This window comes from Stegostoma tigrinum, chromosome 1 (genome assembly GCF_030684315.1).
Source record: "Stegostoma tigrinum isolate sSteTig4 chromosome 1, sSteTig4.hap1, whole genome shotgun sequence".
Classification (NCBI taxonomy): Eukaryota; Metazoa; Chordata; class Chondrichthyes; order Orectolobiformes; family Stegostomatidae; genus Stegostoma; species Stegostoma tigrinum.
Window position 1 is genome coordinate 107997290 of NC_081354.1, and position 144179 is coordinate 108141468.

Sequence of the window (144179 nt, forward strand, 5' to 3'; positions counted from 1 at the left end):
CAGAAGCAAAATGAAGAAGGCAGATTACTACCTGAATGGCCATAAATTGGGAGAGGGGAGTGTGCAGCAGGACCTGGGTGTCCTTGTGTACCAGTCGCTGAAGGTAAGCATGCAGGTCCAGCAGATGGTAAAGAAGGCAAATGGGATGTTTTCGCTGGAGTTCAGATGAATGAGAGGGGATCTCACAGAGACTTATAAAATTCTAGCAGGACTTGATAGTGTAGTTGCAATGAGGATGTTCCCGATGGTGGGTATGTCCGGAACCAGGGGTCACAGTCTGAGGATTCAGGGTCGACAGTTTAGGATTGAGATGAGGAGACATTTCTTCAACCAAAGAGTGGTGAGCCTGTACACTTCATTACCACAGGATGTTTGTTGATGCCAAAACTTTGAATGCATTCAAGAGGCAACGAGATGTAGCACTTGGGGTGAATGGGATCAAAGGTTATAGGGAGAAAGCAGGGTTAGGCTATTGATTTGGACAATGAGCTATTGCCATGAAGAATAACAGAGCAGGCTCGAAGAGCCGAATGGCCTTATGCTGCTCCTATCTTCTATGTTTCTATGTTTCCAAAGATGTGCAGGTTGGGTGGATTGACCATGCTAAATTGCCCTTAGCATCCAGTGATGTGCAGGCTAGCTGGATTAGCCTTGAGAATGCAGGGTGACAGTAACAGTGTATGGGGGTTGGTCTGGATGGGATGCTCTTCGGAGGGTCAGTGTGGACTCGATGGGCCAATTGGCCTGTGACAATACTGTAGACATTCTATTCTAAGGTGCTTCCTTCTGAGGATTCCTCCTTTGAAGTATGTTGTGCTTGAATGGGCGAGAGAAGCCTCAGGGCTGGGGCTCTAACTCTTCTGGCCTTTGCTTTGATCTGGGGTCTGGATGCTACAGAAACGGCAATAAAGATTTCTTTGTGCAGTGACCCAATCCTAACCCTAGTACAGTCCTCGCACAAGGCTTTATTAAGATGCTGCTACTTGATCTGCAGGTAAATGTCACAAATTGGAGGATTTCTCACTAGATGGCTGGAAATATCCAATCTTTCCTTCAACACCCTGGCTTGCCTGCGAGCTCTGTGATCACCTCCTCAAAACTGGCAAAGACATTGATATGAGGCATGCTTCACCCTTGCCTGAGCACACTCCCACTGGTCAGTGTATGTTCTTCTCCCACAGAAGAACACAGCACAAAGAGAGAGATAGTGGCTGGGGCACATAGGCACATACAGATGGAGATGTGAATCTCCTGAGTTCTGATTGTCTGTGTTTATGACTTATAAGCTTAAATTGCGGGAATTAGCTGTAAAAGAGTGCTTTTTAAACATGGCCTATCTAAATATGATTCCTAAATTTTTTCACACATGATTATTGATTGCACTGGGAAGACTAATCATGTGAGTAAGAAATCCCTTACTGCCTATACAAACCACCTCTACATTTAGACTGAAAATAAATTCCAGCCTATGATTCTTATGGCATTGGGAGAAATAACCACGGTGGCTAATGTTACGGAATGCTTGGTGCCAGGCTACTTTAACACAGTATCAATGTTGGTCTTCAGTCCTCAGCTATCTTCCTCATGATACTAACGGTATGGCTGCTATAAATAGAGACCTTTGGCGGATTTCACAATTTGTGTCTCCTGGCATAAAACAGTTTACTTTCTGACAGTTGCTTCTATTGAATATTTAGTTTCCTAATGTTGTCAGTCATGGATGAAAGTTTGCTGTATCTGTCTTGTCATCTGCTTTTGCACTGACGTTGTTTACTGACTGTTAGATATATAGCATTGCCTTGAATAAAAGTTTATTTGTTTCTTACAATCCACTGTGCCATTCCTTGCGACCACGGCTCCATGAAGATCAATCCATGTCAATCCACCACAGTCATCCGTCAAAAAAGCAAGTAGACAAAACACACACAATTACTGAGAGAAAGTTATAGTGAAACAGACAGTGATTCAGTTTTGTACTCCCAGAGTGAAGAAAATCAAAACATTTCAGCACCTTAGAGTGGTGATCATTTGTTTGGCTAGAATTTGGTAAGGTTTTTGATGTCAGAGCAAGGATAGTAGTGTAGGCAGCATATTCATTTGGGAAGAGTGAAGTACAGAATAAATTGTTGATGTTTCATATTTATGTAGGAGCTCTACTTTTAACTAAATTTCCAGCCAATTAATCCTGAAAAGTCAGGCTGTCTGATTGAATAGGCCAGGATTTTTTTCCCCTGGAGAGTCGAAGGCTGAGGGCTGATATTATAGAAATTTATAACATCACAAGGGGCTGAGATAAGGTGAGTAGCCAAGGTGTTTTCCCCAGGGTAGGGGAGTCCAAGACTCAAAGGGCTTAGGTTTAAGGTGAGAGGGGAAAGATTTAAAAGGGATCTGAGAAGCAACTTTTCCATACAGAGGGTGGTGTCTGTACAGAATGAGTTGCCAGAGGAAGTGGTAGAGGCTGATAAAGTTACAACATATAAAAGACACGCACGTGAATAGGAAAAGTTTAGAGGGATTTGGACTAAACACAGGCAAATGGTATTAGCTAAGTTTGGGATACCTTGCTGGTGTGGACAAGTTGGGCCGAAAGATCTATTTCCATGCTGCATGACTCTATGACTGCATGACTTTTCTTATTGTCTGGAGGCAATCAGTCATAACATCAAAGATTCCAAACAATAACTGAGTTGAAAAAATGATCTGACTAATGTCACTCGCACAGGTTTGATGTGACTGAAAACACTGCAATATTTCATCTGAAAGATGATGCCGAACCCAGCATTGACCCTCCTTGTAAGTACAGCATTCCAGTTCAAGACAAAAGTAAACTGTAATTGACTTCATTGGACAAAACAACACAATTTACAAAGTGGAAGGTCATGCTGATTGGTGTAGCTCAATTATTTGTGCTTTGAAGAAAGTTGACACTCTATCAAAGTTTATGGTGATTTAATGTTGCACTAAAAAGATACACACAAGACTCCTACCCTGTAGAGCTTAATCTCAAAATCCCAGCCACAACCATCCATTTAAACTCTATGCCAAGAACAGAGATTGGGCCATTCCCATGAATTCACAGCCTTTAGCCCAGCATTTGTTAGATGTAGTTTCCACAGGTCATCATTTAGACATTATGTCACTGAGGGCATATGTCCTCTGTACTCTGAAGACATTGCTGTACTTGAAAGTGCCAGACATGAGCATGACAGAAATTTCCACCAGCTCATAGCAGAGGCAAGTAAAGGTTTGGGGAATCTTATAGGGGTCTGAGTGATGAGTGACAGCGAGGTTTGTAGCCAAAGCATGTGAGAAGTCTGGTGAGGTGAGAAGTCTGGTGAGGTTTCAGAAACAAATCATGGTATCTCTAATGCATCTGCTGAACAGTGGGTGCGTTCCTTACGAGGCAGCTATCATCGCCACAGCTTCCTGTTCTGCAAAACAGTTCGAATAAGCTAGACATTGAGAATTCGCACAATGGAAGTAAAAGCAACTATCTGGAAACTTCACCCCATCACTGGCTGTGAACAGCCTCTATGTTGTTCAGTGATTCTGATCATTTTGTTTGTGTTCACTTTTGCTAGCAGTAAATAAAAGCTCATATTTGAAGTTGCCAGTATTTGGTGATCCCCTACTGGGCAATGACAGGCTGTAGGTCTCTAGTGGGCATTAAGGATAGAGAAGTAGTAACTTAGGCACAATGTAGCTATGGACAGGCAAATTGTGTGCCCTCGTGGTTAACCAATGACTAGATTGAGAGAATGGTGTTGTATGTGTGAGCGAGTATCAGCCATACTGCTGCATGATTGTGAGTAGTGTGGCTTTGTGTCTACTGTGCCGTTATGTTTTGACGAGGTAACAGCAGATTGCCAACATTTGTCCAGGTACACAGCAACCTTTCAAGAAAAGCATGGCCATAAGAGATCCTGGTCTTTTGATGGATAACCACTGTGTGGTGAATTGTTCCAGGGAAGGCAATGATAAGATGAGGATGGAATCGAACATGAGGGATACCATAGGAGTAAGATAGGTAAAGAGGGAGGAAATAGAAATCTCACTTGGCCTCATGCGAAAAATCCTCCAAAAAAACTCAAAACAATTCAGATTTGGCCAAAAAATGGAAGATTCAACTTTTCGTCTACATTTCAATAGAAAATAACACGAAATCAACATGAGGTAATTCAATTTCTTTGGATCAGTCTATTCATCAAATAATATTACATCTAATCCAACTAAATTAGATGTACAGAGCATGCTTACACTACAAGACAGAGATAACTTGCAAAGGAGTCCCAGTTTCCTGAACTTATTATTCCCACTTATTCAAACTTTTGCAACCAAAATTTCTCCTCTTTGAGGTCTTAACTGCAAAGCCACACATTCAAATATCAGAAATGTCAGTGTCATATCTTTTAATCTCTCAAAAATGATTTAGAATAAGTATATGCTTCAATTTTATAGTCCCTTGCAGTTTACCTCATTAAATGTAGATGCTCATCAGAAAAGCCTTGAAGGATGCATATTACAGTTTGGCAATGCTATTGTGCTTGGTTCTGAGGTCCTTACATCAGCTCAAACAAATTACTTCATAGGGAAACTCTGGTTCAAGCTTTCTGTATGTAATGATTCAATTCTCATCTATTCAACAAGGATGTAATTATCAACACTGACCACAAAATGTTGAAAATGGTTGAAAGCCACATGCAAGTACATCTCCATGATTCCAATGTTGACTTGTGAAGATCCAAGTATGATTTAGAAGTTGATACAGTCCCACATGACAATTTATGATGTTCTTAGCCAATTTCTGGATTCCACTAAGAATAAAGATATTCCTTACAACTGACAAATGAATCTGAGGTGAAAACTTAACTGTCGATCTCATAAATTTCGGTTACAGCAAGCACAGCGGATTCAACAAACTATGCCATACAAATGACCTGTCACAACAGCTGAAAAAGATGATCATCATTGGGTGACTGAATGCATTCAATAGGATCCTGAGCAAGCACTTTGCTTCTGCTCATTCAGGGATGAAATTGGACCTTCCACAAATGTAGCTTTTGAAGACAAACAAATTAGAATTCCACAAGCTCTCTGCAAAAACATGCCAGTTTATATACTTATGGTTCACTAGAGAAACACCCTTTCCACATCGTTGATGTCAGACCCTTCAGAATCATACATACTTCAATCAACTTACCTCTCATCCTTCTAGTCTCCAGTGGGAAAAGCCTAATCTGCCCAACCTACCCTCATAAGACAATTTGCTCATTCCAGGTATCAATCTAGCAACAAAAATGGAAATTACTGGAGAAACTCTGCAGTCTGGTAGCTTCTGTGGGAAGAAAGCAGAGTGGTCTGATGAGAAGTAACTGGACTCAAAGCATTAACTTCTGTTTTCTGCCCATAAATGCTGCCAGGCCTGCTGAATATCTTTCAGGCCACCAGCTTCTGTAGTTCGTTTCTTACATCAATCTAGTTATCCTTCTCTGAATCACCTCCAATCATTTACTTCCAGATGAAAGTAAACTAAAACTTCATACAAGATTTGAGATATGGTCTCACCAATGTTCTCTGTAACTGAAGCATAATTTAATTTAAGTTCAATTCCTCTCACAATAAAGAATAGCATCCCATTAGCCTTCTGAACACCTAAATCCCTGTGCACCTTGGAATTCTGCAATCATTTTCCATTCATGTAACAGTCTGTTTTTTTTTATTCCTGCCAAAGTGAATAACTTCACATATTTTTCATCATTGTGTATCAACTGCTTGGATTTTGCCCACTCACTCAACCTACCTGTATCAGTTTGCAATTTCCGTATGTCTTTTTCACAACATACTTTCCTAGTTATCTTTGCGTCACCCGCAAATTTACCCACAATGCCATTTCTCCCCTCATCTAACTCAATGATGTAAATTGTAAAAAGTTAAGCCCCCGGCACAAACCCCTGCAGGATTCCATTTGTTACATTCTGCCAATCATATAAAGACCCATTTATGAATACTCTCTGTTTTCTACCCAACAGCAAATCTTCTATCCATGCTGATATGTTACTCTCGATATCATAAGCTTTTATTTTCTGCAACAACTATTAATATGGCACCTTATCAAAACGCCTCTGGAAATTCACTCGTAGTACAATGCTGCCCATTATCACAGTGGATATTACTCCTTCAAAGAATTCCAATAAATTAGTTATACATGATTCACTTTGATGAAACCATGCTATTTCTTCCTGATTATTTCAAGATTGTCTAGGAGCGTAGCTAAAATTACTTTGATCGCTAATTCTATCACTTCTCCCGTGACAGACCTTAAGCTTATTGGTCCATAAACCACTATTTTTGGCTGCCTTGCCTTCCTGATTAAAAGGGCTATATTTGTAGCCTTCTTGCCTAGCCAAGCTTTTCCAGTTCAGCTCCAACACTGGCACCTACCCAACAATTTGAGATTACCCAGGTATGTCCTGTACACAAAAAGCAGGACAATTCCAAACTGGCCAATACACAGCCCTTTCTACATTTGACGAAGTGTGGCATCAAAGGGTCCTCGCAGAAGTGCAGTCAACAGAAATTTGGAAATAATCTCTGTTGCTCAGAGTCACACTTACACAAAGGAAGATCGTGGTGGTGATTGGCGGTCACTCATCTCACTTCCAGAATATCACTGCAGGAGTATCTCAGGGTAGGGTCCAAGGGTCAACAATCTTCAGATCTCTCATCAATGACCTTCTCTCCACCATAATCTCAGAAGTGGGGATGTTCGCTGTTGATCGCAAAATGTTCAGCACAATTTGCACCTTCTCAAATGCTAAAGCAGGTCAGGTCCAAAGGTAGCAAGGTTTGGGCTTACAAGTAGCATGCAACATTCATGCCACACAAGTACCAGGCAATGATCACCTGTAACAAAAGAGAACTTAACCACCATCGCCTAACGTTCATGGCATTACTATCACAGATTCACCCTGCATAAACATCCAAGGGATTACTATTGATTTGAAACTGAACAGAACTAATCATATAAAGCTACGTTCACAACAGCAGGTTGGGATAAGGAATACTGTGGCGAGTCATTCACCTCCTGACTCCCCAAAGCTGTTCCACCGACTACAAGACACAAGTCAGCAATGTGATGGAATACTCCCCACTTGCCTGGAGAGTTAGTGTCCAACAACACTGACAGGAACATAAGAATTAGGAGCAGGAAGAGGCAATTCAGCCCTTAGGAGCCTGCTCCGCCATTTATTACTATCTTGGCAGATCTCACCTCAGCCTCAACTCCCATTTCCTGCCCATTTCCCATAATCCTTCAACCTGTCATTAATTAAATATCTGTCTAGCTCCTCCATAAGTTTACTCAACGACCCAATGCACACCACAGTCTGGGGTAGTTAATTTCTCAGACTCACTACCTTTTAGAGAAGTAAAGGTGTGGAGGTGATGACCTAGCAGTATTATCACGAGACTATTAATCCAGACACCCAAGTAATGTTCTGGGGACCCAGGTTCAAATCCTGCCAGGGCAGATGGTGGAATTTGAATTCAATAAAATATCTGGAACTATGAATCCATTGTTGATTGTCAAGAAAAACCCATCTAGGTCACTAATGTCTTTTGGTGAAGGAAACTGCCAACCTTACCTGGTCTGGCCTACATGTGACTCCAGGCACACGGCAATGTGGTTGACTCTTAACTGCCCTCTGTGCAATAAATGCTGCCTGGCCAGCAATGCTCTTATCCCATGAATAAATAAAAGGAAATCCCTTCATTTCTGTTTTAAATATGTTACTCCTTATCCTAAAACTATGATCTTTCATTCTAGACTGCCCCACAAAAGGAACATCCTTTTTACATCTACTTTGTCAATTCCCTTTAACATATCATATCCCTCAATTAGATTGCCTCTTGTTCTATTAAACACCATAAAGAATATAGGCCTAAACTGCTCAATCTCACTTCATAAGACAAACCACTCATCTGTGGAATCAATCTTGTGAACTTCTTCTGAGCTACCCCCAATGCAACTACATCCTTCCTTTGGTAAGGGGACAACAATTATATGTAATAAGTGAAGTTCGGTCTCACTAATACCTTCTACATTTGCAGCAATACTTTCTTACTTTTACAGTCAATATCTTTAGCAAAAGATGCCAAAATTTCAATTGCCTTCCTTATTGCCTGCTGTACCTACAGACTGGCTTTCTATAGCTCAAGCACAGAGACTTTCAGATCCCTCTGCATTGAAGCACTCTGTAGTTTCTCTCCATTTAGACAATTTGTGTTCTTTCCAATATCTGATAATCTTACACTGATTTGTATTAAGTTCCATCTGGAAAATTTTGACCCACTCATCTAACCATATCCCTTTGTAAAGGTCTAATTTCTTCATTGCAACTAACTTTCCCACCTATTTTAATGTCATCTGCAAATTTAGCTGATGTACTTTCTACCTGCATCCAAGTCATCAATATCAATAACCAATTGTTGGGGCTTGAGGACTGAACTGAGTGGTATCCCTCTAGTTGCAGCTTGACAACCCGACAAAGACCCACTGCTCTGATTGACTGCTTTCTATTGGTTATTCAGTACTCTATCCAAGCCAACATATCACCCTAACCTCATGTGATTGTACCTTGTGTATTAACCTTTTGTGTGGCACTCTATCTAATGGCTTCTGGTAATCCAGTTATATATTTACAGGATCCCTTAGTACATTAATCAAACATGATTTACCCTTCGTAAAACCATGCTTACTCTGATGGATTGACTTTGATTTTCCAAATATCCTGTTACTAATTCCTTAATAACTCCAACAGTTTCCCAATGATAGATGTTAAGTTAATTGGTCTATTGTTTCCTATTTTCTCCTACCTCACTTTTTGAAAAAGCATTTTTATTGGCATTTTTGGAATATTGTAACCAATGGATCCACTATTTCTGCAGCCACTTCTTTCAAAGACTGTAGAATGTAACATATTGGGCCCTGGGTACTTGTCTGCCTTTGCTTCCAATCGTTTGCTTTGTATATGTTGTCTAGTGGTGATGATTGTTCTTAGTTCCTCCCTGTATATAACCTCTGCTATAACCTAGTAACCATCTGTTACTATTAGGATGGCTTCAGTGCCATCACCCTGAAAACTGAGGTAAAATATTGATTTAGTGTCTCCACTATATTTCTGCTCCCCATTTTTAACTCTCCAGCTTTATTCTCCAAGGGACCAGAATTCACTCTAGCTGATTTATTCTCTTTCATTTTCTTTCAGAAGCTTTTGCTTTCCATTCTCCTACTTTGCGCTTTTTTTCGTTATTTTCCTCAGTGCTTTTTATGACATTTTTACTAACCCTTTGTTGATATTTTAAAGTTTCGCAATCTTCCAGCCTGCCACTTACCTTCACATTATATGTCTTAGTTTTTATCTTTATATTATCTTTAACTTCCCTGTTTAGCTATGGATGCTTGTTCACTAAACAATGTTTCTTTCTGGAATATATTTTAGTTGGGAGCAATTGATTATCTCCTTAAATATTTGCTACTGCTCATCAACTGGTCTACTTTTAATCTTCTGCTAGTCCGCATGGGCCTAATCTGTCATGTCTATGTAATTACTTTTGTTTGATTCCAGAACACTAGTGTGGGACTCCTGTTTCTCACCTCCAAATGAATTTGAAATTCTAACACAGCGTGATGGCCCATGACTGGAGAATTCATCACTGTGAGATCACTCATTAACCCCACCTCATTACTCAATTGCAAATCCAGAATAACCTGCTCCCTGATTGGTACCCCAACAATTGCTCCAAGAAACAATCTCCAATGCATTTAATGAACTGTCACCTGAGGCTACCCTTTCCAATTTGATTAATCCAGTCTATATGCATATTAAAGTCACCTATGATAACTGCTGTACCTTTCTTACAAACTCCAATGTTTTCTTGTTAATGCTGTGTCCCATTATGGAACTACAGTTTAGGGAGAAATAGATTACTCCCATCATGGACTTCTTTCCTTTTCTATTTCTTATTTCTACCCAGATTCTGTATCTTCATCTCTGGTTCTGATATAATTTCTCATGACAGCATTGATCTCTTCCCTTACTTGCAAAGCTACATCATCTCCCTTTGAGATAACAAGGTGTAGAACTGGATGAACACAGCAGGCCAAGCAACATCATAGGAGCAGGAAAGCTGACATTTTAGGCCGAGACCCAACATCAGCTTTCCTGCTCCTATGAAGCTGCTCGGCCTGCTTTGTTCATCCAGCTCTACACCTTGTTATCTCAGATTCTCCAGCATCTGCGGTTCCTACTATCTCTGAATCAATCACCCCGCTTTTTCCTTCCTAACTATATTCTGAAGCATTGAGTAGACTTGAATCTTCATAGAACAACATACAGCACGGTAAAGGCCCTTCAGCTCACAATATTGTACTGAATTTTTACCCTAATCCTAAGGTCTATCTAACCTCCACCTCCACCTTATACTATCATCCATATGCCTGTCTAATAGCTGCTTAAGTGTCCCTAATGAGGCCAACTCCACCACCCTCTTCGGGAATGCATTCCATGCCCCTAACGCTCTCTGAGTAAAGAATTTACCTCTGACATCTCCCCTGTATCTACCTCCAATCACTTTGAAACTATGTCCCCTCCTAAAAGCTACCTCGACCCTAGGAAAACGTCTCTGGCTGTCTACTCTATCTATACCTCTGATCAGTTTGAACACCCCTATCACGTCACCTCTCATGCTTCATCATTCTATAGAGAAAAGCCCTAGTTCTCTCACCCTTTCCTCATAAGACCTTCGCTGCATTCCAGGCAACATCCTGGTAAATCTCCTCTGCACCTTTTCCAAAGCCTCCACATATTTCCTGTAATGAGGCGACCAGAACTGGACACAATACTCCAGATGTGGCCGACCCAGGCTTTTGTATAGCTGGAGCTAAACTTCACGGCTCTTGAACTCGATCTCTCTATTACTGAAAGCTAATACACCATACGCCTTCTTAACAACTCTATCCACCTGACTGGTAGTTTTCAGGGAACTGCGAACATGAACCCCAAGATCCCTCTGCTCTTCCACAATGCCAAGAATCTTTTCGTTAACCCTGTATTCTGCTTTCAGCTTTGTCCTTCCAAAATGAAACACCTTACTCTTTTCAGGGTTAAATCTGCCATTTCCATCGGCCATTTCTCAGCCCAGCTCGGCATCCTATCAATGTCCCTTTGTAACCTAGAACATCCCTCTGCACTGTCCACAATGTGACCCACCTTTGCATCATCTACAAACTTACTAATCCATCCTTCCACTCCTTCATCCAAATCATTTACAAAAATCACAAATCGAAGAGGTCCCAGAACAGATCCTTGTGGTACACCACTTGTAACTGAGCACCATGTTGAACATTTTCCATCCACGACCACCCTTTGCCTTCTAAGGCTCAGCCAATTCTGAATCCAATCTGCCACATTTCCCCGATCCCATGTCTCTTTACCGTCTACATGGGAATTCCTCAATCTGATTGCCCTGCAACCGTGTCTCAGTAATTATCCCCAAATCATACCCATTTATCTCTGTTTGTGCTGTTAACTCATTAATTTTATTCTGAATGCTTCGTGCATTCAGACACAAAGTCTTTTAGTTATTTCAATTGTCAAAGTTCCCCACTCTTGTATGATTCATTGATGTGATACAATGTTCACATGTTCCTTCCTTTCATATTCAAATAACAGTTGGGCTCATCACTAACTTGCACTCCTGCCTTCTCCTTCAACTTTGATTTTTCTAGTTTCCATGGTGTTCCTTCATGGGTAAGAGACATTGTCAATGTGATGTCAGGTCCAATGATGTTTAAAGTTTGGGTAAGTGCGACATTCCTGAACAAGTGGGAGGACCATATGAAAGCTGCACACTCACAAATGGTGAGGGAGCAAAACATGCCTGGCACCTTGTCAGCCTTTCCGAATGTTCCGGAACCCTTGGGTTCTCCCTCTCTGTCAAATATTGAAAATACCTCAGAACCTGAGATGGACACTGCGAACGTCGCTGCCTCAATACCTTCGCTGTCTGAACAAGGGGGTGAATGTTTTCAGAAACATTCCGGGTGCAAGAGGCAAGCTACTGTGTGTTACATGTCCGAGGCAGAGTCGGGTGAACCTGACCCAGTCCTAAAGCGCCTAATGAGGAGCTGCAGAGTAAAGAGCTAGACTATGTCCTGGGACTGATGGGGGGAGGGGTGTTGGTGATTGTAATGAGGTCAGCCAGGTGGACCTCTTAGAATATGAGTTCCTTGATTGGATCTCTTAATCTGGTCCAATCAGGGAGCCCTGGCCAACAGATATGAATGGGAGAGTCAAGAACTTTTCACGTGTAAGTAGGGAGTAACTTGCTGATGTGATACTGGCTTCTGCGGAGTTATTTCAAATACCTTTTTCAGGTCTGCTTTCTAATTTAGAATCTCAAAGCAGTTAACAAGCTTAAGGGCTGGGGCTTCTTCAGCACAACCTCTGGATTCCTCTACCCGCCTTCACTCATAGTTACACCCTCTTGTCCCTGACCACTGGCCGAATTAAGGTAGTTAATCTAAGAGATGTGACTACCTTGTGAAACACAGCATCTAGATCAATCTCCCTGATTTGTCACAGAGTTCAATGCTCAGGCTCCAACATTTGCTACAGATGTGGTCACTGTGAGCCACAATAGGGTCCATCAGCTCCCACATCATGCAATTACAACACATTGCCTGGCCTGATATCTCTATTTTGTTTACTTAGCTCTTAATTTTTTTTAAGTTTCATACTTGGCTTTAGTTTTTAGCTTGTAAAATATTTTTCCTATTTGCCTTTAATCTTGAAGGAACTTATGCTCAGTAGTCAAATTAGCAACTGGTACCAGCCAATGAACATCCAGTTTTTCTATGACATCAGTCCTTGTTTCATATTGGGCCCATACCTACGCCTCAAATAATCCTGTGAAAAAGATCTTACAAACTATGAGCCAAAAAAAGGAAAAACCATCTCTTCCCCTCTGCACAGAATTCCCATGCTTCATCAAATCCCCAGAGACACCCACTTATTCAGGCTGCGCCTCTATCTAGATGTGCTTTCTCCTTGCTGCTTGTGCGAAGCTTACCTCAGTATCTTGGGGTTAAAATCCTGGAACTCCAAAAAAATTACAGTAGTTGAAGAACACAGCTCACTAATATCTTCTCAGGGGCAGCTAGGGATGGGAAATAAATGCTGGCCTAGCCAGTGACTACCAAATGCTGGGTCTGATTAAAAATAAATGAAATCAATCTTTACGTGGAGACATGTCAGCCCACAGCTCCATCAGTGTACTTTGTACCACATCACTGGTAATTATAATTTTGCAAAGTTATTGCACTCTTCCATCTCCTGAGTTATTGATATTACGAGAATATTTCTTTTTATCTTCAATCATGAAGAAAGAAGCAAAGTACTTGTTCATTTCACTCACCAGTTGTTTATTATCTACTATTAACCAGAGACATGTGAGCCCCATTCTCACTCTTTAGAGGATCAACACTTACTCTTCACACTCTTTTCCTCTTTAAATAGTTATAGATACACTTGCAATCTGTTTTTATATTCCAGGCTAGCTTCCTCCCATTCTTTAATTTCTTCCTTCTGATTCATCTTTGGTGACTCTCTCTGTTCCTTATATTCTGACCAATCATCTTTGAACAACTGGGGGATTTTTCCTTAACTTTGGTACTTTCCCTAACCCAATTAGTTAACCACAAGCGATGAGTCCAGCTTTTAGAAGTTTTCTTCATCATAGAAATATACTTGTGCTGAGTATTCTGAAATATCTTCTATTCTAAATGTTTGACTCTGTCTCTATCCTATAGCCTAGTATCCCAGTTCATTTCAGCTAGCTCAGCTTTCATGCCCATATAGTTGCCTTATTCCATAGACTCCCTATAGTACAGATGGAGGCCATTTGGCCTATTGAGTCTGCGCTGACTCTTCAAAGAGCATCTCACCCAGACCCACCCTCATGAACCTATCCCCACCAATCCACCCAGTCTGCACAGCCCTTGATACTACTGGGCAATTTTAGCATGAACAATCTGCCTAATCTGCATGGCTTCAGACTGTGAGAAGAAACCAGAGCACCCAAGAGAATGAGCAAACTCCATGCACATTTACTCAAGGTTGGATTAAAACCCAGGTGCCTGGCACTGTAAAGCAGTAGTGCTAGCCACTGTGCCACTGGGCTGCCTCATTAAGTTAAAGATGCTAGTCTTGGACCCAGTCTTCTCCCTTTTGCACTGGACGTAAAATTCAATCAAACTTTGATTGTATTCTGTCAGACTACGGTCATTTCATAGCTGCATCATTATTCAGTGAGTAAAAAATATCATGGGCAGTGTGTTCATTTATAAATGCTTCATTAAACATACAGAAAATGGAAGTATATTACTTGAAGAGGTTAAACCATTTCAGAATTGTCAATCTCATGTAGAACTTGAGCCTAAACCAGAATTCAAAGAGGTAGGCAGACAGGATGAGAGCCTTCTTTAAAAATTATTTGGGAGTCTGTCTACACTTAATGTCATACAGGAGGATTTTGTTACTAATTGTGGGTGAACCTCAATGGTTAACTGCATTAAGACAGGTTACAGGGATATGTAAGAAGTCTCAGGTTGTAGTGGGTAATGTTCCCAGCTCTGAGCCAGAAGTCCTGGTGTTTCAGTTGCCATACAGGACCTGATGACCAAAGATGGTGTGTTCACTACATGGCGAATGCAGCTCCAGCATCAACCTGCAAATCTTTCCAAAATGAATGAGTTTGTTCAGCCCTTTAATGGAAAGAAAGTTGGAAACTCCACCAGCACCATCCAATTCCATGGCTATAAAACTGCATGCTGGAAATATTTGGGTCATTATAACTATTATTATGAATCAGAACAGGCTGTTGATAAATTGTTCTTACTGGTTACATGGAGAATCTAGGAGTTAACGCTATTACTGCAAATTGATAGTGCAATTTCAGTGACGTGTTTAGATGCTGAAAGAATCTATTTTTCTCTTGCTTCTTCCTGTGACTCTCTTTCCTATGAATTTTGTTTTGTTCTTTCATTATCCGTCTTCTTAAATATAAGGAATAAAACTGTACATAATACTCAAGTGTGTCTTGTTACCAAGTTGGGTACAGTACTTGTGGATTGGGAGGCAGGAAGTTAGGATTTTGTATTTGTAAAATGCCAGCGGGGAAAGCATTACATGGTTCCTGAAGAAGATGAGATAATAAAGTGTGAAGCTGGATGAACACAGCAGGCCAAGCAGCATCTCAGGAGCACAAAAGCTGATGTTTCGGGCCTAGACCCTTCATTGGAGAGGGGGATGGGGTGAGGGTTCTGGAATAAATAGAGAGAGAGGGGGAGGCAGACCGAAGATGGAGAGAAAAGTAGATAGGTGGAGAGGAGAGTATAGGTGGGAAGGTAGGGAGGGGATAGGTCAGTCCAGGGAAGACGGACAGGTTAAGGAGGTGGGATGAGGTTAGTAGGTAGGAGATGGAGGTGCGGCTTGGGGTGGGAGGAAGGGATGGGTGAGAGGAAGAACAAGTTAGGGAGGCAGAGACAGGTTGGACTGGTTTTGGGATGCAGTGGGGGGAGTGGAAGAGCTGTCTGCGGGTTTGATGGTGAGGTTGGAGTGGAGGGAGCGGAGGGAGCGGAGGGCTGCCCATTCTGCTGGGGAAAGATTGGAGTGGGTGAGACGGGTGGAGAGGTTGAGGCAGTTAATGTCTCGACGGCAGTTGGAGATGAAGAGGTTGAGGGAGGGTATGAGTCCTGGGGGTGGTGTCCAGGAGGAGGACTTGTGTTGGAAGCAGGTGAAGGTGTCAGTGGAGGGATGGTTAGATTCCCGGTTAAAGAAGTAAGCGTGGAGGCGAAGGAGGCAGAAAAACTGCTCTATGTCCAAACGTGACTGGTATTCGTTGATGTGTGGTTGTAGGGGGACAAAGGTGAGCCCCTTGCTTAGGATTGACCGTTCGTCCTCAGTCAGTGGGAGGTCTGCGAGGGACAGTGAAGATTCGGCAGGGCTCAGTGTGGCTGTCTCCTCTGGGGTTGCTGGCTGTGGAAGTTGTGGGCGGAGCGATGAGGTTGTCGGCTGTGGGCGGGGTTCCGTCGGCGTCGGCTGTCGGCGGGGTTCCATCGGTGTCGGCCGTGGTCAGGGTTCCGTCGGCGTCGGCCGTGGGCGGGCTTCCGTCGGCGGTTGGAGGATCGGGGTGAGCGGCGGCAGCAGCGGTGAGGGTGGCGTGTGTGATGTTGTAACAGGAAGTGGAGGCGGGGACTGCAGCAGCGGACTCGGAAGTGGTGTGCCCGGCGGTGGCGGATGTGACGCCATCAGCGGGGTCACTGGCCGTGTCCTCGTGGTCAATGGTGGCGGGTGCATGGTGGGGGAGGGGCAGGGACAGGCTCAGGATTTGGGAGGCACAGGAATCCTCTTGTGGGTGGCAGGGGCCAGTGAGTTTGTTGTACTTACGATTTTTGGTGTCCAGTAAAGCTGACTAGAACTGGGTGTTCAGTCTGTGGATCCTGCAGAGGATAAAAAACAGCAGAGGTCCTCTGCAGGTCTGGGAGAGGGAGGCTCTGAGCTGGGGCAGGCTGTATTGCAGTGCCTGGAGGTGCCGGCGTATGGCTGCGAGTGTCTGTTTCAGGACTCGCAGGGAGAAACGCTTCTGAAGGGTTTGAATATTCTGGGTGTAGAGGTGGTCACGGTTGGGGCCAAATTGGGAAGGCTTGAATGTAGACTGTAGTCCAATGGGGATGATCCGGTTCCGTAGGCAGGTGCTGAGGAATGTGATGTGGCTGTGGTACCTGATTTGCTTCAGGACATGGTCGAGCAGTTTCAAGGCTGAAGAGATTACAAGAGAGTTGCAGTGGACGAGTGATTCCCTAAGGTTGGTCCAGAGGGAGGAGGGTAACTTCTTCAGGTTAGGCATCCCTGGAAGAGGCTTCGCAGTGAGGTTAAAATTGTATCAGTGATAATGGGAACTGCAGATGAGAATCCAAGGTAATAAAATGTGAGGCTGGATGAGTACAGCAGGCCCAGCAGCATCTTAGGAGCACAAAAGCTGACGTTTCAGGCCTAGACCCTTCATCAGAGAGGGGGATGGGGTGAGGGTTCTGGAATAAATAGGGAGAGAGGGAGAGGCAGACCGAAGATGGAGAGAAAAGAAGATAGGTGGAGAGGAGAGTATAGGTGGGGAGGTAGGGAGGGGATAGGTCAGTCCAGGGAAGACGGACAGGTCAAGGAGGTGGGATGAGGTCAGTAGTTAGGAGATGGAGGTGCGGCTTGGGGTGGGAGGAAGGGATGGGTGAGAGGAAGAACAGGTTAGGGAGGCAGAGACAGATTGGACTGGTTTTGGGATGCAGTGGGCGGTGGGGAAGAGCTGGGCTGGTTGTGTGGTGCAGTGGGGGGAGGGGACGAACTGGGCTGGTTTTGGGATGCGGTGGGGGAAGGGGAGATTTTGAAGCTGGTGAAGTCCACATTGATACCATTGGGCTGCAGGGTTCCCAAGCGGAATATGAGTTGCTGTTCCTGCAACCTTCGGGTGGCATCATTGTGGCACTGCAGGAGGCCCATGATGGACATGTCATCTAAAGAATGGGAGGGGGAGTGGAAATGGTTCGCGACTGGGAGGTGCAGTTGTTTATTGAGAACCGAGTGGAGGTGTTCTGCAAAGCGGTCCCCAAGCCTCCGCTTGCTTTCCCCAATGTAGAGGAAGCCACACCGGGTACAATGGATACAGTATACCACATTGGCAGATGTGCAGGTGAACCTCTGCTTATTATGGAAAGTCATCTTGGGGCCTGGGATAGGGATGAGGGAGGAGGTGTGGGGGCAAGTGTAGCATTTCCTGCCACCCGAAGGAACAGCAACTCATATTCCGCTTGGGAACCCTGCAGCCCAATGGTATCAATGTGGACTTCACCAGCTTCAAAATCTCCCCTTCCCCCACCGCATCCCAAAACCAGCCCAGTTCATCCCCTCCCCCCACTGCATCACACAACCAGTCCAGCTCTTCCCCTCCCCCCACTGCATCGCAAAACCAGCCCAGCCTGTCTCTGCCTCCCTAACCTGTTCTTCCTCTCACTCATCCCTTCCTCCCACCCCAAGCCGCACCTCCATTTCCTACCTACTGACCTCATCCCACCTCCTTGACCTGTCCGTCTTCCCTGGACTGACCTATCCCCTCCCTACCTCCCCACCTATACTCTCCTTTCCACCTATCTTCTTTTCTCCATCTTCGGTCTGCCTCCCCTCTCTCCCTATTTATTTCAGAACTCTCTCCCCATCCCCCTCTCTGATGAAGGGTCTAGGCCCGAAACGTCAGCTTTTTTGCTCCTGAGATGCTGCTCGGCCTGATGTGTTCATCCAGCTTCACACTTTATTATCTTGGATTCTCCAGCATCTGCAGTTCCCATTATCTCCTTTTGAAGATAAGGTGCTTTTTCTGTGCTTAGAGATTTAAAATGGATGCCTGTGGGCAGCATCTTGAAAGTTTGCAAGTACACAGAGAGCACCCAAATTGAAACATTTGTATTGAAAGGCAGTACAGTTAGCTGGCCAAGCAGCAGTTTTTACCAAGACAACAGGTTTTTGGTTTTAGCTAGTCAATTTGAATTAGGTACTCAGATACTAAAAACCTATTAAATTTAAATCTGAGATACCAAGGTGTAGAGCTGGATGAACACAGCAGGCCAAGCAGCATTAGAGGAGCAGGAAGACTGACGTTTCGGGTCTAGACCTTTCTTCAGAAAATGATGTTCCAAAATGTCAGCCTCCCTGCTCCTCTGATGCTGCTTGGCCTGCTGTGTTCATCTAGCTCTACACCCTGTTATCTCAGATTCTCCAGCTTCTGTAGTTCCTACTATCTGTGATAAATTTAAGTCTCATGGTTTTGACTACATAAGAGTAATCATATTTGTAAGAAATATTGACATGTCATCAAGGGTGTGAAAAGAAGGGGACATTTGAACAAAGAACCCGAAGCCAGTGGCCCTCAGCTCAAGAGAGAACCACTGCTTCACACAGCCTCCTCTATGTCTTACAGAAAGCATCATTTAAATTATGGTGGTACTAATGGCACTACCACTTAATATTCCTGACAGAATAATCGACAGAGAAGGCATTCTTGACAGAAGTATATTTGGAGAAGGCACAGAACATTTCAGAAGACACATAACCTGGCTGTAGTTTCGAGAGACTAGACTTTTTTTTATGTAAGTGAGAATTTTATTTATTATAACAGCATACCATTAGAACCCTGCTTTATTCAGTTAGTAGTTCGAAGAGATTTATTTGGTTTGTTAATAGTTTAGTTAATTGTTCACTGTTAGAGATGGATAAGTAGTGTTACTTGTTGACTTTAAAGTGAGTGTAGAGGATTTGTTTTATTTAACCACTAGAAGTTGCGAAAGGCAGATTACACCACTTTTCACACTCCTTTTACAGATTATGGGATGAGTCTGTTTTGGTTTTAGTTCTCAGAGGGGTGGGGGGTCAACATCCGCTTTATAGCAGTCCTCACCAACACCCTGAATAACTGTAACAAATTCTACCCCTTTTGTATATCCTGTTTTAGATTATGCACAATGGGTATAATTTAGTGTCACTGATACTTATCCCGCCTACTGATTGGAGAAGTGATAGGAAAGCCACATTACTTCTGTTGGGAGGCACAACTGAATGTCACTTAACTGGTGGGTGTCAGGATTTCCCTGGCATTCAGGATTCTGAGGATGGAAATCCCGCCTGCTGAGAGCTGCTGGTCAATAGAGAGCAGCAGTTTTCATTGTCAGCAGTATTGCTGATGCCTGCTGCACTACAAGAACTGTTGCAGTGGATCCCTGCACTCAAGCGCCTGAAAGTGGAATAGAGCTTGCAGAAAATAAACTGTGGGAAGGACAAGGTGGTTCGCTTTCATTCACTATCCCTGTTTTCAGTGCTGAGTCACTCAATCGGACTGATAAATGCTTTTGGAAGATGGATCACCTACAGAAAGCAACAAACAAACCCAAGAATCCCTGAATCATCATTTGAAGTTTTGGACAAAGTCAAAGTCTAATGTTTTGTTTATTTACTTGATATGCAACTGTACACAACCAAAATGCTTTTGTGACAATGTGTATATACAAAGAGATTTCTTACAAATAAAGTACATTTTTGAAATTTAAGAAAAAAAATTCTGGTTGGCTCAGGGATAAAATGTGCCTCTTGGCTTTAATAATAAGCCTAATGCAATGACATCCCAATGAAAGTGGTCAAGATTCCAGGCACGGCAATGTAACTGACTCTTAACTTGTCCTCTGGGTAATTGGGGATGAGAAATAACTGTTGGCCTAGCCAGCAACGTTCATATCTCATGAGCAACTTTTTGTTAAAAACTTGTCTATGGGCACCTTCCTGCCTCCAAAGTAATAATAGGAGTGTCTCCGACTCCAAGAAATGGACTTGAACATTCTTCCATGATTAAATGGGCCCTGTGGCCATGTTTCTTGTCATATTGGCCTGGGTTTAATCCAGTCCAATGTCTTTTCGCTGTACTTAATACACAGTCAAACTTATTGCTATTTACTGACCCCACCAAATTTTGTGTGTTCCTCTCTACATGTGCATTGGCTCAAAATAGCTTCAACAATATTGATGTGAACTATAGTAACTAGTTTAATCATCAGTGTCTTGTCTAATAATTATCTCTCAATCAACATCATTAAAAAGTGAGATTATCTGGTCATTATCATATATTTTCATGTGGGCCTTTGGTATGTGCAAAGAGGTTTCTGCAGTTCCTATGTGAGAACATAAGAGACAGGAGCAGGAGTAGGCCATCTGGCCCTTTCAGCCTGCTCCACCATTCAATAAGATCTTGGCTGATCTTTTCATGGCCTCAGTTCCACTTACCCACCCTCTCACCATAACCCTTAATTCCTTCAAAAAATATCTATCTTAGATTTAAAAACATTAAATGAGGAAGCCTCAACTGCTTCACTGAGCAGGGAATTCCACAGATTCACAACTGTTTGGGAGAAGGAGTTCCTTCTCAGTTCAGTCCTAAATTTGCTCCCCCTAATTCTGAGGTTATGACAGCTTGATCTGGTTTCATCCACAAGTGGAAATAACCTCCCTGATTCTATCTTTTCTATTCCCTTCATGATTTTACATGTTTCTTTAAGATACGCCCCCCATTCTTCTAAATTTCAATGAATATAACCCCAGTCTACTTGGCCTCTCCTCATAAGCCAACACTCTCAACTCCAGAATCAACCTAGTGAATCTCCTCTGCACCCCCTCCAGTGCCAGTGCATCATTTTACAAGTAAGCAGACCAAAACTGTACACAGTACCCCAGGTGTGGCCTCACTAGCACCCTATACAGTTACAACAAAACTTCCCTGCTTTTAAACCTCATCCCTCGAGCAATGAAGGACAAAATTCCATTTGTCTTCTTAATTACCTGTTGTACCTGCCAACCAACATTCCGCGATTCATGCACCAGGATATCCAAGTCCCTGTGCACAGCAGCATGCTGCAATTTTTTACCATTTAAATAATAGTCCTTTTTATTGTTATTCCCACCAAAATGAATGACTTCACATTTATCAGCATTGTACCCCTGCCAGACCTTTCCCCACTCACGTAAACTGTCTATATGCCTCTGCAAACTTTCAGAGTCTTCTGCACACTCCAGTGTCATAGAATCATAGAATCCCTACACAGTGGAAGCAGGCCATTTGGCCCATCGTGTCCATGCTAACCCCCGGAGACCTTTCCACCCAAACCCACCCCATCCTTGTGATCCTGCATTTCCTGTGATTAATCTGCTTAACCAACACATCCCTGAACACTGTGGGCAATTTAGCATAGCCAATCCATCTAACCTGCACATCCTTGGGCTGTGGGAGGAATCCGGAGCACCTGGAGGAACCCATGCTAATCCAGGGAGAATGTACAAACTCCACACAGACAGTTGCCGAAGGGTGTAATCAAACCTAGGTCCCTAGCTCCATGGGGCAGCAGTGCTAACCACTGAGCCACCGTACCAGCCCAAGCCGCCTGTAGTATGAGTGTGACTAAATTTCAAGTGTTTTGGCCTGTAAACCACACCTGGAGTATTGTGCGCAGTTTTGGCCTCCCTACCTGATTCAGAGTATCTGAATATGCGCTGTTCACCCTCCCAACCAACTTTGTGTCATCTGCAAACTTGGAGGGATTACATTTAGAAGAACATAAGAACTAGGAGCAGGAGTAGGCCATCCGGCCCTTCGAGCCTGCTCCACTATTCAATAAGATCATGGATGATCATTTTGCACACTCAGATCCACTTACCCGCATTCTCACTGTATCTCTTAATTCCTTTATTGTTCAAAAACAATCTACCTTAGCTTTAAAAATGTTTACTGAAGTAACGCCAACTACTACACTGGGCAAGGAATTTCATTGATTAACAACCCTCTGGGTGAAGAAGTTCCGTCTCAATTCAGTCCTAAATCTGCTCTCTCTAATCTTGAGGCTATGCCCTCTTGTCCAAGGTTCACCTGCCAGTGGAAACATCCTCCCTACGTCCATCTTATCTATTCCCTTCATAATTTTATATGTTTTTATAAGAACCCCCTCAATCTTCTGAATTCCAATGAATATAATCCCAATCTAATCAGTCTCTCCTCATAAACCAACCCCCTCAACTCTGGAATCAACCTAGTGAACCTCCTCTGCACCCCCTTCAGTGCCAGTACATCCTTTCTCAAGTAAGGAAATCAAATCTGCACGCAGTACTCCAGGTGTGGCCTCACCAGCACCTTGTACAGCTGCAACATAACCTCTCTGCTTTTAAACTCAATCCCTTTAGCAATGAAGGACAAAATTCCATTTGCCTTCCTAATCACTTGTTGTACCTGCAGACCAACCTTCTGTGATTCATGCACAAGGACACCCAGGTCCCTCTGCATAGCAGCATGCTGCAACTTTTTACCATTCAAGTAATAATCCCTTTCACTATTATGCTACCAAAATGTATGACTTCACATTTATTTACATTGTATTCCATCTGCCAGACCTTTGCCCACTCATTCAATGTATCTGTGTTCCTCTGCAAAGTTTCACAGTCCTCTGCACGCTTTGCTCTGCCACGCATCTTAATGTCATCTGCAAACTTTGACACCCTACATGTGGCCCCCAACTCCAAATCATAAAATGCTCTCAACTAAGTCATGAACATATATTGTGAATTAGAGGTCAAGCACTATTTCCCGCAGTGGGCTATTAGTCACCGCATGCTTCATCAAAAAGAACAGTTTATTTCTTCACTTTATTCCAGCTAGCTCTCTGTCCATGGCATTATACTACCCCAGTCTCATATGCTTTAGGTTTACATGCTTGTCTCTTACGTGGAACTGTCTTGGAAGCCTTTTGAAAATTTCCTGAGATAACCAGACAAACTATTCACAATATCCTCATGCCTTTAGTTTTACACTTAACTCTATGATTAAACTGTGGGTGAACTGCTGTAATGTTGCCTTACGTGGCTTGGTATCTAGTTACTTTTTAATGGTTAGATGCTGGAATCCAAGGTAGACAGACCTGATGCTGGAAGAACACGGCAAGCCAGGCAGCATTTGAAGGGAGAAGTCAATGTTTTCGATTATTACCCTTCTTCAGGACTGTGCTTCTGTGAAGATTCGGGACCTGTTAGAATGCTTAGGAGGTTAAACAAGTTGCGTCCGCAGTTCTCTCGGTTTTTATTAAGTTGCTTCTCCTGTTGGAGAAATGACGAACTCTGAATGTTGACTCGGGTTCAGGATGTAGAGTAAAATGGGCAGAAGCTTCACTCTGGGGGATTGTATTGGGAGGTTGAGAGATTCAGAAGGAATGATAATCACTTGAGGTGGTGCCAATTTCCGTGATGAAAGGGACAGGAACAAGAAGCCAATAATGCAGGTAAATGCCTTGGGAATATTCTTTACTCAAGAATTCATTATGTTAGTTTCGGGTAACTTTATGAGATTATTAACGCCTATCTGACGGTTATGCAAATAAATCCACAACAACAAAGCAACAGTGTCAAACGAACGAGCAACGAAACGCGTTGCTCCAGTCAGGCTGAGGAGCGAGGGGGAAGCGCGTCAGCGGGAGCTGTGTGTAAAACTGGTGCGAGGGGAGGCAGGCGGCATTGGGACTGATTAAACTCAGAGCGGAACAGGCAGCTCATCACTCAGTGTGTTCCCGCTGCCAATGGCTCAGCGCTGGCTTGCTGCTCTCCTGCTTATTCTGACTGCTCATCAAGGTAAAAGGCTGCTTCTCACTTACGGAATGATTGGTCTGTTTAATTCGCTCACCTTCACATTGTCTATGAGGGAAAGCCCGGTTTGAACTGTGGAGCGATGGAAGAGAAACGAAGGAGGGAATGTCTGGATGAATGAACCTTCACATACCGATTATATTCGCCCGGAGGTTCGATCTTTCAGACCGTCCCCAGTTAACAGGGTTACAAGTGCTTTTGACATTTGAACAAACGTGTTGCAGCTGCATTTAGATTTAGGGAGATGTTATAAAAAAGACTCGGAAGTTGGATTTTTCTTCCACTAGTTTGAGAATATCTGAACACATTCAAACCTAATGTCTCCGTTTTCCTCTCTTTCAATGATAATTAGATTCGATTCCCTACGGTGTGGAAACAGGCCCTTCGGCCCAACAAGTTCACACCGCCCCTTTAAGTATCCCACCCAGACCCATCCCCCTATAACCCACACACCCCTGAACAGTACGGGCAATTTAGCATGGCCAATCCACCTAATCTGAACATGTTTGAACTGTGGAGGAAACCCGCGCACCTGGAGCAAACCCACGCAGACACAGGGAGAATGTGCAAACGCCGCACAGACAGTCGCCCGAGTCTGGAATTGAACCCGGGTCCTTGGCGCTGTGAGGCTGCAGTGCTAACCAGTGATAATCCCGACCTCTGACTATTTGTATTCCTGCCTCTCTCTGCTCAGATCCTCAGGTTCACTTTCCCGCGAGTGCTGTGTATTCTAGGTGGAAGGACATTATTTTTGTGAGACAGATGCACAGAGAAGGGACTGGGAAAGTGTGTTTTTGTTACGTACCTCTGCTGAGACCGCGGTAGCAGGGAGAATTGCTTGTCTCGGAGTAAGGAAGTTACAGAAGTGCATAGGACACCCCAGGCAAACTGAGAAAGGAACAACTAACACCCAGGCCAAAGCAACTTCAATGAACGGATTAACAGCAAGGCAGAAATGGAGGGAAGCTTTTAACGCTGATGGGGTCCTCTGTTTGAATTTTACTGTCTTTTTCATATTCAAAGGGTCAGAAATCACACGACACTGAGTTAGAATTGGACTATAATCTGGTGTGTGATTTCTGACCTTGTCCACCCCAGTCCAACATCATATACAAGTGGGTCAGTGGAGGGAGTCGCGGACCAAACGTGGGATGCAACAGAGATAACGGGAACTGCAGGCGCTGGAGAATCTGAGATAACACGGTGTGAAGCTGGATGAACACATCGGGCCAAGCAGCATCACAGGGGCAGGAAGGCATGAGTTTTCGGGTCGGGACCCTTCTTCTGCGTTCATCCAGCTTCACACCGTGATGTTTTAGCAACGATTGTTTGCATCCTGTCCGAGCGGTAAATCCCGTTGGATTGAAGTTTTCGGCTGTGAGAGTGAAGCTCCCTCCGCCAGCTCTTACACTGAGCCGTTCTGTCTGTTGCACCGATAACGTCTTACGCCAGAGCAGTCAGGCTAGAAGTTTGCCTGGCGCCAGCCCCAAACCTGGTGGAAGTCAGGGGTATAGATAATGAAGGGGTGTTACTGAGAGCTCTGTATTGATTTGGGTACAATGTATTGTTGTATTGTTCTTACTGGTGTCTATACCCTTTTCAACTCATCTTTATCTCTCTGTATCATTGCATCCTGCTACTTCTCTCTACAAAGTCTCTCTCAGGCTTCACCATAAGTGTATCTATGTTGCCCTTCAGAATAATTTTTCTAATTTCCGATCGCGGGACCTGGGCGTCACTGGTTGGGCCAATGTTTGTTGTTCATCCCTGATTGCCCTGGAGAAGGTAGCGGTGAGCTGCCCTCTGGAACTGCTGTCGGCAATACCTACGGCGTCGTTAGTAAGGGAGTGCCAGGAGTTTGCCCCGACGACACTGAGGGAACAGTGACACATTCCCAAACTGGGATCATATGTGGCTTGGAGAGAAACTTCCAGACAGTAGGATTCCCACGCCCACATTCTTGGGACTGGGGTGGAGGTTTCAGATTTGCAAGGTGCTGTCGAAGGAGCCTGCATGAGAACCTGCAGTGAATCTTGTAGCTGATACTCATCCCCACCCCCCAAATTGTGCACTTCTTAAAATGTTTGGCGGTGAGTATGTATATTACGTAGTGACCTGGATTTCCTGATGGCTATACAGTCATTATTCCCAGGCAGATTGGAGTTGCATCTGGGAAACTTCCGGAATCCCGATAATAGCAGATCCCGAAGGAATGGCCCGGAAATTGAATTTTCCGTTGGGTCATACCTCTACACCAGGACCCATCCGAGATTCTCAGTTTAAATCGGAGACTTTGAAGGGTTCAGACGAAATTAAGTAAAATAACTGTTCAGGAAAGGTTAGACTATTAAGTATAGTTGAACTCCTGAGTGACATTCGAGAAAATCCGATCCTTAGCTCAGACACCACAACTACACTTTCCCCCGACCCGTTGAGTCCAAATCCCCCAGCCGCCCTACAGCAGCCAGGCCTGACCCACCTTCCGTGCTCCCCCCACCCACATGTCGTAGGATCTGAACTCACCCCACAACCCCCACTCCCTAAAACCCAGGCGCTGTTAAACCCTCCCCTCCCCATGACCACGGCTGGACCCTGATCTCTGCCCTCCCCACCACCACCACCAGACCGAAGCCCGAGTGACCCTGTCACAGTCACCATCAGACCTCGGCCTGATCCCACAACCAGCCTCTGAACCCATTCCCCATACCCGCTGCTGCATACTGTCGGGCTTGAACCCGGTCGGCTTGCCCCTGTGAGACACTTCCCCTCCTCTTCCACTGACTGTGGAGCCATAACCAAGCTAAAGCCGTCATCCATCCTCTCAGAAATGCAGAGTTCCCTTCTTTCTTGCACTGAGAGATTACCACTCCTTGGAAAGTCCAGTCCATCACTTCATAATCTTTCAGTGTTTTCTGCTGACTAGACTTTTCAGCTATTTTAACCAATCCACAGGCGGCGTCTATGGGCGAAATGGAAACAGAGTTCACGCTTCAGGTTAAGAGATAATGGGAACTGCAGATGCTGGAGATTCCAAGATAGTAAAATGTGAGGCTGGATGAACACAGCAGGCCAAGCAGCATCTCAGGAGCACAAAAGCTGACGTTTCGGGCCTAGACCCTTCATCAGAGAGGGGGATGGGGGGAGGGAACTGGAATAAATAGGGAGAGAGGGGGAGGCGGACCGAAGATGGAGAGTAAAGAAGATAGGTGGAGAAGGTGTGGGTGGGGAGGTAGGGAGGGGATAGGTCAGTCCAGGGAAGACGGACAGGTCAAGGAGGTGGGATGAGGTTAGTAGGTAGCTGGGGGTGCGGCTTGGGGTGGGAGGAAGGGATGGGTGAGAGGAAGAACCGGTTAGGGAGGCAGAGACAGGTTGGACTGGTTTTGGGATGCAGTGGGTGGGGGGGAAGAGCTGGGCTGGTTGTGTGGTGCAGTGGGGGGAGGGGATGAACTGGGCTGGTTTAGGGATGCAGTGGGGGAAGGGGAGATTTTGAAACTGGTGAAGTCCACATTGATACCATATGGCTGCAGGGTTCCCAGGCGGAATATGAGTTGCTGTTCCTGCAACCTTCGGGTGGCATCATTGTGGCAGTGCAGGAGGCCCATGATGGACATGTCATCAAGAGAATGGGAGGGGGAGTGGAAATGGTTTGCGACTGGGAGGTGCAGTTGTTTGTTGCGAACTGAGCGGAGGTGTTCCAGAACAAAGGCCCAGTCCCTTCATCCCGAAACGTCAGCTTTTGTGCTCCTAAGATACTGCTCGGCCTGCTGTGTTCATCCAGCTCCACACTTTATTATCTCAGGTGAACAGAACTCTGGTTTCCTTTCTTCAACTGAACTGTCTTTGCTTTTTGCATTTTTTGTTAATATTTCAAGTTTCCAGTAACTGTAGTGGGTTGATTTTATTAACGAATTTGTTGTGAGCTGGTTGCAGAGAGTGAGGAAATTATCCCTCCTGAGTCGGTCCAGCTCAGGTTGATGAATGGAAGTCTGGTCTCTTGTTGCTGCCTATCAGGGTTCAAATTAAATTATTTTGGGCAAAGAAAAACACCTTTCAGAGGTGTCAGAAATTTAGCAATATCTTGGCAGATTTACTAGATGTGGCTGAAAGACCTTGAAAATGTTCTTCAAAGTGTGGAATCCAAATTTATCATTAGGATTGAGGAGAAAAGGATTGGTTCTGCACTCATAAATTCAAATTGGACCTAATTTCAGAGCAACTATAATAGTGGGTCTGACAAGTCGAAATACATTCAGTTCACTGGAAGCTAAAGGGGTTTGAGAGTTATGTACTCATTCAATGGTTACAGCATAGATGGAGACCATTGCTGGCCCTCAAAAAGAATAATTCAACTTGTGCCACTCCCTGTAATGCTTCATGTTCGTTTCCTCTCAGATAAATTATTCCCTTTTTAAAATCTCGGTTGACTTTGCCTCCAGAGCCATTCCTGATACTAACCAATCTCTGTTGCCAACAAAGCTTTGTTTTCATTGCTTCTTTTTACAATTACACTAAATCCTCACTTAAAGTTGTGGCTGTGTTTTTGAAGCTTGTGCATTCCCATAGACTTATATAACAATATTAATGTAAAAATCATTTAGAATATAATTTAACAATATTAAAACTGAGGTCATCGCTTAAGGCCTTCCTTATCAGAAAGAATAAAATTATCCTCAATTCCTTAATTCATGCTGCAACTGTACAAAACGCTAGTGCAGCCTCATTTGGAATATTGCGTGCAGTTCTGTTCGCCCCATTACAGGAAGGATGTGGAAGCATTGGAAAAGGTGCAGAGGAGATTTACCAGGATGTTGCCTGGTCTGGAGCGCAGGCCCTATGAAGAAAGGCTGAGGGACTTGGGTCTGCTCTCATTGGAGAGAAGGAGGCTAAGAGGGGATTTAATAGAGACATACAAGATGATCAGAGGATTAGATAGGGTGGACAGTGAGAGTCTTTTTCCAAGGATGATGACTTCAGCTTGTACAAGGGGACATAGCTACAAATTGATGGGTGATAGATTTAAGACAGATGTCAGAGGCAAGTTCTTTACTCAGAGAGTGGTAAGGGCATGGAACCCCCTGCCTGCCAATGTAGTTAACTCAGCCACATTAGGGGCATTTAAACAGTCCTTGGATAAGGATATGGATGATGATGGGATAGTGTAGGAGGAGGGGCTTAGATTAGTTCACAGGTTGATGCAACATCGAAGGGCCTGTTCTGCGCTGTATTGTTCTATGTTCTATGTTCAACATGTTGTGATATTTTCACTGAAACATTCATATATTAGTGAATGAAATAACTTCTAAAATGAAATAAACTTTTAAAACATATGGCAAAAACCTTTGACCTTCATCGAGGTGAGAGGGGAATCTACTGCACTCGGTTATGACTGACCCTTCTGGCAAGGGGGAGGGGGAGGATGCCCCTGCCAAAGAAGAGGAACAGATCCAAAATGTTTGAGGAGATCCAGCACATGATGGCAGCCAGGAAGAAGGGAATTCTGTGATCTCCTACTGCTGGCTGTCAAAAAGATGTTGACAGGCAGTAGCTACGATGTGGTTCAGAATCAATGCTGGCGGAAGCAGGTGATGTGGAGCTTAGTCTGCACTCAAGGGTGAGAGGGCACAAGTCAGAGGTTTGGGTACAGGAAGGTACTGCACATCAGAGGGCTGAGCATGGGCAGGGGTGCCAAGTTAATGGGTTACTGTTCCAAGATGACTCCAACTATATGGGAAACAACGTTAAAATTAATCCCACAGTGCTCAATGAGATTCCAGACTCCATGAACTTAATAATGATAAAACAAAGTTAAATGGGGTACTTTAAATGTTGACATATCTTAACTTAATTCTGTGACATCTGGTATTTTATCCTTCCACTTACGGGAACAGCTTTTCTTCCATTTCGTCCAATCTCCTCATGATTTTGAACACCTATGTGAATTGGGATCATCACCCCTGTTCCATCAACAACCCCATCTCCCCCTACAACCATCACCACCCCCACTTAACATCTTTATGGAACATATCTTCAATCTGAGCATTGAAAGAAAACAGTGTGTGCTGTCTGGATATTTCAATGAAATGGTGTTTGTGGAAGCTGCCAACTATTATACGTAGACCTGCAGTCTTTGAGCAGTCCTAGAAGAGTGTTACTGGCAGCTGTTATCTGTAGAAATGATCTTCAGGTCAGGGTGTTTGCAGACTCCATATGGACAGTAGAAGGAATGTATTGAGTTCTTTCTTTCCAGAAGGAAGATGGAAGAGCGAGCATACAGCTTTACCAGGATAATAGTGCATTATTGTACAAACATAACATTGCAAATGCTGTGTACAGATTCAGAGAAGGAACTGCTAGGAGTTTCACTCCCTCACACATTTATGCACCAAAGCAATGCTCCTGCTGACACACTATGAGACCTCTGTAGTACCATTTGGTGTATTACAATTTGTCATGGTCTCCTACATCTTTCATGGGTTGACAATCATGAGGGCACAGCCCTTCCCACAAGGTATGCAGCAGGTGAGGAGGATGAGTAGGAATGGATTAAATAACCAATACTGTCACTTTTTTGACTGAGAGCAAAATGTGCTGGAGATCCCTTCGGGTCAGGCAGCATTCATGGAGAGAAAGCCTGCAATAGGGTTAGGCTGTCTGTGTGTCATCTGACTGTGTGTCTGCTGAACACAACCCGAATTTTGCCTTAACAAATAGTGCCTCTGTTACTGACCATCAGTAAATTAAAATCCCTATTCTATTTTGTCAGTCAAACTTATTCGACATTCTGTTGAAAGTCAACTATTCAGCCTTGTGTATTCCCTTGTGCATTCTATGTGTGTTTTGGCTGTCCTCATCCCATGCACAGTGCTAGCCCAGTGACTTTAGCATAGCTGGTGGAAGACTGCAAACATTTGGTGAAGGAGTTTGGTAATAGCCATGGGGATAATCTCAAGAAACTCTGGCCCTGGAATGCTTGGCTTCAGACTGAATCACCTTGGCATTGGTGGCAACCTAAGAGGCAGCAACAGGGGCGCTAGCCGAGTGACAATGATGGGAGGACAAATGCTGTCGTCTTGAGAGAGGACAATGTGTTTTTATTGGGTTAACCCCTCCACAATCTTCTGTTGGAAAGTATGGGGTCCAAATTCAGTGGAATGCCATGTGTAAGGTTGATACCAGACTCCAACAAACCCCTACACAGTGACAGTAAGCATTCTGTCAGCTTTGCCAACACAGTAAGCATTCACATGTTCATACTAGTCTGTACATCTCTGTCATCAACGTCCCCACCTGAGTTCTCAGCAGTAGAACCCTGTGTGTGAACTTGCCCTCCAATAAACTACCGATTCCCTCAACTTGACTGTATGCCCATCATTCTCATGTGTCTCTTCATGTAGTTCCCACTCTGAGTGACCCTCTAAACTACACGCAGTGCCGGAATACCCACTGGCGGCCAAGAGATGGTATTTCATCATCATCAATTTTTCTTCCTCTTTCACATGTTGCTCCTGCGTCAATTTCCACTCCAGTGCCCATTTATAATTATCAGAAAGGAGAAAAGAACAAGTGAAAGGAGACTGGGGTGTGAACCAAGAACTGAATATTGGAAGGAATTGTGAGTTGAAGCGGAAGCGGGATGTGAGAAGAAGAATTAGGTATGAGGATATCATTATGTTTGATGCTTCCAGTCCCACCACTGATCACAGATTCAAATTGTGACTACACTGATAGCATTCGCCTGAGGAGAGAACCTGGAGCCATGCCTGTCCTTACCACCTCCCTCTGGCTAAGTGTCACTTTCTTCTGTGAGAAAGCGAGTGGGGTAGTGTGTCTGAATGGTGCTGCTGTCATAGTTGAATATCTGCTAGTGTGTGAAAGCCATGAGATATAGGGGTATGAGACTTGAAACTGTGTTAAATCTGAGAGGGTGAGATGAAACCATGGATATTGCTATGAGGTGTAATTGGTTTGAATTGTTGGTCAGTAAGTGAAGGGAAGGTGGTATGCTGAACCATGTGTGAGACTCATGCTTCAGTCATAAGGATATTGCTTGATGTTTAATTGACCACCTCTGTGAAGTCAGTGAGGAACAAAGGGTCCTTGGTGTATAATTTCATAGATTCCTGAAGACATCAGCATGGATAGAGTGGTGAAGAAGGCATATAGGATGCTTGCCTTCATAAGCTAGGTGCACAGAACATAGGAGCAAGGAAGTCTTGTTACAACTTTATAAAACATTAGTTAGGCCTCACATGGAATACTGTGTGCAGTTCTGAACCCCACGCTATTGGAAGAATGTGATTGCGTTGGAAACGATGGAGAGGAGATTTACCAGGAGATTTCCTGGGTTAGAAAGTCTTAGTGTGAGGAGAGACTGGATAGGGTGGGTGTGTTTTTCTTGGTGCAGAAGAAGTTGATGAGGGATCTGACTGAGATACACAAAATTATGACAGGCATAGACAGATTTGATCATGAGAATCTTTTCCCTATCACAAATACATGCAACACCAGAGGGCATAAGTTTAAGGTGAGGAGCAAGTGATTTAGAGGAGATCTGAGAAAATGTTTTTCACCAAGGGGATGGTAGAAATATGAATAGTGCTGCCTGAGAGAGTGATGGAGGCTGATATTCTCGCAACATTTAAAAAGCATCTGGATGAGTACCTAAAATGCCGGGAAATAGTGGTCAATGGACCAAGTGCATGTGAATGGAATTCATGTCATTTGGTGTTTGTTGGTCAACGCAGACATGGTAGGCCGAAAGCCTGTTTCTACACTGTATAACTCTTTGCTAACTTACACTGATGAGAACCTGTCATAATTTTATGTCTTTACTTAGGAGTGCAGCTACTCAACAGCATGTTTAGCTTTGACTGCAGTCTGAAATTATTTAAGTAAACACATTCTGCTGGCATCAGAGTGATGGGTGCTGCCATATTGCATGTGGCAATTCCTTTCAGTGTCTGCGCAATGTATGACAGCCAACGTAAATCAGTAAGTGTTAGGAGGCTTCAAGTGTTGCATTTCATTTCTTGAGGTTACAGTCTTATCAAGGCTATTGGTCTATAGGGAAAGGTTTCTTGATTCAGTGTGAATAAACTAACCTGATTGATGGCTCTGAAAGTGTTTCAAGGGATTTAGTGGATATGAGCAGATGCAAAATGGATCCATATGCAATATACTTTTGATAAAGATAGGCCACTATTCCTATAATGTGTTGAGGTAATTTGCATTTGAGCACCCCGACAAGTGGCTTATTTCTCTTCCCAAAATACTATCTGGGATGGCACGGTGGCTCAGTGGTTAGTGCTGCTGCCTCACAGCACCAGAGACCTGGCTTTGATTCCGGTCTCTGGTCTCTGTCTGTAGGGAGTTTGCACATTCTCTCCGTGTCTTACATGCGTTTCCTCCGGGTGCTCTGGTTTCCTCTCACAGTCCAAAGGTGTGCAGGCTAGGTGAATTGGCCATGCTAAATTGCCTGTAGTGTTCAGGGATTTGTAGGTAAGGTGGTTTAGCAATATGAAATCTGCAGTTACAGGGTAGGAGGGAGTGAATCAGTGGACTAGTTGGGCCGAATGGCCTGTTTCTGAACTGCATGGGTTCTATTGAGAAGTAGGAGGTAAGCTGACATGTTTAGTTGTGGTTGTGAATGTGGTTTAGTTTCACCCACAATTGTATTAAAAAGGAGGATTCAGGTTTTAACCCAGTGACTGAAGGACTGGTGATATAGTTCCAACGCAGGGTGGTGCATGATTGGTGGAGAACTTCTGGGTCAATCTCTGAGGTTTGGAAGGTTACACAAGCCTGCACCTGAAACTTTTTCTGGTGATTCTCGGGATGTAAACTAAGTTAGCATTCATTATCCATCCCTAATTGCACAGTGGGCAGTTAAGATTCAACAACATTGCTGTGGGTCTGGAGCTACATACAGGCTAGGTCAAGTAAGGGATCTGATTTATTAACAGAAAGAACATTACTGAACTGAATGATTATTGTCACAATCATCAATAGTCACATGGTTGCAATTAGGTGATGTTTATTTTCCGGATTTGTTGGTATTGCATTTAAATTTCACCATTTGTCATGGTAGGATTCGAAACTCATAGGTGGGCTGCTTGTGATTTCTGATATGTGCTATTTTCCAGCAAAGAACCTTTTTTTTGTGCTGAACATAATTTACTTCCACCATTTTATAAACTTTTTCAAAAAAGGAATCCGAATAAAAATTTTAAATGAAATAAAAATTATTTATTTACATATTTGGGCAGGCTATTGACTTCACTGCCCACTGACTCTTCATATTATGTGGGTGAACTCAGGTGATGGGTGGGAATGAAGGGGCCATGCAATATTCAGTCTATGGTGGGTCAAGTCTGTTGACTGATAACAGAATGGGACATGTAAACACAATAATCACCAAAGATTTTTCATTCTTGTCTTGCAATAACAGAGTGGTGTGATGGAGAGTGGAGGAGGTATGACGGGACTTTGATCTGATGGGCCGATGGGTCAAAAAGGGACAGATGGATTTTAATTTAGATAAATGTGAGGTGCTGCATTTTGGTAAGGCAAATCAGGGCAGGACTTATACACTTAATGGTAGGATTGTGGGGAGTATTGCTGAACACAGAGACCTTGGGGAGCGCAGTGATAGTTCATTGAAAATAGAGTCACAGGTAGACAGGGTAGTGAAGAAGGTGTATGGTATACTTGCCTTCATTGGTCAGTGCATTGAACATAGGTGAAGGGATGTCATGATGCGGCTGTACAGGACATTGGTTCGGCCACTTTTCGAAAACTGCATTCAATTCTGAACTCACTGCTATGGGAAATATGTTACTAAATTTAAAAGGGCTCAGAAAACATTTACAAGGATGTTGCCTGGGTTGGAGGGCTTGACCTATAGGGAGAGGCTGAATAGATTGGGGCTGTTTTCCCTGGAGCCTCAGAGGCTGAGGGGTGATTGTATAGAGCTTTATTAAATCATGACAGGCATGGATACGATGAATAGCCAAGGTCTTTTTTCCAAGGAGGAGTTCAATACTAGAGGGCATAGGTTTAAGGCGAGAGGGGAAGATATAAAAAAGACTAAGGGGCAACATTTTTATGCAGAGGGTGGTGCATGTATGGAATAAGTTGCCAGAGCATGATGTGGAGGCTGTTACAATTACAACATTAAAAAGACAGCTGAATGAGTAGATAAATAGGAAGGGTTTAGAGGATATGGGGTAAATGCTGGTAAATGGGACTAGATGAATATAGGACATCTGGTTGGCATAGACAAGGTAGATTGAAGGGTCTGTTTCCATGCTGTACAACTCAAGACTCTAAGTGAATGAACACAACAACCTTAATGTTATGCTACTAAAGTTAAATTCATGTATACTGAGTTGTCTCAGAGTCATAAAAACTATAATGAAAAATATCTAAATTTTTATGAACAAATGTGTGTGTTATCTGTGGCTCTATTGGTAGCATCTTTGTCTTGGAAGGACATAGTTCTGGATATAAGTTCCACTCCAGGATTTTTTTTATTCAAACATGAGATGTGGGCATTGCTGGTTGGCCATGCCTAGTAGCCCTTGAGCTGCCCTCTTGAATTCTCACAATGCTGTTAGAAGGGAAGTCCAGGATTTTGACCCTGGGTACAGTGAAGAAATGGTAATGTGTCCCAAGTCAGGATGATGGTCTTGGAGGGGAACCTGTGGGTTGTAATGTTCTCATGTATTTGCTAACCTTGCTCTTCCAGATGGTAGAGGTTGCAGGGTTGGAATGTGCTGTTTAAAAGCCTTGTGGTACCTCATTGCAGTGAACCTTGTGGATGGTACACATTGCTGGCATTGTGTCGTGCAGTGCCTGAATATTTGCGGATGTGGTGCCAATGAAGCAAGCTGTTTTGTCCTTGATAGTGCTAAATTACTTGAGTGTAATTGGAGCTGAGGCCTTGTTTCATAAACCTTATATCCATGTAGGATGCTGATTAGTTATCTTTGAGAACAAATAACTTTAATCCTAAAACTAAATGGACAGTTTTGTGCACAAAGCTTTGCAACTCAAAATTCTCAACTCTTTCCGGGGATTTGGAATCTCACAGTCTCTCCACCTTTACCACACAACCTGACTTCCTTAAAAATAGACAAGCTGCAGTTGTCTGCAAGCATTAAACACTTTGCACGTTTTCCCATTGAAACAGTCTGGGTTTGTTCAAATCTTGAACAATCAAACTACTTAGTCTTGCTGTTGGGCAGACTTCAGAACAGATCAGTTATTTCCTTTTATTTTATTATAAGCTAAAGGCACAGTCCCAAATTGTAACAATCTCATCATCCTCATTATTGTAATGATGGTTGTCCTCGTACATGATTGGCTTTTTAATTACTTTTAGTGGCATTTGCTGTAAGCATTTGTTACTTCTGTTTGACATCAATCTTCTTTCTGCCAATGATTTTATTAACTTGGAGTGTTAATGGTGGTAAAGTCACCGTACAAAGTGATGGGTAGTCCTTCTGAGAATTGACCTCAAGATTTTGGTTTCAAAGAAAGTACACAAAGTATCAAATATTATTGAGTTATTCAGATCTTTCTGGACTGTAAGCATTCTTAGTTGCTTCTGCTTAACAACAACTGCCACGGAATTGTATCATCTGACAGAGAACGTGTTTCAGGCTAAATTTGGACAAAGTCCAATTCTTCTAAAAGAAAGAAAAGCTGTCATGGTATAAAGATTTTATGGTATATAGATTTCACATTGCTGTACTCTTCTAACATCAATCATGCAATACCTTCTACATCAGATACAGTGTAGCACACAGCTGTACAAAGCAATCGCCAAACTATGTTTACAAAGGACAGTATCATCATCCCTTTTCCCATGGAAAGTGTGCATTTGTTGGATAGCATTCAATGTTTCACTGGATGTTCTGTTGAGTTAATAATATGATGCTATTAGGTCTCTTCAGACCAATGCAATGGCCCAGGTATTAATTTAGGTTCAGAAGTAGCTCTTTAGTTGCTGTCAGTAGGTTATACTTTCAAAGACATTTCCACGAATTGAGTGCAAGATGTGGAAAAAAGGTTACTATTTTTGTGGTCTTTTGAATGAGACATTAAATTGGGGCTTGTTGTTTATACTTTCAGATGTGTATCAAAAGACAAATTGGATTATTTGAAGTAAAGCAAAGTGGGGGGAGTGCCTCATTCTCTTGAATAGATGATCTGGTCATTTGTCTCATAATGGTATGTGGAACCTTGTGTAAAAATTAGCTGACATTCCTACATTGCAGCAATGTCTAGACTTCAAAGACATTGCATCAGAAAGCATGCTAGGATGAAAAGCTTGATATAAATGCAGGATTTTTCTTTACATGAACAGAAATGCCTGAAATTTCCCTGGTTGTTCTTCTAAGTGTTGGCTTTAACATTGAGGAATGCTTGTCAGAAACTCTGAAGAATTACTGCAAACCAGGGGTTAGGTTGTTTCTACATTACTTCCTTGGAGTTTCCACTGACATTCTGCCAAATCTAATTGGGAAGTGGGCATACCTTGCATAAATTCCATTGCAAAGAAATTGCAGTAGGTTTCCTTTATTTCTCGTGGCTAATCACAGAAACAGCATTTTTTGATGGCATTGGATTTTTCCCAGCATTTCCATCAAGATGCTTTCGCTGTGTCAAATAACAAAGCCCTGAAACTAAAGAAATACTGGGTGGATGATTCTAATAGGCCCAGACCTGTCCTGTACATCCCCAGTTGCTGACTCCACCATGTATTGCCAAAGTGTTAACCAAAGGATCTGCTCAGCATGGATAGATCCGCATCTCTTTCGTGTATCTCTCTGTGATCTCCAACTTCAAGAAAATGTGCTATGTAGCTTAAGTGTGCTGACAGATTGGATTCAAAAGTGCATTGGTTGTGCATTATCCTTCAAATGATGTTATTTTACCTAGAGGTGAGGCAGTTCACAGCATAGATTTGCACATGGTTAGTGGCCCCCTCAAGAACTATGTGCAAAATTGAATATGTTGTCTTCCTCCTAACACCAGAAACCTGCTCCATCATTTAATTTGTTTCAACATTTGTTGAGTGCATATTTGTTCAGGTTTTTGGTTATAATGTGACCTGGGTTGCACTGAACATAGTTTATAACATTTGAATAGCATACAGTATACTATAATTTAAACAGAAAATGTGGGATTCAAAACATAAATGTAACCATACAATCTCTCCAAATAATTGCTTCAGAGCAGGGCTAAATAGAAGGAATGTTTCAAGGGCTGGGCTCGAATCCTACCATTGCAGCCGGTGGAAATTGAATTCAATAAAATAAGACAAAGTCTGGAATTAAAAGTCTAATGATGACCATGAAATCAGCATCAGTAAAGTCCTTTAGGGAAGGAAATCTTCCATCCTTACCTGGCCTGGTCTATATTGACTCCAGATCCATAGCAATGTGGTGGCTTTTAACTGCCCTCAAGGCAATTAGGGATGGACAGTAAATACTGGCCGAGCCAGCAATGCCCTCATCCTATGTATAAATGAAAAAAAACTAAAAATTGGTGATTTAGCAGAATTGCAGGAACTTGTTACGTGACCTTGACTCTATCATCCTTATTTGCCCACTCCATCTTCCTCAACTGCACACTTGCCAAGCTGCTCCCTTGCTTCCAGGGCAATTTTTCAACCTAGTGAAAGCTCAACACAATTTTGATTCTATTGCCAGCAGTTATTTCCTCCAGGTTTGGGCAAGACACATGGTTTGGGGCATACAAATCAGGGGTAGGTGTTACAACATTACTGCAGAGTAACACACCAATTTTATCCCCACAGCACAGATTCCAGTCCTGTTTTAAAATCAACTCTATTTTCTCACAGCAAACAGAATAGAATGTTGCCGAATTTGAGCTGTATGTAAGAGTGCTACTACTAAAAATGTCAGTGGAAAGGTTTGGGTCATTGTAAATGGCTCGGTGTTTGCTGTGTATAAGATATTTGTAATGGGTTGTATATTTTTTAAAATAATCTATCAGTAAAGGAAACTGAATCACAGAATTGTGTCAGCACAGAGGGGGGCATTCAGCTCAATGTGCCTGCACCAACACACTGATTGAGCGATTCAGTTCATACCATACTCTAGGCATCTGCCCATTGTCTTACACACACTTCCTCATCAAATAAGAATCTAATTTCCTTTTGATTGCTTTAATTGAACCTGCCTTCACTGCACTCCAAATAGTGCATTCCAGACTTAAAAACTGTGTGTAGTTTACCTTCATAACACTTTTGCTTCTTTTACTAATTATTTTAAATTTGTGCCCTTGTTCTTGATCTTTTACCTCAGTGGGAATTGTTTCTCTCTATTTAATCTGGTCAGACCTTAATTGCCTCCAATACCTCCCTTAGCCTTTTTTTCTCAAAGTGCAGAAGTCCTAATTTCTCCAGTGTATCTTTATTAGTGAAGTCCCCCATCCCTGGACAATTGTGATGATTATTTTATGCACTGTCTCTAAATCTTTCACATCCTTCCTAAAGCCCTGTGCCCAGAACCTAATGTAGTACTTCAGCTCAGATGGAACTAATGTCCAATGCAAGTGAAACAAGTCTTCCCTGTTTTTGTACTCCCTAGTGCAGTTATTAAAGCCTAGCATACTCCATTCTTTATTAATTGTCATTTCTGACACATTTAATGACTTATGGGCATGTACACCCAGGCCCCTCTGCTCCTTCACTCCCTTTAGAGCAGTATGATTTATATTACCTTCATGTACTCCCTACCAAAATGCATCAACCCACACCTCTCTGCAATGAACGTTGTTTGTCTCTGAATAGCCTATTCCACCAACTTGTCTATATCCTTTGGAAGTTGGGTGACATGGTGGCTTAGTTGTTAGTTCTGCTGTCTCCAAGCACCAAGAACTTGGGTTCAATTCTGTGCTCAGTGACTGCCTGTGTAGAGTTTGCACATTCTCCCCATGTCTGCGTGGGTTTCCTCTGGGTGATCTTGTTTCCTTCCACAGCCCAAAGATGTGGAAGTTAGGTAGACTGGGCATGCTAAATTTCCAACAGTGTGCAGTCTAGGTGGATTAGCCATGGGAAATGCAGGGTGGGTCTGGTTTGGATGTTCTTTGGAGGGCCATTGGAGACTCAATGGGATGAATGGTCTGCTTCCAAACTGTAGGGATTCTATGATTCAAAAGTTTTGCAGTATTCTTCTCACTGTTCACAATACCTTATGTTTTGTATCATCTGCAAACATTAAAGTTGTGTCCTGTGCGCCACAATCTAGAAAATGATAATATCAGGAAAAATAGCAGGCGCAGAATTCAAACAAGCACAGCTCTTGAGGCTTGGACATGCACAGTCAACCAAGGTTCATAAACGTTGATCTACCCCCCAGAAAAAGAATCCATGAATCATTGTTGTTTGTTTCCAGTCACTCAGCCAATTGCATGTCCATGTTGCTTTTGGCCTTTTTATTCTCACAAATCTGTGTGCAGCACTGTATTAAAAACCTTTTGGAAGTCCATGTACAACAAATAACAGCACAGTCCTCATTAAACTTCATCATTACCTTTTCGAAATACACTAGCAAATTAGTAAAGCATCATTTTCCCTTAAGAAATCCATGTTGGCTCTCTTTAATTAATCCTCATTTGTTCATGCGGCAATTAATTTTATCCTGAATTATCGATTGTATAAGTGACTCCATTTCTGCAGTTAAACTGACTGACATAATCTCTGCACCTGAGGAAGAGAGAAAAATTATGACTAGTGTTTCTGCAATTTCCATTCTCACTTTTCTCAGTAACCTTTAATGTGTCATGTCTGGTTCATCTTGTTCACTTTAAGTACAGACAACCTATCTAATCCCTCTTTTTCCCAATGTTCACTCCTTTGAGTGTCTGAACAATTTTTTTTTCTCCCAATGCCTAGGCAGCATCTTCATCTTTGGGACAGACAGATGCAAAGTATTTGTTTAGTACCTCAACTATGTCCTCTGAACCCATGCATAAATTCCATTTTTGGCCTGTAGTCAGTCCTATTCCTCCTTTTACCACTTTGTTACTACTAATCCTCAACGGTGTTATAATGTTTGATGAAACATGTTGTGACAAGACAGCTGTCACAAAGTGTAAGTTAAATAAATGCTTAAATATCTTGTGAAAGCAGAGGGCTCTCTGATGAAGGGTCTAGGCCCGAAACGTCAGCTTTTGTGCTCCTGAGATGCTGCTTGGCCTACTGTGTTCATCCAGCTCCACACTTTATTATCTTAGTTCAGAACTATACATTCCTGAGTAAATGAAGAAACCTCTTTCGAGATAGCACTGATGAGACCCAGAGAAAGGTTGGCGTGGAAATTGTTTACTTCAAGGATTTGTGTACACCATATCACTTTGACTACATGTGATGTTAAAAAACAGTCAGAATTACAACATTTGTAGAATATTAGGTCACTGCTTTATAGATAGCAACATCTTTTTTGCTTCTTGTGCAGGTTTATCCATCCCTGTCATTCAACCAAAGAATGGGACGTTGATTAAGAGAAAGGGCGATCGCATCGAACTTCAATGTACAGACCGCTCGAACATAAGATGGATAATTCCACCAAGTGCAAGAAGAGGCATCAAGCAAAACAGGGTCATTATCGAATCAGCACAACCAAAGCATACAGGCAGCTATGCATGCCAAAATCGCATTTCTTTTGCAACCAGCTCCCTTTACATATTTGTGGAAGGTAACTAAGTCGTATTAATAACTATCTTGCATCAAGTGATTTTGAAATGTATCCAGCTACATACCCAGATTTAATGAGTTGATTTTTATCTGCTGGTGAGGAAAAATTGTGGTAATCTCACCAGAATGATATTACTTTAATAGAACTCAAATTTCAAGAATGAACTATTTGTAGAATTATCTGCAAATCCAGTCACTGCTTTGGCAAGGTAAATGGAACGTAAAACTGCAGGTAAGTGAAATTTAATAGTTTGCAGGTAATTCAAGGACATTGTGATAACAGTTTCAAAAACATTCTTAAAAGTTTTTAGAAAAGCTGAAAATTCATCTCAAGCCTTCAGTAGCTTTTGCAAATGCTCAATGGCAGATAATCAAGAAGTAATGGACTGAATGAGTCTAAAACAAATTGGAAATTGAGGCAGGGATTTACCAGAAGTGAGGGAGTAGCACCCCTAGTACCTAGCTAAATGTTGCATGGGATGATTACAGGGAATGTTGCGTCGCTGCAATTCTAGGACATCATTCCTTTTATTTTTGCAGTGATGCTTTATTGTAAGCATTTAGAGGAAGGCACTCAGTGCCCAAACTGATTAGAATTGTGACTGGCAGTTAACTTCTTATGAACTGGATGTGAGTTTGCTCCCTGAGCTGGAAGGTTAGTTTTCAGATGTTTCGTCACCATTCTAGGTAACATCATCAGTGAGCCTCCGACGAAGCGCTGGTGTTATGTCCCGCGTTCTATTTATCTGGTTAGGTTTCCTTGGGTTGGTGATGTCATTTCCTGCATTGACGATGTCATTTCCTGTTCTTTTTCTCAGGGGATGGTAGATTGGCTCCAAATCAATGTGTTTGTTGATGGAATTCCGGTTGGAATGCCATGCTTCTAGGAATTCTCATGCGTGTCTCTGTTTGGCTTGTCCTAGGATGGATGTGTTGTCCCAATCAAAGTGGTGTCCTTCCTCATCTGTATGTAAGGATACGAGTGATAGTGGGTCATGTTGTTTTGTGGCTAGTTGATGTTCATGTATCCTGGTGGCTAGCTTTCTGCCAGTTTGTCCAAAACACTACATTGGACATGAATGGTGACAAAACATCTGGGAACAAACCTTCAAGCTCAGTGAACTAGCTTACATCTCGAACAAAATAAAGACCCACTCTCTTGTGGACCGAGAGGAGGAGAGTGCTGTGTTGGAGGTGAAAGGAGGACGTCGGGTTGGCTGTGCACCCTTGCGACCAGTGGATCTTAATGCTGGCTTCGGCCTAACGCTGGTTCAGGGGAGCAGCCAACCTGCAACGATGGCTGTGGCAAGTGCTCGTGCCCCAGGTCAGGGGGTCCGGAACACCATCTGTGTTTCCGTAAAGAAGGTGGATGAAGGTGCACCTGTGGACCGCACCTTCTTCGTGAAGAGGGTCCTGTTGGACTGTTGTGGGTTCGCTGCCGTGGACATTTACTGCCTGCAGGATTTCCCCGGAGGATGTTTTTACGATGTGACCTTCACGAGTGCCAAGCTTTGCGACCGCTTCCTGGAGGTTTTCAAGGAGAAAGAAGGTGAGGGCCCCCTCTCTGTATTGACCGCTGTCCCGCTGTTTGTGATGCCAGCGCAGAGGAGCCGTATGGTGACTGTACTCATGTACAACCCGCATGTGCCAGCAGTTGATGTCCTGACCTTCCTTGGAAGGTACGTGAAGGTGGAAGGGGACCTAACTGACATCATGGACCCCTTTGGCATCTGGACCAGTAAGAGGCAGGTCAAGGTGACGCTGAGGATGGGCGCGGATGGGAACGTCGTACACCCACCGTCCAGCTTCGTGATCGGCGGGAGCCAGGGCTACCTGACCTATGCAGGGCAACCTAAAGTCTGCCATGCCTGTGGTAGGTCAAATCACGTGGCGGCCGACTGCAAAGCCACCATCTGCAGGAACTGCAGGGAGGAGGGACACCTTGCAAAGGATTGCCCACAAGAGAAAAGCTGCAACCTTTGCGGGGAAGCGGGCCACCTCTATAGGGCATGCCCGCAGCGGGGACCACCTACGCCCAGGTCGCCGGCAGGGGCAATGCAGGGCCAGACCCCCCGGAGGAGAGGAAGGCACCAGGGCCCAGCAAGGACTCCACTAATGAGCAGGAGGGCCAGGTCGTGCAGGAGGGCCCAGCCCTGCAGGATAGGCCCGAGGCCAGCAAAGCGCCCCTGCAAGCTCCGCTCCCCCCCGACAACCCGGAGTCGATGGAGGCGGTGACAGGCGACCCAGGGGAGTGGACGACGGTCCGGAAAGCGAGGAGGAAGGTGCGTCGACGGGCCCAGGAACCGCAACCATCAGGCGGGAACAGGCAGCTACAGGGGGGCTACAAGAGCTCCTCTGACGAGGGGGATTCGGAGACGGCCCGCCCAAAGCAGAAGTTAAAGATCTCGAGGGAGAAGGAAAGCAGCACCCTGCTTCCAGGTGACGGGAGGCGTCCTGAGGCTCCCTCCGACACCCAGTCAAGTGCCGCTGGGGCACTGGAGGGCCCCCCGGAACTTCCAGGCGGGAAGGAGGAAACAGCGTGTCCCCAGCCTGACCCAGAGCCGGACCCTCCTGCCTCCGCACCCCCGACGGGGGGATGCCACCCGGAAGGCAGCACGGACGGTTTCCTGAGCCCGGAGAGCGTCCAGCAGTTAGCCCGAGCAATGGGCATGAAGGGACAGATGGAGGGGCTGGATCTTGGACTTGGGGAGGGTACTGCAGTCACTGCCCACAATGGGGGTACGAGTTGCAAGCATTAATGTGCGCAGTGTCAAGTCCACCGCAAGATGTGTATCCACATTGGCCTACCTGACCACCGTCAAGGCGGACCTCCTGTTTCTGCAGGAGTACGGGATACCACACCTCGGCAGGTACGGGAAATGGTCCAGCGGCTGGACCTGTGGGCCTTCGATCTGGTCGGGAGGTAACAACTGTCGCTCCTCGGGCCTGGCTATTCTGCTGCAAAGGCGCGACTTCACCATCTTTCAAGTTCAGGAGGTGGTGGGGGGGCACCTCCTAGTGGCTGATGTCACCTACAAGAACGCTCCCCTGAGGCTGATCAACGTGTACGCCCCAGCGGTACGGAGTGAGCGGTTGGCCGTCCTGCAGCGGCTTCCACCCCTGCTGGCTACGTCCAGGTTGGTCATCCTAGGCGGAGACTTCAACTGCATCATCGATGCAGATGGAAGATCCGGCGTGGGGATAGCGGGTGGGGGGAGTCAACTGGACATCACGTCCAGATTCCTGATGGGCACGGCGAAGGACGCCAAGCTGCTTGACGTCTTCAGCACCCCTGCAAACGGAGCGCAGCGGAGGTACACCTGGTCGCGGCCAGACAGGTCTATTCGCTTAAGGATAGACTTCCTGTTTGTGTCAAGGGCATTCTCGGTCAGGTCCACCGGTGTCGAGCCAGTGTTCTTCTCTGACCACTGCCTCCTGCTGGCCGACTGTCACTTACAGGACGACCAACCGGCCGGCAAGGGGACGTGGAAGCTCAACACGACTCTGTTGACCCCAGAGAACGTCGAGGAGCTTAAGAGGGAGTATGCCGGTTGGAGAACCGTGAAACCCCTCTTTGAGTCTCCGGGCGACTGGTAGGAGACGGTGAAGGAGAACATCAAGAGGTTCTTTGTCCTCAAGGGTGTTTGGAAGGCGAGAGAGAGGCGGGGAAAGTTGTCGCGACTCCAGAAAAGGGTGCAGAACCTGCTCCTTCTGCAGTTGATGGGGGTCGATGTCACGGAGGACCTCCGTGAGGTGAGGGGCCAGCAAGCCTCGCTCTTCGCCGCGGAGGCCTCCACGATAATCTTCTGGTCCAGGGTCCGCTCCGTGGAGCAGGACAAGACGTGTTCACGTTTCTTCTTTCAGAAAGTGCACAAAGAGAGCTCTGTGCTTAGCCGGCTGAAGGAGGACGATGGCTCGGTGACGTCGTCTCGGCCCGATATTTTGAGGATTAGCAGATCCTTCTATGCCGGACTGTACGACACGAAGCCCACGGACAGCACGGCCTCCGAGTCGTTCCTGTTGTCTATCACGGAGGTCTCAGACGACAGCACGAGGGAGTGGCTGGACCGGCCGATATCCCTGGACGAGCTGACCAGAGCCCTCGAGTCCTTGGAGAGGAATAGGACTCCCGGGAGCGACGGCTTACCAGTCGAGCTGTATTCTGCTCTGTGGGACCTGGTCGGCCAGGACCTGCTGGAGGTGTATGATAGTGCGCTTCGGGCAGGGGAAATGTGCAAGTCCATGAGGAAGGGCATCATCACCCTCATTTACAAGAGAAAGGGGGAGAGGGAAGAAATTAAGAATTGGTGTCCCAGTTCACTATTGAACGTGGACTACAAAATCCTGGCCAAGGTCATAGCCAACTGGGTCAGGTCTGTCCTGGAGTCGGTGATTCACCCTGACCAAACCTGTGCTGTGCCGGGCAGCAAGAACACTGAGAGCCTCGCGCTCATCAGGGATACGATCGCCTACGTACAGGACAGGCGGGTGGACACCTGCCTCATCAGCCTTGACCAGGAGAAGGCCTTTGACAGGGTCCTCATGCTTACATGAGGGACGTCCTCTCCAAATTGGGGTTTGGGGAGGGTATCCGCAATTGGACCCGGCTGCTCTACGCCAACATCGTTAGCGCAGCCTCGATCAACGGGTGGGAATCGGACAGTTTTCCCGTCAGATCTGGAGTCAGGCAGGGCTGCCCGCTGTCTCCTGCCTTGTTCGTGTGCTGTGTGGAGCCCTTCGCCGCATCCATCAGGAAGGACGTGAGCCTGAAGGGCGTGACTATCCCAGGCAGTGGAGGCCTTCAGGTCAAGACCTCCCTGTACATGGACGATGTCGCCGTCTTCTGCACCGATTGTCGGTCGGTGAGTAGACTATTGGACATCTGCGGCCAGTTTGAACTGGCCTCGGGTGCCAAAGTCAATAGGGGTAAGAGCGAGGTCATGTTCTTCGGGAACTGGGACGACCGCTCCTTCATCCCCTTCACCGTCAGGACAGACTACCTGAAGGTGTTGGGTGTTTGGTTTGGTGGAGCTGGGACATGCACTAAGACTTGGGAGGAGCATATCACCAAATTGAAGCAGAAGCTGGGCAGGTGGATGCTCCGGTCCCTCTCCATCGCGGGCAAGAACCTGGTTGTCAGGTGGAAGGGGCTTTCGGTACTGTTGTATGTGGCGCAGGCCTGGCCTATTCCCTGGACCTGCACCGCTGCAGTCACCTGGGCCATCTTCCACTTCATTTGGGGGTTGAGGATGGACCGGGTCCGCAGGGACACCATGTACAAAGACCTGGAAAATGGGGGAAAGGGCGTACCGAACGCCACCCTCGCCCTGACGGCCACCTTTGTGTGCGGCTGCATCAAGCTGTGCGTAGATCCTCAGTACGCAAACACCAAGTGTCACTACTTACTGAGGTTCTACCTGTCCCCGGTGTTGCGAAGGATGGGCCTGGCCTCGTTGCCGCGGAACGCTCCGAGTAGTTGGACCGTCCCGTACCACCTGTCCTTCGTGGAGAAATTTTTGAAAGGAAACACCTTTAACCACAAGGCCGTCATGCAGTGGTCAGCACGTAATATCCTCGACACCCTTCGGGAAAAGGAGAGGGTGGATCCCGTCATGTGGTTCCCCACGCAGACTGCCAAAGTCGTTTGGCAGAATGCCTCATCGCCAGAACTTTCAAACAAGCACAAGGACATTGCTTGGCTGGCGGTGAGAGGGGCTCTGCCAGTAAGATCCTTTATGCATGCCCGGAATCTCTGCGCCACCGCACGCTGCCCTCGAGATGGCTGCGGGGGGGACGAGATTGTCGATTACCTCCTTCCGGAGTGTGCCTGTGCGCAGGAGGTCTGGAGGGGGATGCAGTGGTATTTGTCGAGGTTCGTCCCGAGCAGCTCCGTGACGCAGGACTCCGTGCTCTACGGGCTGTTTCCCTGGACGCACACCGAGACCAACATCAACTGCGCCTGGAGGACCATCAATGTGGTGAAAGACGCTCTTTGGTCTGCCCGCAACTTGCTGGTCTGCCAGCTGAAAGAACTGACCCTGACCGAGTGTTGCAGACTGGCGCACTCCAAGGTCCAGGACTACGTGCTGAGGGACGCGCTAAAGCTTGGGGCAGCCACCGCCAAGGCGCGGTGGGGAAGGACCACGGTATGAAACCCCTTGTCCAGAATAGATAAAAGGGCCCCATCTGGTACCTGGGCCCAGCTGGCGCCTTCCCCAACTGGTCAGGGGGCCAACTGGGACTGTGCGGGGTGACAACTGCCTGGGTATTTTCTTTGCTTTGTTTTTTTTTCTTCTTAGTTTGTTTTTTTCCTTTAGTTGATGTATGTACCCCCTGGGAAACCCGGAGTGGCTTGCATGACTGGGTAGGTGTGTAAATATGTTTTATTTTTTGTACATCTTATGAATAAAGTATATTTTTTCAAATAAAAAAAGGTGACGAAACGTCTGAAAACTAACCTTCCAGCTCAGCGAGCAAACTCACATCCAGAACCTCAACCTGAGCTACAAATCTTCTCAAAATTCTTATGAACTTATTTGTAAAACAAAAATTAGCAACACTGGCATAAATTGGTGTCCAAATAGAAATTTCCACATTTTGAACTGCTGGAAAGAAAAGGAACATTGAAGAAATGCCAGGCTGTAGGTGGGTACTATATGCTCTGATGCTGGCTTTCGGAATAACAATCTTCAATGAATTGGCCTGCTGTAACAACAACTTACATTACAATAATGCCTTTCACATAGAATAAACAATGCAAGGTACTTTTTTTTAGAGGTTTACTGGGGTTATATTACCTTCATATATATTTGGACATGCATTTGTGAATAGAAATTTGCAGTTCTGCTATCTTCAAGGCAAAAGGCAACACTGGATGCTTGAAAATTGCTGGTGTTTATGGACAGAGGTGTGGTTTGGCACAAAGTTATGAATGCAGCCCTTCAGTTCCAGTAATTAGAGTCAAAGAGTCATAGAGATATATAGCAAAGACACAGGCTGTTCAGTCCAACTCATCCATGCTTACCAGATATTCTTAATAAACCTCGTCCCATTTCCCAGCATTTGGCCCATATCCCTCTAAACCCTTCATATTCATATATCCATCGAGATGCCTTTTAAAAGTTGTAATTGTACCAGCCTCCACCACTTCTTCTGGTAGCTCATTCCATATGTACATCTCCCTCTGCATGAAAAAACAATGCCCCTTTGGTCTCATTTAAATCTTTCCCCTCTCACCTTAAACCTATGCCATCTAGTTTTGGACTCCCCCACCCTGGGGAAAAGGCCTTGTCCTTTTATCCTATCCATGCCCCTCATGATTTTATAAACCTCGTAGGTATGACTATGCATGAGATTGTGCAAATGGATACAATTTTCTGATATGGATGTTTGACAGGTAAGGTTGCGTATGGAAATGCAAAGACTGAAAATGTATTCTTAGCAATAATCTGTAGGTACTGAGAGCATTTCAGACCGGATGTACAATGTATTCAAAGGAAAGCAATTAGAAGGCTCTTGTGGTCCTGTGATAATATCCCCACCCTTAGATGAGAAGGTCTAGATTCAAACTCCCTGTGGTCCAGAGGGTGTTTAATAACAGGTTGGTTCATGTTCTAATGGCAGTCAGCCTATTTCCTTTTCACTCTATCTTTGCAGAATGTGGAGCTAGAGCCGCCTATAACTTTACTTAATTCTTCTTAATATAAAGTACGCTGGGAAATCTTCTTACATTTCAGCATTATAAAGACAGAAGTTAAAACTACTACTTTTTCAATTCATCACTATTTCGTATTGAAATGTGTTATTCACACCTAAGAATTTTAAAAGTAGGAAGTAAGCCCACAACTGCTATTAATTGTGTAAATTTCTCACATTACTAAGGTACATGCACATATATAGACCTGGAAAGTTATGCTCATGCTCTGTTACCTTTGGATTATTGTTGAATTATAAGTAAAATAAAACAGATATTTCATGTACAATTTAAAAATAGCACTACCAGTTTCAGCAGTTTACCCTACACCTAAATGATTAGGTTCTAGAAATGGGAGGTATGGTGTTGAAAGTTTCAGATAATATTAATGGAATAAAATAGTTAACAATGTGGAAGACTGCTGCAAAATACAGAAATGGGTTTGCACAGTTGGACAAATGGCAAATGTGATTTCACAATGCACATACTTTAGTCAGGTAGGATGAATAAACAGGCAATTCATTCCTTGGAATGTAAAAAGCTAAATGGGTTGAGAACAATAAGATCCAAATTAGATCCAATTAATAGCACGTATAAACTAATAAAACATAACAAAGCTGTAAATGAGATTGTTGACTTGCTCGCCGAGCTGGCTTGTTTACCATGCAATGATTGCCACAAACATTGCATCGGACAGACCGGAAGGAAACTATCATCAGAATACCCAAACATCAGCGAGCAACAAAACGATATGATGAACTCTCCTTAATATCTGTACCTTCAGATGATGAAGGCCATCAGTTTAACTGGGACAAAGCAACCATAGTTGCCCAAGCCAAACATAGACATGCATGGGAATTCCTGGAGGTATGGTTCTCCATCCGCAATGCAATCAACAACATATAGAATTGGACCCCATATACAAACGCATACAGATCAAAACCAGAAATGACAGTGCTCACCGTAACAGACCAGACAGTGTAAATTCTAAGCAGAGTAGAATAACATGGCTTCATTGGAGGCTCCACTGATGATGTCACCTAGCATGTTGATGAAACATCTGAATGAGAACAAGCCAGCATGGCGAGCAAGTCAACAATCTCATCCACAATCTGAGTGACAGATCTTTGCCAAAACTTTAAACCATAAAAAAGTGTTCTTTTCAAAAGAACAATTACAAATGTGAGGAGGCTTGGTTGACTTACTATTACTTTAAATACAATTGGAAAACTCTTTCTAATTTGGCTCTCTATATTACAAAAAGGATATATTGATGAAGAGAAGATTTACAAGGATATTACCTGATTGAGAGGCTCAGATTGAGCAGAATGAGATTCTTTTTGCATCTGGAGATCTGAAAGAATTGTTTAAACTGTGAATTGCTTTGATAATAAGGTGGATATGGTTTCATACTCTGGGGCCACCAATATCTCACATTTTAGGAGGTAACTGAAGATTTAAATGGTCAGCTGGTTCCATGAACTGTGTCTGCATAAATCATAATTTGACCTAATTCCTATTCCTATGGAAATCAGAAGTGGTGTTTTTGGGATATTGGGGTATTTATGATTTCCAGACTTGTCAGCCTTGACAAGGAGAGCTTCTCCATGTGATGAAAATCCAGGCCGGTATCTGGACATCTAACAGGTCTTTTGATCATGGCCAACCATTTGTAATTTTCCTTTATGCCAAAGCAGCCTATTTCTTTCAGTTGCCCATTTATGTTACCAAATATGATGCCACCTCAGCCCTGCAAAGAAACTGTTGTGGTTTTATCCTGCTTGGTGATGAATGCAAGCAATAATACCATCAAGAGCTGTTGCAGGTCAGTGCTGACCACAATAGGGTGCTGGCTTTAATCTTATCACAGAGCTGTCCAACAGATTTTAAAAAATCACCATTTAACAGCATCCAGAGGGAACAGGCATAAAGAAGGCAGATGTGTTTCATTTAACAGATGATTCTTCAGCTTCCAGGTCACTGGAAATCTGACAGCTGAACTATACTCTGAAAAGTAGTTGTGACCTCAGCTATATTTGACTACTGTCTGACATCAACAGAGTGGATTCTTCCTTGGTCAGTTCAAGATCAATGACAGGTAGCAACCTGTAGAGTAACACTCATGCTGACTGTTGGAACTTTAACACGACTCAATATTTTGTGAATTTAAAGTGAAGAGCATCAAATGCAGCTGATTCGAAACAAGTGTGAACGATAAGCCTTTCGGACAATGCTGAACCAGATCATTTTAATATACAGCAGGTTACATTAAAGGAGATGACAATAAAAGCTCCTGGCAATATATCTTTCTAAACCTTCTCACTTTACCTGGTTATGAAATATTTCTAGTTCTGTATCTGGGAACAATGATAGTACCTCATGCATTAGTGATTAAGAACATTTACTTGACAGTCACAGTTTAATGCTATCACTGCCAACGTCATGAAAACCAAGAGTTGATGATATTGTAGCTTCAGCTGTCCAAGTAATTGATATTTCTTTTGTGCTCCTGAGATGCTGCTTGGCCTGCTGTGTTCATCCAGCCTCACATTTTATTATCTTGATATTTCTTTTTTCCAAGTTTAACATCACCTATGTTTTCTTCAAGACCCCAAGAATTTGTTTATAACTCCATCACTGACACAGAAGTTCGTTGGTGGAACAGAAGGGGGTGAGGCTCTCATTCCTTGTCGAGTTACAACACCTGGGATTGAAAACTTGAAACTGGAGAGAGTTACTGGAGCATCCATCCCCAAAGACATGTCCTATACTGCTGACATTCGCACTGGCATAAGCATTGCTAACCTGAAGAGACATTTTGAAGGGTATTATGTGTGCACCGCTGTAAAGAATGGAATTGTGAGAAAATCAGACAAATTTAAACTGCAGATAATACCAGGTAATTAACACTTTAGAATCATGCAAATGACATTAATCACCAAGATACAATCTGAAGTAAAAGTCCTTAATTGGAGTGAAGCTAATTTCAATGCCATAGGAATGGATGTGCCCCAAATAAATTGGAATCAAACTTTGGCAAGTTAAACAGGAGAGGACTAAAACATTAACTTTAAAGACAAGATGATTCAGACACAGTCTAGATACGTTCCCAGGCAAGAGAAATGTAGAGGTCCCTGGATGATGAAAGAGGGAGAAAATAAGGTGAATCAGAAGAGCAGTGTATACAACAGATGTCAGCTTGGCATTCCACTGGTACCAGCCCGTTATTGTAGTATTATGGGATGGTCTTAGGCAGTGACTTCTCCCCGTTGAGATTTTGCTATGGTTGCCGTCAGTTTTTCTGTATTCCAGAGTGCGTAATACTGGGCCTCAGAATTTGTTAGTCAGTAACATTCAATTTTCAATAACTCTTTCCACTTGAAGACAAATAACACTGCTGTGTACCATAGTAAAGAACAGAAATAGGCAAGTGAAGTGATATATGAGCCCATATGTTATTTTGTCTAGATATTCACAGTTACCTGTTACAGTGCAGCTAATCTCTTGTTGCTAAGTGGAGAGAATCAAATTTTATTCTTATTCTTTTGCTGTTTTGTTCTACCGTTGACATTCTAAGCTGGCCTTTATGGTGCTCGTGAGGTTAGAGATAATATCAGCAGTCAGACTCCTGAGGTTAGATGATGACTCAAGCATGAAATAGATGTCCACAGAATAATCTTTTGAAAAGCAATGTAAATTTATGGAATAATGTTGTCAGGGTTTTCTGCCTTTCAGTAACAGCACAGTTACACAGGTTCCAAGCTTGCCTACTCAGCATTTTGACATTTTTTTTGTATAATTTCTTCATGATGACTTCAAGATCATGGTCCTGAAGCAGTATAATGCTTCCTGCTGTGGGTGAATACCTGCAGAGGGGATTCTAAACTAGTCTCACTTCCAAAGAAGTCATAATGGACTTGAAATGTTACCTTTGTTTCTGTCTCAACAGATGCTGCCAGCCTTGCTTCATTTCTAGAGCACTTTCTGTCTTTATTTCAGCTTTCTAGCAAGTTAGACCAGCTAATTTTTTCATTTTAAAGAAATATATTATTTGTGATTTTTAATCCTGGGACACATTAATTATATAACATTTCAGAATAGCAGTATCTTGGGAGACTGTAGGTTTGAGCCATTGAACCGGAAGTTTTGTGTGAAAACAATATTCTTTCACTGCATTGAGGTAAGGATGAAATATGATTTTCTCACAGAAGCAAGAGAGAATTCTTTGTATTTTTCTCACAAATGAGAAGCGCACATGAAACACAGTATTTCATTCAACTCTACTAAATCTCTATCAGGAGGAAACACAATTTCTTTCGCATATACCAGCACAATGCTGAAATAAGGAAGTTTGCTCTCTTGTGAATATTTCAGTAAAATCAGCAAATGCATTGTGGAATTTGCACACTTCCAAGACTTTCAACCTTGGAATTTAATTTCTCTGTTTGAGGCAGTAAACTTATTTTCAGCAAAATCAGCCTATTTTTTAACAATGTGAATGAATAATTAATCCCATTAGTTAAATAAAGATTTAATTGCATAAATTAAAGGGTAAAGACTTGCAGCACTTTAAAACTTCAAAAATGAAGTGCTTTTGGTCAGTTCCCAGTGGTATGTACATTCACTGCTAGGGAGCAGAAAGGCACATATAAGCAGTAATAACTCATAAATAACTCATGCATTCATGCAATGTTTTAGTGCCCAAGAGAGCCCCAGAAATCACTGTGGAGATAAGTAAACAGTTGCTGAAGGAAGGAGAGAAATTTCAGATGGCTTGCAAAATTAAAAATATCAACCATGCAGTCACTGTGAATTGGACTCATCCACAATATTCGGTAAGTACAGTGACCATTTGTTTGTTTTCTCTTAAATGTCAACTCAGTTTGGTTGAACATCATTTTACTGGTAAGAATGCATGTATGGAAAGAGAAAATTTCCTTCAGATGACCAGGCCTATTTCTTCAGGTAATGGCACGACACTTGACATCTCAAGTGCTATTCTACCTTATTTAATCTTCCGAGGGCAAGCATCTACTCAGCTTCTGGCAGTACAGAACCCGGTGGTGTTGGCAATGTGTAATTTCATACAAGTACATAAGTTAACGCGGGAACATCAGGCAGAAACTGAAGTAATGACATTGAGACCGCGCTACCTCTGGCAAGTGGGGCCTTGTGGTATTATCACTGGATTGTTAATCCAGAGACCCAGATAATGTTCCGGGGACCCGAGTTCAAATCCCACCACGGAAGACAGTGGATAGCAAAGTGTGGGGCTGGATGAACACAGCAGGTCAAGCAGCATCTTAGGAGCACAAAAGCTGACGTTTCAGGCCTAGACCCTTCATTAGAAAAGGTGAAGGGTCTAGGCCTGAAACGTCAGTTTTCGTGCTCCTAAGATGCTGCTTGGTCTGCTGTGTTCATCCAGCTCCACACTTTGTTATCTCGGATTCTCCATTATCTCTGATCACGGAAGACAGAGGAATTTGAATTCAGTAAATATCTGGAATTAAGAGTCTCATGATGATGTGAATCCATTGTCAATTGTTAATTGTTGGGGAAAATTCCATCTGTTTCACTATGACCTTTAGGGAAGGATGGCCATCCTTACCTGGTCTGGCCTACATGTGACTCCAGGTCCACAGTAATGTGGTTGATTCTTAACTGCTCTCTGGGAAATTAGGAATGGGCAATAAATGCTGCCTAGCCAGTGATGCCCTGATTCTGTGAATGAATAAAAAAAAAATCAAGCTGCTGGACATCTCTGTGGGTAGGTTGGTAGCTGTCATAGAGACCCAGGCCAAGCAGTCTCAAAGTCTGCTGGGTATTCAACCAGAGCTGTTCTCTATCATTCCAGCTGCTAGTGCTCAGCACCAAAAGCAAGTCAATGTGGGGGCAGGTGTGGGAGAATGAGGGGCCTTGAGCTCCCTCCAGGTGCCCCCTTACTCACAAGGAGATAGAGCAATATCAAGGGGTACCCAGATGGAGGAGGAAACTCATACAGATCCCCCAGAAGTCTCTCTCAGGACATTCCTCACCACCTGACCAAAATTCCAAAATCACCAGGTTCCACTGTCAGGCAGGCCCCTTTCACTCTTGCTACAGGAACCTGGGACTGCCCTGCGCCATCATGGGATGGCAAGAAAAAAGTAAACCATGTAAGGACTCAATGTAAACACCTTCCCATATTTATAAAAATACATTAGCTTCTCATAAGCAGTATAAGTGAATGCCTTTCTAGCTGTCTACAACATTGAAGACAGAGTCTAGCCATCCTTAGAGTGACATGATGTTTCAAGGCACAATGTGTGAAGGGAGCAGATCCTGCACCTTCTGCGAGCTGCAGAAACCTGGAAGGTTATTGCTACTTTGGTCACAAATGTCAATCTGCCCAGGTGCCAATTCACTACATGTGGGTCACGGGCATTAGTGGGACTGCTGTCTGATTCTGTATGAAATGGTCAGGGAAGCTGTGGCCAGGATTTGGACTGCACACAGTAGATTAATGCCTGAGGTACACAAAGTGCGTACTGGAATAGCTGCAGGAGTGTTTCAGCTTCAGTGGATGGGGGTCTCTGTTATGCCGCTGCCCTTTGAAGGTCCTCACACCACCCACAATTGAAACCCTTTCCTCACAGAAGGAAACACAAGGGAAAGCGTACTGAGCAACTGTAGTAGATTCGCTAACTTTAGGTACATTTAAGTCGTCATTGGATAAGCATATGGACGTACATGGAATAGTGTAGGTTAGATGGGCTTTAGATCGGTATGACAGGTCGGCACAACATCGAGGGCCGAAGGGCCTGTACTGTGCTGTAATGTTCTATGTTCTATGTTCTAATTGTGTTTAAAGGCATCAGGACCTGATGAACTATATCATAGGGTCTTGGAGGAAGTGGCAGCAGCGATCATAAAGACCATAAGACATAGGAGTGGAAGTAAGGCCATTTGGCCCATTGACTCCACTCCACCATTTAATCATGGCTGATGGGCATTTCAACCCCACTTTCCTGCCCTCTCCCTGTAGCCCTTGATTCCTTGTGAGATCAAGAACTTATTGATCTCTGCCATGAAGGCATTTAACGTCCTGGCCTCCACTGTGCTCCATGGCCGTGAATTCCACAGGCCCACCACGCTCTGGCTGAAGAAATGTCTCCTCATTTCTGTTTTAAATTTATCCCCTCTAATTCTAAGGCTGTGCCCACAGATCCTAGTCTCCCTGCTAAAGGAAACAACTTCCCAACGTCCATCCTTTCTAAGCCATTGATTATAATATTCTCTGGATTCTAGAAAAAAAGTTGCAGTGCATTGGAAATAAATGTATTCCCTTTATTCCAAAAGAGAGGCAGAAAGTAAAAATGAGGATCAGGATTAGGCTGTTTGGTCCCTCAAGCCTGCTCTGCTGATCCCACATTCCTAACATCTACATTTTTGCCCTCTCCCTGTAACCTTTGATTCCCCTACTTGTAAAGAATCTATCTATCCCAGTCTTCAAAATAGACAAGGATTCTGCCCAACAGCTTTCTCTGGAATGGAGTTTCAAAGACTCATAACTCTCTGAGAGAAGCAATTCCTCCTCATCTCAGTCTTACATTGGCCCCCTTTATTCTGAGACTATGCCGTCCGGCCCTAGAGTCTCTGATGAAGGGAAACATTGTCTCAGAATTTACTTTGTCAAGTCCCTGAAGAATCCTATATATTTTAATTTGAACATGGGCTACTTCAGTATCTGAGGAATTGTGAATACCGTACAATCATTAGCAAACCTCCCCACTTGTGATGGACGGAAGGTTGTTGATGAAGCAGCTGAAGATGATTGGGCCTCGAACACTACTCTGAGGAACTCCTGCAGAGATGTCCTGGTGTTGAGATGACTGACCTCCAACTGCCAAAACTGTTTTCCTTTCTATGACTCCAAGCAGCGAACAGTCTTTGCTCAATTCTCATTGATCCTAGTTTTACTCAATGCTACCCTTCATCAAGTGTGACCTGGATGTCAATGGAGTCACTGTCATCTTACATCTAAAATTCAGTTTTTTTTGTCCAGGTTTGAGTGAAGGTCGTAATGAGGTCTGAAGCTGAATGGCTCTGGTGGAACCCAAACTGGGTGCCATTGAGTAGGTGCTGCTTGATAGCAGAATTGATGAAACCTTCCATCACTCTACTGATGATCAAGAGTAGACTGGTGAGATACTATTGGTTGGGTAGGATTCGTCTTTTCAAAGGATGTATTGAATTGGAAGAATTGCAGGTCAGATTTCTGTTTCACTAGGCTATTACCAAGGCTCTGCGGTTTGGATTATGAACTGAGATTACATAAAGCAGGTTTCATCTCATTTATTTTTAAAAAATATCCTGATTAAAGCTGTAATTCCTGATTAATTTATGACTTTGAAATAAGCTGATAAGCTAGATGGAAATAAACTTTTCCCACCTAGATATCTAGAACATGGGCTCTTGATCTTAAAATCATAACTCGACCCGTTGAGAAATAAATCAGAAATCACATCTTTGCACAAGAAGATGGGAAATGTGTGAGGCTCCCTCCCACAAAAAAAGAATGCAGTTGATGCTGGCACAATTAACAATTTTTAATTTGAAATTGAGAGATCTTTGTTGACAAAGGATATTTTGGATTATGGAGGCAAGAGGGTAGATGGTGTAGGATGAGAGATAATGGGAACTGCAGATGCTGGAGATTCAAAGATAACAAAGTGTGGAGCTGGATGAACACAGCAGTCCAAACAGCAGCTTAGGAGCACAAAAGCTGACCTTTCGGGCCTAGACCCTTAATCAGTCCTGATCCCATTAAATTGAGAGTCCAAATAACTGCATTATTCACTCAAATGGCTAAACTGTCCGTGTTACTGTGTATGTACATTGTTGGGGATCGATTTTCCTACTCCTCTGATCCTCCCAAGCCTGCTGTGTTCCTCCAGCTCCACACTGTGTTATCTCCAGCTCCAGCATCTGCAGTTCTTACTATGTCTGTTGGGGATCAGTTGGCTCAGTTGGCTGAGAGAGCAGCTGTATGATCTGTCAGAACTATGATGAGTTTACCTTTACATGAGTGATAATGGGGACTGCAGATGCTGGAGAATCCAAGATAATGAAATATGAGGCTGGATGAACACAGTTGGCCCAGCAGCACCTCAGGGGCACAAAGCTGACGTTTCGCTTTTGTGCTCCTGAGATGCTGCTGGGTCTGCTGTGTTCATCCAGCCTCACATTTCCTTACCTTTACATGAATTGTGATAACCCCTTTAAGGCCAATGAGGAATCACTAATTGACCTCTTCATGGATCTTATAGGGACATATGAATTAGGAGTGGGAATAGGCAATTCAGCTGTTCGAGCCCAAGCTGCCACTTAACATGATCATGGCTTATCTCATCCTGGTCTCAACTCCACTTTCCTGCCTGCTCCCTATAGCCCTTTATCTCATTTTTCATCAGAAACATATCTATTTCTTTCGTGAATCTATTGATTGATTCTGCCTCCACTGCACTCTAAGGCAGTGAGTTCCAGAGATTCTCAACTCTCTGAGAGAAGTAGTTTTTCCTTATCTCAGTTTCGGACCTACCTCCTGCCACTCTATATCTGTGAACTCTTCTTCGAGACTGTCCCACAAGGGGAATACCTGCTCAACATCCATCCTGTCAATCCCATTTGGTATTTTATATACCTCAATCGGATTGCCCCCTCATGCTTCTGAACTCCAGCAAGTATAAGTCCTAGTTATTCAACTGCTCCTCATACGATAGGCCTTCCATCCCTGGAATCAACCTGGCGAGCCTCCTGTGAACTACCTCCAGTGCCATCACATCCAAAAGCTTATTGAGTGTGAGTTCCCTTAGTAACAGGCAATGGCCTGCCTGGCTGAAACTCGTCACCTGAGCCCAATTCAAAGCAGGCCCAGTCCTTCCTGTTCTCCCTACCCACTCCAAGCCCCAAATCACTTTTGATAGTTTGCATTGCTCATAATGGGCTCTTCATGTAAATTTCTAATTGGCTGCATGAATGAATACAAAAAAAAGTCACAGTAATTTGGTGGTGGAAAACCTGTTCAGTTGCATGTAATAACACATCCGAATATTAGAAAGAAGTTAAAAAAAGCAGACACAGAGGGGTCCTATGGTACAGTGGTAGTGCCAATATCTCTGAACTTGGATGCCTGGCATCAAGTCCCACCTGCTTCAGAGGTGTGTAATAAGATTGCTAAACAGGCTAATTATAAAAACAAGCAAGCTGGGACAAACCAATGTATGTCATGAGTAGAGGCTCTATTTTGGTGTTCCACCATAACTGATCCTTTCTAGTTGAGCTTCCTGAGTTATTAGAGTTATAAAGCCATTGGGTAAGACCTACCCATTTAAAGCGCTTGTGAAACTGGAGATGATTTATAGATGGTTCATTGATAGCTTTCTCTTAATTCATTCGTTTCTTTCTTGCAGATTAAAGGCCAAAAGTTGCAGACAACTATCTTGGTTAGAATTTATTGCAAGTCTGAATAATGGCCCTTTCTAAATATTGAAAAATGTCTTGTCATAGATTAATATATGGACATAAAACATGAAGACTGGGCATGAGATTGGAGGAAGGAATGAAGAGGACAATGTATTCATATAAATAATATCTCAGGAATTTGGCTCGTTGTTGCCTTTGCTAGATTGCTTTCACTTTGTAGCACTATTGCTTATTGTGACAAGAGGATGGTAGTGTAAACAAGGCAGTAATCGAGTTGCTAACCTGAACCTTGGGAAATAAGCAGCAGTTTTCAACAATCGGTCTGTATTCTGCTGCATGACATCTTTGCATTCTTTGTGATATCTCTCCAATGATTTTGAAACAACTGATGCAACTGTTTTTGTGTTGTTACACTGGTATGAATTTCCTCTTCCTGACCACAATATCAAAGGGAATTACTCAACATAGCTTCAGGCAATACTTCAGAACCGTTTCTTAAAAGAACCTTGTGGTTATAATTAGTCAATGATGACAGAATCTCATTCTTTTGATATCTAAGAAGCTATCCTTAAATCTTAATCATGTCGCTTTCATTCATGTCAGGTCAATGTTCCCATTTGGAGAATGGCATCTTGGCTCAGTGGTTAGCCCTATTGCCTCACAGTGCCAGGGACCTGGATTTGATTCCATCCTTGGGCAACTGTCTGTATGGAGCGTGCACATTCTCCCCATATCTGTGTGGGTTTCCTCTGGGTGCTCTGGTTTCCTCCCACAGTCCAAAGATTTGCAGGCTTTGTGGACTGGCCATGGGAAATGCAGGTTTACAAGGATAGGGTGGGGTGGGTGGGTTGCTTTTTGGAGGGTTGATGTGGACTCAATGGGCTGAATGGCCTGCTTTCACACTGTAGGGATTCTATGACTTTGCAAAGAAGTACTATCCTGCTCCACTAGACTTATGTATATTATCCATTATTTCATAAGCATATAAGGAATTGGGTATCATCTGCATTATAAGATATAGCTCCTTCACAGTGGATCAATTGCACTGTCAGCTTAAACCTCTGACAGCTAACTGACTAGATTCTCATGAGGTGATGCAGTTTAATAACACAACATGAAATTGTTGTTCGTGCTGTTCATGCTGTTCTTAATTGTGAAATAATGGGTCAGTTAAAAATTAACTTATGCTTCTAACAATCTTGATAGATACCAGCAATTATAAAATAAATTAGTGTTTCCATTTGATCGCTAAAAGGATGACGAGTGGTGTCCCACAGGGTTCAGTGTTGGGGCCGCAGCTGTTCACCTTATATATTAATGATCTGGATGAAGGGACTGGGGGCATTCTGGCGAAGTTTTCCGATGATACGAAGATAGGTGGACAGGCAGGTAGTACTGAGGAGGTGGGGAAACTGCAGAAAGATTTAGACAGTTTAGGAGAGTGGTCCAGGAAATGGCTGATGAAATTCAGTGTGAGTAAATGTGAGGTTTTGCACTTAGGAAAAAAGAATACAGGCATGGACTATTTTCTAAATGGTGAGAAAATGCGCAAATCAGAAGTACAAAGGGATCTGGGAGTGTTGGTCCAGGATTCTCTAAAGGTTAACTTGCAGGTAGAGTCCGTAATTAAGAAAGCGAATGTAATGTTGTCGTTTATCTCAAGAGGGTTGGAATATAAAAGCAGCGATGTGCTTCTGAGACTTTATAAGGCTCTAGTTAGGCCCCATTTAGAATACTGTGTCCAATTTTGGGCCCCACACCTCAGGAAGGACATACTAGCCCTGGAGTGTGTCCAGCGAAGATTCACACAGATGATCCCTGGAATGGTAGGTTTAACGTACGATGAATGGCTAAGGATCCTGGGATTGTGCTCATTAGAGTTTAGAAGGTTGAGGGGAGATCTAATAGAAACTTACAAGATAATGTATGGTTTAGAAGGGGTGGATGCTAGGAAGTTGTTTCCGTTAGGTAGGGAGACAAGGACCCGTGGGCACAGCCTTAAAATTAGAGGGTGTAAATTTAAAACTGAAATGAGATGACATTTCTTCAGCCAGAGAGAGGTGGGCTTATGGAATTCATTGCCGCAGAGTGCAGTGGAGGCCGTGACGTTGGATGCCTTCAAGGCAGAGATCGACAAATTCTTGATCTCAAAAGGAATCAAGGGCTATGGGGAGAGTACAGGGAATTGGTGTTGAAATGCCCTTCAGCCATGATTTAAATGGTGGAGTGGACTTGATGGGTCGAATGGCCTTACTTCCAACCTATGTCTTATGGTCTTATGGTCTTATGGACATGGCAAGGTTTCTCTTTCATGTAACAAGTCTAATAGAATTATTGCTAAACATGAATTTATAGGTTAGGCATACTTTAAACTACAGACACAATATTCCCCTTTTACTTCTCATGCAACAAAAAAACCCACTTCACAGGTATACTTTGTATTGTCCCTTAGGTAGCCATTTGATTTTTCCAGACCCAGTCAATAGTGATTCTCAGCTCCTAAGGTTTTCCTTTTCCTTTGCCTTCCTTTCCTTTTCCATTGACTTGCAAGGTGAAGGCTTTTCCTAACAATTCTCCCACTAGCACTAATTAAGCAAAATTTCTAGTCTCCTGTCAAATCCTCATGAATTTGTTTTTTTTCCTCATCTGAGTGCAAAGCTCCTTTCACAATTATTGCATGATTATCCAGAGACCTTCAGCACCTAGCTGCTTCTTCTCTGTCAGATCCTGGCACACTTATTATGTTAAAACAGGCCAAGCAGCATCAGAGGGGCAGTAAGGCTGATGTTTCGGGCCTTGACCCTTCTTCAGGTCTAGGCCTGAAATGTCAGCTTTCCTGTTCCTCTGATGCTGCTTGACCCGCTGTGTTCATCCAGCTCTACACCTTGTTATCTCTGATTCTCTAGCATCTGCAGTTCCTACTGTCTCAGAAACACTTACTATGTTGTGACTTTTCATGTGTGTATAAGAAAAGCTTTCCATCTGACATCAAATTCCAATGGAATGTTAAGCTCTTGGACCTTGTATCCAAGTAGAAATGTTAATTAGCTTTTCTTTAGCATCCAAGTCACTTTCATTTTGGAACAAATGGTCAGCTTATAACATAATTGTTAACATCCAATATCCTGAAGGACATTGGAGAATGACAATAAACATAAATGTTGCTGCCATTATTTCCAACTATGAATGCTTCGCAAACAACTAGGACCTGTTATTAGGTAGGCTTCAGAACAGGTTGTATGACTCCTTCATTCTACTGTAAATTAAAAACATAGCTTCAAATCATAACATTCTAATAAATCTTAAATTAATTGTGATTTTCAGAATAGTTGAGGCAGATTACATCCCCATTGGATGGTTTTCAAATCAAATATGATTTGCATTATTTAAGGCCATCCTTTTGGAGGTGTTTAGTGTGGGGGAGGGGGTGTAATCAGATGGGAAGGTGGTAGGCAGAAACCTTGCCACATACCCTCCTGTGCCCCGGTCAGGACTGGGGTAGTAGGAATACCAGTGGATGGTGTTTCTGCCTATTGCCAATCGACTCACGTAATGAGTTTGAGTGAGACTCCCATCACCTATATAAGCATTGCCGTTAGTGTCCCTATCCTATTGTTTACACTAGAAATAGGCTGGTTAATGGATGCAATTTCAAAAAGCGACATTCTGCTTGCCTGCTTGAAACTTGCCTGTTGACTTCGAAGCACATCTCAAATAGTTAGCTATTGCCACACTTGAAGCTGAAGGGTCATTAGACGGCATGGGGTCAGCATCACAAATTGAAACATAAAGGATGTTGGCTCCACCTTTGTGTGCAGCCTGCAAGTTACTCGCATTGAAATGGACTTAGAACAGTGGATCAAAAGTCAATTCCATAATACCTACATGACTCCAAATGCAGCGTGGGTGGAATAAATCACTTTTTTCTACCGGCGTGGAGTAAAACTATCGGGATCAGAGGTACTGGTAGGGGCAATTGCATTATTTATGTTTCTTCTAATTCAATAATGACATCCATCTGTTTTGAATTTACACTTCATGAGGAGTTTATTCATTGTCTGAGAATGCAGATAAAAGTATGGCCTCAAGCAATCAAAATCATTAAATTGTGAATAAAACTTGCTTCTTTGTCATGTCAGCTAACCAACCGCAATGTAAAAAAGGCATTTTAAAAACAGATCCTGAAGCTCCCGGTTTACAAACATTCCGTAGCAGGCAATACTTTACAGATTTCAGAGTGACACCCTGATCTGTAAGTATGCAAGCACTTGTTCAGTGATGCAGAAGGAAGCCATTTTGTTTGGGATGGATGGGGTGGTGATGCTATCATGGTGGCTTACTGGTGGAATTCTATTCCCAATGTAGCATGGACACTTTGATTATGCAATGTTCAGTTGGATAAGATCATATATCTCAGGTCCTTAGGAGGCATGACAGTGAATTCCTTGGGAAACCTGCATGCTGCACAATGTGAGACTGTAACATGAGATTTCATTGTGATGAGGTGAGAGTACAGAAGTTCCATTAATAAAATCGCTTTATCTTTCTGACGTTCTCCACAAATTACCTGCTCACAGATCTTGAGAATGCCATCACTGAAACCATTTGTGGTCTTGGTATTACTCTACAGGCAATGTGGTATGAGGTATTGACTGCAACTTTGTTAGCAAGTTGCTGTGGACTCCAGACAAAGAGGCAAAGTTGAAGATCCACCATAGATATGGAGGAGATTGATGAGACTCTAGTTTTATAGGCCCATGCTTTCACAGTATGGGTGCAAATTAAGGATGTCTTGGGGCATCTCTGAAATGATGCCAGGTGCTGGAGGAGAACTTGCCCCAGAAGAACAGGTGCCAGTCCCAACCCGGTGGCCAACAAGCTACCCTGAATTTGTATGCCAATGCCTCATTTCAAGGGGCAACAGAGCACCTCTGTGCATCCCCCAATCCTTGACCCAAGAAGGCATCTGGAATGTTCCTGGTGCTATTTTATCCAGAGTACGGCTGTTTCTATCCTTTCTTAGTGATGAGAAGACTCAAGCAGTTTGGACAGTGGCATTCTTCACCATCATTGGCTTCTCCCAGGTGCAGGACACTAGCAATAGCACTCACAGGCTACCTGTAGGGAAACAAGGACTACCCACTCCAACATGGTTGATGAAATTTTTGCGTAACCCTCAGACTGACACAAAATTGAGATACAATGCTGTCATATTCCTACCAGAGCCGTATGGAACAGACCACAGCGCTCCTCAAAATGAGGTTTTGGTCTCTGGATTACTCCCATGGGGCCTTGCAGCATAATCCAGAAAGTATGTGATGCATCTATGTGTCAAGCTGTGCCCTTCACCACTGGCACTGACAATGGGGAGACTTTTGGAATGCAGATGAAATGGACAAACAAATACAAATTTCTAAGGAGAGAGATGATGCTGAGGATCAGCATATTGACCAAGAGCTCCATCCAAGACAGCATAACAGAGCAAGTCATCACTGAGCCTGAGAGGCTAGTGATAAACCATTGCAGCCTGATTCCAGGATGAATAAGCTGGATTTGAAAATTCTTTCATTCTCTAACATTCAGTAAGATCACAGCTGGAGATTATTGAGCTCAATACCCTAACCCTTGATGTCCCTTGATCCTTTCACCACAACAGCTGTATCTATCTCCTGGTTGAAGGCACATAATGGTTTGGACTCAACCACTTTCTGTGGCAGTGAATTCCACTGGCTCACCATTCTGTGAGTGAAAAATTTTCTCCTCATCTCAGTTGTGCTTTGGGTTTAGCCACATTAAGTGCAATGCCTTAGCTGCCAAGGAATTGGTTGCCTGTGAGATATGAGCAATGCTTGACCATCACAACATTTTTGAGGTATTTGAAGAGATTGCTCATCACTTAATGAGTGTGATCTAACTGGGTTTGATGGTAGCAATTATACAAGAACAGACATTTTAACTGCTCAAGTGAATGTGTATTTACAGAAGTGTAAGGTTATTTACAACAATGGTTCACAGTACCACATGTTGCCTTCAGCCAGTTTTCTTCTTCATTGGCCTCCCATTATGTCTCAACGAAGTTGTGACTTCTGCAATTAGAGTGAAGGGAGCCAGCCTCACGGTAGTATTTGTCATTTGGTGCCTCTGGGCCTAGAGAGTCAAGGCCTGTTGACACACTGCTGCCCAGATGCAGACTCACTTTCATCAACCATGGATTTTGGGATCACCACTGGGGACGTGCAAGGTTCAGAGACCTCTGAAGTCTGTGCATGGAAGATGCTTCCGGAACAAGATGCTAGTACATTTGCATGCTCTCCCTCATCACTCCTCTCTCCCTCCCAACCCCTCACCATGCCTCTCTACCTTGTTATGGACACAATTAGATAAAGGGTAGAATTGGTTGTGATAGCATTTGATGGAAAATACAGATAGATAGATGGCAGTTGATACAGAAGTGGTGGTGAGGTGCCCCATCGAATGAGTGGGAAGCCCAGAGGGAAAGGCGGATTAGTACTTTTGGAGGATGAGGAGAGTGTGAGCTGCTGAATAGACACAATATATGCAACAGTGAGAATTGTAGTCAGGGGCCTTGGTGCGAAGTATATGCAATGTCAGAGCAAGAGTGAGCGGTGGCATATCAGTATAACCTAGCAGAGGGAAAGTGTTGGCATTTACCCTTGTGGAGCTGAGAAATCATTAACTGTACTGCTGGAGATACTCTTCATTTAGGACATAGCACTGACCTCAGCTACAAGTTAAAGGATGGCCCTCTTCCCCAAGAAGCCATCCAGAGCTCCCGGTCTCTGTCCATCAAGTGGGGAATATACTTTCCTTACCTTTTAGCCATGTATTCTTTGTTGAGACTGAAGTATCACAGTGCGAGGGCCAGTTCCTCACTTGCAGTTTCTAAAGTTGTGTATAGCCGGGTTTGAAATATGAGGCTTGAGAAGTGAAAGCTAGAATGTCTTGGCAGTGATGGCCTCGTTTGCATCCAAGAGGTCAGTTGCATAGTGAATGAGGTGAAGGATACAAACTTGTATGAAAAAAAGTTGCTGTGAACCTTGAACGGAAAATTTCCTGACCAACAGTTTATTCAGATGGCTATAAAAATAATATGTTTAAAGCTTCAATTAAATGTGCAGCATGGATAAATATATGTATGTATATTGTTAGCATGTATTATTAAGCTTGTCCTTGAAGAAAGTTAACGTCTTCGACTAACAGCATTATCTGGAATGCCATGATTTATCACAATGTGATTGGGAAAAGCAAACAACACGAATGAAGAGATAATAGGAACTGCAGATGCTGGAGAATCTGAGATAACAAGGTATCAGAAATCATTCCTGAAGAAGGGTCTAGGCCTGAAACGTCAGCTTTTTTGCTCCTCTGATGCTGCTTGGCCTGCTGTGTTCATCCAGCTCTACACCTTGTTATCAACAAGTATGAAATTCTGCAAGAGATTAGAGTGATGAGTTGCAGTGCTGAGCTTAAGTGTAACTGTCAGTGTTAATTTAGAAAACAACTGACTGCATGTAATAAAACTATTCTTTCTTATGTATCATTTCTAGCCTGCTAAAGTGACAAAGTCTTCCAACAACTTTCCCAACCATTATCAAACCATACAAACGTTGCGCATTGATTCAGTGACAGTCAACGATACTGGACGTTTCACCTGTTTTGCGAGAAATGGTTTTGGCTTGTCAAATGCTTCAGTGTTTCTGCAGGTTGTAGGTAAAATCTTTGATTACAATTCATCAAAAGCTCAATAACTGAAATAATGTCAGCTAAGTTCATATAAAAAGTTTTAAAAAGGTCAATGCAAAGTGGTTTTCTCTTTGTATCAATATAAATTTTATAAAGCATTTTGAGAATGAAATCCGCCAAAGTCTATTCAACAGGCTATTTGTCCAGTTTTGATCCATATTAAATTTTAAGTCACAAACTAACTCTGAGTGACTGATATAAGGTTTTATTTTGTAATAATTCATTCTTATTATGTGAGTGAGTAGAGCGTGGATATAACTGTGACTGATTAAGTTGAGTCTGCAGCGCAGAAACATACCATTCGGTCTAACCAGTCTGTGCTAGCACTTATGCTCCACAGTAGCTCCTTCCTGCATTTATTAGAAGGCTAGATAGGCACATGCATTTAAGGAAAAGCTGGATAAGCAGACGTACAAATGATTAATACATCAGTGTTAAATTTCTCTTCAGTGAAGCATTAAATCTGTGTTAATAACTTTGATTAAACAATGAAGTGAAAAAAGTTGATACAAGCACAGCAAATATTTGTGCAATAATATCACTTACAATGATTTCTTATGAAATTTGCATGTGACCCACTTCTCCACATTGTACTGCATCTGCTGCCTTGCTGCCCCTCATTTACCCCGTCTATATATCTATATAGCCTCTTTGTGAGCTTCTCATGGTTTCCATTGCTGCCTAGCTCTGTACCATGAGCAAACTTGGACACATTACTCACTGTCCCTTCATTTTAGACATTGTAAAGAGGTGAGGCTCCAGTTTAGGCAAAAATAGCATATTGGTAATGTTGCTTGATTAGTAATTCAGAAGTTTGCACTCAAGCTGCAGAAGCCTGAGCTCAAATCCCACCATGGCAGCTGGGGAAATGCAGATTCAATTAGTTAATAAAAACAATCTAGAATAAAATGCTAGTCTCATTGATAATGATCATGAAATTACAGGATTGTCACAAAACTCAATTGGCTCACTAATTTGTTTTCCAGAGTTAATATGTTATTCAAACCCAGTCTGGCCAAAAAGTGACTCTGGATCCCCAACAAAGTTGTTTAGTCTTAAGTGCCCTCTGAAATGGTATAGCAAATCCAGTCGGTTATAGAAACATAGAGTCATACAGCAAGAAAAAGACCATTTGGCCCAACTTGTTCATGGTGACCCTTATCTCAACCCTATTAAAAATAGCAACATGAATGTTCTTGGAACACACAGGTCATGGAGATAACTCACCACCACCTTCTCAAGGTCTGTTATGGTTGGCCAACAAAATACTGGCCTGGCCAATGACAATCACATTGCAAGAACAAATAGAAACAGTTGATCATTGTGGCATTCTTTTCATTTCAGCTGGCCAACCAAAAAATAAGTTATTTGTTTCTCCTGAGATGCTGGAGAATGCTAGAGAATCTGATATAACAAGGTATAGAGCTGGATGAACACAGCAGGCTAGGCAGCATCTGAATCAGATTTCTAAAGTAGGGTCTAGGCCCGAACTGTCAGCCTTCCTGCTCCTCTGATACTGCTTGGCCTGCTGTGTTCATTCGGCTCTACACCTTGTTATCTCTATTTGTTTCTCCTGACTGCTTCCTGTCCATTAAACAACCGTCCAACAATATTCAGATATTACTCACAACCCCGTGAGCCTTGGGTGTGATCAGTTGTGTGAAACCTTGTTTACCACCTTCTGTGATCTTTATATGCTACTCCAACTTGCTACCCTTTATCAACTCTGCTTGGTCATCCTCCAGAAGTCTGTAATAAACTTGTCAACATGATTTCCCATTCATAAAATTATGTGAAATCTGACTACATATACTTTTCTAAGTGCATGGCTGAGGCTTGTCTAATAATAATTGCTATTCCAGCAATAACTGATATCAGACCAACTTGTCAACAGTTCCTGGTTTCTCTCTTCTTTGTTTTAATAGCATTATTATGTTTGCTAGTTTCGAATCCACTAGTACCATTCTAGAATCTGGGGGCTTATGGAAAGTTATTATCGGTGCATTCACTACCCTTACACAAGAGCTTTGAAATCCTAGGACGTAGACCTTCAGGTCTTGGGCTTTTCACTGGACTTAGGTACATGTGACAATAAATAACTACACAAATAAAACTAAATTGGGTTGCTCTCCATTAATTTGATAGCGTTTGTGACATCCCAATATTTCAGTCCTTCACAATAATTATTATTTAATTTAGTATCAGTCCTCTGAACTTCAGAAAATGGGAGTTTGTTTCTTAAATTGTATGTTTTATAATTCTATTGCCAGTTTTATGTCAGTGCTAAGCAAGTTCGGATGTTGCAAATATTCAGGCAGGAATTAAAAGCTTAAAAATTCTGCTCCAAGAAATTGTGCAGTGAATTGTTCACTGCAAAGTTCCAAACTGATTCCTGAGCTTCTTTTTGTACTGTCCCAGGACTACTTGTCTCAGTTGGCTTAGAGTGCAGTATAACTCAAAATGTCTAAACTGAATAGAGTTGGAAAGTACTTGCATGTTGTTGCACCATCAAAACCTTGTGCTTTTAAAATATTGAATATCATTAGTGCAAGAAAACTTGTAACCAATTGCATTAACAAACATTTTTAGATGTCTTTTTTCTCATTTTACTTTTGTATGTTTTCAATCAGCTGAAGGATTTATAAAGTTGTTACCTCCAGAAAGCACTGTGCTTCATGTAAACATTGGAAAAAACCTTGTGCTAAAAGTGGAGTTTGATGCCTATCCAGCTCCTGATCAGCAGTACTGGATTCTCATGAATGAGACTTTGCTTAACACATCGGACCATTATATTAAATCTGCAGAATTTGGAAACAGGTATCAAATGTGATTGCTCATGGGTTAGACTGGTATGCAATGTTTTTATCATGAGCCTCAGTAGCTTTCATTAGTTCATCAGTTGCATTGTCATTAAGCTGGTGACAGTCACATTGGGCTGGATTTTCACAGTTGGGTCATGATCTCGATATTGGTCCCCATTCCAGGTTGAGAATCTAGACGTGACCGTATTGGGATGTTACAAGCCCCGCCAAATTAATGGACAGCAACCGAATAAAGATGGAGGCTCAATACCAGCAATGTCTGGTCAGCAGCCCCAATGTAAGAGATGGAAGCTGATGAAACAAGCAGGAGTCTGTGAAGATACCTTAAAATGTCGGTGTTTGTTGAAGGATTATAATAGTTTAAGAAATCCCTCATGGACACAACTGTCAGACCATCATTGTGGAGGTGCTAGCACTGATAAGATGGCCTGTGGCTGAAGCTTCAGTTGCCCAATGCAGAAATTATTATGCTGGGATGGTGGAGAGGAAGGGTCAGTGACCACCACATCCCCATCCCGATGCTGCCAGCATGGGGCCATCTCAAAGGTATTTGTTGGATTCTGGCCTCAGTAGAAACTGTTACCACTTGTGGGATGATTGAGAACTAGAGGGTACAAATTGAAATTGTTTTGTGAAGAAAGCAAATGCGATGTAATTAAGAGCTTTCTAACACAGTGAGTAATTAAGGTCTGGTATACCTTTCAATCAGATGATTATTTAAAGAGAAACAATGTGCAGGGTATGGGTAAAGGCAGGAAATTAGCACTACACCAAATGGCCTCCTTCTGCACGGTAATAATTCTCTGAGACAGAGGCAGAATCTCAATGCAAATAGCATCTTTCCTTCAAATACCTCCATTACAAGACTATTTTCTCTATTTGGCACTGTTTTATAACTTTACCCATGGTGCACTTCTTGGCAAGACGTTATTAATGCTGAATTTTCTGAGCATTAGGGAATCTCAGATAGCAATTTCCTGACTTCTTAGAAGTGCTTAAATGTATATGTGCAGTTACTGCAGGTTATGTTCAATTCACTCTTGATTAATACTGGGCACTGACAACCTCAGTGTTACTTTTACCGCAAAATTTTACCCAATAATTGTATTAATATGATTGAAAGCAACGTATCTGCCACAATCACTAGAAAGGTAATGTAGATTTAAATTTCCAACAGTCAGTATCCTATTACTACCATACATGTCATTCATAGATACTCCAGCGAACTTCATCTGGTCCGAGTAAAGGGAACAGAAGGTGGAATTTATACATTTTTTGCTTCGAATTCTGATTCCAACTCTACAGTTTCATTTGACGTCCACATAAATAGTAAGTTAATAATAATGCTATTATCATTTGTAAGTAATAATAAGCTATTTATTATATGGCATTCGTTTGGCCTATATTTTAACTTCTAAATTTTACTCAACAATTCATTTGCTAATAAATTTATTGTTAGCAAAGGACTTTGCATGACTTTACTAACATTATTTCATAATCACACACTGTGAAGCTGAATGATCATGGAATGATTTCTGTTGTTTAATTAGATAACATCATATGTCACATTGGTACGCATTTTCAAAAATATTTCTTCTCAGTGTTAAAATCCCTGTAGAGATCAATACCGTTTGAGGAAAAACTTAAATGTTTAGTTTTTTTTAAATTCATTCATGGGTTGAGGGTATTGCTAACCAGGCAGCATTTATTGCCCATCCTGAATTGCCCAGATGGCAGTTAAGAGTCAACCACATTGCTGTGGGTCTGGAGTCACATATGGGCCAGATCAGGTGAGGATGGCAGTCTCCTTCCCTAAAGGACATTGCTGAACCTGATGGGTTTTTCCAAATGACAATGGATTTACAGTCATCATTAGATTGTTAATTCCAGATATTTATTGAATGCAAATTCTACCATGTTTTGTGGTGGGATTCAAACCCAGGTCCCTAGAACATTAGTGATAATGGGAACTGCAGATGCTGGAGAATCCAAGATAATAAAGTGTGAAGCTGGATGAACACAGCAGGCCAAGCAGCATCTCAGGAGCACAAAAGCTGACGTTTCGGGCCTAGACCCTTCATCAGAGAGGGGGATGGGGTGAGGATTCTGGAATAAATAAGGAGAGAGGGGGAGGCAGACCGAAGATGGAGAGAAAAGAAGATAGGTGGAGAGGAGAGTATAGGTGGGGAGGTGGGGAGGGGATAGGTCAGTCCAGGGAAGACGGACAGGTCAAGGAGGTGGGTGAGGTTAGTAGGTAGGAAATGGAGGTGTGACTTGGAGTGGGAGGAAGGGATGGGTGAGAGGAAGAACAGGTTACGGAGGCAGAGACAGGTTGGGCTGGTTTTGGGATGCAGTGGGGGGAGGGGACGAACTGGGCTGGTTTTGGGATGCGGTGGGGGAAGGGGAGATTTCCCCCTCTCTGACGAAGGGTCTAGGCCCGAAACATCAGCTTTTGTGCTCCTGAGATGCTGCTTGGCCTGCTGTGTTCATCCAGCTTCACACTTTATTATCCCCAGAACATTATCTGTGTCTCTAGATTAAAAGCCCAGCAATAATACCACTAGGCCATTGCCTCCCACAACTTCTCGTCACTGAAAGCATACTTTTAGATAATTCCACCAGCATCCTTCTAAACTTATTACACTTTCCCTTGTGACACAAAATATATTAAATCTGTTTTCTCATTCTGGACCAACGAATGGCTGTTTACACCACCCAAGAGAATATCCTTTTACATAGACCGTTCCTCCTCAAGTGGGCAAAAATTTTTTGGCTTTAATGCTATTAATTGTCCAGATGAAACTTCACGTTGTATGAGCCACAGGACCCCTTTAGGGTGGTGTGGTGGCTCACTGATCAGCGCTGCAGCCTCAAAGTACCAGGGACCCAGGTTTGATTCTACCCTCAGGTGATTGCGAGTATTTTGCATGTTCTCTTGTGTTTGTGTGAGTTTCCTTCCATAACCTAGAGGCTTGTATGTTAGGTGGATTAGCCATGAGAAATTCAGGGTTTGTGTGGGATGCTATTTGGAGGGTAGGTGTGAACTCAATGGGCCGAATGGCCTGCTTCCACATTGTAGGATTCTATGATTTACCGTGAAAACTGTTCCCTCAAACTGGGCATACCTTTTCCATTCCACTGATTAAAAAAAAGCCACAAAATAACAAGTGAGTAATCTTATCATCCTGCTCTCGTTAGGGCCAACCTCATCCAACCAGAATCTGCATTCTTCCTTCTGCGTTTGTTTTGTCCTAAGGATTGACTGTCAGATTGCTTCCATATTCCCAGTGCACCATGTCATTTACTAGTGTTCCTTGCTCATTTGATTATTTTCTACACTTCTTTTACATCAATAACTTCTCTGATTTTCTCATACACAACCATAGAACATATGAGCAGACATTACTCCTCATCCTTCTAAACTCCACTGAGTACAGATTCTCTTCATATGACAAGCTCTTCAACCCCAGGATTTTTCTTGTAAACCTCACATGGACTCTCTCCAAAGCCAGCACATCCTTTCCTACCTGCCTGGCCAAAATCTATTTACAATATTCTAAATGCGATCTAACCATAGCCTTAGACAGCCTCAGCAGTATATCCCTACTCTTCTCTTCCAGCCCTCTCAAAATGAATGCTAATATTTCATTTGCCTTTCCAACTACCAACTGAATCTGCATGTTAACCTCAAGAGAATCCTGAATGAGAACTCTCAAGCCCCTTTGTGCTTGAGATTTTTGAAACCTTTTCCCATTTAGAAAATAGTCTTCACCTCTATTCTTCCTAGCAAAGAGCATAACTTCACGCTTTCCAGTCCTCTGGGACCCTCCCCAACTCCAATGATACCTGAAAGATCATCAACACTCCCTCCACAATTTTCTTAGCTCTCTCCTTCAGAACATTAGGGTGTCGTCCATTGCGTCATGGTGATTTATCCACTTTCAGACCTCTCAGCTTCCCCAGCACCTTCTCCTCAGTGATGGCCACTGCACTTACCTGTGCCCTGATTCTCTTGAAGTTCTGGTATAGTGCTGGTGTGTTTCACTATGAATACGGAACCAAAGCACCTATTCGGTTCCACTGCTATTTCTTTGCTTCCAATAATTATTTATCTAGCCTCATTTTCCAATGGCCCAATGTCCACTCTTAATAAAAACCAAATGAACTGCAGATGGTGTAAATCAGGAACAAAAACAGAATCTGCTGGAAAAGCACAGCAGGTCTGGTAGCTTCTGTGAAGTAAAAAATTAGAATTAACATTTCGGATCCGGTGACCCTTCCTCAGAACACTTACTCTTACTTCTCTTTTACCTTTTATATATCTAAAAAAAACTCTTGCATTTTTTTTAATGGCTGGCTATCAAAGCTTCATCTTATCCCTCCATGATAATGGGAACTGCAGATGCTGGAGAATCCAAGATAATAAAATGTGAGGCTGGATGAACACAGCAGGCCCAACAGCATCTCAGGAGCACGAAAGCTGACATTTCGGGCCTAGACCCTTTATTCCTCCTTGTTGATTTTTCAGTTATCCTCTGCTATTTTTTCAAAGGGCTTCCCAATGGCCCTGACTTCCATTGTTAGCCTTGTTGCCTCATCCTCCCTCTGGTATGTTGTACATCATGATAGTGATGTAAGGAGCAGCATTGACTCTAATTGATGCTCACTATCCATCGATAATATTATTTCTTCTGCTTTGTTTCAGGCAAACCAGAGATAATCATTATTGAAGAATCCAAGCCAGGTAAAGTTCGATGTGTAGCTGTAGGGTTTCCAGAACCAAAAATAAAGTGGCTTCACTGCCATGGATCACAGAAAAGGTAAGGGATGTGGGCTGTCATTTGTCTCATTTAAGCAATTGAAAAGGATGTTCGCATTTCTTGCATTTCTATTTGGAACACTAAACTTGCAATAAAGTTATATTTGTAATGTCCACAGTTTTGATGATGTTGTTATATGACTATTCTAGGAGGCTTAAGTTGTATCTTATATATCTGTGTTGATAATTATTTATACATAAGTCAAAAACTGCATTGCCCATTCTCCTATTCACTTGAAACTGGGGACTGTAGTGCAACTAATTACGCAAGGATAAATCGGCATAGTTCAAAAAGATGATAATTAAGGTTTGTAATTGGATTTTGGAAGGAGATATTGCAGTCTGAATGAGTCAATGTTTCCATAATACTATTTGTTATGTCTATTCTGCCTTCATTCACTGTTATCGTACATCTTTAAGTGGGAATGGTTATGGTTTCTCTACACTTTTATAGAGGGGAATTGACACAATGTATTATGCCTTGTTGGTTCTGTGGAAGTTACCAACTTAAACATTACACATGTTCTCCAACTGGTACTGCTGCCAACTTCTCAAATCTTCAGTTGATGAATCTACACAGTTTTGTGTTGCCAAATCTTTTGTTTGATTGGTGCTTTGATGTTTATTTAAGTGGGCATAAGGAGAAGAGGAACATAATAAGAAGCCAGTGGTGAAGAACTTTCCATTTTCAAATGCACCAAACACAATGCAGAGCTCATGCTAACAGAAGGAACTGGTAAATGGGAGAATGGGAAATTTAAAATTTCTGTTAACACTCTAACTAGAGCACAGTCTGTCAGTTTTACAGGCAGTGACAGGGTATCAAGGGGATCAGCACTCAGCAGTGCTCTGTTGGAAAAAATGAGTAATTGCAACCCAAGATGGAATGACTGAGGACAAAGGAGAGCTGAAAAATAGCTTGGAAATTGGACAACATGCTGCATTTACAGTGTTTGTAGGATTAAAATCCTGAAGTTGAAGCCACCACAAACATTCATTTCAATGCCAGTATAGAAGAAGCATTTATGGAATATTGCAAAAGTACCCACAAAATTCCCAAGCTTCAATTACAAAGCATTTGACCTCCTATCTGAGATTAAACACCGTTCAGTGGGATATGTGCTCGGACATGGCTGAGCCAAACAAGCAAGCTAAAAAGATCCATTTACCCATTAGAAATGAATACATATGGAGGCTGAACAGACCCATACTCATCAAAGAAGACCAAAGTGTTCCCAAAAAGATGCGGGCAAGTTTTGAAGAGCAATTCAGAGTCACATTGAATTTCCATATTGACCAGCTTATGTTTAACTGCCAACAGACCAGGAAACTCATTGATCATTTCATTAGAAAATGCAGAGAAAAGCAGGTGATTACTGCAATTTTTCAGAAATGGAACTGGTAGAGAGTTGCAAAATTTGTGATTGCATCTACTCTAATAGACATATTTCGAAAACGATCTGTTTGACCAAGTCAAAAATTGAGGCATTGATGAGTTCCTTAAAGATGGACAAAAGAATGAGGTGATTAGAATGGCTCGGTAAGTCCATGTGCAGGATCCATCATATTAGAGTGTAAATACAAACCAGCTGTTTTATGAAAAAGAAATCAGTGATTATGAATCAGCTGTAATGATGAGATCTTAAGATGGTCAAATACCACAAGGCAGATTTGTATCAGAAGAAAGAACCACCCATACTTCAGAGATAATAGGAACTGCAGATGCTGGAGAATCTGACATAACAAGATGTAGAGCTGGATGAACACAGCAGGACAAGCAGCAGCTTAAGATGCTGCTTGGCCTGCTGTGTTCATCCAGCTCCACACCTTATTATTACCTATACTTCAGTTAGTTCTCAGATGTTGCAACATTCCAACTGTTTTGGTATAGAATTGGCTGTCATGTGCATTTCCAGCAACTGTGAGCACACCAACTAAATATTGGGAATCATTTGCAAGATGCAGACTTCTATGTGTACCAAAGAGTTGTCCAGCATTTCAAGATTTCTGCTAATCATGTGGTTAAAAGGGTCACCAACAGTGACAGCGCAGAAGGTTAAGGAAACTATGAGAAGTCACGCAAAGTCTGAAGAAGATCATAAGCAGATCATATCTTTGAGGGGCAACACTGGCCATATCAACTTCCGTTGGAAAAACATGCCCGCCAAAATTGGTCAACAAAGGAACAGGATCAGTTAAGATTGAGATGTACTGGGGTATGATAAACTTACATTCTACACTGTTGATGTCGCAGAAAACCCAGATGCTACTAAGCAATCAGAAATATTTGCCATAGTTGAGATTATTTGTTGTCCGAATTTCAGGGAACATTTGCTATTGGCAGAAATAGAGACAGGAAGAAGTCCCAGAGGAGAATTCTCCAAGTAGTGTAATCGCAAAAATACAAGACCACAGCAAAACAAACCATTGTGAAGCTTTTTCCGTATAAAAGCTCAAAATACTTTGGTGTGCAGTATCCATCATGTTACAGTGTAAATGAAACCAGCTATCCTGGTTTCAAAGATGTTTAATGAAGTAGAATACCATGATTGTAGATTAACTGTCACAATGAAATCTCACCATGGTAACCATTTGTGGTTCAGGTAAAATCTTTAATTCAAAAGTGCTGACAGATCAAACAAGTTCTATATGTTTCAACAATGGGTCTAAGGAAAATATTTTTAAGTGAAACCATTCTGTCGTCTGAAGAACTTATGTTCAGCAGATTAGTTGAAATAAGTTTAGCTTGGTTTTATTAATCTTCCAAGAGCTAAAGAAAAATAAAAAAAATTACAGGGGAAGGCAAATGATGTACATCTTACATGAATATTGGTGAAGCTTTACGACATTTAAACTTAGAAGAAGAGGTTCAAATCCAGCATCTCACAGAAGGTATGTGATAACCAGCAAGCGTGACAAAGAATGATCTGGTGCTGGGGTGTAACAAGATTTTCTTCAGCCAATGCTGTTTGTAAGAAGGCATGAGGTCAAATCAAAGAAGTGCCAAATCTTCCACCATTGTGTAAATTAATTGTACCCAGGAAAAATCCGAAGCAACATCTAAGTGTGACGTTCCCATAAACCGCTATAAGAAAATACAGCAGTTTCAAGTAAACATTTCAATTACTACATCGGCGTGCAAAAGAAGACTACCATTATCTCCAGCACCATTGACAACAGAGCCATCAACCAGATCTGAACCACCTCCAACACTTCTGCCCTCACTCCTTCTCTTCCCTCCTGCAACAGCAATAGTTTCCCTTGTTCTTCCCTACGTTCCACCAGCATCCACATCCAGAAAACCATCAGACGCCATTTCTGTCATCTCCAGCGAGATGCCACCACCAGACACATATTCCCCTCACCTCCCTTGTCCGCTTTCCACAGCAATCGTTCCCTCCAGAACACCATGGTCTACTCTTCCTTCATCCCCAACACCCCTCCACAGCGCCATGGCACTTCCCCATGCAACCAACAAAGGAGTATTTACCTCCTCTGTCCCCAGTATCCGAGGGTCGAAGCATACCTTCCCCCCTCCAGCCCACACACCAGGCCTTGTAATCACACAACCTGCCATTACACACTGCCTACTGTTAATTACTAACAGTCCCCATTTACACTATTCACCCTCCTAGCTAGATCATTATTAACTCCTTTGTCTATGCAACTGCTCTTCTGTCTCTTTGGGCTCTATCCTTTATCTTACCATTTAGTCCCTATCCCATTCCTGCCCTTATTTTCTGCAAATAAACCAATGTTTTCCCAGCTACCATCAGTTTTGAGGAAGGGTCACCAGATCTGAAATGTTAACTCCAATTTCTCTTCACAGATGCTGCTAGACCTGCTGAGCTTTACCTTCTGTTTTTGTTAAGACTACGAGCATACTCCAGGGACTTGTACATTTTTGAGTTTCTTAGCTTGTAATTTTTTTTTTGCTAAGTATTGAATGAGCTATGATTAAGTATGCCCGTGTATTGCAAATAATTATATTTTAAAGTTTTTGAGAAGGTTTGAAGCTTGGGTTGTGGATGAGATTGTAGACATACTTGAAATGTCTGCAACCAAACACCCTGCTCAGCGAGCAAGCCCACAACCTCAATAATTATGTTTACTTGTAAGGGTGAGTTATTTAGTTGAAAAAAGTGGGATGTTGACATACCACTTGGAGTGGGTAGGGTTATGTTTTCTGTACATATTACTAACAGGGAATTGTGCAAAGTATCATGTGTTTCACTCTTAATCACACTTTATTCTGAGGGAAATATCTATTAAAATGTATGTAAAAGATCTCCAACTGTGTAGTATTGCCACCAACTTTTCAAATCCTCAATAAATTAGCCTACTTTTTTGTGTTCTTGAATGCTTTATGTGGTTTGTGCCTTGGTGTTTATCCGCTAAGCTTGCACAAGGGGAAGAAAGACACACTATTAGCTGTGATGCTGCAGATTGCTCATCTGTAAGCTCTCAGCTTCTAACATCCATGACAATATCTTCAGACAGTGAGCAATCCAGAATAACAAATAGCAAATGTTTTTATGCCATTCCATCTTTTCACCTTTGAAAAAGAAGTGTCAAGACATCAGAGTTTCAAACTTTAACTATTGGATAATTTATTGAACAACAAAGTTACCACTAGCAGCGGAATCAAACTGGTCTAGACTTCCTTTTTGTAAGTTCAGACTGACTTACCAGGGTAACAGTCCCCAGTGTTATCACTAACCAAACAGTTATGCATTTGAATTACTATCAACTAATTTTAAAAGTAGCTGAATGTGTGATAAAATAACTATATCTTTGACATGCTGTGGTTTCCCTTTCCAAGTGGCAGCCTTAATGACAATTTAATACATTTTCACTGTATTCATATTGTATTAGGTTACTGTACTGATTTTTAAGTGCAAATAGCTTACAAATTGCTTTGTCTATAATTCAGTTGCAGTTTTTTGGTGAGAAATTCTGTGCAGAAAATATAAACAGAATAATTTTCACTAGTTCTCCAGGGTTCTCTGCCAATGTTCTCAGATGATGATTTCATGAGAGGCTGATATGAATTGACATGACTTAAAGGAACTATTACCCCAGCTAAAGTTAAACAACAATTCTTAATTTTGGAAGATTATCTTTGGTTATTTTGTTACTAATCTTTGGAATACCATATCCAAGACAACAGTGAGTGCTTACAGTCATTGAATATATTCCCCAAGTGAAAGGTTGATACTTTTTGATGATATAGGAAATAAATGATACGAGGAAAGTGTGGGAACAGGAGCTGAGGTAGAAGAAGGACTATAAATGAATCAGCAGGCTTGAAGTACCAAATAGCCTGCTTTTGCACCAACTTCTTACATTCTTACTTACAGGTGCTTGGACTCAACTATAACAATAACAGAGGAATTGTATCCAAAAAATGCAATAATAAGTCAGCCTCGTTTTGGAAGGATTGAAGTAGAAAGCATAATTAATACCAAAGAACTGAACATCACAGTGGAGTGCCAGTCATACAACAGCGTTGGCGAGAGTCATGCAACCTATCAGATAAAAGGAGGTAATAATATTCTTAATGAAAGTACACAGCAAAACCAAGTACTGTTGTGCTTTGACTCTAAAACTCTGAGAAAGTGTTAAAATATGCCACACCTTAATTCTGTTTTAACACAGTGTAGTTTTCAGATGCATTCCTCTCCATTTAAACAAGCAGCTCTGTAGATCTCCTGATATTTTTTCAGTTGTACCTTTCAAATTGTTGTTGCAGGCCAGTATCAGCACTTGATCTGTTGGATTTCTTGCCCTTCCAATATATATGAACGTGTGATTAGTTTGACTTTTCTGTTCAAATGAAGCCAGTTTTAGGCAGCTGGGCAGCATTGTTGCTCTGCTTGCCAGATGAATGTACTGCCTGATGAAGTATGGAAGTGAGCTCAAGTGAAGCATTCAAAGGGGCATTCATTGGATGGCTGTTTCAATAGAAATAATGTGCAAGGGTATGGTAAAAAGATGGGGAAACAGCATTAAACCATAATGCTCATTAGAAAGTAATATTTAGGTATTTATAACTATTTATTAATATTTTGATATTTATCTTTGGTTGGTCTCTTCATCAGCGCCTGGTGTTCAAATTCTTGTCACTTGTTGAAATGCTCATCTTCTTCTCACTTGACAATTTCAGTCATTTAGAACTGTAGTTTCTAGATTATTATTGATAAAATAGGTCGGCAGAGATTTGGAGCTGGATTTTTCTGTCGGTATTGGCACACTGGCATTGAGAGCACATAGACAGCCCAGACTGATACCATTAGCACATCCCTTGCCACAACCCTCCAAATGATGACCTCCTAAGCGGCCACTTCCACGCTAACCATCCTATTAAGGCTTCCGGTACTGCCAGCCCTATCCAATAGCTAGCAACGGTGTTTGGTTAGCTGCCAACAGGGGTGACAAATTGAAGAGGCCTGAAGTTGGTAAAGGCAATGAGTTAGAGGGGAACTCCCTTAGGAGAGCTATTCAGTGCTGAATGTCTGCACTGTCATCCCTGTCTGTTGAAGAACGTAAAACTCTGGCTCTGACAGACCCTGGCTAACACCACCAAGCTATCCCATTGGAGCCAGTGGTCTCGACGCACCGTTGAGGGGGTGGGGTGTCTCTAAGCATCTTGGGTAGGGAGAGAAGGTATGTTTGGTGGCCTGCTGTGATGTCAGTGAAATGCTGGTGTTGGTGCCAAAAAGGCCTCGAAATAAATTAGGGCTCATTGAAGTAATTGGCCTGCTGCCTCCGTCGGCAGGCAGCAAAACAAGTTGTCCCTGGGAAAAGCTCTTTGGAGATACAACTGCCTTCCTGATGTGACTGCCATTCATTTTCACAGAGCCTCTATGCCTTCTGCCATCCTCACCATGTCCAAGTCTAAACTAGCAATGCTGAAAAAATCCCATCCTTAAACCACAAGCTACATAAAGGTTTTAAAATCCCACCTGGGCCAACCTACATGATTATTATTTCTGCTTTTGACTCCTCACTAGCACCACACAAACTTGTTTCCGTATCAACAGGTTCTGTTCCAATTTTTTCAATGATACCTTAAAGCAAATAACCTGGCTTGACTAAACCTGGACTTTTGCTTTGTACTTGATAAGTGTTTGAGGTAGATTTTCACCCTTGCCCCTTGGTGACCTCTGTTTTAATGCACACGACCTTGAATCGACAGTATCCAAATAGATTTGAATGCAGATGGTCTGGAACTAGCTAATGGAGGTTATTTTGGCAGAATACACACTTATATTCTATAACTGATCAAGTCATTTTTCCTCTTTACTCATAGGAATGCCAAAGACACATCATCTCTTTACACCACTATTGACCCTGTTTGCAGCAGCGGCTGGAGTACTCTGTGTTATTTTAGTAATCCTATTTTACAAATATCAACAGGTAAAGTGTAGCAAAGCTGAATATTTCCAATATTTCAGTGTACTGAATAAAACTTGTCATTAATAGTATAATAACTTTTTCTTTTAGAAACCCAGGTATCAAATTCAGTGGAAGGTAGTTGAGGGAATCCAAGGGAATAACTACACATACATCGACCCAACACAATTACCGTACGATGATAAGTGGGAATTCCCCCGGGATAAACTGCATTTTGGTTAGTGGATACCATGCTTGATTGACATATATTATTCTTATATTAAAGAGTTCAACTAAGCTGTATTTAACTAGCGATAAACCCATTTAAACAATAGATCTTAAGCAAAAAAGACATTCAAAGTAATATTTTGCTATTCAGCTGAAACAGTCGTTTGGTCATAGAAATAGTCATATCTAGAAAGCTCAGGTTATTTAACCAGAACTAGTCATGTGAATGGATTATCAGGATTGAATGTAGGGAACGGGTAATCAGGCTTGTATCTAGAAAGCTGTTTTCTCAGCAGAGTGTGCGCAGAGGCGTTTATCAGCAGACATTCTACAAGATTGCCAAGGCAGGGTGGTTGAAGAATAGGTTTGAGGTGATTAGGGCGGAGTATGTTGTAGAACGGATTATTCACAATGAGTGAATATGAGGTGAAGAGTTATTAGGGTAGCACGGGATATTAAACCAGATTTGAGAGGGATAAATATCAGCACAGTTATTGATAGAATAATCAAACAGAGTCAGCATGACATTATGAAGGTGAAACCATGGCTGACAAATACATTCTAATTGTTTGAGGAGGCAACACGCGAAATAGATAAAGTGAAATTAGTAAATGTAATATATTCAGATTTTCAAAAGGCATTCGATAAGACATTGCACATATGGCTATTTAAGAAGATACAGCCCATGGTTTTGGGGTAACTATACTAGGGTGAACTGACTAGTAGATGAGATTGGGGATGAGGGGGACAATTCAGGATGGCAACCTGTAATTAGTGGAGTGCCACAGGGATGAGTGCTGGGGCCACAATTATTTACAATATGTATTAATGACTTGCACAAAGGAAGTGAACATATGATTAAAACATTTTAAGGTGGCACAAAGAGAGACGGGAGGGCAAGTGGTGAAGATGACTCAAAGTATCTACAGAGTGATATAAACAGGTCAAATGAGTGGGCAAAAATGTAGCAAAAATGTACATTAAGAGTAAAAAGAGAATTGTCTCATTAGGGAAGATAAAATAACTGCATTGTGAATAAAACAATACAATGTTAAGATACCAGAACATGATTATTCTGCACAGATATATATTTATAAAGAAAGTGTTTCTCATATCTAGGTAAAACACTTGGTGCTGGAGCCTTCGGGAAGGTTGTGGAGGCTTCTGTTTATGGATTGACAAAGGCTGATTCCATAATGACTGTTGCAGTAAAGATGCTTAAACGTAAGTAAATGTGATTGACATTTTGTGTGGTCTGGAAATTGATGCACCATAGTCAGTGGAATGACAACTCCAAATCTCCCTTTGCAGCAAGTGCCCATTCAACAGAGAAGGAAGCTCTGATGTCAGAACTGAAAGTCTTGAGTCACCTAGGGCAGCACATCAACATCGTCAACCTGCTGGGAGCATGCACTATAGGAGGTCAGTCACGTATCCTGCATGAGCCATTTCACACCTCACATCTGAAAGTAAATCTACCTTTGGAGTAGTGAAATTGTCAATGTGGTTCAGTGGTAGCACTGAGTTAACAGGCTGTGGATTCAAATCCCACATTAGAGCACGTAGTCCAGCTGACATTCAAAGGCAGAACTGACAAAATGCTAAATAAAAACCGAAGGAACTGTGGATGCTGCAAATCAGGAACAAAACCAGAAGCTGCTGGAAAAGCTCAGTATCTTCTGTGTTTGTTCCCGACAAAATGTTACATTATTGGAAGTGCTGTCTCTCTGATGTGATGTTAAACCGAAGTTGTATATGCAGCAGCCAACTCCTTCAGGAGAAAGTAAAAGATCATGTCGGATTAGTCAAAGCATACCAGAGGAGTTGCCATCCCTGCATGTTGACTAATGCTTAGTCCACAATCATGTTACTAAATCAGTTGGTCTGGTCATTATTACATTGTAGCTGCTCATAGGAGTTGCTGTGTTCAAATTGGCTGTCATGTTCTTTACATTGCAATAGCGACTACATCTCAGCAGTACTTCCATGGCAGCAAAGACCTTTGTATTGTTTTGAGGTTGTAGAAGGTACTATATAAACACAGAATCTTATTCTTTGTTCAATATCCTTTTATACCCTCACAAATCAAAATTTTATCAGGTCGAGTCTTGAATGTGTCATTTGACACCATTTTGGGTAGAGAAAGTTTCAGATTTCCGTTACACATTTTGGGAATAAAAGCTTTTGTGATTAAATTCACGATAGTTTGTTTGTAATTCTAATGTATTAATGGTGCATACTCTAGGCTTGGAGATATTATTCATAATGTTGTTTTTTAATTAGTGAATAAATCCTGAAGCACACCAGAATTGATGGCATGGTAAGCAGTGAAGAAAGTTACTTAGGAGCACAAAGGGATCTCAGTCAGTTGGCCCGATAGGCCAAGAAATGGCAGGTGGAGTTTAATTTAGATAAGTGCGAGGGTGGAGGGGATCCAATTGGAAGGGGTATTCCAATGATAGTCTAGCCAATCTAACTGCATGGGACATGACTGATGGTGTCTGGGGAGGTAGGTGGTGGGTAGTGCTTTGGCGATGAAGGCGAAGAAGGTTGTGGTCAGGTAGTGCAGTGTATTATGGAAAAGTTCAAGACAGCTGGACAGTCAGTGGTGCTCAGACGCTGTGTTTCCGTGAGGATCTGACAATGGTTGGGGGTGGGGGAAGGTGTCCAGTCATGGTGGGATGGGGTGCAGACAAATTGTGGGGGTATAATTTCTTGTGGTTTTGGGCTTGGATGAAACCCTTATTTTCCTCTAAACCCACAAGCAGTGATGAAGTGAGAGAGAAGTACACAGACACAGAAGTTATACACCGAGAGATCAATGGACAGAGTAATCAAAAAATCATACGAATGGTGTGAGTGAAATGTCGAATAATAAGTCTCTGCAGCTGATCAAATGTAGTAGAGGGTGTGAAGAAAGTCTCAGTAGCTGAATAACAGGTGAAGGGAATGACCTATAATCTGATTAAATGAGGCAGAGAAATAATTACAAAAAATTGGAGACAAACCAAATGACTGAAATAACATGATAATTACAACAGTCGCATGCCGAGTGTCTAACCGAAGTAGTAAGTGAATCAAAACTAATTAAGTTGGAGAGATCATAACTATTTATCAAGGTGATGTTTGACTTCTGTAAAACAGGACGGTAAGAAAGATTTTACAGTACAGTATTTTACAGTACCTTTTTTTTTATAATTATTTCTCTGCTCATTTAATTGGTTAATAGGTCATCCCCTTGATTGTTAGTCAGCTGTTGACACTTTACTCACGCTGTCTGATACTTTTGACCTGCAGAGATTTTTTATTCAACATTCCACAGGCACCATTTGTGTGATTGTTTGATCTTTGTGTTCTGCTCTATCACTTCACATGACAAAGGGGCTACGCTCTGAAAGCTTGTGATTTCAAATAAACCTGTTGGACTATAACCTGGTGTCGTGTGACTTCTGGTTTAAAACAGATTAAGGTTACAATGAAGACAAGAAACTCATTCTAGCACTGAAGAGACTAATCCACTTCTTGGGAATGGATTGATGACTTGCCTGTCATTCTGTCTGTGTTAACATTGGGAATGAGCAGATTCAGTTCCTGCTCCACTTATCTTGCAATATAACTTACGATTCTACCTGTAATTTCAGTGTTAATATTCAGCCTTTGATCTATAAATGTTTAGATTAAGATTGTTTTCAAGAGAGTACAAAGGAAACCTTCACTGAATTTCATTTACTTTGATTCTGAGCCAGCTTATAAGTATTGACTGCGGATCTATACAATCAGTGTACTCTCAGTATGAATCATAAATCATAATGTGTAGGTAGTAAATATAAAAAGATCCCCAGTCTCATGAACAGTATTATTCCAGCCTAGTTGTACCTTTCAACTTATTTTAACTTGAAGATTTATTCAGAAGATTTTAATAAGAGATCCAATGCCTCGTGGTATCATCATTGGACTGATAATTCAGAGGCCTAGGTAATGTTCTGGGGACCTGGGTTGAAATCTCACCAGGGCAGATTGTGGTATTTGAAGTCAATCAAACTGGAATTAGGGGTCTAATGATGATCATGAATCCACTGTAGACTGTTGGGGAAAAGAAAACATCTCGTCCACTGATGTCCTTTAGGGAAAGAAACTGTCATCCTTACCTGGTTTGGCCTACATATGACTCCAGACCCACAGCAATGTGGCTGGCTCTTAACAGCCCTCTGGCCTGGGCAATAAATACTGGCTCATCCAGTAGTCTGTCATCCTGCGAATGAATAAAAATAGTCTTGAGAGAAATGCAGCTTAAAATGCATGATTATTTCAAAAGTTGAAAAAGTTTGCAGCGTGAAATGGAATGTGTCAAACCGCTGGGGCAGGCAACAGTGTGGACTGTTACCTGCTTGGCCCGCATGTTTTCTCCAATTTTATCAATGAAAATGTTCCAGTGAACTGCACCCTGAGTTGCTGTCTGAGCAGTAGCATAGTTCTGAATGATGGCAATGGGTATGAATAGATAGTGCTGTCTCTGGGTAACACCACTTCTGCTCCTATTTCTTGCATCTTGTGTATGTTCACCCACTTATGTCTCAAAGGTACCATTACTGTAACCACTGCTTCTCCTTTTTAACTTAAGCAATCTTGAATGAGAAAACTGCACTGCCCAAATTTTGGTTTGGCTGGGATCCTAGATTATTTGGTTAACATTTGGTGGTTTGCTGGATGTCAAATTGAAAATCTTGCAATGGAGTTCTTTGCTACATTGTAAACAGTAAATCAGTCTGTAATTTTAGATGCGTTTATTCAATTCTTACCCTTTTAGTTTTATAACTGTGGGCTTTCCAACCTGCCTGTATCAGTCCCAGGCCTCAGCAGCCTGAAGATCAGTAAAGGAAATGAACTGATCTGCTACAGCAACAAAACATACAGAGGTGCCCCCTATTTTCCAGAAGTGACATTGAATTATTAATTGTATTCAATGTTTTCCAGAAGGATCAGCTTGTCACAAAAATGTCCGGAATGTCTTTTTTGTGTGTCTTACTTTAAATTCATTCAAAGGATGTGGGAGCAACTGGCTAGGCCAGTGTTTATTACCGCACCCCCCCCCACCCCGACCAAATTGCCCAGAAGGCAGCAAAGAGTCAACTCCATTGTTGTGAGCCTGTAGGTGGATTTCCTTCCCTAAAGGATGTCAGCAAACCAAAGGAGTCTTTGCGACAATTGGTAATGTTTGCATGGATGCTGTAGGGCTAGCTTTTTATTAAGTTAAAATTTTGTCATCTGATTGGAACCCACATCCTCAGAACATTAACTTAAGTTTCTGAATTGCTAGTCCAGAGACATGGCCATTACAGCAGTGCCACCCTCATTGTCACTGTTGGAGCATGCTATCTATTGTGTGTGTCCAGTAGGAAATAATATTGTTAAAGTTTTAACTTCTAACAAAAATAGAACTACAGGGGGCTGGCCGCAAATGTAATGCAACACTTGTCTCTATTCCATGAGATTTATGAAACTTACAACCTGCTATGGCAGCTCAATCATTTTTTGATATGTGTCCCAGCCTATAGAAATAGAGAACCAGCCTTTCGTTATGATTCAGATATGGTTGTACCTCTGTTGCTGAAGGAAACCTTCCCAGTTAAACGGGAGAACAGAACAACTTGCGCAACTCAAAAATAAAACATTATTTATTTAGATTTCAGAGTTGCCTGTCAGATAATGAAGACCCACATTTGTTGTCATCTTCACATCTTTTGTGGAAAACCACATATGGAAATGAGAAAACTTCATTTCCAATAGGAAACTGTTTAAATGCAGCACAATTGATCATTGGCCTTACTTGAAATCAATCAAAATAGTCTTTGTTCACCATTAATTCATTGATTACAGGGACATTAATTACATGGAAACTTGTGAGGTCGTCCTGAACCACTGATATTCATCAATTGGCCCAACAGCAATGTGCTGTATTTCACAAACAAATCTGACCAAATTGTCCATCAACTGCCATTATTATCTGACTCCCAAATTTGCATATTTTTATTTTGCATATTCTGCAAAAGGGCATTTATTACATATGTGTATGTTATTGTTGTCCTGCTCACCTGCTAACCAGTCTGCCAGCTACATTTATACCACCTAGATTTCAGCCGAAAATATTAACAATATTGAAATTTGAGAAGATGCAACAAAATGTAGACCATACAACCATAATAAATAGGAGCAGGAGTAGGCTGTTTGGCCCCTTGAACCTGTTCTGCCATTCAATAGGATCCTGGCTGATCCAACATTTCATATGTCCACTTTCCTGCCCTTACCCTGTAACCATTGATTCCCCAACCGATCCTAAAATTTACCTCAGCCATAAATATACATAAGGACTCTGCCCCCATAGCTCTCTGTGGCAAGGAGTTCCAAAGACTCTCACCTCTGTGAGAGAGGGAATTCCTTCTCATCTCAGTATTAGATTGGTGCCTCTTTATTCTGAGACAATGCCCTCTGATCCTAAACAGTCTCATGAAGGGAAATATCCTCTCAGCATTTACACTGTCAAGCCCCTTAAAAACTTTGTATATTTCAATGAGATCAACTGTCGTTCATCTAAACTCCAATAAGCAAAGGCCTAACCTGTTTAACTTTTATGCATAAAATAATCCCTTCATGCCAGGTAAAATCCAAGTGAACCTTGTCTGAATTGCCTCCAATGAAATGGCATCTTTCCTTAAATAATGGAACCAAAAATGCTCACAGTACTGTAGATACGATCTTCCAAGTGCCTTGTACAGTTGCAATAAGACTTCCCTACTCCAATTCCCCTGAAATAAGGGTCCAAATTCTATTAGCCTTTCTGATTACCTGCTGTGCCTGGATGATAGCTTTCTATGTCGTAGCTCCAAGTCCCTCTATGTTGCAGCTTTCTGCAGCTTTTCTTTATTTAAATGATATTCTGCTTTTTTGTTCTCCCTTTCAAAATGAACAACTTTACATTTTCACATGTTATATTCCATGTGCCAACTTTATGCCTACTAATTTAACCAATCAATATTGTTCTGTAATCTGTTTGTATCCCTCTCAGAACCTGCTTTCCACCTACTTTTGTATTTTCTGTAAATAAGAATCAGACAAATTCTAGGACGCTGAAGAACTCTTCTGGGAATTATAAATTGATTTACATGCATTGATTATGTTCTAGGCCCAGTTCTGGTGATCACTGAGTACTGCTGTTTTGGTGACCTTCTGAACTTTCTGAGAAGGAAACGAGATTCATTTGTTTGGCCAGAACATAAAGAACAGGATATGGCAAAGACACAATATGAGAATATTCCAAGTCTGAGGAACACTGAGAGGTAAAAAACAGTACCTAACACTATGAATGTCTCTGTCCCATTAACATGGTTGTCATCTATATTTTAAGTGAACAAAATAGTTTTTATTTACTATTTTTTCAAGTTACCACACTGGACAGCAAAATTTCAAAAAGACCAACTCCCTGTATTCCATTTTATTCAGTTTTTGTTTCAAATGCATGCTTTAATGAGCTAACCTGATTAAAAAGCTCAATGATAAACAGCTCAATGCCCTATTATTACCTAAGTCTCATGCACTAACAACAACAATATGTGAGGGATTTAAAACTTGATTCAGGTCGCAAGCAGGATGTCTTAAATATGACCCAATCCAAATTTGGACCAGATGAAACGACATCAATCTAAAATATTAAGTTTGCTCTTTTTATCTTCGCATGTGAGGAGAATTTCACAGGCCTGCATAAGACAGGGTCAGGGGCAGTTTGAGGTGAATAAAATACGAACTCATCATTGAGGAATTTGTTCAAAGAGAGTCTGTGGGTCAGGAAGCCCCAGCATTTAGCCCAGACGTGTGTTCCCTCCATCAATATAACTAGTAAACTATTTCAAAATTTCCTTGGCCAATCCTCTGTAGGCTGCAAGGTCCCTGTCTCCCTCAGCACTGACCACCATTCCTGATGGTGCTGATGAGGTTACTCTGCCTCCGTCCTCCGACTGGAGCAGCAGCTCTACTGGGCACTGGAGGTTAATACGGATAAATATGAAGTTACCTATTTTGGTTGGAGGCAGAGAAAGGCAATTTATTATCAGAACAGAGAGAAACTTCAGAGCGTTTTGGTGCAGAGGGTGTCCTTGTGCATGAATCACAGAAAACTAGTATACAGGTACAACACATAGTCAGCGGCAGCAAATGGAATTTTGTTATTTTCTGCTAAAGGAATGGAGTATAAAAATAGGGAGGTACAAGGCATTAGTAAATCGTTCTTGGGGTATTAAGTTAATTTTTAGTCCCCTTATATATGGTTGCATTGGAGGAAACTCAGAGGAGGTTCACTGCATTGATTCTAGAGATAAGGGGATTGTCAGAGCTTGAGCACATTAGGCCTATATTCTCTTGAGTTTAGAAGCATGAGAAGAAATCTAATTGAAGTATTGAAGGTATTAAAGGGAATTGACAAAGTAGACATAGAGAGGATATTTCTCATTGTGGGGCAATCAAGAACAATCGAGATCAATATTTCAGGATAAGGCATGGCAGATTAAAACAGAGATGAGGAGGAATTACTTCTCTCAAAGCATCATGCATCTGTGGAATTGATGATCCGAGAGTGTGATGGATGCCAGGGCACTGTGTATCTAAGGAGATATTTAATTAGTGATGTGCTAAAGGTTTATAGAAAGCAGAACATGGAATTGAGCTGAGGTGAGTCCAGCCATGATTGTCTTGAATGGTGGAGTAGGGCATGTTTTTATGTCCTGCAGTTACTAACTGGTAACCAAGTGGCAGTTTATTCGTGAGCTGCACAAGGCAAATGTCCTGCTGGCCAACCAGAATTTGCTGTGCATTTCCAGCTGCTACTGGGACTCTGACTCTCTTGGAAAATTCTGTCTATGCTTCTTGCCCTGCAGATCACTTTCCAGTGTTTATTTATTTTTAGTTCTAATTTTGGGTCAGCCATTTTTCAGGCATTCCAGCAGTAAAGGATGCCGGTCAATGAATTTGGACTTCTATTCTGTATGAACAGATAATCAGATTTAAATGGAGGTTCATGAGAAAGATTTGTTTCAATAACTGTGGGTTAAAAGATTTCCACTAAAAGCTGTTGTTGTTCATTTACATCCTTCAGTAACCTTTTATAAAGTGAATATTGTTTCTACCCTAGATAACAAAGTGTGAAGCTGGATGAACACAGCAGGCCAAGCAGCATCTCAGGAGCACAAAAGCTGGTGTTTCAGGCCTAGACCCTGCATCAGAGAGCTCTCTGATGCAGGGTCTAGGCCCGAAACATCAGCTTTTGTGCTCCTGAGATGCTGCTTGGTCTGCTGTGTTCATCCAGCTTCACACTTTGTTATCTTGGATTCTCTACCATCTGCAGTTCACATTATCACTGTTTCCACCCTGTCCCTTTTGTGGTTGGAGTAAAGCATTGTATTGTGTGACAGGAACATAATGACGTGGTAGCTCACAATTAAATCAATATCCAGGCAAAATTATTGTAGTCACCACTTAACTAATTGCATTCACTTCTAAAACAGTTTTACTTAGCTGTCATAAAACAATTTGCTTTATTTGTCCATTTGGCATTGTACTTCAATAACCCTGCCAGCCCACCTTTCAACATTTTCCTTCAGTAAATCACTAATTGTTTTAAATAATTTTAATGAACTGCTTATTAGTTACTTCTTTATTTATAACTTATTCATAGCTTGCAGACCAACTCATGGACATTTCTGGATGTGAAAATAAGCTATTGTGTAAGATAGCAAAAGCCAAGATATTCTATCTGCCTGAAAACAAAAAAAAATGATTTGCTTCACCACTTGCTAGAAATTAATAACGATCTTTTATATCACTCGATCCCTTGCTACAGAAATGGTTCTGGATCATATATGGAAATGAAACCAAGTTGCACAGCATTGCCACAAAAACATGTGGACCAAAGAAAATCCCCAAACAAGGGTAAGATGTGTGTGAACGTGCAGAACATAACGTCAGCAGATAGGCTTGAAGTTTAATTTCATAGAAAGAAAATTGTTTACAAATGATGCAAGATTCCTGAACAGCAGAATTGAGGATTTGCTTGCTCACTGGTCTTGGTACCTGAGTTCCTATGATAGAGACTGATCTGATTAAATGGAGATATGAGCGCAAGATAATCAGAAAAATGCACTGGGACTGGAACATGACCTACTTTTCACCAGCTCACTACTGCTTGCTTTAACTCTCAGAACTTTCCAACGGAATCTTGTGCAAATACAGGCAGTTATAATGCATGCTAATAATCGAGTCACAACATGTACTACAATTCGTGTGATAAGAACCCCAGCAATATTGAACACAAGGCATGTTCCGAGTACCAAATATTTCTGAAATGATTTAAATATTGAATATTTTCATAAAAGACTGTGCAGTATCCTGTTCCATTAAATTGTTGATTTATTTTAAGAAACCACCACATTTGCTTCAGCGAACCCACTGGCAACCAACTTTATCCAGCTGTTACAGTACCTGAAACCTACAGCTGCAGTTCGCCTGCCTTTCTAGGTGGACAGCAAGTAGGAAAACTGCCAGAATTGTGGCGAACTGAGGGGAACAGGGCTGGAGTGGATCATGATCTCATGCTGCATTTTTCACTAAAGCACAAAGCCCCATCTTCCAACTCAAGGCCTCATTCAATCTTTGAAGGATTTCAATTCAAAAGGGAAAAATATAGATATTTGCATTTATAGCATTTGTTTTGATCGGCAGATGTCTCAAAGCAGCTTGTAGTCCATGAAGTACTTCAAATATATTCATTGTTGTAATGTAGAAAATGTGGCACCTCATTTGTGTTCAGTTATCTCACACAAGCAACAACTTTAAAATGACACATATGTGTGTTTTTTTTTGTGATGTTGTTTTTGGATATATTTCGACTGGGGCACTAGGAGTAACAATTGTACAGGTAAACATGACATATCACATTGAAGTGTCAGCCTTGATTTTTCGCTCAAACTCTGGAGTAGGAGTCAACCACTAGAAGATTCACAGGCAAATACATATTTACTAAGACACAGCTGGTGCATGAACCGTAACAATCTGACAATTTGTTACAACACTGCATTCAAATGAAAGTTGCTTGAAAATTCTGAACGTTTTGTTGTTGTTTCTGCTGCACTTGCATAGCTGTAACACTGACCTTCCTTTTACATGTTGGTCATGCAATTATGGCATCAAAGTCGAATTCGGTAGAATGTAACATCTTTGTATGCAAGTAAATTATGTTTTCTTTAAAACCGATATTGGAAGGTCTCAAAGTATAACCAAATGCTGTAATTCCAGTTTGTAAACATCTATGTGATACTCAAACTGTAACTTTAAATTGAAGAGTTAAACAGATAAAATACAGTAGGAAAGCGTGCAAAGGACTGATATTTGCATGTATTTGAATTGTAAATGAGTGGATTTCACTGTTTTAACTTTTTATGCTGCAAATGCTCATACAAGTCTAAATTATTTACCATGCTGACCATGTTACAATGGTGACTATACTTAAAGGTATTTCATTGGCAGTAAAAGCACTTTGTGATTCCCTGATGCCACAAAAGACACTAAATAAATTGAACAAATACAGTTTTTCCATTTGCACCAAATATCAAAGCAATTTGGGAAAAAAATCATGTAAGTTAATGAAAATTATATTTTAATTTTTGCATTTTAGTTATCATTTTCAATTAATGTCAAATATTTTGTTGGTTAGAATCATACAGTGATAAGGAAAACAACAATGGTGTCACTGAAGAATATAACTTGGCTTTGGAAATTGAAGATCTTCTCATCTTTTCTTATCAAGTTGCAAAGGGAATGAACTTCCTTTCTTCTAAGAATGTAAGCTTTCATTATTGAACATACTGTTGGTGATGACCATTTCAGATTCATAATTCTATAAAGTGTAAATATTATCTATATAGCCATTAAACACTGTATTAAATTACATATTTCACTTATTGCAGTGCATTCACAGAGACTTGGCAGCAAGAAATATTCTTCTAACCAATGGACAAATTGCAAAAATATGTGATTTTGGTCTGGCTAGAGATATCAGGAATGATTCCAACTATGTGGTGAAAGGCAATGTAAGTCATTCTGGAGGGTTAACCACTGGTTTCTGAGACACAACCAACAGGAACTCTGTCGTGTGCAGTTCTGGACCATCAGAACATCTGAACTGTAACTGTAGGAACGCAAACACACATCAGATCACCATCTGATCACCAAGAACTCAGACAAATGTCCACACTGGACTGTCAGGGACACCGACATATATCACAGCATTTTCCTTTACTCTGTCTCTTGGCAGTGCTGTTCCTGATCAATGTGTTCTCCTACCCTCTCCATTGCAAAGCATCCTGACGCCTCTGCAATACATTTTTGAATGCATGATTGTAATCGGCGTCTCAATTTGTCCATAAATCTCTTGGAATATTTTACACACCCCATATGACAAGGCATCCTCATATTGATTAATCCGACAATTAGATTTTGATTTATCTTGTGTAGACGGTCTTGAAAATAAGTTCATTACATACTCACAGTCACCTTTAGTTAAACAATCTTCTTCAAATTCAGGCTCGTCTTCCTGTGAAATGGATGGCTCCAGAGAGCATTTTTGACTGTGTGTACACATTTGAGAGTGATGTCTGGTCTTATGGCATTTTATTATGGGAAATTTTCTCATTAGGTAAGATTGCATCCCTTTTGCCTCTTCATTATAGTACTAATTGCTTTAAAAGTGTGCACTTGTATGGAAGCCTGTAATGAATGGTTTAACATTCTTTCATTACAGGGAGCAGCCCTTACCCTGGTATTCCTGTGGATAATAAGTTCTATAAAATGATCAAGGAAGGGTACCGAATGCTAAGTCCTGAACTTGCATCTACTGAATTGTAAGTAAATGATTTTCTCTAAATGGTTTCAGCACAAACTGTCTTTTTTTGTGAATATCCTTTTATTGTGTGTCAGCGTTTGCTCAGACAACAGCTTGACATGTTGTCAGATTTGAAACAGAAACCATTATCCAGTTTAGCAGTTCATTGTCAATAAGCCAAAATAAGCACATGTGTGATGCTTAATCATTTGTGTTGTAGATTAGTTGTTTTGTTTAGGGGATGTGAAGTCATAGTGTTTTACATCGCTTCAGGTGTTACAACTTCATCCTGTAGCCAGCTGTCGGTTTCCATAAAAGCAGAGTTCATTATGAATTGTGTGTGATTTTTCTGACTACTTTTAGTACATCATTTTCCTCTTGCTTGTATTCCTTTGTGATTGTTATGAATGGAGGCAAATGTCCATCCATACCAAATGCTAACTTGTTCAGTCATCTAATTTTAGATATTTTCAAACTGATCTGTTCAGATCTAAATCTATGTAACATAATAATATTTTGTTATAGTGAGCTGCGTAATAAATATGATGCTAGTAAGACCATTTCAACGTTTGTTTGGTTCAGTGATAGGGTGTCTAATTTAAAAAGTTATGGTTTAAACCTTGCCTCAGAACCTGAGGATATTAATCATTTTGCGACTGAAGACTGCTGTTATTGGAGTCAGACCTGCTATTATAAAAGATAACGGGAACTGCAGATGCAGGAGAATCCAAGATAACAAAGTGTGGAGCTGGATGAACACAGCAGGCCAAGCAGCATCTTAGGAGCACAAAAGCCAACGTTTCGGGCCTAGACCCTACATCAGAAAAGGGGGTTGGGGAGAGGGTTCTGAAATACATAGGGAGAGAGGGGGAGGTGGACCGAAGATGGTTTCCAGAGGGAAGAGGGTAACTTCTTCAGGTCTGCCTCCCCCTCTCTCCCTATTTATTTCAGAACTCTCTCTCCATCCTCCTTTTCTGATGAAGGGTCTGGGCCCAAAAGGTCAGCTTTTGTTCTCCTAAAATGCTGCTTGGCCTGCTGTGTTCATCCAGCTGCTCTTATAATATGATGTGGAGATGCTGGTGTTGGACTTGGGGGATAAAGTCAGAAGTCACTCAATACCAGCTTATAGTCCAACAGGTTTATTTGAAAAAAAACTTTCTAAGCTCTGTACCTTTGTCAGGTGAAGTGGAAGGAAGTACATCGGCATAGAATTTATAGGCAGAGAGATTATTGCAAGATAATTCTAGGTAATTAAGAATGTCAAAAGATAGTACAAATAACTTGAGTGGAATGTTAACAGGCTGAATAAGAAGTCTTTGCAGGTGATCACAACTGTCAAATGGTATGAGTAAAGTGGCAACAACAGAACAGCAGGTGAAGGGGATGACCTATGATCCGATAAATTAAAATAGAGAGATAACTACAAAAAATTTTTAAAAAATGATGCTAGAGACAAGAGCTTGTGATTTCAAATAAACCTGTTTGGACTATAATCTGGTGGCATGTAATATCTGATTTATAATATAGCCCTCTCTACTCACATGTATTCAAAAGACAGTAGGTAAGACTCAAGAGCAAAAACAGAAGTTGCTGGAAAAGCTCAGCCCAGCTCAGAACAGTTCTGAGAAAGAGTCACTGGACCTAAAGCGCTAACTCTGATGTTTTCTTCACATACAATGCTAGGCCTGCTGAACTTTTCTAGCAACCTCTGTTTTTATTCCTAATTTACAGCATCTGCAGTGCTTTCGGTTTTTACTTAGCAGGCAAGACTCACCCATTGTCATTACTAACAGTCACTCCTGAATAAATGCCACCAAAGCAAATTAGCTATGCAAATTTGCTGTTACATTTACATACTTAGGAAGTGAAGATACTTCAAAATAATTAATTGACGATTTGGAAATCGAAATTGTAATGTAAATTGAAAGGTCATTTTAAATTAAACACAATAGAAATTGAATAAAATTTATTATTAGATATAAATATTGCACTTTCTATTTGCTTAAAACTAATATTGCAGAATTCCAGTTAATTCTTCATACAGTGCAACATTTGAAGATCTGAAGGAAACGCATTTGATTCTCCAAAAGTGATGCATGGTAAATCAATGCCTGAAAGTGGATCAGATAGGGCATTTTTGCTTCAGGTTGAGTCTCTGACTAGGGGAATAATTTAATATTTGGAGCTAGATATTTCAGGGGAAAATTAGAAGACCTGTTACAGATCTCAGTGGAGTCTTCTTTTGAGAACAGTATGGTGGCTCAGTGGTTAGCATTGCTGCCTCACAGCACTAAGGGTCCAGGTTTGATTCCAGCCTCGGGCAACTGTCTGTGTGGAGTTTGCAAGTTCTTGCCGTGTCTGCGTGGCTTTCCTCCGGATGCTCTGGTTTCCTCCCACAGTCCAAAGGGATGCCGGCTGGGTGGATTGGCCGTGCTAAATTGCCCATAGTGTTCAGGGGTGTGTAGATTAGGTGGGTTTGGGGAAAGGGTCTGGGTGGAATGCTCTGAGGGTTGGTATGGGCTTATTTGGCTGAAGAGCCTGTTTCCACGCTGTAGTGATTCCATGGAAATGGAAAAGTTCACACAAGGCAACAAAAGGCACAGAAGGAAAAGCTTATAGAGTAGTCATTTTCATGAATGAAAGAACTTCAGTGTCAACAGGGAGATGGTGTTTTTGGGTAGAATGAATATGAACTTCACATACTGTTTGAGTGGTAAACATATGAATGAGTGGTGGAGCAAAGGAATACATAAGTCAGGGAAAACAGCAGCACTTAATTCAACCTGTACAAAGAAAACTAGGTATTAGTTTTCATTTTTGGAGTGATGGAATTAAAAAACTTTGAAGCAAAAGAATTGACACTAAAAATTAAATAGAACATTCATCAAATCATACTTTAAAGTAAAGCTTCCTGTGGTTTGCCTTAGGTCATTTTACTAGGTCAAAGGCACTGCATAAGGACAAAAGAATATAGATAATGCAGAAGGTGCAAAAAAGATTCAAAACACTGATACCATATCAGAGCTGTTGTAGCCATTAGGCCTTTACACTCCCAGCTCTCTCAAAACTAATCTAATATCTGAAGAATCTAAAGCCCTCCTTCCTGCAGCATCTCTCCAACAAACATCTTTGAGTAATAGAATCATGCAGTATAGAAGAGGCCCTTCGGCCCAGTAATTCTGTACTGCCAAAGCTACACTTAATCTACACTCGCTTCCACCTTCTCACACAAGGCCCATAGCATTGTTGCAGATATAGTAGAAACTGCTGATGCTGGAGAATCTGAGATAACAAGGTGTAGGGCTGGATGAACACAGCAGGCCAAGCAACATCAGAGGTGCAGGAAAGCTGACATTTCGGGCCTAGACCCTTCTTCAGAAGAAGGCTCTAGACCCAAAATGTCAGCTTTCCTGCCCATAGCCTTGACTTATGACTTTTTAAAGGTTGTGAGAATGCCAGCCTCTACAACCCTCCTAAGCAATGCATTCCAGACCCTGTCCCTATCTGGGTAAAATTTATTTTCCTCAAAACCCTTCTAAACCTCCTAGCTTTCACTTCAAAATTATACCCCGTTGTCCTTGACCCTTCCACGAAGGAGAACAGCTTTTTTCTGACCACCCTGTCCATGCCCTACATCAGCTTCATCAGGCCCCATCTCAGCCTTCACTACTCCAAAGAAAACAACCTGAGCTTATCTAGCCTCTCCTCATTACTAACGCGCTCGAGATGAGGGAACATCATGTGAATCTTCTCTGCACCCCCTCTCGTGCAATCACATCCTACATATAGCGCAGAGATTAGAACTGCACACAGTACTCCAGCTATGGCCTAACTAAAGTCCGGTACAGTTCCAACATAACATCCTTACTCTTATAATCTGTGCCTCAACAGGTAGAGAGTGGTGTCCAGAATGCCTTCTTATCTATCGTATTAACCTGTCCTACCACCTTCAAGGATTTGTGAACAAACACCCCAAGATCCCATCTATCTATCTATTCTATCCACCTACTTCTATGGTCACTTAGTGCCTGGCATAAGAAGAAATCTGGAAATTACAAATTCAAAGGTCCTGATTATAAGTCTTCTTCTTAGTTCCCTAAAATCTGCCTGAACTACTGCATCCCTCTTTGTACCTCAGTCACTGGCACTGATATGGAACACAAATGCTTGTCCATCAATTCTCCCTTCAGGGTATTCTGCAGTTGTTCTGCAATGTCCCTGATCTTGACACTAAAGAAGCAATATATGATCCTTGACTCACATTTGTGATTGCAGAAATGCCTGTTTGTTCCTATAGCTATTGCATCCCTTTTTACAATCCCTCCTTTGCTATCCAGTACAACTGAACCAGCCTCAGTGCAATAGACGTCGTTCTGGTCGCACTTTCCATATTAACCTTAATGACACAGGCGGATTGGTGTCCTCATGGTTTTATTGCTAGGCTATTATTCTGGAGCCCAGATGACATTCTGGGGACCTGTGCTCAAATCCCACTGAGGCAGATGGTGCAATTGTGGAAAGTATGAAGCTTTTTTCCAGGATGGTGGGGTCAATTACTAGGTTCAAGGTGCAAGGGGGCAAATCTAAAAGAGATGTGCATGGCAGGTTTTTCACGCAAACGGTGATGAGTATCTGGAAAACACATTGCTAGAGGACGTGGTGGAAGCAGGCACAATAGCAGCATTCAAGAAGCACCTGGACAAATACGTGAATAGAAATGGAATAGAGGTTTATGGATCCTGTAAGTGAAGACAGTTTCAGTATGAAAGGGCAAAATGTGGTGACCTAGGCTTGGAGGGACAAAGGAACTGTTCCTGTGCTACTTTTGTTCTTTGTTCTAATTTGAATTCAATCAAAATCTAGAATTAAGAGACTAATGATGATCATGAAACAATTTCTGATTGTCGGAAGAACTCATTTAGTTTGCCAATGTCCTTCAGGGAAGGAAACTGCAGCCCTTACCTGGTCTGGCCTATGTGTGACTCCAGACTGAAATCCATGTGGTTGGATCTTAACTGTTACCTAAAATGGCCTTGAAAGCCTCTCTGTTATATTAATTACCACACAGTCTGAAAAAAGATATGAAATTTGACCAACCTATTGGCATTGACCAAGACAAAGAAAATGACAAACGCAAGCAGAGGCTCTTTAGCCATGCAGTAAAAACCAAAACAACTGTGGATGCTGTAAATCAGGAACAAAAACACAGTTGCTGGAAAAGCTCAGAGGTCTGGCAGCATCTGTGGAAGAGAAAGCAGAGTTAACGTTTTGGGTCCGGTGACCCTTCCTCAGAACACAATGTTCTTCTTAGATCATTTTAAAATATCAAAGACACTTTTAAATAATAGTGTTGTTATATAAGTAATATAGATTCCATGGAGAAGGTGATGGGGGTTTGTGCTAAAGCTGAGAGAGCTGTCTTACAGACTAGTCAAGCAACAGCCTGACATAGTCAAACTCACAGAATCATACCTTACGGATAATGACTCAGACACCAACATCACTGTCCCTGGATATGGCCTGTCCCACTGATAGGACAGACGGAGCAGAGGTGGTGGCATTTATTACACAGTTTGGAGTGAGTTACCCTGGAGTTGCTCAACATTGCACCCCATGAAGTCTCATAGTAACAGGTCAAACATGGGTAAGAAAACCTCTTACTGATTATCATGTACTATCCTCCCTTGACTGATGATCAGTACTCCTCCATGTTGAACAACACTGGGAGGAAGCACTGAAGATGGCAAAATATACTCTGGGTGGGGGATGCCAATGCCTGTCATCAAGACAGAGTCAACACAGTGTGGAACTGGAGGAGCACAGAAGGTCATGCAGCATTGGAGGAACATGAAATTTGACATTTCAGGTCAGGACGCTTCTTCAGAGAGAATTGGTAACACTATTGATCAAACTGGCCAAGTCCTAAAGGACTTTGTTGCCAGACTTAGTCTGCAGCAGGTGGTCAGGGAACTTGCAAGAGGGAAAAGCACAACTGACATCATCCTTACCAATCTTCCAGCTGCAGATGTATCTGTCCATGGCAATGTTGGTAAGAGCGACCACCACACAGTCCTCGTGGAGACAAAATCCCACCTTCACATTGAGAATGACCTAAAAATAAGGTATTGACCTGGTGAAGCTACAACACAGGACTACTTACATGCCTAACATTTCCAGTGGTGGTCAGAGCTAAACAGTTCCACAAACAATAGATCAAATTAATATTTGCATTCCTACCACATCAAGTAGTGAATGGTGGTGGTCAATAAAACAAATGCTTGGAGTAAGAGGCACCACAAATATCCCCATCCTCAATTAACGGAACAGCCTGGCACTTCAGTGCGAAAGGTAAGGCTGAAGCATTTGCAACAGTCTTTAGGTTACTCTCAATCATCAGGGAATTGACAGAAGGTGTCATAAACAGTGCTAGCAAGCAGCTCAGCAGTAATCTGTTTAGTGATACCCCAGTTTGGGGTCTGCCTGGGCCATTGAGCTTCTAATCTCAACAAGAGCCTTAGTTCAAACAGGGACAAAAGAGTTGAATTGAGAATCATATAAGAGTGACAACTGCATCAAGGTTGTATTCAACCATATGTGGCATCAAGGAGACCTAGAAAAAACTGGAATCATTGTGTATCGGGGCAAATTTTCTGGTGATTGGAGTCATAGCTAGAACATAGGAAGATGGCTGTGGTTGTTGGATGTTGGTCATCTCAACTCCAGGATATCTCTGCAGGAGCTCTCAGTGTAGTATCCTAGGTCCAACCATCCCTAGCTGCTCCACCAATGACCTTCCTTCCATTATAAGGTTGGAAGTGAGGATATTTGCTGATGATTGCACAATGCTCAGCGCTATTTCATGACTCCTCAGATACTGAAGTAGTCCATGTCGAACAAGATCTGAACAATATCCAGTCTTGGGCTGACAAGTGACAAGCAATATTCACTTCACACAAAGGCCAGGCAAGGACCAACTCCAATAAGAGAGAATCTAACAGTCGGCCCTTTACATTCAATAGCATTAATATCATTAAAGCCCTCACCATTAAAACCCTGGGAGTTGCCATTGACCAGAAGCTGAACTGGACTATGCAAATATAATGGCTACAAGAGCAAGTCAGAGGCTAAGAATACTGCGGTGAGTAACTCACCTCCTGACTGTCCAAAGCCAGCCCATTATCTACCAGGCACAAGTCAGGGTTTTGATGAAATATAGAATGCTCCCCATTTGCCTGAATGAGTGCAACTCCAACAACACTCAAGAAGCTTGACACTCTCCAGTACAAAATAACCTGGCACTAACATCCCCCAACATCCACTCCCTCCACTACCCACAATAGCAACAGTGTGTCCCATCTACAAGATGCAATGCAGAAATTCACCAAGGCACCATAGATAGCACCTTCCAAACTCACGGACACATCCGTCTGAAGGACAAGGGCGGCAGATGCAGTGGAACAGCACCATCTGCAAGTTCCTCTCCTAGAGACTTACCATCCTGACTTGGAAATACATCACCATTTCTTCACTGTCACTCAGTCAAAATCCTGGAACAGCCTAAAATATTGTTGATCTAACCACAGAAGATGGATTGTGGCAGTTGAAGCTCACCACCATCCTCTCAAGGGCGACTATGGATGGGACAATGAATACTGACCCAGCCAGTGACACTCACATCCCATGGCAGAATATAAAAAGGCTGTCCATGTACTTCCCAGCTTCACAAATGCATGAAGTGGATTCTAGCTGCTTGTAAAGCTCTGAAGTCCATATTGCACTGCATTATTGGTTGTTTTATACAATAAATTAATGAAATGACTTCAGGTTTTTCAAAGTAATTTTGGGTCTCTATGGATTGGAGAGCGTACCTATTGGAATTTAGAAGAATGAGAAGTTATTTCATCGAAACATGTCAGCTTGTTAAGGAAATTGACAAGGATAGGCTGAGAGGATCTTTTGCTCATGGGAGAGTCTAGAATCAAAGGGCAAAGTCTCAGAATAAAGGAGTGCCGATTTATGACTGAGATGAGGTAGAGTTTCTTCTCTGAGCGATTTGAAAATTTTGAGAATTTCTTGATCCAGAGAGCTGTGGGAGCGGAGCCCTTGTGTATAGTTAAGATGGTCTTATGCTGTTGTCTTACTTTATTAATTAGTTATTATCCATTACCTTAAATTAAATTAGAATTAAATTTAAAAGAATACATACTCCATGTGACTACTTTCTCTGGAAAAGAGACCTTTGTGATAGGGCTGGCAGGACAAGCAGAAGGGACTAGGCCCAAAACATAAGCTTTCCTGCTCCTAAGATGCTGCTTGGCCTGCTGTGTTCATCCAGCTCCACACTTTGTTCTCCAGCATCTGCAGCTCCTACTATCTCTCGTGGAAAATGCTTTACATTTTTTTCAGCAAAAGTAAACACATTAAATGCCAGCCATTGTCATTAATTGAAAGGTGAATTCTAGAGAAATGCCTTTATCCAAAGGATGGTAAAATAGTGGTCACTCTACCCTGAGGAGTAACTGACCAAAGTATGATGGATGTTTGTAAGGAGCAGTTAGATAAACATGTGATGAAATAGAGGGTAAGAAAGATATCCTGAGAAGGTTAGGTGAAGAAGGATGGGAGAAGCCTTGTGAAGATCATACATGCCACGCTATTTCTATGCTTTAAACTTAATCTAATTCAATAAATTCTTAGGACAGGTTGCCATTTGGCAAATGGTAATGTGATGAAATTAGAACAATGGGTGAGGAAGAAAAGGTTTTATACAATCACGCTCAAGACTTTTATCCTAAAATGAAACCAGATCCCTTTTGACCTTCTCTGATGTCTTTTAAGCCTTGTTTCAGTTGCAGTTATTTTCTCTCTCATTTACCATCTAAAAGAAAGAAGCTCTACAGTATCAATTTTCACTAGGTTGAAAACATGTTGAGTTACACCCAGCTTCTTTCATATAATTGTTTTCCCTGTGACATTGCTATTCACTGAACAATGTTTTCATCCCAAAGGTATGAAGTCATGAAGGCTTGCTGGGATGCTGATGCATTAAGAAGACCTACATTTGAGCAAGTTGTGGAGATGATTGAAGGCCAGCTTTCAGAGACCTCGAAACATGTAAGCAACAGGCCCCAGCAGTGTGGTTACTGAAATATGTGTGGGCAGATATGACCCAGAGTGGTTGGTTATTTCCTGAATATGGTAGTTGCAAGATAAGTTATATCCAGCCACAGCCTGTTAGTGCAACTCTTGCCATCAGTAGTAAATTAAAGCTAGAATTTCTAACAGGGGAAACACAACTAAAAATATCAAACAGAACAAAAATTGGTGAAAATTCATTGTCAACTAGTAGCCTGAGATAACTGAAAGATTCTAATTCTCAAAGGCTATGAAAATAACTTGATTTTCTACTCCCAGATTCTTAAACCTATCTTGCTTTTAGCCTATCGCTATGAATTTAAGCACAGCAGTCACATAAATAAGGAAAAGCTTGATCTTATGGATAAGCAATATATAGCAAGCTCACTTGTAACAGAGACCCCTTTGTTAACTTGAAGGTGGCTCCTGCGTCAAGGAGGTTGCTGGGAGGTTTTAGTGACACTATGTCAGTGAATTCCAGAAGTTAACTTAGTGGCTCGGGATCTGCAATCTCGAAACTGAATTGAAGCAACTCATTTTGACTTTTAGAACTGAATTTTGTGGAGACAGCAGATGGTCAGCTGTCGTGGACAAATACAGCTCTACGATCCCACTCCAATAACCGGCAGAACCGAGGGCGGCATATTGCATGCAGTGGGCATTCAAGGGGCTACTGCAGGGTCTGCATCTCCATTTAAGGTTGATCTGAAGTGATTCTGAATTTGCCACCTAAGTAGCCCAATTTGCCACCTGGTGAACTTGATCTTCTTGCCACTGGCAACATGGCACAGAGGCAGCAAGACATCAGGGACAATACCAATATCATCCTGTGGCATTTTGCCAAACCTTCTACCCCAAGCTCCTGACAAAAAGGCCCAAAAAAATCCAGTGCTGGGTGCTCATGTCTCTAAGCTGCACAAACGGTGTGATCTCAGCTTTGTTGAGGTGGACAACATACAAATGGAAATTGGACGTTTCAACGATGAATGCTGCACATAGCTCAGTGACAACCCTATGATATATTGGAATTATGGGTGCTGGAGCAACTGTAGTAGCATATTTTTATAGCTGTGTCTTCAGCAAACTTGGAAATATTACTTTTGGTTCCCACATCTAAATCAATGATCCAGATTGTGAATAGCTGGGGCCTAAGCCTTGATCCTTGCAATACACAGACTATTACCCATTTATTTATACTCTGTTTTGTGCCTTTTAACCTGTCCTTTATCCCTGCTCCTACATTATCCCCAATCCACTGATCTTTACTTTTGTTTATTAATCTCTTGTAAGACTTTATCAACAACCTTCAGAAAATCCAACCACATCCACTGGCTCTGCTGGTAGATACTGCTAGGAACATGCTCAAAAAATGCTCACAGGTTTGTCAAACATGACTTCCCTTCATAAATCCATATTGATTCTGATTAATCAGACATTATTTTTTAAATATCTAATTATCACATCCTTCAAAAAAGATTCCAGATGACTGAGATCAGATCAACAGATCTGTAATTCCCTTCTTTCCTTTCTTATATATATTCCTTCTAATCTGCAGGCACTATTGCAGCAATAACAGAATTTTGAAAGGTGATCTTCAAGGCATCAACCATATAAAACTAATGATATTAGGGGAGGCGATGACCCAGTGGTATCTCTGGTCTGTTATTCCTGAGACCCAAATATATTTCTGGGGAGTCGGGTTCGAATCACACCACAGCAGATGGTAGAATTTGAATTCAATAATATATCTGGAATTAAGAATCCAATGATGACCACAAATTTGTTGTTGATTGTTTGAAAAACCTATCTGGTTCACTAATGTCGTTTAGGGAAGGAAACTGCCATCCTTACCTAGTCTGGCCTACATGTGACTCCAGACCCACAGCAATGTGGTTGTCTCTTAACTCCCCTCTGGGCAATTAGGGATGGGCAATAAATGCTGCCTCAGCCCGTTAATGAATAAAGAAATATAGTCACCTTGTTCAATATTTGAGTGTAAATATCATTGGATCCTAGGGATTTGTCATCTTTCAGTGTTATTAATTTACCCAGTATTACTTTTTATAATACTTTTAGTTTCTCACTCTCAGCAGACCATTGGATCTCAATTATTTCAGGGAGATGTCTTACATCTTCCGGTGTGAATACCCTTGTGAATACTTATTTCAGTACTCTGCCACTTCCCTGTTTTCTACTAGAAATTCTCTTGCCTCTGCCTGTAATGGGCTTAGAGTTGTTTTTGCTAATTGTTTCCTCTAGAAATATCTACAGCATTTTTTACAAACATCTTTTCTGTTTCCTGCTTACTTTTTTTGCTTCCAGTTTACATTTATATTCTATTCTCTTTCTTTATCTATTTCATGGTTCTGTTCCTAATTGTAAACTTTTTGCAGCACTTAGGTTTACAACCTTCCTTTTGCAACCTTATAAGGTTCCTCCTTTGATCTAATATTATATTTAACTTCCCTTGTTAGCCACGACTCTCTTGCATTTCCTGTTGGGTATTTTTGCCTTAAAGGATCATATGCTTTTAAAACCAAGCATTAATTCCATAAATGCTAGCCATTGCTTATTCACCATCAAACAGTTTAATATATTTTTTCATGTGAACACATTCAACTTCCTTCAGCTACCTTTATAATTGCTCTTGTTTATACTTAAGAGCCTACTTTGTGATTGAACTATACCTCTATCATATACGATGGAAACCATCTTGAACATATTCCAGGAACTTTACCTCCATAGTTTTGATGTTCATTAGATTTACTTACTCTATAAGTAGATTGAAATCACCCATGATTAGTGCATTGCCCTTGCAGTATGTACTTCAAATACTTTGATTTTACCATGCCCCGCATTACAACTACTGTTTGGTGACCGTTAAACCACTTCACCGAATGGTTTCTGTCCCTTGCTGTTTCTTAGCTATACCCCAACAGATGCTACATTCTGCAGTTCCAATCAAAATTTCTCCCTCACTAATACACTGACACTGCCCCTATTGTAAGCACTTTCCCAGCAATCTTTCCTATTTGTCCGTATTTCTTACTTGTAGAATATTCTTTAATATTCAGTTCCCAGCCCTGGTCACCCTGCAGCCATGCATCCAAAATGGCAATTAAATCATACTCCTTTACTTCTATGAATACCAAAAATCACCCTACCTTGTTGTGAATGCTGCATGAATTTAGATATAGTGCCTTTAATCCTGCTATTTTACTGCTAAACTGTGATTTCATTCTGGTTCATACCTTTCATAATTCTGGCTGAAAATGGATGCAAATTCTTCAGTCTTTTTGCACTGATGGGCTCCCCATGATTAAAGATGATAATATTTGTGGTGCCTCCTCCATCCATGACTAGATATGCCAGAGATTAGATTTGATCCATTGTTTGTGTGAGAGTTTAGGCCTGCTATTGCATCCTGCTTACGCTGTATGGTATGCAAGTAATTCTATGTTGTTGCTCATTCGTCTTATTGTTGAAATCTCATTTTTAGTTATGCTGGTGCTGTTTCTGGTATGCCCTCCTGCAATCTTCACTGAACCAAGGTTAGCTCCCTGGCCTGATGGCCATGGTAAATAAAAAAACTAAAAAAAGACTGTGATGCTGGAAATCTGAAACAAAAATGAGATTGGTAGGAAATCTCAGCAGGTCTGGCAGCATCTGTGGAGAGAAATTAGAGTCGACGTTTCAGGCCGAGTGGTGCCAGACCTGCTGAGATTTTCCGGCAATTTCTGTTTTTGTTTGTGATGGTAATGGTCGAGTGGGGGCTGTATAGTGCCATAAGGTTACAGATTGTTATAGAATATTATTCTGCTACTGTTGAAGGTTCGCAGCATCTCTTTGATGTCCAGTTTTGGGCTGCTTGATCTATTTGAAATCTTTTCTGTTCAGCTTGATGTTAGTACCACACAACACAATAGGGGGTATCCTTAACAGTACAAGTTACAAAATATCATTGATTTCCCCTGGCTGACCTGAATGGAGTGGTAGGACTAAAATGGTACTGACCGATGAGAAGGATGATGGTGAAAAGGGACATTGAAGAGGGAATTCCACTCAAAATACCCAAACTTCTCAGCCACTGTCCCCCTAGAATTCTCTGACTGAAAGCTGAGACTGCTTCCCACATTCCCTAAGTGCAGGTGCTACTATCTCTAGTAGAGCTGTCAGGGGCCATTAAAGCCAGAGAGCGTAGGCCAAAAGCACTTCAATAGCGAAACAGTGTAGGCTACCTCTGTCACTGCTGAAATCACATGGGATGCATCATGTGTGGGGCAGCACAGTGGCACAGTGGTTAGCACTGCCGCCTCACAGCAACAGGGACCCAGGTTCAATTCCAGCCTCAGGCAACTGTCTGTGTGGAGTTTGCACGTCCGCATGGGTTTCCTCCGGATGCTCCGGTTTCCTCCCACAGTCCAAAGATGTGCAGGCTAGGTGGATTGGCCATGCTAAATTGCCTAGAGTATTCAGGGTGGCATAGATTAGGTGGGCTGTAGGGGGATGGGTCTGGGTGGGATGGTCTCACGTTCAATGTGGGCTTGTTGGGCCAAAGGGGCCTGATTCCACACTGTAGGGATTCTAGTAGGAAGCTTAAGTCCAGAAATTTCCTTTTCTCATAATACTACATCAAATTTATTGGCTAGTGTTGCTTCCATTTCCTAACCATTATCCCAAGAGTCAGTTCACTGATTTGATGATGAATGTTAATAAATGGTGCAGAAAGTGTTGGATATGCAAACAGTGGATCAGTAGCTGAGGGTCTTTGTTTTACTTCTCAAGGAACTAACTGTAGGATTTCATTTGTTGTATTTTACTTGAGATAAACTTGTCAGATATTAAAGCATCCTGGCATCCAGACATCCATGTGGTATTCTGGGCCCTATCTTCATCGTTGTCCTCCGCCTCTGGCTTTCCTTCATCGGAACATGCGTGATGAGTCTTACCGTCCTCCTGCAGCTACAGACTTCTCTGCAGTGCAATGTTGTGCAGTTCTCAGCACATCATTATCATTCTGAAGACATGAGTGCTGAAGGGTGCCCCAGATTTATCTAACACCTAATACACATCTTTAGCGTTCTTATGGTTTGCTGTATGGCACACCTGTTAGTCATGTTGTGCCCACTGTAATGCTCCTGCATCTCAATGCTGGGGTTCTGTCATGAACTGAGTTTAAATGGTTGACTGCTATGAGCCAGACCATTAGTTTGTTTTCTGGAATGTATAGATCAAGCATGTTGGACTGCATGGAGAAAACACACAGGGAATCCTATGCAAACTTCCATAACCCTTTTTTTGCAGCTATGCCAGCTTCATGTTGATAGAATGTGGATTGGCATGTCTATGAATCAATAGCACCTGAATCAGCCAAAGATGTCAATTTGACTGCCTAGCCATTCTGGCAAGTTACAAGGAAAGGCGACAACTCCCAGCCCTGGTAAATGATTCATGCATCACTTGCCTTATGTATTTACGTACAGCCAACTATAGGACCCTCAAGATATCTTGGTGGTGTCTACGGAAGAAATTCAGTCAGTGGTGACCTTCAAAACCCCTGGTACTGCACATCCACCAGTTCCAGCAGGGTCAGTTCTTTTTCTGTAAGCCTTCATCTTTAAATAAAATCCTGACAATAGGCACATGTTCATAATGTATCATCGCCCACTGCAACCATTAAATGTACAAGCACCACTCATTAATATTAGGCTTTGCAATAGACAATAATTTATTATCTAAGCATCATTCTACTTTTGATCTTATTCCTTTCAAATTTATTTATGTTGTGACTAAAGCAGTTGACAAGGTTTCACTGTATTCTACAGTATGTAATGGAAACTGGTACAGTGATTTAGACTATTGTTGTGTCAGCACTGGAGCCAGAATCCTACCAGATCACTGGCTAGGTGATGTAAATCTAATTTCCTTATTCTTGTTATTCTTCCAAGTCAATATAGTTGGCACAAATCTGTTTTGTAAAAGTGCCAATAATCTGGCACTAACACAAAATTAATGACAATTGTCAGACAGACTGCAATATTGCTGGCGTGAAAAAGCGAAAGTCAGACTGTTATGCCAAGGAAAGCTCCTGGATTGAAGTGCATTTTCTTGGTGCACAATTGCAATAACCTTTCTCTGAATCTAACTGTTCCTGTTTCTGGTGAAAATGCAATTTGTGAACCAAATTGATAGTTCTCACCTTAGTGACAACCTATATTGATGATCAGAGATTTGATCACTGCAGTTTTATGTTGGGTGAGTTTTATGACTACGGAAAGATGGACAACTTTGATTCAGTTCTCTGGCTCTCTCCTGTTGTTTCCTTGAGGATTTGAAAGCTGTAGACCACTGTAGGTCAGAGCAATCATTAATAACCAGACTGCCTGTTTTACCCACATGTTTTCTCAGGTTTGAAACTGTGGCAATAGCTTAGAGCACTCACAGCAAGTGTTTAAAGACATACATGTCTTTACAAATAGACAGACACACAGAAGCACACACACATGCACAAACAGACTGGGTCAAGTTAAATAGTCTTGTCATATCTCCGTAAAACAATTTAGTGTCCCATCAGCATTTTCAAAATCAACCAAAAGTGCAGGCGGGGTTCTAAAAACAGAATGCAACAGTGTAATCAGCATTTTATTTCTCGAAGGAAAATAAAGTCATATACAGCAGATATAAAAATACATGGCATTGACTGATGATCCATTTCTCTCCTTGAATTTACAGAAATATTCCAACTTGGAGTCAAATTTTACCACCAGGCTGAAATTTCCCAGTCACTCCTCACGTCTTAATTCAGCCGGCAGCAGCAATGCTTCTGACCAACCGCTGCTAATGAATGATGATGTGTTCTTTGAAGATGAAAACAAACACATGCAAAATTGATTTTGAATCAAAATCCGAAATACATACATCCTGCTGAAGCTAATATACAGACAAATGACTGAATGTAAATTTTATTAACATATATATATGTTGGAATTGTGAATTTACTTGGAAACTGCTATGCTGTGGTCCTGTGTGGCTAAGTTATATCCTCTAGAATAACATACACCAGAGTAATAAGTGGCAACTTTTGTAAGACTCTTTGAGAGTGGTTTCTCATATGTAATGCTTCTAATTTTGTAGAAAAGGCTATTTCAAAACTTTATTTTTGAACTATATACAATTGTATTGATCATTTACTTTGCTGCGATGAATATTTGGACAAAAGCAAGATTCTCTTGTGTAGCTAATTTATCTGGTAAATAGTAAATGAAGCTCCTGAATTTATAGGAAGTGCTAAGCAGTCCTCTGGCTCTTTAAGATGGATGGATATGTGCTAGCAATGGAAAGGCAACAGCTGCCTTTTTTAAATGTCTACCTTTTATTTTCTGATGTTTGCAATTTTTTAATGCTCTGACATGCTCTGTTACTGATTTGATTCCAGACCAATTAAATGCCTTGGTTCACTACTCAGTCTAACCATGAGGGTGAGAACAGAATGCACTAATATGTTATTAATATGATCTTCACTGTCAATGTTCATTGACATTATTACAATTACATAACCATGTGTAAAAAAGCAAGACAGAGAGTTCAACATTCTGCAAGTTGATTATGGGTGTACATTTAATTCTATTTTGCTAAATTTTCTAGCTGCAGTACTGCAATGAGTGACCCTAATACCGAATTGGAAATCTTGCAGAAATACAATAATTCAGAGGATTGACAAATTAATTGAGCAATGACTAAACTCAGAATGTCAGATATTCTCCAACTTACTTCACGTCTTGCCTTCATGAGCGCCAAACTCTTACACAAATCTGTACAGACGCAAAGTTACAGATTTACTGAGCAACACTTAAGGCTTTTTAAATCAGTATGCTTAAGAAAAGGGAAATAAACACTTTTATCATTAATAAGGCACGACAATCTTGCTACCATATTGCTCAACAGCTGAAGACAATCACAGAGAATGAAATTAGAATAGCAAATGAGTGCTTTGCAACTTGAGATTGAAATATTTTGCCTTCTAAAATATTAGTTTTGATAAAACTGTGCACTATGTTGTGAAATAAATGAGAAATTCCTCTTCCAATTGTGTAGCTACATGTCAATGTTTTCTACTGGCATACCTTGTCAAAGTCGATAAGGGGTGAGAGTGAACAATGGTACAAATCCTGTCAAGAGGACAAGTTAACAAAGATGTTGTCTCACACCATTATTAGTCAAAATTGCATAACACGTGCTTGCTGATATTTACTTGCAAGATTAAGGAAGTTGAACTTTAAAGTACTTTTTGTTCTTTTTTCATATGTACAATGACAAAGGCTAATCGTCTTCAATTAAGTTGTTATAGGTTAAGGAAGTTAGCTTCAAAATCCATCTAGCAATTTAATTTTACTAAACTTTGACTGCACAAACACTGCAACGAAATGAACTGGTTAGGCTTTAATAGCTTGAGGGAAGAATAATCGCAATAAATGCATGCAGTGGAAAACTATTTCTAAATACAGCAATGCCATTGTACTGATTGCATTTGCTTTAAGGCATTACTAACCTAGTAAACAGTGTATTTTGTTTGCCCAGTAATGTAGGTTACTCCACAGAACTGTAACCACATTACAGGTCATTGAACTCATAGCTGACATATGCATGATACATTTCTGACTTTGACTATTTTGGATAAATTATCTCATTTTAAGGTTATTGATTAATTGTAATTTTATTCCAAAGTCCGTTTTTATTATTGCTATGGAAATGAATGAGTGAAACAGTCTACCAGGTACATTCACCTCTTTGTTCAATGTAGCAATATGAGATCCAAAAAGACAGAACTCTAAACATGGAATGTAAATTCATAAGATCCATCTTATACTCTTAAGTCATAATCTAAGTGTGAATTGTCAAGTTATCAATATGATTGTAGAACAAATGTATGACATATGCTTATGTTTACTATTTATTGGATGAGTCAAGTAAAAGTGATTCATACTGACTTTTAAGATGCAAGCCCTCATGACAAAAGGTTTAGAAAAATCTTGCTTTTAAATGTGGATCATTGATTTATAAATATCAATGCAACAAAGATTGACCTAGCAATTTGGATGTTTCAGTCTCTGTGCATCAATGATGAGGCCTAAGGTAACCCCATTATTAACCTATTGAGGCAATTTCTGTGGAGCCAGTAAGTTATAGAAAGCTCTTTGGTGTAACTAAAGAGTAGGTTGCTGCTGTGATTGTCTTGTTCTGAAGAAGAATCATATTTGTCTCACAAGATTAACTTTGTTTCTCTCTCCACAGACCTGTAGAGTCTCCCTAGCACTTTCTGCTTTCATTCAGATCTCCAACATCTGCTGTATTTTGCTTTTATTTGTAGTTTGTTATAAATTTTTGTTGCATAAGTTATCAGAAAAATAAATTACATGTGAGTAATCTCATTTTATTTCTCTTTAAATCTTTCATAATTGGGAGCAGTTGCAAGATTTAAGAGTTTTCAGGTTGCGTAGTTTTCTAGAACTGGCAGTGATAGCTTTTTGTAAGGGAAATTCTAGGATAGATGTGTCATTCCAGAGTGTTGCAGGAAGTCAAAATCAAACACACTGCAGTGATGTTGTGCTGTTCATTCTATCATACTATTTATGAATATTAAGTATCTTGTATGATTCTGCACTTAAGATCTTTTTCCTTTAAGGCCCATTTTACAATTTCCTACTTGTTTTTCAACATTTGAATATATGGTGATAATTAATGTAGATAATGGCTGATTAAATGTCCAGATTTGTAGCTTAGAAAATATGTCAGGTAAACTATTGGTGAATAAATTCAAATAGGAGTGTGCTAGCAATTTTCAGAATCAGTGTTCGCACAGGGCAGTCTTGTTTACACTAACACATTTGTATAAACATATGGAATAATAAAATGTGAGGCTGGATGAACACAGCAGGCCCAGCAGCATCTCAGAAGCACAAAAGCTGACGTTTCGGGCCTAGACCCTTCATCAGAGAGCCTGCTGTGTTCATCCAGCCTCACATTTTATTATCTTGGATTCTCCAGCATCTGCAGTTCCCATTGTCACTGTATAAACATATGGACTTCTTTTCTTGACAATGACGTTTAAATTCTTTGCTAAATAATGGACAAAAAAATGAATGTTGAAGATCCAATAGATTTGTGTGGTAACATCCCTCAAACCAAAGTTTTCAGATGGATTAATTGAGGAAGAACTGAAAAGTATGGGAGAAGCTATCAAAACTAATTGATGTTTACTACAATATAATTAAATATATCTTGGACACTAGTGCAAAGCAGGCAATAATGAATCATCTTTCTATTTTGCACTGATGCCGCTGGTCTGTGATGAGTTTCATTGTATTTTCCCTTCTGCGATCTGATTACATTACAATTAGCCCAATATGACAGCTCCAGTGTTTGGATATTTACATGAGCATTTTTACCAAGACAATGTGATAGATTTTCCATTGAGAAGTCTGTCTGAAAAGTGCATGTTATTAAGAATTAATTTTCTTCAACCAATCTGCTAATTAACTGAGCAAATCAAAAGATTTAAATGTCTGCCAGGAGCTGGCTGATCAGTTGTAGCCAGCAACGGGATTTATCTTTGCTTTTGATTTTAGATTGGAACAGGTACTGATCTGTTGAGAGCCATGTTGTAGTAGTACACAATCTATTATAGAATGGTGCTAGGGAAAACGTGCAGTTAACTTATCAGAATTTCCATTGCGCAGCTCTGTAAGCCTGGATATCTGTGCAATCAATTTGTAGTTTTGCCCACCTATATACTATTTTAGAATAACCTCTCCGGTCCAATACCGCAGTAGAATTAATCAGAGGAGTAATGGTTGATGAGTAATCATCACAAAGGACAAATTCACGGCTGCTCCGTGATGGGTGATCAGATGGGGAAATTTGCTCCCAGTTATTGCCAATAATTAATTCTGGCCACTGGTCAGACCTGGTGCCTGGTTAATGTTAGATACTATCAACAGCAATAAAAGTGTGGCTAATTCAATGGCAAAGAAGGATTTGCTTCCGATGGATTAAGTGACTTTTGTATATCGTATTTTTAATACCTACTCGGCTACTGCATGGTTATTCATGACAGAATTTGGAATATTGTTTTTGCAGAAATGTTTAAATAAAGGATGCAGTTATTGTGAAAGAATTGTGTTGTGTTCATTCAACTTGAAACTTTTGCTAGACTTAAGTGCCACAAATTTGTAGCGACTCAGTACCCAGTTTTACAAAACTCAGGTGTTGAACCCCATATCAGGACAAATTGCTGGAACCTTGACAAAATCCATCAGGATGTGCAGTCTCTGAGAAATAAACAGATGGTTTATGAATCCACATTGGTTCTTTTGCAGCTGTGTATTTTTATATGGAACTGATTTCTGTGACTTCACATGACCTTGTACGAGTTCACAGGCACCATTAAATATATCCTGTTAGAAATAGTTTTAAAAAGTCCTTGTCCCAGATATCATTCCTTATTCAAGGAGCTGATATGCGTTCCATTTGCGTGATTATATCGAGCTTGCTGTGGAACATATTGCTGGTCACATACAGGAGCAAAAACAGGCATTCCATTTTGTTAGTACTGTAGACACGGCCTTACATACAAAATTCCTTTGACAATATAATATCTGACTAAAAACCAGTCATGTTACAAATGACTGCTAAGATGATAGAGCCTGTGCTATTCAGCAGTGCTTTTTTTTTCTTGTGTTTAACAAGACTATCCAAAGAGTCGCAGGAATGTTTTATCACTCCTTCACCTCCTTTAAATAGCTGGTCTGAGGACACCAGCCAAGTTCCGGATGTAGTTGTATGAAACATAAATAACTTCCCACCAAAGGTCTTCTACCTTCCAGTGCACGTGAGTTTGGATGCCAATTTTCTTTCAAAATCATGAGCAAACTTAATGCGAGCAGCTGTAATGATTTATCAGGGGCTGATGAAGTCTGAAAGAGCTCTAATTAGTCTCAACCCCTTTGACCCTTGACATTTGATTCCTTTAGCCCTAACTAGCTGACATCAGATAGGCTGGGTATCATTTATGCAATTTTAATTTCTATTGCTTGGGGAGAAAACAGATAATAGTGAATCACAGCCTGACTTTCACCTGGCCTTGTTTCCCACTTAAGTCAATCTTCTGTTCTTGGATTTCCTCAGGCCCTGGTATCACAGACTGCATGAATTCATCTTGGACACAGACTGCTGCATTGAAAAACATTACTCATCACCATAAAGGAATTCTAGTAGTGATCTATATATGTCAACCTTACAGTAATGCCCATAATTGAAGAGAAAGCCCTGGATGCTACTCATCACAGTCATGGCTGACTATCCTACTCAGTATCCTGGTGCCACATCTTCCCTATACTCTTTGATCAACTTATCCCTATGACCTTTCTCTAACTTCTCTTGAAATCTTCCAATATTTTGGCTTCTATTGTTTTCTGAGCATTCCACAGACTCTCTACTCTTTGGGTGAAAAAAACTTCTCCTCATCTCAGTCCTAAATTGCCTACTCCGTATCCTTAAATGGTTATGGATTCCCCAGTCATTAGGGATATCTTCCTGTGTTTACTCTGTCTCATCCTACTGGAATTTTATAGGCTTCTATGAGGTCCCTGCTCTCCTATTCTTATAAACTGCAGTGAATGTAGTTGTAGCTGATCCAATCTCTCTCCATACATCAGTCTAACCATCTCAGGAACCAGTCTGGCAAATCTTTATTGCACTCCCTCCATGATCAGAAAATCCTTGCTCAGATAAAGACATTAAATCTACACACAGTACTCCAGATGTGGTCTCACCAATCCTCTGGAGAATTGGAGTAAGATGTCCCTGCTCCTGTACTCAACCCCTTTCATTTTGAAGACCAATGTAACATTTGCCTTCTTCGCTGCCTGTTGCACTCACGTGTTTACTCTCAGCACCTCGAGTACAAGGACATACACAGGTCTCATTGCACCTTCTCCTTTACCAACCAGTCACCATTCAGATAATGATTTAGACCCAATTTTTGTTACCAAAATGAATAACCTCACATTTATCTATATTTTACTTCATCTGCCATACATTTACCCACTCACTGTCCAAATCAGCATCCTCCTTATAGTTCACCCTTCTACCCGGCTTTATGTTCTACCCCACTGATCACATTTTCCAGGACTTGATTTACTTCATATTCCTTCCTTTGTAGCATGCAGCTCAACTTTGAACAATCAGAAGTAGTATGCATGCAGGAATTGAGCTGATTCATGTTGTGCTTTCAAGTAAAAGCTTTCACTTTGAGAAGAATGAAACAGCCTCAATTCAAATCTATGGGTCAGTGCAACCTGAACTGTGGCCAACTCTTTGAAGTTAACTCTAATTTCTACCACACTCAATAGTACAAGTCAAAACTTGACTTTGTAGTTCTTTGTTACCATTGAAAGTTTCAAAAATGTGACTAAAAGCTTGGAAAATTGATTTGGTGACAGAAATTAATATCTTTCAAGCTGTGGAGAGAGACTCAGGCATCCTTGGAGCTTTAATACTCAGTGTGCAGAATCTTACAGGGCCGTGAGCAATGTGAATGACAGTGAGAATTCTGGGAGGCCCCATGTAAGAAAGGCTTTTTTCTGAATATCAGGAGCAATCCGTTGCATTTTCAACAGAGTTCCTGGTGTTGATATGGGATTCTCACTGGGGAGCGTGAGATGCCTATTAGTGGAGATTATTACTTGTTGCTGGTCTCATTAACAGCGAGTTGCGACTTACAATGGGCAGTTTCCTCTTCAACCAGCAGACATTGACAATTCCTGATGCGAAAGCCTGAGTGGATACCTGACAACTTTAGTTAACCACTTGCTCCTCCAGAACACCACATTGGGCACCCAACAATACCATCTCAGAGCATGCTCCAGGGCACCAGCTGCACATTCCCACCATCCATGGACGCCGCCATATATCACCAGGCAGCCTCTCAGACATCTTTCTGATCCACTTACGAATACTTCTGCGCTTTAAAGATGCATTTTGGGACACACTGACACCCAGCACTGAGAGGCTGCTATAAGGACAAGTTGTGCACATGAATATGTAACAAGCTTCATGGATTGGACCAAGCTGCATCTTATGGCTGCTCATTTGTTCTCTTTCTGCTCACTCGCCTTGAGCCTACCTGGACGCTCATAGCATCCAAGCCATGCTGTGCCATGCATTTGTGCCTTCTCCCCGCTGCCTCCACTATCCCCCTCCCTCACCCTCAGTCACAGCGACTATGCTCACATTACCTTAGTCCAGCCTGCCGCTTAGTACAGACACAAAGCCAGGAAGTTTGGTTATCAGCAGTCTTCATTCAAGAGGGGGGAGGCAGCCTTTAGTCAGTGATTCCTAGCACAGTGAGTCGAGGGCAGCCTTTGATATTTGCCCAGGGACATTAGCGCTGTCACCTGGCTGCTTGGTACGGTCAGGGTCATCTCCTTTGGAGGGTGAGAAGCCCAATTTTGGGAAGTCACCATGTGCCTTGGTGCTTTCTGCACTACGTAGGATGAAATAAAGGGTTAGATTGAGTGAGATGAAAGTGTGGCACAGCTGTTAATGCTGGCGCTAATGGGGAATATGTGGTAAGTCAGTGCAGAGGCCATGCAGAGTTAGGAGCAAAGATGTTGCATGTAAAAGTGAATGTGTTAGAGCATGAGCCTTGGTGGGAGATGGATGCAATAGCACAGCTGGAGTGAGTGTGAAGTGTAAGAGAGAAGATGGTGGACCTGATTTTGGCAGACTGGAAAAGGTGGCACAACCTTCTTTCTTCATTCTTGGATCTTGCTCCGGACAGATAAGACTGCAATGGCCTGGCTGGCCATTTCCAGATGGACTTGTTTTGGCAGAGCCTGGCATCTACTGTTGGCCCTTGGGCAAGAGGATGTCCTAGCTCTATTCACCAGGTCCTCTGAGTCCCTGAGCTGTAAAGCAGCCACCAATTTCATGTCAGGGCAGCTCCAGACTGACGGCTTTTTAAAAATGGCACCAGTGTCAAGGAGACTGGTACATTCCAGAATATCCTAGCAGTGGTGACAAGTGGTAGAGTCTGGCCAGCATCTTACAACAGGGCATCATATTGATGTGGTAGTTAGTTAATAAGGTGAGACTGGGGCAACAGTGTGAGAAAACACATTTGGAATAGTGAGAATTCCCTTATGAATCTCTCCCAAGTTGACACTTAGATAAAGGAATGCAAGATTCACCACAATATATCCAAACAATGCACAGCAGAAACAAAACAAAACCCATAAAATACTGCAAACAAAAAGTGCTGGAAATCACAGCAGGTCAGGCATCTTCTGTGGAGAGGCAGCAAGCTAAATTTTCAAGCCTAGACGACCCTTCACTAGAGCTCCATTGAATATTAAATTAGATTGACAAAGTCACTAAAGACCATCCTTATACTATACAGTGATTTAATCAGACTGGGCTCAAATGTCTTCTGCCACGTTCTGACAATGTGATTGGCTGATATTGAGACCAGATCCTAGGACATTATGTGACGTAGACTACATCATCACCTGAGCTTTTCTTACCTGTTGTCTTAAAGGCAATTATCATGTTTATAATCTCACATAATCTTTCTACGTGGTTTCTGACTTAATAGGATTTAGTGTCAACTCTTTTCCCTCTCCCATATCTATTTAACTGTTTCTCGTTAAAATTAAGGTGGAGATAGGGTTCTTTTTGCCATAGTGAGACATATTAAAGAGTCATAGGGTCATACATCATGGAAACAGAACCTTTGGTTAAGGCATGCTAGTTAAAATTAATGTCAATGTTTCTTGGGAAGCTAGGAGTTTTCTATTTCCTTTTCTGGGTGCTGTAGTATTTGCTAATAACTTTGTGACTCCCTTGGTAGGAGGCTTAATTTTAAAGCATTGTTCTGCAACTTGCAGCAGACCAATGTGATCCTTTAACACACATGCGATTATTTAGAAGCTTGTCCTGAGATCAGTCCAAACAGTGCATCTTTCACATGCTCTTTGTTTTACTTCAAAACTATACTTTATTCATAAAAAAATCATATTAAGTACTTACAAAGGTTCTAAATCATGTCTGTGTAGTCTTTGCAAGGAAGAAAAACACAAACAAAAACGTAAAATTTTAATATTTCTCAGAGTTTCTCTGCAGTGTAAAAAAAGCATTTCCAACTTGTGCAGAAAACTACTTTGTTCATTATGAGGCACTGAAAGGTTCTGACAACTAAACAGATCCTTGTTACATTTTGGCAGACAGACCTTACACAGTGATAACAAAGTGCAGAGCTGGATGAACACAGCAGACCAAGCAGCATCATAGGAGTAGGAAAGCTGACGTTTCGGGCCTAGACCCTTCTTCAGAAGAAGGGCCTAGGCCTGAAACGTCAGCTTTCCTGCTCCTATGATGCTGCTTGGCCTGCTGTACTCATCCAGCTCTACACCTTGCTATCTCAGATTCTCCAGCACTTGCAGTTCCTACTATCTCTGAGATCATACACAGTGGTCTTTCCCCATTGTGCTTTGGCGACAGCTGCCTCAAGCTTTAGTGTGTCACCCAGCGTGCAGCCCTGGACTTTGGAATGTGCCAGTCTGCAACGCTTGGTCGAGATCAGTTCTTTGCACTGGAAAACCAATAGGCTTTGGACACATCAAAGAACTGCGTTTACTGAGTTGATGGTCTTCCAGGTGCAGTTGCTGTTGGTCTCAGTGTGCATTCCAGGGAGCAGACCTTACAGCACAGAGTCCCACATTATGGGGCTGCTTGGGCCAAACCTCAACAAAAAGCACTGCGTCTCATTCCAGACTCCCTTTGCAAAGGCACATGCAAGAAGGAGATGTATGACCATCTCTTCACCAGCATAACTGCTTGGAGGGTAGTGTGCAGTAGTGGAGTGAGTCCAGGCGTACATGAGGAGTTTGACAGAGAGTGCCCTTCTCACCACCAGCCAAGCTAAGCCTTGGTGCTTGTTGGAAAGTTCTGGTGATGAGCCATTCTGCCAAATGACTTTGACGGTCTGTTCAGGTAGCAACCCAACAGGATGCACTCTCTCCTTTCCCTACAGGGTCTCGAGGACGCAACGTGCTGATCACTGCCTAATGGACTAATGGTCAAAGGTAGTTTTCTTTGCAAATTTTAGGGACAAATTGGATGGAATGGTCCAACTACTTGGAGTGGTCTGTGGAATAACTCCAAACCCATCCTTTATTACAGTGGGGACAGGTAGAACCTGTAGCGTCAGTATATAGCGACACTCGGTGTTTGCCTAACGAAGATCTATGCACAGCTTGATACAGCCATGTACAAAGGAGGCTATCAGGATGAGGGCAATGTTGGGTACATTCCTCCGCCCCTTTATCCAGAGCTTTGTGCTTGATGCCTCTTCAGACATGTCCCATCTTTGATCTCCAGATTAAGTGGAAGATGGCTCGGGTGCTTGCAAAAGCACAGGTTCATGGAATTAGCCAGACCTGCGCCATGTACAACAGAGACAGTTCCTGTCACCTGATGATTATGTTTTTACCAACAATGGAGACAGAAAGCAGTGCTCCCATCTGCCCAGTTTCTGTCTCATTATGGCGATATACTCCTCCCAATTTTTCTTTGTACACACTCCAGGCCCTCTGAACCATATAGCCAGCACTTTCAGATAGCCTGACCTGATAGTGAAGGGATAAAGGATTGGTTGGCCCAGTTTCCAAGGAATATGACCTTGCTATTACCCCGATTCACCTTGGCTCCTGAGGCCAGTTCAAACCGGTCACAGATGCTCATGAGTCTGCTCACCAATATCGATCCAGGCAGAAAACAGTGATGTCATCCATGTATAGGGAGGCTTTAAACTGCAGGCACCTGCTGCTGGGTAGAGTCACTCCTCTCAGGCTCACAACCTTCTCAATGGACTCAGCAAATGGTTCCATATGACAAACAAACAAAGCAGCAGAGAGCGGGCAGCCCTGCCTGATTCTGGTTCTGATCGGGAAGCTTTCTGATTCCGACCGATTGATTGAGAATGCATTGGCGATGTTGGTGTAGAGCAGTCTGATCTAATTACACATTCCATTCCCAAAGCCCATTTTGGAGACCATGTCCCACAAGTACCTGTGTGATATCCTTTCAAAAGCCTTCTCCCAGTCCAGGCTGATGAGGCAGACGTCCACCCCGTTATTTTGCACGTAGGTGATTGTATCCCAGAGGAGCATGAGGCTCAGAGATACAGCACAGGTTTGATCGAGGTGAATCACTGATCCCAGAGCAGACCTGACCTGGTTGGCAATGATCTTAGGCAGTATTTTGTAATCTGCATTCAGCAGTGAAATCAGTCACCGATTTCTACTTTCCTTCCTCTCCTCCTTCTGCTTGGAAGTGAGTGCAATGATGCCTTTCCTCATGGATTTGCACATGCCACCTTCTGGAAGCATATTGTGGCTCACCTTCTGCAGGTCCTGGCCAATCAAATCCCTCTGAACTGAATACAACTCCCCCAATAAGCCATCACTTCCGGGAGTTTTATCCTTTTCAAAGGACATGAGCGTCTTGGTCAGCTCATTCAGAGATAATAGATGGTCCAGCCTGTCCCATGTGTTTTTGTCTAAGACCTCCATGATAGAGGTCAGGGACAATTGGGAGGCTATGCCATCTGTGAGCTTCGTTTCATACAGTCTGGCGTAAAAGTGTTTGCTGATTCTTAGGAAATCAGACTGAAATAATGGTTTTGAGCCATCTTCTTCCTTCAGGTGGCTGAGCACAGACCTCTCCATGTGCACCTTCTGGAAGAAGATATGTGAGCTCATCTCATCCTGCTCCATGGGCCAGATCCTGACCTGGAAAATTATCTTGGAGGCCTCCAACACAAAGAGCGAGCCTTGCTGGCTCTTCACCTGCTGGATATCTTCCTTGACATTGAACCCCATCATCTGCAATCTTTTCTTGGAGTTTGAACAGTTTTCTCCATCTCAATCTTGCCTTCTGAACATCTTTGGGGATAAAGATTCTCATGATGTTCTCCTTGACTGTTTCCAACCAGTCTGCTGGAGCCTCAAAGAGGGGTTTCATGGTTCTCTAGCCTGTGTAAACTCTTTCGAGCTCTTTTGAGGAGCTTGTTGTGTACAAATTAGATGCTGTGTTATTTACTTTACAACAGTGACTACTCCTCAAAATTATCTCATTGAATGTCAAGTACTTTGTGGGTGGGAATGGCAGAGAGTTCTTGGGAACTTGTTGTTCAGTGTTGCACTGTAATTCCCAGGACTCTGCCACCCGATACCTGGCTGGCAGAAGCAACCAAAAACCAGGCTTCTTGAATGATTTTGCAACAAAACCATAGGTTTCCCTAGTCTCAGCTCAGTTTAAGGTGGAATGGCAATATTATGATATTAATGGCTATTCCTCTATACATAGCAACAACTCCTGAAATATGCATGTAGTGATGGGGAAATCCATCCCTTCCTCCCTCAGATCAGCTGTTTCAGTTTTAACTGTAATCAAATAACTACAGCTTTAGGGTTAGTACCACATTCAGAAAACCAATATATTTCAACACTGAAAACAACAGATCTGACCAATTGAACATTAAACCACCAAACAGGACTTAATGACAAAGCAAGTTAGCTGGCATTAAAGATCATGGTATCATTCATCTGCAAAGAATGAATGAGAATTGAGCTTTGGAATAAGAATATGGAGTGGAAGCTCTGAGCAACATGGGCTATGGGGAATGGCAGAATTAGGTAAGAAACCCAATGAGGCTCATTAGGCGCATCTTGCTGCATCTTCTATGTTTTAGAAAGTAATGTGGTGAGTTTCTCAATTGGCAGCAGCGATTTGCCAGTTAGGGGTTTGAAATCTTCTTAAATACCTTGTTAATGCCCCAACTTGGCTCATTAATATTAAGCTTCCCATCTCATAAAATGGATTAAATAATTCTCAACAGGTAAGTCACATTTGGTACCTGGGACTTCAGCACGCCCATTGGCTGTGGCCAAACTCTATGTTACGCAGAATGAAACTGCATCTCAGGGCACATTTTGCAGACACAAGCTGCATCACCCCATATTCACAGAAGTTGGCACCCGACACTTGCCAATCCCTCATGATGATCATGAAGCTTCCCCCATCCACTTGCAGGTCACTGAGGTAACACTGATTTGTGTTGCAGGACACACTGGCAACTGGCACTGAAAGGCTGCAGTGTGAACACACAGTTCACTGGGACGTTGGCCAGCTCATGGACTAGACCAGGCTGCATTTCAGGATGGCTCACTTGTTGTCTTCGCATTTGTGCACTTAGTGCCTTCCTGCATGCTTACATGTGTTCATATTATGTCTGTTAACGCTGATACTTTGGCACATCAGACAGTGACAAAGGCTATCAGTACTGCTGTATTGATTTGTGATATGGTTGGGGTTTCTCTCTTTTGTTCAGATACATGCTTGTCAGTCTGTCAGCAGGGGTCTGTCCCATGTCAGGAATATCATGCTTTATAACACACTGGGAAGTCAATATATCACATAGAGCATGTGCCAGCTGCCTGAATGGCAAACAGACTACATGTCCATTCAAACAAATGACCATGTCGGAAAGGGGCTGGTGCCCAGTCCAGTCAATGGGGTGGGGTGTGGGGATGTCTGCTTCATGTCAGGGGTTCCCGGTACTGCCAGGTATGAAGACAGTTTTTAATCATTTCAGGGCTTGGTCACAGTCAGCCATCTGCGTGGGCTCTTCACAGTCAAGGGATACATCCAACTACGGCTCAGGGACCTTGGATGAACAAATTCACAAAGATCTGAATGCAAACTCCAGCCACATTTAATTTGCATCATTTCATCATGCGTTTGCTTTGCATATAGGTTGAGATTGCTTAGGGTTCAAATGCAGGTCATAGGAGATTGGCACCATGCCATCTTTCCTTGCAAATTGAACGCTGGAATCTCAATGATGTTGAATGCAGCAGCCATGACTTAATGCAATGAGAAATTGAATAATGTATATGGGTTTGGGATGGGGTCAGAGCATAACCCATTTTTATTTAATGATTTGCTTGCTTGGCTGGCTAAGTTTGTGGCATGGAGTCCTGAAGCTGAACATCTGATAGAAACATGACTCTTGCTATCAGGGTGCAGCATGACTCATTTTCTGGGGGAGTGTATTCAGCTCTCATCTGCAGTGATGAGACTGAAAACTGTCTTTCACGCCATACATTCCCAACAAAGGTCATTTCCATTGAGAATAAATGCTGGGATGGGGATTCCTGTGACCCACTTCCTAATAAGTTGAAGATAGAACAGGCGGACCAGGAATGATGGCCCCATGGAGCACGAGCAACCGTTAGCTCCAGATGGAATTGAAAGGCTCTATCACAAAGCAATGGAATTTACCGAGCAGAAATGTTCCATTCAAGAGATAGCAAGAACTGCAGATACTGGAGTCAGAGTCAATACAGTGTGAAGCTGGAGAAACACAGCACGCAGCATCAGAGGGACTTACCTCTACATCACACAGGCCAGGTGCCAATTCTCCAATGCCTCCCCTTACCGTGCCCTCCATTATAACCCCACTCCTCATTACCACACCATCATCTCCCAGACCATCAGTAAACTCATCTCCTCAGGAATCCACCTGCCCACAGCCTCCAACCTCATCATTCCCCAACCCTACACGATCCGTTTCTACCTCCTTCCCAAAATCCACAATCCTGACTGCCCTGGCCGACCCATTGTCTCTACCTGCTCCTGCTCCTGCTCCACTGAACTCATCTCCACTTACCTTGATGCTGTCTTTTTCCCCCAGTCCAAGAACTCCCCACCTGTGTTTGGGACACCACCCATGTCCTCCACCTCCTTCAAGGCTTTCATTTCCCTGGTCCCAACATCTTGATAATGGACATCTAATTCCTGTACACCTGTATTCACCATGCAGATTGGCTTAAAAATCCTCTGCTTCCTCCTCTTTTGCAGGCCCGACCAGTCCCCTTCCTCTGACATGCTCATCCACTTAACAGAACTTGTCCTTACCCTGAACAACTTCTCCTTTAACTCCTCCAATTTCCTGCAAACTAAAGTAATGGTGATGGGCCCAAGCTATGCCTGCCTCATCGTAGGATATGTGGGACAGTGCCTCTTCTGCTGTTACTCTGGCACTATTCCTTCATCTCTTCTGCTGCATTGATGACTGCCTTGTGCTCCCATGAGGAGCTTTAACAGCTCATCAACTTTATTAACACCTTTCACCCAAACCTTAAATTCACCTGGGCATCTTTGTTACCTCCGCCCCCTTCCTGAACCTTTCGGTCTCCATCTCCGGTAACCATCTCAGCACTGACATCTATATTAAACCCACTGACTCCCACAGCCACCTGGACTTTACCTCCTTTCACCCACCTCCCTGCAAGAATGTGATCCTCTATTCCCAATTCATCCCCCTCCACCACATCTGCTCCCAGGATGGAGTATTCCACTCCCGAACATCCTAGATGTCCTCTTATTTGAGGTCTGCCACATACTCCCTCCGTTGATCCATAATGTCCTGAACTGCATCTCTTGCATTTTCTGCACTTCTACCCTCAAATCCCTTCTCCCCAACAAAAATAAGGACAGTGTCTCTCAGGTCCTCACATACCACCCCACCAACCTCCGCACGCAGCACAGCATCCTCTGCCACTTCCGCCACCTTCAATCTGACCCCACAGCCAGAGAGATATTTCCCTTTCCAGCCTCATCTGCCTTTCATAGAGACCACTCACTCCATGACTCCATTATCCACTCCACACTCCCACCAACTCCACCATCCCTAGCACCTTTCCATGCAACCACAGAAGGTGCTACACTTGCCCCTACACCATCACCATCACTGTCTAAGGCCCCAGACAAACTTTCCAAATCTGACAGGGATTCACCTGTACATTCTCCAATCTGGACTGTATCCGCTGCTCCGATGTGGCCTCCTCTACGTCGGTGAGACCAAGCACAAATTCAATGAACATCTGTGCTCTGTACGTGATAATCAACACCACCTTCCAGTCGTGAACCATTTTAACTCCCCCTCCCACTCCTTGGATGACATGTCCATCCTAGGCCTCCTCCAGTGTCTCAATGATACCACCTGCAAACTAGAGGAACAACACCTCATATTCCACCTCAGGAGCCTACTGCCCAATAGCCTAAACATAGAATTCACCAGTTTCAAAGTCTTCCCACCTCCGGCCCCATCTTATGTCCAACCCTCTCTATCATTCCCGCCTCCATGATCTGACACAACCTGTCCATCTTCTCTGCCACTTACCCACCCCATCCATCTCACTGACCAAGCCCACCACTTCCTACCTGCATCCACCTATCACAAAGCCACTTACGTTCCCTGGCCTCACCCCTCCTCTCTCTATTTATTTCACAGCTCCCTTCCACCTCCCCAGCCCTGATGAAGGGTGTAAACCTTAAATGTAGACTTTCCTGCTCCTCTGATGCTGCCTGAACTGTTCTGTTCCTCCAGATCCACACTGTATTGACCCAGGGTTCCATTCAACTAAGGTGCAAGGGATTTGCAATGACTGTTGTCATTTCCTTGAGATGTTCATGCACTGCCCTGATAGTGGCCATGACTCCAGCATCTTGGAGCACTTTTGTGTACCTGCTACATTTCAAGGATCAAGGTACCATACATGTCTGGTTACAGGTGGGTGAAGCTATGTAGTGTGACCATGGCTCATGACAGCGCCACACAGGTCTCTAAGGGATGCAGAGCACTGATAAAGTGCTGCCCTTGCTTCATCCATGTTTGAGCAGCAGTTCTATGGCTGCTGAGTGGACAGTTCCACTACTTGAACCAAACTTGGGGTTGGTCGACTTGGTTTGGGTGCTGGGGGTGGTGTGATTATTGTGGGGGTATTGGCAGGCATGATAGGAGCTCCAGTAGAGTGCAGACAGAATGTACTGTGAAAAGGTTCCTTCTGGCCTCTTCCTGGCCTGCTGCTTTGCACAATTGGACCATGGAACAACGCAGTGATTTGCATGCTGTTATGAGGAATGGGAGTAGGCTTCTGAGGAGGAGGAGGACATTGGGATGGATGAAGCTGTCATTGTCCATGACGGAGATCTATTGCATTGGGCATTACAAGCCAGATCATAGAATCGTAGAATCCTTACAGTGCAGAAAGAGGCTATTTGGCCCATTAAAGTCTACACTGGCCCTCCAAGGAGCAACCCACCTCCGTACCTTGCATTTGCCATGGTTAATCCATCTAAACTACATGTCCCTGAACACTACAGTGGAATTTAGTGCAAATTCACCCTGCCTGCACATCTTTGGATTGTGGGAGGAAACTGGAACAGCCAGAGGAAACTGGAGCAGACACGGAGAGAATGTGCAAACTCCTTACAGACAGTCACCCAAGGCTGGACTCAAACCCAGATCCCTGGTCAGAATGTAATTAACATCCAATTCCAGTAGATGAGAGTTGGGTGCTGCAGGCAATTGTGGACTCTACAATAGTCGTTGGCCATGATGTTCGCAATGTGGTGGCAAGCTGCAGTCTCTATTTCATTATGTTTGAGTTCACTTTTGGTGTCTGTAAATAAAAGCCCATGTTTGGAATTTGCTGATAGCTTGCCTTTATGAGATGTCCCCCTGCTGAGCAAGATGTGGGCGCTGAGTGGGCATCAGGGGCAGAATGATGGTGTCCTCGAGTGTGTTTAGACAGGGTATAGCTATTGAGAGGAAAACTGTGACAATTATTCAGTAACTAGGGTGGCAGAATGGGGATGTGTGAGGAAGTGTTAGCTATTGAGAGGAAAACTGTGACAATTATTCAGTAACTAGGGTGGCAGAATGGGGATGTGTGAGGAAGTGTTAGCCATGTGCTGTCAGAGTGTAGCTTTAGGGCAGGTGTGGTATTACACAGTTGATGATGGGCCGTAGTAGATTGGCAACGCTTGCCTGGGTGAACAGCTACCTTTCAAGGATGGTGCAGGTGCAGACAATACCAGTCTTCTGGTGGATATCTACTTAGTGGAGAGGAGCTTTGCAAAGGTGCATGGTAAGATGGAGTAACATTGGGCAATTGGGATGCCATAGGGGTGGGATAGGTAGTTAGTAAGCCATATTCAGTAACATCTAGTGAGAAACCTTGCCAGGCCTCTTGGTAAGAATCCCTATGATATTCAATACAACTTTCAGTTAGCCAAAAAAAAGTAAGATTCAGCACATGGCCTGGAATTCTGGCTTAAAGACTCTAAGTCTGCAGTGAGCCTAAGAGCTCTTTTTAGTCAAATCCACATTAATTCTACTCACTGGTGAACTTACTCTCCAGATCTCACTATTTTGCTAGAAATGGGGTCCAATGCCCAGAATTAAGCAAGTCCCATGTCTCTCTACTCAGACAGAGGGATTAATTCTTTTTTTGATAGACACCAGAAGTTAATGTAAAAGCCAGGTTCTGCAGATATGGTAAATTTGAAAAGAAAGTTATAGAAACTCAATAGGTCTGTCAGCATCAGTGGAGAGAGAGAGTTAGTGTTTCAAATCCATTGACTCTTTTGGAACGGTTAACTCTGTTTCTTTCTCCACAGAGGTTGCCACAGAGTTTCTCCCGAATTTTCTGTGTTTGTACCATAGGTTAAAGGACAGTCTATATTACTGTCCTTTACCTTTTTTGACACATATACTAAGGACAGAGTTCTGTTCCAACTGTCACATCACCTACAATCTAACAAACTGTTTACTCGCTTGCCCTTTTGATTCACTCTGTTAGATTGTCACCAAATTAACCCTTAATTAATATAGAATCATTGTCCCTTCCCTGGATCCATTGGGTTTCAGGCATTTCTGCCAGACCTCGCTGCAGATAGCAGATTTCTTTGTTTCACCTTTTTAAAGTAAATGGAGCATCATTAAGCAGGGTACAGAGAGGAAGGCTTACTGAGGACTTGCAGGTACCAGCAGACAAATGGCCATTATTGTTGCATGAACGTTCACATGAGCAGAGACGCCACCACCTCCATCAGCAGCCTCCTACTGGCAGGGTCTGTAGATACTTGGGAGGGAATGCTTCTGAGGGTCAACTGGGGACTTGATTGGCGTCTCCCACCTGGCTACCTACAAGTGTAAATGTGAATTCATAGCTGCCTTTTTTTAAAGAAAATCACATGACTTTTTTCAGATTATCCTGAATCCTTGGAAAATCCCCTGGAAGGAATACTTTGAAGAGCTTCGACTCTATTTTACCAATCCTTCTCCTTCTCATTCCTAATTCTGTTACTACAGGGCTGGGAATGTTCAGCCCAATCAGCCCTTAATGAAGTTGTTTAGGTACAGCAGGACCCAGGAGTATTCCCTGATAATTTTGAAGCCTCTTCACATTGTGAGGTTACAAAGTATCAAGATTTGCTCTTGAGAAGCTGATGTGTAAGGGTTTCCCAGTTTGGCGAAACTTCTGAAGCATGGCTTTAACAGGGGAGTATTAGGCTGGCTGATAATTCTTAAATTTTGGTAGTTCTACTAAAACTCTGCTTCTGTCTGCGATCAGCTCAAGAGCAATATGAATCAGAGCCAGCATTCTACACTATTTCACCTTCAAAAAGAAAGATTAGCAGATGATGGTTTGTTTAGGGAAGTGTGTTTAATCGTATTGTTATGTGTAGAGTCAAGACAGTAAGAGAATAAAGTCCTTTATTGTTATCAAATGAGATACAAATCTGTGGGTAGGGACTGAAAGAAAACATTCAACTAACCCTCTTCCTATTACTCTAACAAAGCCAGCAGATTAAAAAAAAGCAATTTTCTCAGGGTACATGTATTCCTACCTAGAATTAGTATCTACAGTCAATTTCGCTGCTGCTTTGCCTCGAAGAAACTGCCAGCTGGGCCAATGTGAAACTCTGCAAGCTTGACTCCATGGTATCCCTTCCTTGGGGACTGTCTATGGTCCCAGCAGATGTCACTACTCCTGGTGCTGCTGCTAAGGTTAGACAACTCTCAGGATTTTGATTGGCTGGCAGATCATTGAAGTGTGATTTCCTCCGGGATGGGATGTAAATCCTGACTTGAGCCAATTATTTGATTTGATTTGCTGTTGTCACATGTGTCTAGGTACAGTTAAAAAGTTGTGTTTTACTTGCAGTACAGGCAGGTCATATCATGCAAGGTGCATTTGTGTAATAGAATGGAGCGAGGAATACAATGTTATCGCTGCAGAGAAAGTGCACACAGAATGAGGTCGTCATTAAATTTAAAATTTGAGAAGGCCATTCAGAAGTCTAATAACAGTATGGAAGACGCTGTTCTTGTATCTGTTGGGGCGTGTGTTTAAGGCTTTGTATCTTCTGCTGAACAGAAGGGACTATAACTGGGATAAGAGGGGTCTCTGTTTATGGTGACAGCCTTCCCAAGGTGTCGACAAATGTAGATGGCCTCCTGTTGCAAAGGGCAGGGCCATCACCCTCATGTAAAATTCTGGCTTTGTGATCTTCTTGTGTATGTGTCCAACCACATAATTTCATGCTAATGTGACCCACTCTGCAATGAAGATAACTTTAGGTTGGGCTTTTTAAAGACAAATGTATGCTACTGAGTTGTTGCACATCTGAAATATTACAGAGGGAGGAGATGGATAGCTGCTTACTACTCAGACAACCATAATTTGTTGCATATATTATACATGTTTGTTCAAGATGGTATGTAAAGAAATGAATTTTATCATCTACTCATAAATAAAGAAATGAATTCTTCAGGATAGAGGTGACTAGAGTCAAGTATAGCTCATTTGGTAACACCCTCATATCGGAATGAGTGAAATTATGGATTCAAGTTTAATTCCAGAACTTGAACACAAAAGATCAGGGGTGGTTCTTCAGAGAAATAGTGAGAGAGTAGTACATTGTTGCAGCATCATCTTTCAGATGTGACATTAAACTGAGGCACCTACAATACTCTCAGCTGAACATATAAGATTTATTAGTAGTATTTTGAAGAAGTTCCCCTCATGTTCTGGCCAGTAAACTTCACTTAACAGACACCATAACGATCTAGGCCTGAAATGTCAGCTTTTCCGCACTTCTGATGCCACTTGGCCTGCTGAGTTCATCCAGCTCTACATCTTGTTATCTCACAAAAATAGATAGCTGGTCATTATCAAGTCTCCATTTGAGAAAATTTACTTTACGTACGTAAATTGGTAACCTCGTTTCTTACAATACAAGCATGATTTTACTTCAAAACAACTTAATCAATTGCAAAGCATTTACAAATATTCTATGGTTATGAACGGCACTTTATTACCACTGATCGTAGTTTCTTTAATTTCTAAAGTACTGAACAGAGGAATCTCTGTTATTTATATAGATTTCCTGAAGGCATTTAATTAATATTTTTGAGACTGTTAGCTGAAGTTGAATCTCTTGAAATTGAAAGCAAATCATTGACCTGGTTTGGAAATTGGCTGAATGGCAAGAGACAGAGAATAAAGGACAATACTCCATTTGATAGAGTGGTGTTTTGCAAGGAGTTGGCTGGAACCTAAATTACTCACTAGATTCAGACAGTAGGAGCTGCGGACGCTAGAGACTTTGAGATAACAAGGTGTAGAGCTGGATCAACACAGCAGGTCAAGCACTATCTGAAGAGCAGGAAAGCTGATGTTTCCGGTCTGGACCCATCAACTTTCCTGCTCCTCGGATGCTGCTTGGCCCGCTGTGTTCATCCAGCTCTACACCTTGTTGTCTTAAACTGTTCACTATATTTATTAATAAATTCGCTTATGGGATAGTAAGCCATATATTCAAGTTCTTTACTGATACAATGTTCACAGAGTTGTAAGTAATGTAATTCAAAGTACATAATTCCAAAACAAATTTGATAAAATAAGGCAAGATGTAAAACTGTGACAGCACAGGAACAGGCCCTTCGGCTCTCCAAACCTGCACCTACACATTTTGCCCTTCCATACTGAAACTATCTTCACTCACGGGCAACATACCCCTCTATTCCCTTCCTATTCATATGTTTGTCCAGGTGTTTTTTGAATGCTGCTATCGTGCCTGCTTCCACCACCTCATCTGGGAACATATTCCAGGCACTTACCACTATTTATGTGAAAAACGTGCCTTGCACATTTCTTTTAAACTTCCTCCCTTGCACCTTCAACCTGTATCCCCTAGTAATTGACCCCTCCACCCTGGGGAAAAAAATCTCATACTTTCCATGCTATTCATTCCATTCACAATCTTCTAAACTTCTATTAGGTTGCCCCTCAACCTCCTGCATTTCAGTGAAAATGAACCCAATGTATCCAACCTTTCTTCATAGTCAAAATCCTTCATACCAGGCTACATCCTGGTAAAGCTTTATTGTATCCTCTCTGAAGCATTCACATCCTTCTGGTAGTGTGGTGACCAGAACTGTATGGAACTCAGTAAACGTAAGCTAAAAACGTAATAAAAGCAATGGAACAGAAAATTCTAAATGGTGACAAGCTACAAACTGCTGAGCTTCATGGATCCTGTAACATAGGTACGTTCATCACTAATATTCAATGAATGATTACAGACAATAATCAAAGAAACTAATAAAACTTTATGATTAGATTCCCAACAGTGTGGAAACAGGCCCTTCGGCCCAACAAGTCCACACTGCCCCTTGAAGCATGCCAGCCAGACCCATCCCCCTATAACCCGCACACCTCTGAACACTACGGGCAATTTAGCATGGCCGATCCACCTAGCCTGCACATCTTTGGACTGTGGGAGGAAACCGGAGCAAACCCATACAGACATGGGGAGAATGTGCAAACTCCACACAGACAGTCGCACGAGACGGGAATCGAACCCAGGTCACTGGCGCTGTGAGACTGCAGTGCTAAACACTGAGCCACCGTGCCGCCTTTATATTGGGAAGAATAGAGAACAAAAAACTAGAATTCATGCTTCATCCATGCAAAGCCCTGTTTAGATCACACCAAGGATACTGTGAGAAATTTTGGTCACACAAGGGAAAATATGTTAACATTGGACAGAATGCAGACTTGGCAGAATTCTGAGGTTGCTTATAAAATAGTGTTGGTTTCCTTGGTGCTTTGAAGGTTAAGGGGAAATGTGATCAGTGTTCACAAGAGGAAGTTTAGGACTGGGGCATCACTTATAAATTAGTGCCAGATCTTTCAGGAATGAAATTAAGAAACAAATCATCACAAATGATTGGTAGGATCAATCATAAATTTTAAATTTGACTTTGAATTTTTTGTAACCGGACGAATGAAGAAGTAGAGAAAAGATGGGTTTATGAAACTAGATCTCAAGTCAGTTATGACCTTGTTGAATGATGGAAGAGATTATATCTGTTTCTAAACTCCCCTGCTGGCAGGTTTGTGGGCAGGGAGTGCAGTTAGAATGCCAGGTTGTCGCTCTCACCTATTCATCCGCTGCAATTTTATGAGTGACGAGAGAGGCTTCAGGTGACTCACTCAATCTTTTGCCAACTGAAGATCTTAAAGGAGCAATGCCTAACAATCACTTCCTATATTTGCTGCTGCCTTTAGGCAGGCAATTTGTTTGAGGAGGATTGAGCCTTGAATGTATCCAAAACCTGGGAGGTAACATTAATTGGGCTTGGGGTGGGAAAGGTAGGGGAAACAGACACCCTCACATTTCTTCCTCCATCCCTTCTCCAGCTACATCCCAGATAGGGGCACAAGTCCCACTGTAAGGATTTTAAATTGCTGTGGGGCCATGCACTGGATTAGAGCAGAAAATATACCAAATTCTGTTCCCCCGTGGCCCCCATTCATTAAATGTGAAATGAAGCTGCATGTCCCTTTGACAGTTTCCTTACATCTTATATTGAAGAGAGTCCCTTCAAAATGTTTGCATCTAACTAAAGCGCAGTAAAGACACAAGGACAATCTGAGACTAATGCATTAGACATTTAATAATAATTTGTTTTGCTACCTGCAGATTGAAAACTTAGTTTGAAAAAAACACATGTTGTTGTATTCCTTTAAAACTCAATAACAAAGTTAGTGATGACAATGCAAATTCCCTCTCCTGTTTTGATGATCAGTTGGATCTTGTGAAACAGTGAGCTTCATTTCCAGTTAAGATTTATTAGTTTACTCCTTCTCACTGCGGCGGTTTCTGGTTTGTGGTTTTACAAACATTACACCCTTAGCTCTGGACAAAGAAAAAGAGCAAAAAAAGCTGACCACAACATGGAATAGAGACTGTTTACTATTCCATAATGTGGTTTAGAGTTTTAAAAAAGAAGGAACTAAAATGGCCTGGTTTGATATGTTTGGAAACACAACTCCATTTATGTAGTTGCATTATAACTGCAAGGAACAATGTCAACTTGATAGTAAATAAAGGAAATATAGTTCCAAATGGAAAGTAAACCAGCCATTTACATGAATTAGAAATAAAATAAGAGCTTTATTGATGTAATTTATTCTTAAAGTTTTATGTCTTTTTTTAAAAGTAATCTTTTTAATAAGACTATTTTACTGGTAGTGAGGAGAAAGTTTCAGGGATACAAACTTTTAGTAGGCGTATTTGAAATTGACTTCCTATTTGAAAGATGAACTGGAAACAAGAGCATGTTGTCACTGTAAGACATGTTTGTGCTAAATAAATTGAGTTCTCAGGTTTTGACATGGGCACATTATGTTCTTCTGTAGACAGACATTTTTGGTCACAAATTTTCTTTAAATAAAACTGTTACTCTTACTGTAAGAGAAAATGTGTTCTTTTATTATTACCACATGTCATGTCATACATATTTGATATTGCATCTCTCAAATATTCACAGACCTGGAAAAGTCCCCACCAGAGCAGTCTATGTGGTTGACCAGACAGTGAATGATAGTGATTTTCAATGGTAACAGGAATGATTTCAACTTGGATCTCATTATTCTGTCAGAGATGAAGAATGTTGGCCATAATTATATTGTACCTTGAGGAATGTAGATGATAAAAACAAGTTAGGATTTCTTTTAACATTAGTAACAGAGGGGAGAGGGATGGGGGGCGATGGCGTAGTGGCATTATCTCTGGACTGTTAATTCAGAGACCCAAGTAATTTTCTGGGGACTCAGGTTCAAATTCTGCCATGGCAGATGGTGGAATTTGAATTCAATAAAATATCTGGAATTAAGAATTTAATGATGACTGTGAATCCATTGCCGATGGTCAGAAAAGCCCATCTGGTTCACTAATGTCCTTTAGGGAAGGAATCTGGCTTACATGTGACTCCAGATCCACAGCAATGTGGTTGACAATCAAATGCCCTCTGGGCAATTAGGGATGGGCAATAAGTGCTGCCTAGCCAGTGATGTCTTATCTCGCTAATGAATAAAGGATTTGCTGTGTTAATATGATTAAGAAACATTGTAAATTATGACAAGAATGATCCCATATGTTTTTGGCATCGTATTTAAAACCTAGTTATATAATGCTTCTGAAGCTGAAAACCAAGAATTAAATCTTCATAAGGTCGTTCAGAATCATGATCCTGAAGTAAATGACTCAGAATGGCAAGTAATCTCCTTGTTCTATAGACAGGGATCTGGAGATACTAGTGAACAGGGAGAAGGAAAGGAGAGCAGTGCTTCTTCCTTCTGACCCCCAAAGGAATCTATATGACCAGATCCAACCAGCCTCGACCGAGATAGTGGCCTGAATTAATGCAGTGTCCTTGGTAAACACAGTGCATAGAAAATTCAATGATCTTTTCTCCTCTGCAACAATTAGGATCTTCTCAGTGGTACCTGACACTTCCAGGGCACCATTCACTCAACTTTGACATCTCACTATGATTTCTGGATGACAATGCCTGTTGTTTCATAAAAGGTGTCCAGTTAATGGCTTACCCCCACCTCATCCTCTCAAACTACAAACCTTTCCTGCCCTCTATGCTTCCCATTTGCCAGGGACACCTATCGCCTCCTATTCTCATGCAACGCCACTAACTATGCATCAACCCCTACCATACTAAAACACTCCCTTTATATCCTGGCAAGAAAGATTGGCCTGCTGCCAAAGATTGGACTGGAATTGGATCATACCTTTGACTGCTGCAGTCCTCTCTGATTGACTGTAGTGCTCCTTGACCCCACTAATGGCTGATCCCTTTTTGACTTTTAGACATCACCTGAGGCACATTCAGTGTGCTTGCACATTGGCTCCTGGCACATGCTGTAGGCATGACATTAGTGTAGCCCCAAAGCCATACAGCAACATGTCCACCCCTGACTGTTCAGTGCTCTAAACCCGCTCATGTGGCCCACCTCTCTTTCTGCACTATACATTGTGTTGACTTTCAAGCAAGGAATTGGTGCTATCTACATTCTCAGGGAAGGAGAGCAGAATGGGAGCAACGTAGAGAGGTAAGATTAACTATTATGAGAACCAGATACATGGAAATAAGGTAGCAACCATTCACTAGCCAGATTCAGAACTCACTGTTTAAATCCTTAGGGGAAAATAGGAGTACTTTATCTTGATGGCAAAAATCTGATTTCTTTCATTTGGGCCATATTTTCCAAACTTTCTTGCCATTGTCACTGCTGCTCAAGGAAGCGGAAAATTGATACCAATCTATTTGATCATGAACAGTTTGCTCAGCTGCAAATAAGGCTGTTTGGAATTTGGCTTGAGGAGGCAGCTGTCTGTCTGACACTGCTGCCTTGGTCAGCAACAGTCATTTATTGAATAGCAGGAAGCTAATGAACAAACAGCCAGGCAGCTTCACAAAACTCAGTCACAACTATGATTGTGATCATATTGTGTCAAAAATATGTTGGCTCTTATTTTCATAATTCAATGTTTCAATTCATTTTGCATCTAAAGGCAGACACGAAACTACAGAACTTGTATATCATCTACTAAATCTCAAGCTTTTATTAGCATTATTAGGCACTCAACGAGTTGATAACAGCATTGGTTTGCTGAGTACTGTGGCCTTATGATAGTTTGCAATGTCAAACCTTTCATCTATGAATGAACTGTACAATTCTGAAAGCAAATTTGTGAGATTATTAAACATCTAAGACTGTTTACTTTGCAGGTCCACTCAACCAATCATTTTCTAGGTAGCTTTCCAAGGACATTTTCCTAAACTTAGTAATAAATTTAGTAGGAAGAAACTTAATTATAAATAAGATGTCGCTCTGGCATGAGGTTATGTTTAATCTACAAATTTGACAAATCAGAGATATTGTGGTGAATTCTACAGTTCCCCCAGCTGACATATTTTCAGTCAGAGGCAGATGATCATCCAAACACTCTCTCCTTGTTTCTTAAAGTCATGATCCCTCCCCAGACAAGACACCCAGAGTTACATCTAAGCTGAGTTCTCACCATGGGCAAGTCTGCCTGTCACCTCCATCGTGGCCATTGCTGAGTTTTGTTGCTGCTGGCACTGTTCACTGCTACCCAATCAGATTGGTTGGTATCAATAAATCAATGCTAGACATCTGAATCAAAAACAGAAATTGCTCAACAAACTTGGGAAGCCTGTCAACATCTGTGGGCAGAAAGCACAGCTAACATTTCAAGTCCAGTGATGCTCCTTCACAACAATTGGCTGACAGTTCTTGAGCATAGGACATACTTTCCCTGAGGGGCTAAAGTGCCTGAATTACCTTGCTGAATCCACCCCGCGTATATTAGTATGGGTGCATCTTTTAATGTCGACAGACTGACCACTGACTTTTCTACCTGGGGACAGTGGTGTGAGTATTGCAAGCCTTGTAACATTTTGCTCATGGAATATTCCCAATGAAGTTTTAACAAAAAAGGCCACGCTCACTTTGACATTGAAAGTCAATAGCACTTGCATTGCAGTTGTGCTTAAAATCTGGACTTGTAACTGCATTTTTCAGCAGTTGATTTGTACTCTCTTGAGCACTGGGGCATGGCTAAGGATGGTGCAATGATAGCCAAACCATTCTTTTATGCAAGCCAGTACAAGAAACTGAACTTTAATCTTGCTGTAAAATCTAGTTGTGAGTCATGTAAATACAAAAATCATTAGTCAATCAGCTCATTGTAAAAGGAGTAGAAAGGTCAAATAGTTTTAAGTGTTATGGAATAAATAAATTCTGTGGGCAAACAGAAAAATAAAACATAACACCAGCGCTTCGTCGGAGGCTCACTGATGATGTTACCTAGAATGGTGAAGAAATGTCTGAAAACTAACCTTCCAGCTCAGGGAGCAAACTCACATCCAGAAAAATAAAAGCCAAGCATAATTAAACTGTAAAAGTAAATATTTCAGTTTGAGTTACAGGAAATTTATTCTACTACTATTTAACTTTAAGATCACCTTTAAATTTCTTACAGTAAATCCTTAAATGTTCTATATACTATTTTGTTGTGACAAAGGCTATTCAATCCAGGGGGAGAATGCTGACAATCAATACCACTCTCTCTATTTCACTTAACCCTTCTTGGGAATTTTACATTTGTTGCCATGCAGCAATTCCTGGATGTAACTGTCCTGACATCTTCACCTGAGAAACTTGAAAGGTATCAAATTTAAAGATTAAAAGAATTTCATTGCAAATTTTGAGCACAGAATAGAAACAGATTTAAATATTTTTACTATTGTCAGAGCAGATATTTAATGTGAGCATCTTTCATTCCATTTCGATTCATTATCTTTCTCCCTTATGCACTTATTGACAAGCAATCCAATTCGAGGAGCAGAATCAGGCCATTCAGCCCCTCAGCCTGCCTACCATTTAATAAGGTCATCATTGATCAGATTGTAACCTCGAATCTACAATCCTTTCCCCCACTTCTGATATCCATCATGACCTTAGCACTTGTCAGCTTGTAGTTCCAACAACTTATTCACTACTACTTCTCTGATGCTTGTGATTTTTCTCAGGTATCTCTCTCCATTTTTCTGATTTCCAGCAAGTTCTGGAATTGTTCCCACCTTCATGAAGATGGATGCAAAATATCTATTTGTTTTTCTGCACAGAATCTGCCAGACCTGCTGAGATTACCCAGCCGTTTCAAACTTCCTTACCCATTCGTTTCATTTACCATCACTTTACTTTCCGTATTTAAATCTCCAAATGAAGTCTATCTTTCAAATTAATTTACATTGTTTTCCTTGGCTGCTCCATGTGGCTGCGAGTTATAGTGAACCTGCCTAAGGAGAAATGCTGGGCCCACTCATACCAGCCATTGAAACATCATTTTTTTTTATTTGTGTAAATGGGTTTGTGTGGGCCAGGTGAAGAAGAAATGTTCCTCCAGATGTCAGAAATCTTACCACTCACTGCCCCCTGGTTACCCCAGGTACCTACACACCACCCCAAAGCCCCAGTTGTTCCTGACCTTCCTCTTCTCTGTATTAGGTCTTACTTGCTGGCTTCATAGCTCCGCTTACTGACAAATGCAACCCTGATTGAAACACAGGTCTGAATCTTACAAGAAATTAGCTAAAAGTCAATTCCAAAAAAATTCAGTGTTTCTCTCCTAAAGGCTGAACTGCTTTCATTTGTGCAATTTTCCCAAACCTCATTAGTCATATACCATGGCCCCATGGCATCAAGCTTGTCCAATGCTACCGGCTAGAATTATAATTAGCTTTGTTGTCACATGTACTCACCTGAGTGCAGTGAAAAGTTTACAAGTCACTACTTACAGCACCATCTTAGGTACACTCAGTTCTGATATAACACGTGTTTTTTCAGCACGAATTGGCTTTAAGACGAGTAAAGAGTTTTTTGTGTAGAATGCAAACGTTCCTTACCTGTGTTGGCTATAAAGTGATTCTGCTCCCAGTAGTTTAAATGGTGTGTCTATTGTGAGATTTTCTTATAATGTGCGAATGCGTGAAGTCAAAGCTATTACTTTATATCAGAAGCAACTGTACAAAGATACCTAGGGAGAGAATCTTAAATTCTTAGGAAACAAAATTAGAAAAATGAAGAAATAAAAAGTCCAGCAATAAATTAGAAAAATGGAGAAATGAGAGTTCAGTATTGCAGTGTTTCTAAAACAGACTGTGTCAGCTTTGACCTTGATGCTGGGATTTAAACCCATCAAGGCCTGGGGCTTTGAGTCCATGTTGAGGCTGGGAGGCCAATCCACACAAAGGCTGGGAGCCCTTGCTGGAAGTAACTGATACTGCCAGAAAGTGGGAGATAAAAAAGAAAAAAGAACATGAAAAGAAATGGACAAAGCGGACAAGTTCCAACTCAAGAGTCCTACTCTGCCTCTATCTTGGAAGTATACTTCTCTCAGTATTGAAGGAAGAACGTCCCAGTGCTGGGATGTCCTAGAATTCCTGGCACTGGTGTCATGTTTAAAAGGCAACTGCTCATGGGGTCAAGTGCTGGCAATAAGGAGCTGCACTCCCCCTAATATCTCATTCTCCTATGTGAAACCTGAGGCCTGGGAAAGGCTGCAGTCAATGCTGCATTCTGAGTCGGCACATCGATTGCCACGCATGGAATGCTGGAGCGGCTGCATGGACAACCATTGGTGAGGAGCATAAACAGAAAGTGCTAGAAAAGCTCAGCAGGTCTGGCAGCATCTGGGAAGGAAAATTCAGAGTCAACATTGAGCCTGGTGGCCCTTCCTCAGAATGTTCTGAGGAAGGGTCACTGGGCCCGAAATGTTAAATCTGATTTTTTTTCTTCACAGATACTGCCAGACCTGCTGATTTTTTTTCTAGCAGCTTCTGTTTTTGTTCCTGATTTACAGCATCCGCAGTTCTTTTGGTTTATAGAGGTGAGGAGCTGCCTGCACAGATGGGCATTTGCCGCAGCCATGACACCTAAGGAGATATTGATGCCCCCTTTTGCAGAGAGGGACCTGGAGGCCCAGCTGGATGGAGTGGTGCAATGGTGAGGCATCTTCTCGCTCCAGAACCACCAGAGGAGGCTACAACACCACAGCCTGCCAGCATGGTTCATGTCAGTGCAGTGTCAATGGCCTGGTCAAACACCCAGAAGTGCTGAAAGATGATTAATGACCTTCTCCATTTCACCAGGGCAAATGCCACCACTTTCACTCTGCTACTTCAAACTCACTCTATTTCTGCCAATACACCCACTCCCCATCAAGGCTTATGCTCTACCACTCGTGTAACACCTTCCCTTGCCTGTTCACTCTCAGCCTCCAAATCTTTCAGATTACTGACTCTGAATGCCCTCTGTGCTGTTGACTTACTCACTGGCGACAAATATACGCAACCTCCCCCCCCACCCCAAACCTACACTAACACTCACAGTTGACTCCTCTCCTCTCATTCCAGAAGAAACTAGAACAACATGGGGACTTCATAGGATGGGCTGTTGAGTGCCAGATATTTGTTTCTTCACTCTCTACGAGAAGAGGATGTTGGGCCTTGCTGGTGGAGACCAAGATTGAGTGTGGATATGCTCAAAATTCCATGTCCCGGCCACCAAGTGAGAATTGTTCATCGCTGTGCTACTGTCCCATTACTTGTACTGTCAATGAATTATTCTCATGTCTCTTAGCAACAGTACATTCCCCTCTTTTTTGTCTCCTGCAGCAACAAGCCGGATATCCACAGTCTCTGAAGTCAAGGGGATGGCACTGCAACACATTGCCCTCCTCCACCTCCAAAGAAGACAGCACAGAAGCGTCAGAGAATGCACTGGCAAGGCTACTTTCTGTGCCTTCCCCAGCTCAGACACTGCCCCCTTGGTGGGTATTCCATTCAGGTTACAGTCAGGAACTCATACTGGACAGCAGTTCACTGCCATGTCTCTGCAACTGGCTGAGGGAGAAATGCCCCAGCTCATTGGTTACCAGGTTCCAAAAACAGATATTGCTGGTAAATCTCAACAGGTCTGGCAGCTTTTGTGGACAGAGTTAACATGTCGGGTCAAG

The 144179-nt window shown here is 42.0% G+C and overlaps 1 protein-coding gene across 1 annotated transcript; it reads left to right on the top strand.

Moving 5' to 3' along the window:
• The first annotated feature begins 24197 nt into the window (after positions 1 to 24197).
• On the top strand, positions 24198 to 116442 carry LOC125457782 (mast/stem cell growth factor receptor Kit-like). Its single transcript, XM_048542378.1, has 21 exons — positions 24198 to 24311; positions 41816 to 42055; positions 52356 to 52646; positions 54446 to 54582; positions 67780 to 67942; positions 70606 to 70792; positions 72011 to 72126; positions 75503 to 75617; positions 80977 to 81161; positions 82929 to 83035; positions 83123 to 83249; positions 84359 to 84463; positions 84551 to 84661; positions 90420 to 90573; positions 93126 to 93214; positions 94995 to 95122; positions 95248 to 95370; positions 95864 to 95975; positions 96081 to 96180; positions 105170 to 105275; positions 112029 to 116442. The coding sequence occupies exons 1-21, from the start codon at positions 24260 to 24262 to the stop codon at positions 112185 to 112187; spliced, it is 2907 nt and encodes a 968-aa protein (XP_048398335.1). The 5' UTR covers positions 24198 to 24259; the 3' UTR covers positions 112188 to 116442.
• Positions 116443 to 144179: the final 27737 nt, after the last annotated feature.

What these genes read in the sequence shown, in the direction of transcription:
- LOC125457782 (XM_048542378.1), top strand. Translation starts at nt 24,260, where the DNA reads ATGGCTCAGCGCTGGCTTGCTGCTCTCCTGCTTATTCTGACTGCTCAT. An exon ending in TGCCATGGATCACAGAAAAG is followed by an intron (nt 75,618 to 80,976) that starts GTAAGGGATGTG and finishes TCTTACTTACAG; the next exon opens with GTGCTTGGACTCAACTATAA. An exon ending in CCGGGATAAACTGCATTTTG is followed by an intron (nt 83,250 to 84,358) that starts GTTAGTGGATAC and finishes TCTCATATCTAG; the next exon opens with GTAAAACACTTGGTGCTGGA.